Source organism: Silene latifolia, chromosome 9 (assembly GCF_048544455.1).
Source record: "Silene latifolia isolate original U9 population chromosome 9, ASM4854445v1, whole genome shotgun sequence".
Lineage (NCBI taxonomy): Eukaryota > Viridiplantae > Streptophyta > Magnoliopsida > Caryophyllales > Caryophyllaceae > Silene > Silene latifolia.
The window spans coordinates 32665879-32810057 of NC_133534.1; the positions used below are offsets into that span (position 1 = coordinate 32665879).

Below are 144179 nucleotides of genomic sequence, written 5' to 3' on the forward strand. Positions count from 1 at the left end.
TTAAATTAAAATTAATAAAATTCATCATTAACTTTTATAGGTTTCTTAATCATTTGAAGAAAAAAATTGGTAATAAAGCTAGGGTGGAAGGTTCTATATGCAATGCTTATTTAACGGAAGAGATTGCAAACTTTTGTTCTCTTTACTTTGAAAAACATATAGAAACCAAAGCAAAAAACTTGAATGTTGAGAAACCGGATGAAGTAGACGGAAGTTTACCCGAATTTTTTCAAACTCAAGATGATGAAGGGTGTTCATCAAAGGGGCAAACAAGATATTTGGATGATAAGGAGTATAATCGTGCCCACCTTTACGTGCTATCTAATTGTGACCTCTTGGAGCCATACGAAACACAGTTTGTTAATGATTTCATTCAGAGGAATCCTAATATAAGTAAGGATGATGTTTGGGACAAACATGAGGACCAATTTCCATCATGGTTTCAGAAACATGTAATTGAGTTGAATATTCAAGATGATTTGATAAGAAGTTTGGCTTTTGGTCCTTCAAAAATGGTAAGAACGTGGAATCGATACTCGGTTAATGGGTTTAATTTTCAAACATTCAACCACGGTAAAGGTAAGGCTAGGTGCAATTGGGGGTTACTATTTCTTCTCTTGATGACAACGAATACTATGGTATAGTTGAAGATATCTTTGAAATTAGTTATAGTGGACGTGACCGAGCTTATAAAACTGTCTTATTCAAGGTTGACTGGAAGGATAATTCTGTATTTGGAATGAGAGTACATGAACAATACAAGCTTGTAGAAGTGAATCGTACTAGAACATACTCTAAGTATGATCCATTTATACTTGCACATCAGACTCATCAAGTGTATTTTGCTACTTATCCAAGCACAACAAATGATAGAAATCAAAATGCGTGGTTTGCAATCTTTAAGACAAAGGCACGGTCACAAGTTGATACAACTTTTTTCCAAGAAGAAAACGTTTCAAATGAAACGCTTTTGTCTCCACCCGATGAAATCAACTATGAGCATGAGAATAAAGATGGTGAAGACATGGAAGAGGAAGAATATTATGATGTGGAAGAGAGACTCACGGGGAGGATGAAGCGGAGGAGGAGGAGGAGGAGAGAAGGGAAGAAGAGGAGGAGAGGAGGGGGGAAGATGAGGTGAGGAGGAGAAGGGAGGAGGAGAAAAGGAGGAAGGACGAGGGGTTTGGAGATGAAGATTATTATGATGATGATGATGACGATGATGAGGATGAGGAAGAGGATGAGGATGATGATTAAATTGGTATAATTTTGTATTCCTCAAGAGTAAATTATTAAAATTTAGAAGTCTGTATAATTTTCATTTATCATTATTTGTGTTAATTTTTATTTGTATTTATGCTGAGATGGTGGAGAGGTCGAGGTAGGAAGCGTGGAGGCGGCTCGAGGAGGAGGACAAGAGTACGCGTCCGGAGCAGGAGGAGGAGTTTGTGCGGGAGGATCGATGCGGACGGACGGTGACGGTGAGGAGACCGACGCTACCGACGAGCCAAAGACGGTGCCGATACGGTACACTTCGGATCATCGGATGATTCTTGAGCCGACGGGATTATGGTAAGTTTTATTCTTTATTAGTCTACTATTTTTATTTCTTTTTTTTTTTTTTTTTTAATTTTACATGTTCAAAATAAATGCAGGTTTATGGACGATTGCGTGATACGAGGTGTCACGAAAAGCACGAAGACTAATTTCGTGGGTCCAATTCCTACATCGTGGACACAAGCTTCTCATGCACAAAGAGAGGCGTGGTTCAATAACTTTCGGGTATATATTTTCCGTAATTCTTTGTTTTAGAAACCAAATAATTAATTTTGATAAATTTTTAAGAACCAAGGTTATACTTTTATTTTATACTAATATAAAATTTTGTCGCTTTTTTTTGTAGTTATCATTTGCTTGGTCACCGTCTCAAGAACAGAATGTCCGTATCAGGTACAATGACGTCGGTACTCGACGATATCGGGACGTGATTTGGAAGGTAGTTAGGCGCCCAAAGGAATCAGACCACATGAAAGGTATTTAATTAACTTGTTTTGTTATTTGTATTAATTAGCTTATACTCTCTTATATTATAAATAATATCAGTAACTTATTAGTTATGATTTCATATGTGTAATTGCAGGTGACAAGTATGAAGGCTTAATAAAGCATACCAAAAGTGAAGCTTTTCAGAAGAAGTCTAAGCAAGCATCCCTCAACAAAAGAGGAGGAAAGGAAGACGCCGTGAACGAGCCTACTCATTACGCGGGTTCACGATCGTTCTGGAATCGTATGTTGGGTGTAAGTACTTTGTCTATTATTTTACACTTTTTTTTTTGTTTTCAATGCAACATGTTTATTTTATGTTAGATTTTTTGTTGATTTTATAACATGTATGTTTTTTTTTCATTCAGAGAGGAAAGAAGAAGTCACAGCCGATTGCGACGGTACCGGAACTGTTTCTGGACACGCATTCCAGAGTTGACCACAAAGGGGTTAGAACTTGGACTAAGCCAAAAGACAAGCAATTATATGTAAGTTTTCCGTAACACTTAATTTTTGTTAATTTATTCTCTTTTAAAATGTCGTATATAAGGTGGTTACCATATTAACTTACTACCATTTGTTTAATATTGTAGGAAGCATTTGAACGAGAAAAAGCCGTCAATCCAGAAAGACCGGACAATGACATATGGTATAAGTTGGTGGAAGGCTTCAAGAAAGGGCACGTGTATGGTACCGGAAGTTCAACATCGACTTTCTATGAGAAAACGCGTAGAAGATCGACTTCAACAATTCCCAGCAACACGTATCAACCGGGAATTATTAGTCAACTTCAAAGTCAAATAAGAGAGCGTGATGAACGTGATGCCAAACGTGATGAAGAACTTGCCAAACGTGATGAAGAATTCCGCCAAATGAAGGAAAGAATGGAAATGTTTGAGACTTGGTGGCAAGGTTGTAACCCCGGACCTAGACCCAACTACGATCCAAATGATCCGCATGGTCCACATGGGGGGAGTGGAGCCGGTGTTGGCTTCCAAGTAAGATGATTTTAGCACGTAAGCTTGTAAAACTTGAACTTTCGACTTGAACATTAGAATAGCTTAGCTTGTAAAACTTTCATTTTCAATATATGAAATGAAGTTTGAGAAAATGGGAGGTGTTGGGTTGAAATGTATGGTGTTCTGTGTGTTGAAATTTGGGATGTATGGTGTTGTGGAACATCGGTTTGTATGCAGGTTGTAAATATTTGGCTAGCAATGAAAACGAAAAAAACCACCAAAACATACAGTGGCTTTGGCGACTGAATTGAGATTTGGCGACTGAAATTCAGTCGCCAATTTGGCGACTGATTTAATGTAGTCGCCAATTTGGCGACTGAATTGCAGTCGCCAAATCCCAAATCAGTCGCTAAATAACCTCAGCCAAACTGGCTACGTCACCCAAAAAAGGCGACTGAATTGGCATTTGGCGACTGCTATTCAGTCGCCAATTTGGCGACTACCTTGAATCAGTCGCCAATTTGGCGACTACCCTATCAGTCGCCATTTTTGGCATTTGGCGACTGACTTTTCAGTCGCCAAATTTGGCGACCGACTTTAGTCGCCAAAGCTAGAAAAGGCGACTAAGCTTCGCGACTGACATTTGGCGACTGATTTCAGTCGCCAAATTTATTTTGGCGACTGATTTCAGTCGCCAAAATCAGTCGTCTGTTTTAATTCTTTTTGTAGTGAGAGGGTGTGGTGGGTGTTGGTGGAGTGGTGGAAATAGGGAGTAGAAGGAAGAAGGGATTATGGGGTTATGGGCTTACCCAAGGGGGGAGGGGTAAGGATGAGAATGGTTTGGGGGGTAAGGGGGGGTATGGGTTACCCTTTCTTTGTGTCAAACAAACAACAACAAAAGGAATCAACCATTTTTATTCTCTTTCTCTTTCCCTTTCCTTATTCCCCTCAACCAAACGCCCCCTCAATGTACTGGCCTTGGGACTACAATAAGTTTGCCTTGGGATTACGATAAGTCGGCCTCGGGTCAATGCTAATACACGGTCTAATAAATAAGATATCTGTTTTCGTTTTTGTGCCAAAGTTTTAAGGGTAGGTTTGTAATTTTATATCTATTTAATTAAAATAAACTTTATCTATATCATTTTACACCGCCTTATTTACACTAAATTATCTACATCAGTAATTACATTTCCTCATCATTGTATTGTAAATTTCATCTACCGATTCGTTCTTCATTTACAAGCCAACAAAAAAGTATAATATGATTCACTGACGAAAAAGACACTAAAATTAATTACGGAATTTTGATACGAACTACGAAGTTTGTTACAAATGGTTCTCCTTGGAAGATGGTAGAGTTACACCAGGTGTATGAGGCCCTCATACACCACCAATAATGACGCGCCACTTGTCCAATTTAAAGAATCTTATTTAATCTAATTAATCCCTTGATTCCTTCATTAATTGCCCCCCTAATTAATGTTCTCGGTTTTGCCACATATTTTATTAATTAAAAAAACCTTCTCTCCTAATTTATATTTAAGTCTTATTTATTACTAATACCTTTTATTATTTTTAGTATTTATGTATACAGTATATACCTTTAATATTTCGTATATTTATGTATACCTCTAATATACGTACACAGTCCTGTATACGCTACGGTTAATTGATACGTATTGTATCAATTTCATTATACGGTATGATTATTCCTTATATGTATGTTTATGTATTTACGTTAATTTTTTTTTTAATTTTTTTTTTCAATTAATATTTTTTCATATAATAACTTTTCTTTTGTATTATATTATTTTAAATTATACCTAAATTTCGTTGTAATTTATTTTTTTGCGTAATTTTTTGTTTTATACACACTGTTTTTAATATTTAATTTCTTTAAATTAATTTTTTTTAAAAAAAATTTAAAATTAAATTTATTTTATGATTAATTTTCATTGTACTTTTTTTTTTGCTTATGTGGGTATGAGTAAGTTATGTCTTTTTTTATACACATTATTTTAAAATTTTAATTAAATTGATAAATATTTTATTTGCTAATATCCATGACCGGAAGTTAAAAAGACCTTATATATATATATATATATATATATATATATATATATAGGACTGGACATATGACAGTATAAGTTAGTGGGTGCAGTGGTTTCCTTACTTAGTTCATGCTTTCCTTACTAAGTGTCTCGTGTTCGAATCCTCTTGTGGGTTTTTCTTTTTGTTTTTGGCATAATTTTGCACAAGTTAACCGTATGCTATTCTAATACTTGAAGACATATACTCAATACTGTGAAAATGAATTAAGGAAAATAGTCATTGATTTTGAATTTTTGATTGATCATACATTATTTGTTTAAAGAAGTCAAATGATATACAAAAAAAAAAATCATACTTCCTATTTACAACCTATGACTATAATTTGTATATTGAGAATATTGAGAATTTGAATATTGTGACCTAAATTGCGATTGGGAGAACGTCGGAGTATTTTGTGACGGTGTAAAACGTGGAGTATTTTGTGTACCACTAAAGCCACTCATAAAGGATGAAGCATCATCGTTTGGAACATGTCGGGTTGGGTTCGTATTTGGGGGGAGCGTAGTGGTTGTCGGATCCTCATCATTTGTCTTTCTCCTTCTCTTTGTCTGTTTGACAATACGTCTTCTGCCATTCCCTCGCTTGTCGGGGGGGTCTCTAATGTCACCTTCTTGTTGAGGTGTGTTTATGATAGTCTCCCTAGGTCGTAGTCTCCTACGACCCCACATTTTTGAGGAAACTCCACCTGCCGCAAATGAATCTATAGATCGTATCCCAAAGATGAGCCTCTAACTCTTTGATTAGTTCATCGGTTCTGCTATTATAAATGGCAGAAGACCCTTCATTTTGCATACCCAACCTCTTAATGTAATCATTTTTTACCGTTATCTCAAGAGACCTTTTAACACGTTATGACTCATCCGGGTTGTAGTACCCAACCCGAATATTTTCGTATCCTCTAACCAAATCCTTGCGCCAACGTTCGATTATGTATTTGTCTGGGATAGCTTTTACGTCCAACACATCAAGACACTTCATGATATGGCGACATAAGATCCCTCTAAATTCAAACATCTTACAACCACATTTATACTCACCAGTGATTGTGTCAATACTCACTTCAAAACTTCTTCGATCTTTCTTCCAAAATGCTTCTGTCACTTTTGATGTGGCCCTAAACCTCTTGATGAAACCCAAACTATTTGGAAGAGTTTCGACATTGGTGCTTATACAACCATATACCTCTGTTTTCACCTCTCCGAATTTACTGTTTGTGTAGACCTTACTAAAGATATCCTCGAATAATATCATGGGATCCCATTTAAGTGGGCTCTTAATGTTTTTGGCGTTATTGACTTTCTCGTCCTCCACCTTTTTCTCTATGGCATCCTCGTACTGCTCCATGAATTGCATCAGGCCGGTTTCTATGCTCATGTACGTTTTAATAAATCTGTTTGTTTGTTCACTCCTCTGAGTAGAAGACATACCCGCACAGAAAGTGTCTTTCCAAAAAACAGGCATCCACCGCTGTCTCATATCCCATGCACCCCTCAACCATTTGTTACGTCGCAAGTTGTATTTTTCCATGAAATCGTCCCACATATCTTGCAGTTCCTCCTCGGTGATACTCTCGTGTACAAGCGTACGCAAATCTCTGTCAATCTGAGGAAATTGTGGGTGGTCTTTTAGATTCTTATCCGCGTTTTGAAGAATATGCCAAAGGCATAATCTATGTTTAGTCTCCGGGAACACTTTCTTGATTGCCCCTTCCATTGCTTTACATTGATCAGTTAGTAAGACGGTTGGAGCTCTACCCATACATTCTATCCACTTCTCAAACACCCACTCGAATGACTCTGTGTCTTCGTATGAAATTAAAGCCGCTGCATATAATATTGTACTTCCATGATGATTAACTCCAACGAAAGGACAGAAAGGCATCTGGTACCTGTTGCTTAGGAATGTACTATCGAACGACGATGGGTCACCAAAAGCCTTGTACATGGCACGACATCGTGCATCAGACCAGAAAATGTTCAACAGCTTATTATCCGCGTCCCTTTCAACAGCGTAGTAAAAATATGGATTCTGCTCTTTTAAGCCCTCAAAATAATTTAAGACCTCTTTAGCGTCACCACGGAACCTACTTTTGCGACGTTCATTTGTTGATGAAGTTTCTCGCGTCCTGCCCATTGAAATGTAGATTATGAATCCCTCCAACCTCCCTAACTAATGTGTTGAAGTTAGGGTAATTGGTATGCCGGCTCGTGTTCAACACCAACCTGGCCTTGAAATATTCGCTTATGTGCCTATAATTGACTACATGCCGGCTAACCTCAGGATTCAAATCGTGATTATGTACCAAATCACAAGTACAGATTACAAATTTCCCACTGTCGTGATTTAATTTCCCAAATACATACATTTTACATGGTGTTACACACGAGCTTTTCTTCGTCGTATTGCCCTCTGAACACATAAACCTAATCTTGTTCATCATGTGGAATCGTGGTTCTTTATCCCCAACTCCGTTTCGACGTACCCCCTGCTCCTTGAAGGGAGCCAAAAGTTGGCTACTACGAACATGAAGTTCAAACCCCGTCTTATAAGCGTAAGTATAACGTAAAAAGAACTGTTCACCGATTCAAATTCCGCACCAATCGTAGGCTCAATAGCTGGTTGATTGTCTTCATTGCCTTCGAACATGTCTTGCATGCCGTAACAATTCAGTGGCATTTTGTTTCATTCTCGTCAATGACTTCGTTTTCTCCCTCCTCCTCGATATACAAAGCATTTAAATCAAAACTATTCGACATTTTTAAATGATGAAGGTTGTTTTGAGAAGATGAAGGTGATGGAGTTGATGAACTTAGAGTTTCTTTGTGTTGAACTACTTTGACTGTGGAAGTTGAAAGGTTAATCTCAATTTACTTTTAATTATTTTTATTTTTTTCTCATATTTTATTTTTAATTATTTTTAATTTTAAAAATAAAACCTACTATTTACGGTGGGTGGAAGTTGGAAGGTTTTCTCCCTAATTTTCTTTTAATTATTTTTAATTTCTTACTCATATTTTATTTTTAATTATTTATAATTTTAAAAATAAAACCTAATATTTACGGTGGAAGTTGGAAGGTTTTCTTCCTCATTTTCTTTTAATTAGTTTGATGAAAAATTCCCGCCTAATTCTCCCGCCAACCTAATCCTACCATTATCCACACTCCCTATAAATCCCTATGATTTAGTCATATAGGACTTTTTTTTTTCAACTACAAAATCTTGCAAATATTAAGATTATGGGTGTCTTGCCGTCACCATATTGCGATCCCTCATTTGTAACAACCCTAGAAAGCTATGACAAGTTGCTCAGTAGAAATCCGAATTTCTTAATTGGGGAGGAGTTCATGGAAAGGGTGATGATCAATCGTCAGAAATTTATTGATCTTGCAGGCGCTAGGTTGGGTTTTTTACCTAGTTGTGACACTTACCCAGTCGTTCCTAGGCCAAGAAGGCCTCTTACAAGGAAAATGACATCTAAATTGTCTCTCGGCCGTATCCAACTTACTTGAAGCGCAATTGTCGTACTTGACATTCAAGCTATTCTTGATTATTATGAGATTGATGATCGCGACGTAGAAGGTGAATGGAGGAACTATTGGGAGATGGAGAGGGATTATATCATTAGAACTGGCGTAATTCCAAGTCACCTATGGTGCTTTCTTGTGTAAAATGTGTAATTGAATCAAATATTATTCAAGAATAATTGTTATGGTTACTAGCGTTTGTTTTAGTTAATTTAAATTCAATTTATCGTACTTGAACAATTTAGATTAAATATATCTTACATAAATGTAACGGGATAATTTACGTAAGATAAAAAAATCGATAATTCCTATTTACGTAAAATAAAAAAATCGATAATTTCTATTTACATAAAATAAAAAAATCGATTAAAGAATTTTAAAGGACACAATTTCATTGTATTGGAATATTGAAGGACAAAATGTCATTTCCTAAACATATTTATTTCAAAAATTCTCCCAACTCCTTCAACAAAATTTATTAATTTTAATTTATTAAGTAAAATAAAATCCGTGGCAGTTGAAAGGCCACATGTTGTTTCATTATCTCATCTATAAATACACTTTCACTAAATGCAAACCCTAGTTTCTCAACCAACAATTTACCATTCTTCATTTCTGTTTTCCTCTTCTCCTTCTCTTAAAACCCTAAGCTCAACAACCCTAAATCTTTAAACACCAAACTTCTTCTTTCATATAATGGATAAGAACATTCGCCTAACATTGATACACATGGAGAGGAACAAATACTATATCCGCCGCTTAGACGATTTAGAGACGAAGATCCACGACTACCTTGATAAGATTCGGGAGATGGGTATTAGCCATGACGTCTTGTCGGAGATGGAGCAGATGAGGTTGCATGCAGATTATGAATCTGCTATACAAGACCTCCAAAAAATAAAGGAGAATAGGAGCATTCTCATGGAAGAGAATGACTCCCTTGAAAAAGTTATTGCTAAATTTTTTTCAAATTAATTTAGTATGTATGTATGTATGTTTGGATGTTGTACCCAAATCCACATTTTTTCCTCCTATTTGGGTATTCATCTCGGTTTGTTAGTTTTTTAATTTGTAAAATATTTACATTATTATATAAAATGTGGACTTCTAGTATTTTCCATTTATGTACTTTATTCAATTCCATCTCTTTTACTTGTTTAGTTGAACAGTTAAAATTGATTTGACAAAACACAACACAAAAAGAATAATGAACTGAACAATTGGGAGATTTGACATAATACCAACCAAAAAGAGTAATAAAAAATGAACAATTCAAATTTGATTTGACATAACACAACTTGAAATGACTATTGTAATTTGAAATGACTATTGTTGTTGCGTGTGTAAGAAAACCCGGCGGCATGCATAAAGTCTTCAATTCTGAGAAACGATTTGACTTCCAAATCAAATCAAGTCACAACTTTTAATAAAAAAAAAAAAAAAAAAGGATTTTAAAACCCTAACTACTACCTTTTCCCATTATAAAAGGCAAAACACATTCATCTCAAAATTATCTTTCAGTACACAAACCCTAATCTTTTTTTATCCATACTCCTCCATTATCAATCAAGGTATTTGTTCTTTTATCTTCAATTATTGTTTGGGTTTTTTGTTTTTGTCAGAATTGATTTTATTGATTAAATCCCAAACCCAAATCGATTTTTTTAACTATCTATTTAACTGATTGTGCGGTTGTTGCTTCTTAATTTAATTTAATTGTTTCAGATGGATAGACAGTTTGTTGCTTTCTTATTTCAATACACAATGGATCGCAGAAACGTTCTCACTCGGCTGCGAGAGATTGACGTTCAGTTGGAAACCCTAATCACCAGAGCGTCTCATGTACGAGACATGGCAATAACAAGAGGGATGCATGACGTACAAGCAAATATGGATAATATGATAAGCATATTAAGGGCAAATCGCGAACCAGCGCTAATAGAAATTAGCAAAATTGAAAGGGAGATTGTTCAACTTGAATCTCTTGGATTTTAATTAATTTTAGTTAATATTTCGTATTTTGTAAGGATTATTGTAAGTATGGTTTGTATTATATTTTATGAATCTATGAAGATCCTTTTTATTTACCCAGATGCAAGTGTCTTTAGTTGCAAAATTAACAATGAAATTTATACTAAAAAAACAAATAGTAGAGAATTAAACGACAAAATGTAAGAACGAAAATAGATTATTATTATTAAGATAAACTTAAAAAAAGTACAATATTAAGCCTAATCCTTATTAAGTAAGGATCGTAAAATCTTAATATCATCTTCAAATTCTTCCCTAAGTTTGCAACATTTTTCATAAGTACCCAACACGGATTTGATGAAACCATCCGTTTCCTTCTCCATTTCCTTTATGCCATTTGCATAACAATCGTTGCGAATTTTAATCGCCCCGACCACCATCTTCATCGCCCTCAACTCCTGTTCACGGAGACAGGAAACTTGTTCTTCCAAAAAACTCATAGATTCAATCATAAGATCGTTAAGGCCTGCAATTTCGATTTGCCATTTCAAAAAATCGAGTTTTTAGAGAGAAAATAAAGAGAGATAAAGTGAATGAGTAAGATAAGGTTAGGGAGAAAGGTGATTCTTCTTTTAACTCCCCTCGTATTTGTAACAAGGATGGTGACCTTTGGTGAACCATAACATGAATAAATTAAATTAAATTAAACTAAATAAAATTAAATTAATAAAATGTGGTGGTTCATTAATAAATGCAATGAAAATTAAAGAAACACATCGGAATACTAAAAGACAAAATTTTCTAAGATTATAATTACAATATTAAGGAAAATAAAGATTACAATATTAAGGAAAACTAAATTAATAAAAACTAAAACTAAAACTAAATTAAAGGTTACAATATTAAGGAAAAAAAATAAAACTAATTTCTAAGATAAAGAAGGCAAAATAGCCTCTAAGGCCCCGATCTCCCTCTCCAAGTCCTTCCTGAAATCGTATGTCCTCTGATAGTCACGTAAGAAGGATTGTATGAGGGACTCGAGTGATTTGTCGAAATCTTTGATACCTCTTTCATGCCAACGGTTGCGGCGTTCCATAAGGGATTTCATCCTCGAAACATGCTCCAACTCCGTCACACGAAGCTCATCCACCAAAGCTTGTTTACCTCTGATTGATCTATTAACAACATCAACGGCCGCGTTTTCCATCTTGACGTATACAAATATAAGGATTAAATTAGAATTAAGAATATTAAAGGTATTATTGAGAGAAGAGAGAGAGAGAAGTTGAACAAATAGAGAAAGAGATGAAAATAAGTACTATTGAGAGAAGTTAGAGAGAGACTTTGATTATGTTTTAGTTGATATGATAACAAAAAAAAAATGCTTATAAAGGTTGTAATATTTACCAATCCGTGGCTTTATTTGTGATTGGTCACTTATAGGATCAACGGCCACGATTTAATGCGGAATATCATCAAATATTTTAATTACAACTGAACGGTCACGATTAACTATTAAGTACCATCACTTTTTAAGTTGTTTTAACACTAGATTGTCCTTTTCCCGCCAAAATATTCGTACAATCCTATTGATCATACGTTGCAACGATTAGTCGATAGCAACGTACGATCTCATCTTAAGTCTTAGAAACTTGTTAAAATTAGTCCTACACTGTTGATCGGAATAATTAACTAATTATAGCAACATACGATTGATAACAACTTAACTTAGGTCTTACGTCCCGAGACATAGGTATCTACACCCGTATTGATCGTACATTGCTATGATTAGTGAATAGCAACATACGATTGATAACAACTTAACTTAGGTCTTACGTCCCGAGACATAGGTATCTACACCCGTATTGATCGTACATTGCTATGATTAGTCAATAGCAACATACGATCTATAACATTTTAAACATAGGCATCTAAACCCGTATTGATCGTACATTGATATAATTAGTCAATAGCAATGTACGATGTATAACATCTTAAACCACAAGACATAGGTATCTAAACTCGTATTGATTGTATATTGCTATGATTAGTCAATAACAACGTTCGATCGATAACATCTTCAACCATAATACATAGGACCATAATACATTGGGATCTAAACTCGTATTGATCGTATATTGCTATGATTACTCAATAGCAATGCACGATCGATAACATCTTAAACCATAGGACATAGGTATCTTAATCAATTATCCCGTTCTAATCATATATAAACTCATATTGATCAAACGTTAAGTCTTAACCTTAGGTCTTAAATTTACGTCTTAACCTTACGTATTACACATACATCGTACATATGGCTAAAAACCCTAAAACCACAAATAAACCCTATAAACCCTATACACCCAAAACTCCTAAAAAACCTAGAAACCCTAAACCCCAAATAAACCCTAAACCCCAAATAAACCCTAAACCCCAAATAAACCCTAAAATTTTATTTTAACCAAACCATAATGGACTAAAATTTGGACTAAAAACTTATATTTTAATATAAATTTAACTGTTGTTTTTTATTTCATAACAAATAAAAACTTATATTTTAATATCAATTTAACGATTGTTTTAATGTTTTAATATTTTAAAACTTGTTTTTTATATTCATTTATTATATTAATATGTTACTTTATCAATGTAACTGTATATTTATATTATGTTTTCAATAATAAAATTTATATTTTAATATTTTAACTTAATAAAACTAACATTTAAAAATATGTTTCGGCATTAATATGTTACTTTAGTCTACGAATTACATAAAATATTTACTTTCAATTATTTAAAAACATGTAAATAAATTAAGATATATATTATTTACTATTATTTTTAATAATATAATTGGTCATTAATAATTTTAATCTACTTGCCTTTTCGAAATCTGTAAAATAAATTAAGATGCATAGGGAAGACAAACGTTAATAATTCAATTTTATGGAGAATAGTAAGAGTTACACTATTTTTTTTTTTTTAATTCCATTTTATCGAGTATGATAACAGTCGCCCTTTTTGGTTTATATTTTTTAATTTTAATTTATAAGGACAATTAAATTAAAAGAAAGGTAATATGAAAAGAAAATTACTTTCATTAATATTAAAAACGACGTACAAAGGGAAAAAAAAACAACAAACAGAATTTAAAAACTAAACCTAATGACTACAACCAACACAAGAATCAAATCTAAGTTTCTTAGAATTGAGCCTTCTTGGACGAGTCCTCCCGAACCTCTTCTTGGACATCTTTGAAGGGAGGATGTCGGGGGTTTTTGTGCATGGCGAGTTCCCCATAGCTTTTCCGGAGTTCTTCGGCTTAGGAGGGGTTGCTATAACCTCAATCACCTCCACTACTTCGTCCTCCTCTTCCTCCTCCACCCTAACAATGGAGGAATCAATTTTAGGGGTAGCTAACATCTCTATCCCATCGTCAATTTTCTTCCAATACATTTTGTCGAGTTCAAATTTACCCCAATTAAGCATATTAAATTCCTCTTCAAATAAATCGACAAGGAAAGTATTTCCATGGTAACCCGGACTAGCTCTCGTTAAAGCATTTTGGACATTAGTAGGACCAACTTGTTTGATTATTTCTCTCATGAACAATCTCGTGCACACAATGTCTCTTGCATGGGCTTTCCTCTCTTCCGACATTTTTGTTATTTCACTTGAGGATAGTTAAATTAATTTAGTAGGGAAGATGTAGTTTGGATGAATTAAAATTTGGAGGGAATGACTATATTTATAATACAATATTTCCCTCCCAAAAAAAATAATCAATGCATGGTTTCCCGCCAAATGCAAGTTAGGTGGAGAAAACCCTAACGACCTTTCATCTTCTTAATGATTACAAAATAATAATAAGAAGTTATAGATTATCACAAACAATTCGTAGTAGCACGATTAGTAAGATACATAATTTTCTAACCAGACGTCTAAGGTTCGAACCTTGTTGCGGTACATTTTATTAACAATTTTTTTCTGCGTACTTTTTGTAAAAAAAAAAGTATTTAAATGAAAATAGTTGTACCATAAATAATTACGTCCAACAAATTTTTATTATTAACATTTTTTTAAGAATTTTTTATTAAATAATTATGTCCAATAATTTTTTTTTAAGAAAAATACAAAATAAATTTTAAATTTTTTTTATTTAACTCACTAATTTCATACTTAATATTATGAAATTATACAAAAATAAATATAATGTAAAAACAGTGCCTTATAAAATGCAAAAACAATTTATCAATAATAAAAAAAAAAGACCTTGAAATACAGAACGCAAATATATTCAATAATAAATTAAAACGAAAAATACATATAAAAAATAATCAGCAAAAATAATTATACAAAATATATTACAAAGATAAATAATAAATAAGAAGAAGAGATACAAAATTACGAAATATACAGTAGAAAAATGTATACAATTAATATCGTATAAGCTCAGGTACAAATATAACGTATTAATTAATGTATCCGCCTCAGTATAAATATACGGTATACAAATGTATACATAAATATTGAAATACACAAAAATATTAATAATAAATAAGAGTTAAATAAAAATTAGGAGAGAAGTTTTTTTAAATTAATAAAATATATGGCAAAACCGAGGACATTAATTAGGGAGGGTAATTAATGAAGGAATCAAGGGATTAATTACAATAAATCAGATTCTTTGAGTTTGACATATGGCGCGTTTTCATTGGTGGTGTATGAGAGGCCTCATACACCTGGTGTAACTCTACCCTTTTCGGTTCTCCTTATTTAATCTGCCTTACTCCGCCGTGAAGCAAATAAAAGTTCACTGCCTTACTTATGAATTCCATGATTATTCTGAATTCCATGATTATTCCACTCCATGAACTACGATATCCAGTGCCTTACGGCCTTACCCATGAATTAATTGCATCAATGTATCATTTACTTGGTATATAAATGCTTGAACACTTCCTGGGTACACAAGGAAAATAATCTATGAACTGTGTACACAAACAACATTATCTTGTTTGTTGCGACACTCTTTAAAAAGTGGCAAGACTAGTTGGTTACATAATTTTAATTCCTAAATTACTCTTTTTTACTAAAAAATTTGAAATTTAAATTTTAGTAGTGGGAAATGAAAATAACTAGGTAATTTACTATAATATCCCCGGTGATGCCCAATTTGAGTACCACCTGGTGGCGCCATCTCATTTTCCTTCTAGTTAATGAGAATTCAAATTAACAATAATTCTTACTTAGAATAAGAAAGTAATATCAAAATGAAATACTTCGTAGAAGTTACGGGATAAAGTTTTTCATTGAACCGTATACGGTATCGTGATTTAGTTGGAGTAACTATATTTTATCTTAGTGACGAGTATACTGTTTTGGTTTAGTTGAAAAGTACGAGTAAATTATTAGGTGGTCCAAGCAATGTGTGTGTGTTAGATTTAGAAAGGTCATCTTGCAATTATTTAAACTTAGTTATGCTAGTGTGAGAGCTTGCCTAATTTAGCATGTTATGTGAGGTAGATTATTGTTTACTCAGAGTCATAGGTGTCCATTCGAATTTTGGATCGACATCTTATATCTCAACGAAGACAAGTTTGTAGCTCCCTCAATTTTAGATCATTGTTTTCAGAGGAAAATAAAAATAAATAATAGCTAATTAGAATGTCGATTAGTTGATATATTTGTCAATAGAATGCTTTTCATAAAATTGGCTTACAAAAATTGAATTGAACCACATTCTCATGTGATATAATAATATTATTCTACATTTCTACGTTAACGTGAGTCTAATTATGATTAACATTAACACTCGTCAACGTTTACAATTTTACGATGAGTGTTTTAACTAACTTTAAATCTTGACTCCGTAAATGAAATTACGGAGCTATTGAGAAAACGGCATGGAGAAAGGGGTTGGTTAGGTTAAAAGAAGTAGGTGAAGCACGTGTAAGGGGGGTGGTTAGATCCAGAGAATCTTGTCTGACGAAATGCATGAGTGAAAAGGGCAGACTCATTGCACAGTCATACGTACGTAGTACCACTCCCCTTGTGATTCAGGGTCTTCAACGGTGTCTATTTCTTGGCTGTTCATCCGAAAAAGACCAGCTATTGATCGTCGCCTTGGCTCACTTTGTTTTTGTCCCTCATTCTACTCCCTTTTCCGTCTTTTTCTTCATCTTCATGGGTCTTTTTCGTTTCGTACCTTAAATAATTACCTCTGTAGTCCTGTAGCAGTAAAGTTGTTTAAGATGGTACTATCCATTTTAAATTTAAAACGGATTAAATACTACAGTGCCATACTGTGATAATAAAGACAAAGTTTTTGATATTTGCTAAGCAACAAATAGGGTGATTTGTGGTCATATAGATCGATCTTTCTTTGATTTTACATATAGCTGTCCTAAAACAAATAAGAGTTTTGCTTAGAAATATTATCAAGATATTTCCTTCGTGATAATTTTATTATCCTCTTTACCTTTTAAATTCGTCAAAATCTCAAATTAATTATCATTTTTTTCTAAATTTAGTAAATAAAAAGAATGAACGCCTAAAATTGCCGAGCAAGTAGGTACACCACCTTCATCATGGTTGAATTACCCCCAGTTCTAACTCAAGGTTAAAATTGTTATTTTCTCACTTTTACTTAAATCACCAAAAAAAAAAAAAGTAAGACCCAGTTCTTTCTAGCTTAATTTAAGCTAATTTTAAATCGGTTAAAAGCTCAGCTCCATTCAGTTCAGCCGAAAAGAACAGGGGCTAAGATTAAAAATGGGATGAAGTGAACATTTGAATTCCAATATTATATACGATACAAGTGTTGATTCGATATTTATACTAATGGTATTTTCTCCAATAATAACAAACTGAAAAAACTATTAATTACATAAGGGTAAAGCGCATTCCCTACCCAAAAGAAAAACCATCTTTATATCTTTATTTCGTAAAATTCTACACCTAACCTTTTTATATATGGAAAGAACTTTCTTATAATTTTCTCATTTATGGTGTACGATAACATGATTCCAAAACAAATTAGTCAAGGAATCATGGAAGATGATAAGTTTAATTAATTGAATTACAATGAAAAAGCCCCAAATGTTTATTGTTTGCCGCTACGCAATTTTTTTGGGTTATTTAATAAAAATACTCTGAACTATGAGAGTGCTGCTCAAAATACTCCAAACTCGTCATTAACTACCAATAAAACCAACTAACGTCGCCCTTCTCTTTAAATAGAATTGGTGTTTTATTAACTTGTTGTAGCAGGTAATTTTGGCCCGCTCATTTCCCCTTTACTAGTCTTCTTCTTCCTTTACTCCTTCCTTCCTTTTCCGTTCTTCATCTGCTTCCTTTACCAATTTTTTTAATCAAATTCTATATCTATTTGAACTGTAAATAATTCTACGAATTACAAACCCCGCAATAAATTATTCTCAATAACAGCAGTCTTCGCCTTCATCTGAAGACGTGCTATTCCAAAACCCATTCCCTGACTAGCTTGAATCCAACGATTGACTGCATGATTTATGTAAACTGAAGGATAAAAAAGCAATCAATGCAATAATAACAACCCACATCAACAATTTCAAAAAACTCATTTTGCAGTAAATTTCAACAAAGTTGTTTTCTTATTCTCATTGTTAAGGATATATTTTTTTTTAAAAAAAAAAATTAAAGACAGAAATTTCAATCACCATTTATAAAAAGGAAATATTAATTCCAGAATAATTAATGAAGTGAAAACAAATATTGGCGAACCCTACATTTCCTTAAACCAAGAATAGCAGTATGATGATTGCACCAAATTGCACTTTTGTTGTTCAAACATGATTAAAATTTGCAGCTTGAACTAGTGGCAAACATTAGCTTTAATTTAAACGGCAATTTTGAAGATCAAATGAAAAGAAAAGAGAAGAGATAGTTAAGATCAAAGAAGCTGTCTACGTTTTCAAAAAACCAGAACCCTAAATCCCCAATTCCAAACCCTAATTCCCCAATTTTAGATCTTAATTTTAATACCACTAGTGAATCTACTGACATTTTACCAGAAACTCATTGACATTCTCTCCCGGCTAATATTTATCGGTAAGAGAAGATGAATTTAATAAGAGATTGGTGACTTGTGAGGATCAAGCTTTAAAGGGAACTGAGTGAAAGGTAGGAGAAGTAAAAAGGTAACAGAGAAAAGAAGAGGTTAAAAGAAGTGTAAAAAAAAAGTTTACCCGCTAAGCAGGTAGCCGGTGAACGTAGTCTAATATTAGAGAAGGGGGACATTAGTTGGTTTTATTGGTAGTTAAAATAGAGTTTAGAGTATTTTGAGCAACACCTCTATAGTTCAGAGTATTCTCATTAAATAACCCTTAAATTTATAAGCACCTTATTATGTCACGTTATGTTATTATGCCTACCTGTCTTTCATCAAAATCCATTGTTCCTAACTTTTGTTTTGAAGCAACCCATTGTTTTTCACTCTAAAGTGACTACGTTGACTAAACGCATGGCTTTAGAAACTTGCACAAGTTTACTAATCCCTCTACTACTAAGAGAATAAAAATTCTCTTAATTTTCCCACCTAAATAAAATATCCTCTTAATTGAGCCTTTTTTAGTACTCTAATTACCTTGACAAATGGGCTATAAATTGACAATCTTAAATAATATTTCCTTCCCTATTTTAAAACTACCTCAAATAATATTTCCTTTCTATTCATTTTATTATACTATCAAATTTTCTCTTTTTTTTTTATTCATTGAAAATAACCGTGTCTTTTACAGTTTCTCCACAAACAGAGAAGATGAAATACGTTCAATTGGAGTATTAATTGCGGAGTTGAAAAGATTTAACTTTATCACATAATAACGATTATAACCCTAATTAAATATATTGCGTTTCTAAAGTTCTATTTGCTCGATTGAAAAATTCAATACCTTTTGTTTTAAGAAAGTTGTCTGTTTCAAGACCGTTATTGTTCATGATTAAAGATTCGAACTTTCGACCACCTTAAATATTTGTTTGCCCTCTTTAAAATTATAATTTGTGCGTACTCTTTTGTTGCGTTGCAAAAATAAATGTGTGAAGAATTAGATTTTTCTAAACTTTTATTGTTCTATTACTCCTGAGCTATCATTATTTGAATTCTCCGCATTATAACTGCAGTAATTCCTTTAGCAATGTCTTAACGTTAAATACAACTATGTAACTTATACTCCCTCCAAGTTTGATCAATCTTCCCCTTTGCTTTTTGCACCAAAAATAAGGAAAACAATAAAAAATGGATAAAGTAGTATGAGTTGTTGAGAGAGAAAATAATAAAAAATGAATAATTAATAAAAAATGAATAAAGTAGGATAAAGTAGGATAAAGTAGGGGAAATTGTTGACTTTTTAGGAGAGAGGATGAATAAAGAATGAATAAAAGATAACCAAAAAAGGAAAGAGGAAGATAAGAAAATAAGCTCAAAAAAAGAAATGGGGAAGATTGATCAAACTTGGAGGGAGTATATTTTTTTTTCTATAGATATGCCAAAACTTAAAATGCCGTGTATTTGCACAGGATCTACCCTAGTATGTCATCAAATGATTAACTTGGACTCTTGAAGTATCTTTTTCGGAATAAAGGGAGTTATAAGAGCAATTTTGACGATAACGGGATTTGAACTCAGATCATGAGTACTAAACTCATAACTTTACGAACTAAACTAGTTGATATCTACAGAGTAACTTGGGAGTCTAGGGAACGAGTCATCTACAGTTGTTTTTAGAATACCATAGCATCTTCCATATTCATTGGCTACCAACGCAATCAAAGATACGACCGAAGAGAATGAAAAGCATAATCTACCAACATTCATGGCCTTTTCTTTGTTTTCCATGTTTTATTGATAACTACTAATCAGTAGGGGCAAAAGAAAACAATCAGAGGGTTGGTCATGAATAAACCATGTTTCAATACACAGTTCAACTGAACCCAAAACCCTTGTACTACTACTAGAAGGTAGTAAAGTCGATTATGTTACTCAAAATCGGCTTCAAGTGCATGTTAAAATATCATAGTTATGTTGTGTAGAACAGACGACGTGTCGTAAGAGGAGTGTCATACTGTCATGTCTACAGTTACTTGCCATAATGAAAGAAATTAACAACTATTTCAATACAATAAGCAGTTTATTGGACCAACTGAATTGCCATTTTCAATTTTCAAACCAAGGTACTGAATAGCCATTGTGATTAAGGAACATGGCATCATCACCCTCAGCTATTAAAATTCATACATTGCCATCATTTACCAGCAATGAACACTAAATATCGGAATCAAAGACCTTCTCTTCTTTAGGTGGTGCAAATTGTCTGCTAAGCTTCGACTTGGTCCATGGGTCCAAGGGTGCTCTTTGGGGTGGCTGAGGAGTTGCTGGTTTTGACTGCCTCAGTTCATTTTCTCTGTCAATAAACCTATCCAAATAGAAAGTCAAACCTCGATTTAAACACAGAAGAGGAAAAGATTGGTATCATCGATGAAATCGAAGAGAACATTATCAAAGTCCATAATATCTTAGCCGGAAGTCAGAAACCTGTCCTTGCAGTGAAGCTAAGTCTTCAGCCGATTATAGAAAGTTCAAGTAAAGCAATCAACTGACTGAAAACAGTGCAGAGTAGTACAGTACTAAATATCTTACTCGATATACGCCATTGGGGCAGCATCACCCACTCGAATACGCGTCCTCAACATTCTTGTGTAGCCACCCTCTCTATTTCTGCAGGACAACTTAGAGTCAACCTCCAGTAAACAACGTTCAGTTACCTACATGCCTCAGTCGTTTTAACCAATGATAACCACAGTAATATAAGCAAGCCAGGTTTTGAGATTCACTTGTATCGATAAGCTAACTCGGTGAATAGCTTGTGAATAACATCATCACCCCTTACAAAGGCAGCAGCTCTTCTCGCGGCACAAAGAGACCCCTGAAGTTTCAGATCAAGATAAAATGAAGTTACTGAGTGTGGCATTATAAATATTCACACTTTCAAAATTATCATAGCATAACCCGTGTTACTTTGACTCTTCACTTCTCAGACTGTACCCGCGTCGGCAAAACACGACATGGATATGGGAATGGATTCCTATGTAAATGACACTTATTAGTCCGACGACACTTCTCTTAGATGACCAGAACTAGTGAGACCCGTACCACAGAAGTATAAGAGAGGTAAGACAATTAGTATTATACTAATTGTCATGAAGGTGAAAGATGGATTGGCATATATTATACCAAAATGGCAGGAAGTCCCATGAAGGTGAAGGATGGATGTGTAAAGTGCGAGAACAAGATGGATGATGGCGATGAATTCGTATGTTGCTCTGACTGTACTTACCCTGAAATGGTCTATGGTGATACTTCATCAGGGTATTGTAAAAGTGGTGCACTTTTGATTTCACAGCCTAAGCCCAAAGGTACACTATTATGATTTACGAACTACTCTTCCGTCCCAATCATTTACTTACATATTTTTCTATCTTTAGAGTGTGTAGTCACAAGGGCGATCTGAATATGATGCTGACGGGATTTAAACTCAGGTCATGAGTAGTTAGCAGATATTTGCATCCTAAGCCTTTTTTTAACGTATCTATATACAACAATGCGTGCAGAGCTAGGTAGCACGGACACTCCTTCTAAGTAGCCGTCCCGTGTCCGACACCCGGACACCCGACACTCGTCGGACACCTGCCTAAACATGTTATAGTTTAGACGAGCAATAAAATGTCAAAAGAGATTAATTAGAAGATGAGTTTGGCTAAAAAATGAGAATTAGTTATAGTCAAGGTCAAAGTTTACCTTCACTTATTTAAATTTAATATCAAATACATTAAAAAAATAAAATCATTCGCTATTTATAACCATAAAATATATATTTTATTAAGTTTAAATAGCGTGTCCCGTGTCCTAAATTTCATGGGATGCCGTATCACGTGTCCATGTCGTGTCCGTGTCCGTTTTGGTGCTACCTAGGTGCAGAGGTGTTTAAATGGGTAGCTGGACCATGGTTGCCGTGTTCAGCGCAAGAAACTAATGCTAAAATGCCCTGCTAAAATGCTAGGAAATAGCTATGGCACGCAAGTCACCAGCTAAAATGCCCTGCTTAGATTGTCTGAAAGATTTAGGGTCAACTCTTGATCATGTAAAACATTGAATTACCAATACGTGCAAACCTTTTTATATGATAACTAGAATTATAAAGAATGTTAGTAAAGGCAAGGAGCTCCTCCACTTTCCCCACTTATTAGACATATATATATATATATAAAGCCTCTATGAATCACACATCTGTACACTATGCGTTGAACAGCCCGTGAGGAAGTTTGGTTACTCAAACGGAGAGGAGCTCGTCAAAAGCAGATAGAAATCTTCAAATACGTCAACTATTTTTCAAGAGAGCCAAATAATGTCCACCAAATCCATATGTGATACTTCTGCTGTATCATCTATATTGTCTCATTTTAATTTCGACTTCCAAGTTGTCAACTTTTACCGTTCATTTCTCAGAATACACAATCAAAATGCAAAATTTGTCACATCTAACCTACCAAAATAGTAAATAACTCTTTTCATTTTATCATTTGCAAATCATTTGACCACTTAAATCTAATCGAGAACAATATATACGGGGTGGAGAAAGCATTGACAATTGACATCCAACAACAAGAAGTTTCATCGGCTACAAATCCAATCAAAAATAAAAAAAAGTGGTAGATTGAGACATACATCTTTGCCCAACTGAACCATGTTATCAGCTAATCTCCGAACCTCTTTCGCCTGCAAATTCAATCAAAACAAACAAAATAACCCAACACCACTATCATTTCACAACAAAAGATCTGATCTTTACAGCACCAATATGTAAAATCCCAGCAAAAAAAAAACGACGAATCAGCTAAACCCTAAAACCCTAATCGAGATTCAAACAATTCGATTGATTCATGGGATGTGTAAACCCTAAAACGACGAAAAGGGTACCTTGGCAACAGTGGTTTCAATGCGCTCGTGCTTCACCAACTGGGAAACCATCGTTCTACATCCAAAAACAAAACAAAACAAAAATGAAATTTCAACAATTTAGTTTAATTTTTGCGCAACGATTAAATGAAATGGATGATAAGTAATACAAATGAACCTGAGCATAGACATTCGATGACCCGTAGGGCGATTAAGCTTCCTGAATTTGGTCATTTTGATTGAATTTTGATAGAGTAAAGTGAGATTTTGGATAATATCGCGTACTTGTTTGATGAGTTAGAAAGGTAGTGGCTTGAAAAGGAAGAAGAAGAAGAAGAAGAAGAAGAAGGAGGGTTTTGATGGGTTTATGGTTTTGACTTTTTGTTGGCTGGATTGGGCTCATGCTCAAACCCCAATAGGCCTTCGAGACGAAGTTAATATTCGTTTTTCAAAATTCTCCTGATAATAGGCCTTTTAAACCCGTGTTTGTTTGGATTATCTTCGAAAATCGCATTTTAATATTAAATAAACTAGTTTGAATGCTCATGCGTTGCAACGGGGTAATTAACTTATTTATAAAGCAAAAAAAAACGTTATAAGCGTTTAATGTTTACATTATATTTCTAATGATTTGTTTACATATTATTAAAATATCTCTTTCAAAAAAAAAAAAAAAGATTAATATATACGTGGGTTAACTCTTATTTATAATTATATAATCACCCTACCTTATATTAATCTTTTGATGTGGGACAATTCTACTATTTATAAGTAATATATTCACAAAAATTGGATTTTTTTTCTGATGTGGGACAATTCTAATATTTATACGTAATATATATTTATCAAACCTGCATTATTTTTCAATGTGGGACAAATAACATACTCAGAATTACACCATCTTTTTTGCACTTAGTTCGACATCCAACCAGATCTCGAATACCGAATACAGACAATTGTTACTCATTATATCTAATAGTTATATTTAAATTTAATAATATGATCAAGTACTCTCCATTAATATTTGTACGTTGTTTTTCTTCAAAAAAAAAATTAAAATAATTGAGATACGGAAATTTCCCGTAGTACCCCTTAGTCTTGTTAGATTTTCCATGTTACCCCTACTTTTAAAAATCTGCCCATGGTACCCTTGAGGTTCCATTTTTTTGCCCATGGTACCCTCTAATGTAAAGGGCTAAAGGCTGTTAAATGGACGTTAAGTTTGATGGCGTGGCAATAAAATAACAATTAAAAAATAATACCCCCTTTATTATTTTATTGGTACGGATATCTCTCTTTTAGATGCAAATTTAATTAACTATATCATTATAATATTGGATATCTCTCTTTTAGATGCAAATTTAATTAACTATTTTATTGAACTTTGATAGATTACACATGCTACCATTGACGTTTGTTTTCTACTCCCTCCAATCCTCTATTTTCTTCCTCTTTACTATGGTCACAAGAATTAAGAAATAGAGTATTATATTGATAAAAAGTTGGGTGGGGTTTGGTAATAGGAGAGATTGATGAATAATTAAGAGTTAAATAATGAATTGTGGGACACAAATATTAAAGTAAGGAATAAAATAGGATTAAAAGGGTTGGGTGGGTGGGGTAATAGGAGAGAGGTATGAATAAAATAAGAGTAAAAAATTACCAAAAATAGAAAGGGGAAGAAAACCTGAATAACCGTTTTAGGAAATAGGGAAGAATATGATGAATTGGAGGGAGTATTTTTTTATCATAATTAAAATATGTGCAAATGATAAGAACCTATACTCTAATGATAGAATATTTTTTAACACAATTCTAATTATATAATTTAAACATTGTATATTTACGGATTTACCACACCTACATTATTTTTCAATATGGGACATATAAATTCTATAGGTAGAAAATATAATGATATAAACTTTTAAGAGCTTTCCAAGACAATACTTAAGCGACTCAAAAGATTTTGGGTGGATGCCTAAGTTCCAAGGATGCTCATAGAATCACCAACCTTATGCTATATTTTGATGTGGGAAAATTCTATTTTTTATATGTAGTATATTTATCACACCTATATTATTTTTCAATGTGGGAGATATAACATACTATGAAATACACCATCTTTAATATGTGCAAATTATATGAAATCTATATATACTCTAATGATAGCATTTCTTACCATGAATCTAATAATATTATTTTCATAATTTTTTTACCGACATTATTTTGTCAAATGAAATTTAAAAGTTTTTATATGAAAATTAGAAACATCACTTGAATATAAAATAAGAAATACATAGTATATATTATAATAACTAAAAGATTTTCCAAACATTAACTTAGGTTAGAAATCATTATTGTAGAAACAGTAATATAAACTCTTTTAAGAGTTATCTCTGACAATACTTAAGGGAATCAAAAGATTTTGGGTTATGACTTATATTTATAATCATAAGATCACCATGCCTTACGGTAATCTTCCGATGTGGGACAATTTTAATATTTATACATAGTATATTCACCACACTTACGTTACTTTTCAATGTAGGACAAATAACATACTAACTACTAAGTACACCATTTTTTTTGTACCTACTTTGAGATCAACCCGATTTAATAATGAGAAAATACAATACAATACAATATACACTCTAATGATAGCATTTTTTTGTCACAATCTAATTATATAATTTTCATACGATATTTTTTTTCAAATGAAATATAAAGTTTTATATCAAAACACTACTACAGATACAGGCTATAACAACGGTCAAAAACCGTTGTTATATAAAAAAGTGGACGTTGTTAAAGCGTCCGTTGTAGAAGGTTTTAACAACGGTTAGTTTTCTTAAGGAAACCGTTGTTAAAACTATTAACAACGGTTTTAAATATAAAAACCCGTTGTGGAAAGTGTGACTCAATTTTGGGGGGAAAGTTATAACAACGGGTTTTAATATACAAAACCGTTGTTATAACTAAAGACAACGGGTTGTTTGTAAATAACCGTTGTTGTTTGTTCTTAAAAAATAAAAAAAAATTAAATTAAATATTACTAGCTATAAATATTAAAGCATCCTTTACTAACATTCATTAATTGAAACAACATGGCAATGAACCCTAATTTTATCAACAACGAAGAATGGCTTACACAAACGATTGAAGATGATGGGAAGGTTCTCGGCTTCCATGAGATCAACACCCATTAATCAAAGCATCCTTTGAACATCAACGGAATTATTGGATTAAGAGGCGTGAAGCAGTCCGGCTTGTCAACAAAGCCTCATCATCATCATCATCTTCATACCCTAGTCGGCTGTTACAGAACTTGACTTGCTTTGCTGAGAGAGATATGTTGAGTTGTACTCTTCCAACCTTATCTCCACATGCAAGTCGTGTCCTTGCATATATTCAATCTGTTATTGCAAAATATGAAGCCAATGACCCGGAAGTTAGCGGTATACCAGAGTGGCGTGATTGGTGGCAGGTTGAGAAGCGCTTTTTACGCTTAACGGGGTTGTTAGGCTTATTATACATCTTTTGATTTCGATAATTCTTTGTAATGTATTTGGTTTAAAATTAAATGAAATGATCATTTTGAAAGTGTTGAGTTATGCTTGTTTGATTTGCTTCCATTTTTTCAACTCCATAGATCTATCAGTCATCATCAAGATCCAAATTATTACCGCCATCATTGTCAATAAGATTTGAAGCAAAGATTGAGAGATATGATGATGCTGATTATGGCACAACGTTAACTTCCTAACATATATATTAATTAAAAAACAACTCAACCCACACATTAGTATAAATACATTGCATTATCTCAACTAACATGCATTTCCATTATCTCAATATATTCTCCAAACCCTAAATCGCTAAAACAAACTCCAACAAAATGAATGATATATATATCATCCTTAAGACTCTTACTATGCTCGATCCGCATCAAGGACGCCAAAGAAGATGGAAATGAAATAATTAGAAACACATACATGGAAATGAAATAATTAGAGATCTTTGAACGGAACCTAATGGTCGATAAAAACACATACATGGAAATGAAATAATTAGAAAAATAAAATAATGACGATGAAACAAACACGATAATTACGTAACGTACGTAAAGAGACGATGAAATCAACAAAGGTGTGGCGAGAAGATAAAGAGACGATGAGAAAGTGTGTGTTTTGTGTTTGTGTTTGGTTCTTCTTTGGGTTTGTGTTTGTGTATTAAGGTTTGTGTTTTTTGTGGTGCAGCAGACTTGTGTTTGTGTGGTTTATAGTATGGAAGGTATTGACAACGGTTATTAAACAACAACCGTTGTGAAATATGTTTTAACAACGGTTGTAGAAAACACCCGTTGTTAAATAAGTTTTAACAACGGGTTCCAAAATCAACCGTTGTGATTACTTTTCACTAAATTTGCGCCAATTTTGCGCCAAATTATTAACAACGGTTGTGCATGGGTGACCCGTTGTTAAAACTAATAACAACGGTTTTTATAACCATACCCGTTGTAATTTATTTTAGTAAAATTCGCGCCATACATTCTACAACGTCTATTGTGATTTTCGTGAATAATCGTTGTTAAAGGGGCGTTGTAGTTGCCTGGATTTGTAGTAGTGAAATAATAAACATCACTTTAATATAATATAGAAAATGTATATATATGGGACATTTCTATTATTTATACATAACATATTCACAACACCTACATTATTTTTCAATGTGAGACATATAACATACTAAAAAGTCTATATCTTTTATATCAAATTTTTTTTGGATTAATACCTAAGTTTCAAGGATGCCTCCTATTTATATTTATAGAATCACCCTACCGCATACTATTATTTCAATGTGAGATACATAATTTTGTATTGTGTCAGGAGACTACTATTAGTAAAACCTTTTATTTTTTGATTTTCTTGTTCAACCTTTAGTTATTTTTTGATTTTCTTGTTCATATTCTTAACTCTTTCCCGAGTAATTCCCAACGATTTTCACTTTATTTTTATATCATATCGTAGATAACGATAGAAAATCTTAAGAGCTCTTTAAAACAATATTTATGAGACTCAAAAAAATTTGATGGATACATAAGTTCCAAATATGCATCCTATTTATAATCATAGAATCACATCACCTTATACTAATCTTTCGATGTGGGACAATTCTACTATTTATATGTAGTATATTCACCACACCTACTTATTTTCCAATGTGGGACAAAACATACTAAAAATTATACAATTTTACGTATTAAGAAGTACACCATCTTTAACATGTGCAAATAATATGAAATTTATACTCTAATGATAGCATTTTTTAACACAAAACTAATTATATTATTTTCATAATTTTTTTAATGATATTTTTTTGCCAAATGAAATGTAAAAGTTTGATATAAAAATTGGAAATATCACTTGAATATAATTTAGGAAATATGCATATTATAATAATTAAAATATTTTCCAAAAATATTTTTTACATCAAAAATTATACTTTCCTAAATTGATTTTTGATGATGTGGACGCTCTCAGATCGCTCGAAAAAACTCTCTTTTATATATATATATATAGATATACATTATTGTAATATAATTGTTTTCATCTTAATTAATAAGAGACCTGCCAAATGACAAAATAAGAAACGAAAAAAAATAAAATAAAAAAATTAACCATCACCCTCCCAAACCCCGACCATCCCTACCCGCCCCCTCCCAACGATGACCATCCCTATGCCCTTCCACACCTTAGCCCACTAGCCCAACTCCAACCACCACCACCCCCCCTCCCCCCCCTCTTCCCTTCCCTTCCCTTCATAGCCATCATCCTATACCCATTGCAACATCTACCCTTTCCCCTGAATCCAACGCCACACGTACCCTCCCCGTGCTACATACCACTTCTTCCAAGTCCCACCTTTCCAACGAGCCTAAGAACACCTTAAACCGACCTCGTTTGCTATCCTAAATATCGACTGAAAGTCACCCATTTGCAAGTGGTAAAACTTTGGCCAAAATGCCGAGTCCTCCTGCCAAATGTCGTGTTTGACAAAAATAAATAAATTATTAAAGGTTGTGTTTTACAAACTTTTTTTTTAAAGACAAACTTTTTTTTAAGGGTAGTGTTATAAAAAAAGTTTTTTAAAAGTTGTGTTTGACAAAAAAAACCTTTTCCTTTCGATATTTTTAATAACGTGAATTGAATGTTATATAAGAATATTAAGCAAATGAATGAGAAGATTTGATATGGTGATAAAAAGATTAATCGTGATAAAACATTTTTATATGAGATAAAAGCAATATACTCCCTCCATTTTTTATTATATGTCGTTCTATATGAAAGCACATATATTAAGAAATGCAATAATCACATCTCTTTTCTCTTTCTTCATCTACTTTTTGCCATGTGTCATTATTTCTTTCAGTTAGAATTGTCATATTATTACTTTTGTTATAGAGAACCGTTGTGTGCATACCACTTGTCATTCTCTGAACTCCTCCTATTGGGTGAAATGAAAAGAGTCTAATTAATATCCTTGAAAAACTGAACAAGTCCCAAATGAATTTGCTAGAACGACATATATAAAGCAAAAAGCAAAATTTGCTACAACGACAAACAAACAATAACGGAGGAAGTATTATCTAATCATATAAATTTGAGCCATTCTCGAGCTTTTCAAACAGAGCTAACATTAGCTCAATTTGACTCATAAAGTTTTCATGTCAAGTTTACACAAACCAATCTTTGATCGAGCCGAGCTCGAGTTACTTTCAAGTTGTTTCGTTTCAGTATGAGCTATTTCCACTACCATATAGATAGGTGAAGTAACTATGGACAATAGTAAATAATTTCTCTTGTCGCGGGTGCTCTCCAAAGTCCAAATTGCGAAGAGTCAAACCCACTTGGGTTGTTACTTGTTAGTATTTGTCATTTCCTCCCTAAAACCTTTTCATTAGAAATCTTCTTACTATCACCATTCACCCCCTCTCTATAACTCTCATTCACTCACTGTACAAAAATGGCGATTAAGCTGTTCTTCCTCGCTCTTCTCCTCCTTGCATCACCTTTTCTTCAAGGTAATACTCTATTTCTCCAATCAGACCTCCGTCAACTTCATTTGCTTCAATTTCATTATGTTTTTCTTCCGTTACTTTTTTTTTTCCATGCATCGATGTATTCGATGTTCAATTACTAGGGTTTAGAGAAGCTCATGTTCAATGATTCAATTGGCGATCAATTGCTGTTACGCTTGATAGATCTCATGTAAATTTATGTGATGTTTAGCTGCATGTTCAATTTCGTGATACTGTCCCTATATTGCCTGATTGATTTACTGTATAATGACCAATTTCAAGTAAATTCCGAGGCTAAATTACTAAATTATTAGCTACTCCCTCTGTCCCGGTCATTTGTTGTCATTTTCCATTTTGGGTTTCTCAATCAATTGTTGTCCTTTCTATTTTAAGAATGAATTTGATGAGCAATTTGATCATTCACATTCAATTTGTTCTACTTGTCATTTAGTAATTGGCCCCTCCCATTTCCTTGGTCTTTGTGCCAAATCCAAAGGGACAACAATTGACCGGGATGGAGGGAGTGTTTTTGCTAAATGTGATGGAGAATTAGGTTAGCTGATAACTTGTGCTGGGGGTACGCAGCCTTACCCCCGTTTTAGCAACACAAGAGGCTGTTTCCGAATTACACAAGATGAAATTGTGGCGAGAATTGCATCAAAATTTTCATCAAATGACTTTAATGAGAGCTTGAGATAAATTCTGAAAGGTTTGGGACATTGATTTTGGAATTTGTTTAGTGGCTAGGTGTCAATCGGATGACGGCGCTGAGGCGGCTGCAGAAGTTGCAGCAGAGAATGAGGATCTTGGAATTGTCAACGAAGACACAATTTATGATTCTAACGATGTGAAGCTCACATCAGCTCCTGGGGTAGATACTGTGTGTGTTTTCCCTAAGAATAGCGCTAAAGGTAACAACTTGTTGAATCTATGCATATGGATTGTTTGCCTTTCAGCTTGTTATTTTGCAAATGTATTCTAGGTTTTTCTTGTACTTGATTGATTGTGACTTGTGAGAGTGTTCGTTTTGCAGTGGTGCAGGCTGGGGAGGAGACCGAGGTCCTTGTTGGAATAAAATACGATGGTAGTTTTCTCAACTTTTGTACTTACTGTTTAATTCTTTCTGGTCATTTGTCTGTTAAAATGATACGAATGATATCGTGAGTGTTAAGAATTTTGTTAGGAGGTGTGTAATTTATCAGCGCCGTATCTTTTTTATGCTGTGTACGTTTGTCTTGTTGTTGCCTTCTGTTCTGCTCGCTATGATCAGGATTAACTGCGATTATTGCTGTTAGAAATGGGGGTGGCAATCTAGCAGAAATCATATGGAGTATTTATTTTTATCACAACGATATGTTTGCAGCTTCCTTCAAGTTTTCTCTGTTTACTCTCTTCAAACCCAGCTTTATATTGTTTTTATGTTTTCTACCTCATATTGTTGGTCACTTGATGGTTCTTGTTGACCAACCCCAAATCATTTTATGAGTTAGGCTTTCTTGTCGTTGGTCATGTTTGCGACTAGTTTGGGAATTCTTAAATTTGGGGAAATTGATTCTATTGTTCTAGAAGCCACATTCTTAAATTTATGGGAATGTAATCAGTGTTGATGGAGAATGAATACAATCACATTTTTGGGCATAGTACCTTCATTTTATGGTACATCTCTGCTTTTAATGACTTTTATTGTATTTCTTTCACTACACAAAGTGATTTATCACAAGGTGAAATAAATCAGACAGTGAAATGGGATAAGAAATAGTGTGCGAAGAAATTAGCCCTGTCATAAAATCTTGACTTAAGCATAATTTTGCCCAGAACTTTAGTGTTGTCATTGTCTTTTTGGTGTTCCTACTTGACAATTATGGCCTGAATACTTCTCTTTTCTAGACTATATGACGACTTTGTGTTGTAGGGGACTCAAGTGTCAATGTTGTCGCAATTCAGGCCTTTATCCATCTGCCATATGATCATCGCTTGCTGGTTCAGAACCTTACTGCACAGGTATTGGAGGATCTCCAATTTTCCATGTTAATGATTTTTCTTTTTGACAAGGAAAGGAAATTAGGTTAACCTGTTAGAATAGGATCGGCTATCTCATCCAATCTGATTGAGGAATTTTAACAGAATACTCCGTATATGATTAGTACAAAAATCTCCTAATTGCAATACAATGTTTTGATATATTATTTGGCCGGATTAGCAATTCTTTTTCCGTATTTCAAAGGTCTTCTGATTTCTGGTTATCTTTGCCATGCTTTTTCCAAGAAGCTAGACTGATCTGCTCTTCTGATTTTATGTGCTAGTACATCACTGTCAAATTACTTTTGCCATTTTTTTTTCCATCCCTTTTCTCCCTAGATTATAGACTTTATAGGTACCTCATCTGTCTCTAACCTTTTCTACTCTCTGCATGCTATTAATTATCAAAGCATAGTGGTCATTGACTTATTGTTATGTTGAACTAGAAGATTAGCGGTATAATTTCATTTTTGTTGTTGTTTGAGATTGAAAATAAGATAAGCTTAGTTATTATGCTAAGCTTTGTCGTGTCTAACAATCCAACAGAGATTGCGCTTTATTAGTGATTTAACTTAACTACGATCAACCTTTGGCAAGTCCTATCTTTGCGCTTGACCAACCTAAATGTTGTCCTTGACAACTCTATACTTTGTCCCTAAGATATGTCACGTCGGATAATTCCTTTTTCAGAATTAGTAAGAGGCTGGGTTGTTGAAGTTCTCTTTTTAACGTTGGTGTTATGCTTCTAGATGTTCAACAATGCATCAGTCCCACCATCAGCTCAAGCCACTTTCCCCTACTTATTTGCTGTCAGCAAATACTTACAGGTACTACCTGGACTCTTTCATGTACACTAACACCAGTAATTATAAAATCTAGACATCAAACAATCAATGTACTTAGTGATAATTCTTCGAATGCTAATGTCAGTACTTCCTTTGCAGGCTGGTACTTTTGATCTTGTTGGCAAAATTATCTATGAGATAGAGAAGACACCATATCAGAGCACCTTCTACAATGGCACGATTGAAGTTATCGAGGCCAGTGGCCCCTTGACCATCGAGACTGTTTTTCTTGTTACCCTCGCTATTTCCCTCATTGCTGCTCTCGGATTTTGGATACGCGGTCAATTACAACGCTTTTCAAAGGTAGTTGCTAGTTCCATACGTGCTTATTGATTAATTTGGACCTTTTACTGCTTACTGCTTATGATAGTATCGATGTTACTTAGACTCATTTAGAAGTCTCCCGACATGGGTGCATGTCCAAGTATCGGACTCGTCTATATTGTCCTGTTGTTCCTTGGGTTTTGATTTGCTTCTCCTGATGGGACATTTCTTTTTCTATTCGACTATTTGTGGTCATGAGAAGCCTATATGTTTTTTTAGGTCTAGTGTGATAAGTTACCTTTTACCCACTCACCCATATTAAGCATGGTCTTAGGCTCTTTGAAGTTTGAACGTGATATTCAGCAGGGAAGCTGGTTTTTTGCTGCATTGTTGTACCTCCAACTTTGGCATAGTTACATCACCAGTGCAACTTTCTATACAAATTCTCTCGCATCCTATCAGAGCCTCCAAATTGATCTCTAGTTGTATGCCTTTTACCATGTCGTGCTTGCTTCTGTTGTATGATTTCATATACTTGATTCTCCGAACTCTTGGCACAGAAATCAAAGAGGACAACACCCAAGGTGGAAGTTGGAACTCGTTCAACAGATGCCTCCATGGATGAGTGGCTTCAGGTATGTGTTGCTTTTGCATTTTTTGCTTACCTTCTTGACAATTGCATAGGTTAGCTAAGCCAGCGGATAAGGTCATTTAAAGCTGTACTCGTGATGTGGGTTCAAACCCGTCATCACCAAACTGCACTGTGTAGCTTCTTTTACACATACACACAAAAGATACTTTTTGGCAATTCCATCTGTTCACCTATTTGGATGAACAAAATTCGTTTATTGGTATGCTTATCTTTTCTCCCCCATTTGTTTTGGTTAAACAGGGAACCTCTTTCACACAGTCTCAGGCCAACAAGTTAAAGAAAAAGAAGTGAACTGTTTTGGGTATGGTCTCTTTAAAGGACTTTAGTTTAGTTTAGACTCATGTAACTCAAACTTCGAGCACTTGAAATTTAATTTTGTTACAAAAGAAGAGACTACTTTCGTAGTGTAGAATGTCACAAGTACCACAACTTTGTAATTTTTGTTGGGAGAAAGTTAATAGTAAATTCCTGACTCCTGAATCCTGAGCCTCCCTCTTCTTTTAAAGATACGATGATACAGATGAAACGTTAAGATAACCGGGAATTTTCACATTTTCACCAAACTCTCTTTTCTTGGTGGAAATAGAGCCGCGAGGGCATTTTGCTGTTGACGGGTTTCTAACTCGTATCATTACTCCAATGACATAACAGTAGAGCTCTAGCCAGACAAGTTTGAGGGATTGTATGGGCTCAACTATATTTCATGCCGTTGCATGTTTTCTTCGAGCGTTTAAGTCGTGAACGTGTTTGGGAGAGGTAGAGAAAGGGGGGCTGGTAGGACAGTAATGCTATATTCCCACTAAATTGGGACATTGTAAAGTGTAAGCAAATTATGGGAATATTTCTTGCCAAGGGATATTTACTTGTTTTTATGCCAGCATCTTTAAATGGAGAATTTTCCTTAGAAAAAGATGGTGGAATATGATCAAGTTGGGGCATCTAATACTATTCTGGATGTGGGTGGTGGCTTGTGGTGGACAGTTGGAGAGCTGGGTGTTGCAAAAGGAAAAAGGTGGGAACAAAGGTTTGTATATAAAGATCCCCTTTCACCACCACCCCAAACACACATCGTAAACAAAAAAACAAAAAAAAAAAAACCTTCAGAAGTTATAGACCAGCAATGAGCAATCCTCGAGTCTACTTCGACATAAGTATTGATGGCGAAGAAGTCGGCCGCATAGTGATGGAGCTCTATGCGGATGTCGTCCCAATTACGGCGGAGAATTTCCGAGCTTTGTGCACGGGTGAAAAAGGTGTTGGACTCAACGACGTGCCCCTTCACTTCAAGGGTTCCATCTTCCACCGGGTTATCCCAAACTTCATGTGCCAAGGTGGTGATTTCACTAATGGTGACGGTACAGGCGGTGAGTCTATCTATGGCAAAAAATTCCCCGATGAAAATTTTGTCAAGACACACGACAAACCTGGCATTCTGTCAATGGCAAACGCCGGGCCAAACACTAATGGCTCACAGTTCTTTATTTGCACCACCGAGACACCGTGGCTTGACGGAAAGCATTGTGTCTTCGGTGAGGTTGTGGAGGGCATGGAGGTGGTGGATGCTATCGAAGCAGTAGGTCAAGATTGTGGCCGGACTACCAAGACTGTAACTATTGCCGATTGTGGTCAGCTCCAGACTAATCAGACTGATCAGACCGATCAGACTGATCAGATTGTGATAGATGAAGAGGAGGATAATGCTGATTGTGTCGCGAATTCTTAATTGTATCGTATGTTTCTGTTTTAAGGTTATGTCTCTCTAAATAAATCAAAAGTGAGCTTTAAAGAAAGATTTTTACCCATATGAACTCCCATAAATTCGTATCGTTCTATCTTTTGTTCTAACATACTCCGTAGTTTTGTGTTGTAAAGGTGGGTTGCGTATATGTGAATCTGAAAAATTAGGCTATGTTTGCGTTTGTCATTGATCAGATACGACTTCCCAAAAGAATAACACTCCCATATTCCCGCACAGTTTTTCGCCCATATATTTCACATACTAAAATAAATCCACTTGCTATTTATTTTAGGGAATATCACTATGTCTGTACCTAATACGGAGTATGTTAGTTACTTTATTTAACAATATTTACCCTTTAATTATTCTAAACCATAAATAAGTATTTTCTTATTTTTTTACTCAAACAATTGTTTAAATTATAGTCACAATAATATCGAAACTAAGAATAAACAATTGGTCTCCCTTGTGACGGGTTACCATTTGTGACGGATATTTTGTGAGATAAAATGGTAACAAAATGGGTTAGTGGAGAAATGGGACCACATGAATAGTGATGCAGAGAGAGAAAAAGTGGGTACTTTGTGAGGTAAAATGGTATCCGTCTCTTGTTTGTGATGGATAGGTGCCGTCACAAACAAGAATTTGTGAAGAATAAAAGCGGTCTCTTATTTAGTAAGATAGATTTGTGTATGTGGCAACTTCAGGTACACAAACTTTAGGCAAGCAGAGAGACGGGGTATCAATTTCTTTTAAGATTAAAATACAAAAGATGTTAATTGTATTATTTGTTGGAAAATCTCCCGTTACTTTTAACGGGTTAGTTTTATACACTTTGTATTAGTAATAAACTAGTTTGGATGCCCGTGCGTTGCAACGGGGTAATTAACTTAGTTAAAAAAAACTGGTTATAAGGTCTTAATATTTACATCTTATGTCTAATCATTTATTTAGATATGATCAAAAGTCAAAACATCTTATTTAAGAGACGCAAAAGATGTTAGGTTGATACCTAAGTTCCAAGGATGCCTCATATTTATTAAGACCACTACATCTTATGTTAATCTTTCGATGTGGGACAATTCTATTATTTTTATATAATCCTACATTATTTTTCAATGTGAGACATATAACATACTAAGAAGTACACAATTTTATATATGTACAAATTATATGAAATCTATACGCTAATGATATCATTTTTACCACGAATCAAATTATGTTATTTTCATAATTTTCTTAATGATATTTTTTTGCCAAATGAAATGTAAAATTTTTTATATAAAAATTAGAAACATCACTTGAATATAATATAGGAAATAAATTTTATAATAATTAAAAGATTCTCCACTTTATTTTTACATCAAAAAATATTATTTATAATACTTTCCTAAATTAATTTTTAAGATCACCCCACCTTATGATAATTTTCTGATGTGGGACAATTCAACTATTTATATGCAGTATATTTACCACACCTACATTATTTTTCAATGTGGGACAAATAACACACGAAAAAGTACACCATCTTTTTTGCACCTATTTCGATATCCAACCCGATTTAATAATGAGAAAATATTATACTATCTATTTATATTCGTACGTTTTTTTCCATTTTTTGTCATAATTAAAATATGTACAAATGATATAATTTAAATTACATTTTTTTTCCTAACACGACTTTTAAGATGTAATTGAGGGAGCAATAGAATGTATAAACAAATGCAAAATATTTCCCTTTTCTGGTGCGATTTTGATTAATGGTTAAAAATTATGATGTATTTTAGTTACTCAAATGTAATGAGGCATAATAATTACCTATATTTGAAAGTTAAAAAGATTTAATTCTAATATTTATCAAAGTAAAAAAGCTCATTATTGATTTGTTTGTGGATTTAAGATCTTTTTATGCAACACTTGATTGTATTATAATTCATAAATTTTCTATTTTAGTGCAGAAATTATCATTATATGACACAAACAAATTTATGTATATTTAGCACCCATTTTAGTTTTTAATTATGACTTTGTCTTAAATAAAGTTATTATACTATCGATTGTCTTAAAATAAACATTATAATATCACTAATATAGTAATATATAATCGCTTTTATAAATATTTACGTGATTAATATTTGTATGGTATTGTTGTAACTAAGGTTTGCCGTTAATACAAACTCTTATGAGAACTCTCTAAGATAATTTTTAAGCGATTCAAAAGATTTTGGGTTGATACCCCTAAGTTATGACTCATATTTATAATCATGTGATACCTCACCTCATGATAATCTTCTAATGTGGGACAATTCAACTATTTATATGTAGTATATTTACCACACCTACATTATTTTTCAATGTGGGACAAACAATATACTTAGAAATACACCATCTTTTTCACACCTAATTCGACATCTAACCCAGTTTAATAATAATAATAAGCAAATACTATAGGAGTACTATTTATTAATATTCTTATAGTACATTTTTTTAACTTCTTATCGTAATTAAAATATCTGCAAATAATATGATACTATATTCTAATGCTAGCATTTATTTACCACGAATCTAATTATATAATTTTTCAAAAAAAAAAAATTATGTTACTTTTTTGCTAAATGAGATTGATATGTGAATTATTTACACCTTATTTCCCTCTTTCTTTGACGCATTCCGGCTCATAACGAGTCGGTTTCGTGTGCCTTTCCTTGCATTTGTGCCCGATCCCCGTACTTGTCATTTTGTGTGCCCTTTTGTAGGAACCGAGTCGAGTATGAAGGAATTGGGGCAAGAAAAGGCATTCTAATGCCTTTACATGAAGAAAAGGGAGATGAAGGATTTTGAAGAAGAAATCCTCTGCCGGCAGGCCGGCAGCCGGCCCACCGGTAGAGGATATGGCTATATGGAGAAACTGGAGGAAACCAGCCAAGAGAGTGTTCTCTGCCGGCAGGCCGGCAGGGAACACAAACCCATACTTAGAAAATTTCTGAAGAAGTTTTTTGGGCGAAAGTTGTGAAGACGCGCTGCCGACACGGTAGTGGCCAGAAATGGTCAACCGGCAGAGGGCACCTGTCATGAAGAATTGGAAGAAAATCTCAAGAAGCGGAATTCTCTCTGCGAGGCGGCCAGCCGGCCCACCGGCGCAGAAATTACTGAGTAACCTCAATTTTCCTCAATTTTTAACGAACGCTGCTGCAGCCAAGACTTTGGAGGTGGGGGCCCGGCCCGCCAAGACAGGAGCACTTTACACGCAAATGGGCTTTTCCATTCTTTCCTCCCTTAATCCAATGATAGCCTATAAATACCCCCTCCTTAAACCCTTTTGCACATAACCCTAGATCTGAGAAACATTCCATATTTATTGTAATACCTCCTTAATAAAGTTCTAATCTTTCAATAATTATTATTAATATTTAGCAAGAATTAGTTAGTTCTAGTAATAGTCAATTGTTTACACTTGTTTGTTGAAGTTTGTATTGGGGATTTTGAAGGGTTTTCCTTCTTATTAATCAATCAAGCATTCATCTTTCCTTTTGTTGGTATAATTCCTCTCCTTTCTTTTACTTGTTTATCATTTGTTTACATTTTCCTTGTCTTTTGATATTGCTATAACATTCATCATGTCTCCTCCTTGTGTTATTTGCTTTTCTTCTCTATTTAGCTTGATTTCCCTTAACATGAGTGAGTAGATTCCTTCTAGGGTTTAGGGTGATTCTTTATGGAATTTATGGGCATGATTCTTTGAATATTTTGGTCTTTGGTGAAATTGTTTAACTTTCCTATTCATTGCACTCAAGGTGTTTGTTGATTTGCTCAAGTGAAAGCTTTTGCCTTTCTTCCATTATTGCTTAATTCTCCCTTGGAATGAAAGTTTTTGGGGGTCTTGATGTATGTCTAGGATAGGGGTGTTAACGAGCCGAGCCGAGCCCGAGCTTGGCCTTGCTCGGCTTGTGCTCAAGAACAAAAATTCGATCTCGAGCCGATCTCGAGCTTACCCGAGCTTAAAAAAAATGTGCTCGTTATCAAGCTTGCGAGCTTTAACGCGAGCTCGAGCCAAATTCGAGCTCAAATCAAGCCCATATATAATTGCTAATTTTTTATTTTTTTTCTTCCAATATTTTTAATAACAAGGCTCAAAAAGTTATATGTAAGAATATTTGACAAATCGATGAGACATTTGATATGTATGGTACAAAGATATAATTATGATAAAATATTTTTACAACATATGAGGAATATCTTATCTAATCACACATGTTCGAGCTGCTCGCGAGCTTTTCGAGTCGAGCCAGCGTTTGCTCGGCTTGACTCGTTATGCTCTCGAGCCGAGCCCGAGCCCGAGTCGAGCTCGCACGAGCCGAGCTTTGACCGAGCTTTGACCGAGCCGATCTCGAGTTGCTCGCGAGCTGTCTCGGCTCATTAACACCCCTAGTCTAGGAGGGGTGTGATGCTTAATGAAAATTAGTACCCACCTTTAAGATAGCCAAGACATTGGTTCTTCATCTTAGGTTAATCTCTCACCATTGACCCTTTTTGATCTTCATGTTTGCCCCTAAACCATATTGATGACCCCGAAAGCCCTAGCTTTTAATTAACCGTATTCATTATCATCAACTTGTTTGTCCTTTGCTTTAGTGATTATAACCAAAACCCTTTCTTTTAATTTTGATTAAACTTGACTCTTAATCGAACTTTGTAGCAACCCCCGCCGTCCTTGAGTTCGACCCCGACTAAATACTACGCTTTTTCGGGTTTTACAAATAGTTTTGGTGTAGGAAGTAGACGACAAATTTCCTATCATCAAATGGCGCCGTTGCCGGGGATGGCGTTAGGTTATGCTTAGTTTTATTTAGAGTCTTTGCTTTAATCTTGTCTCAATTGTTAGTTTGCTTTAGTAGTTGATTGTTGTTTGTAGAGTGTGTGTGATTTTTGTCTTTCCCTAGTGTGTAAAAACACTAGGAGACTTACGATTTGTTAAGTGTATGCCTAGAAGGAATCACCAAGCTCTTCTATTCAAGTCCGACCCCGAAAGGCTTTTTAGAACCTTGAGGACTAGGACTCTTGAAAGAGTAAGGAATAATTCCACACAAGCAAACATTGATCAACCAAACTCACACATCCCACAAAATTTTGATACAACAACTACGATTCAACCAAATACCACAATTGAGACTTTAGTAGAGAATCCCTTTCATAACTTCCTTAATTACAATAGTCCACCTCAAACACCACCACATCAAGAACCAAACCACCTACCACAAATGGCTCTTAGAGATCACAACCGGCCTAACCATAATGATTCATGTAATCCCATCAATTTTGGCACCTTGGCCCCAAACAACTTTGAAATGCATCCCGCCCAAGTCGGGTTAGTTGAGAAGGACTTGTTTGGAGGTCATCTTGAGGAGGATGCCCATGCTCATCTCCGGAAGTTTAAGAGGAAAGTTTCAATGATGAAGAAGAATGGGGTGTCCGAAGACACCTTGAGAATGATGTTGTTTCCGTTTTCATTGACGGGCAAAGCGGACCGGTGGTTGAACATTCACCCACCGGATACTTTCACTACTTGAGATGACTTAGCCCAAGCATTTATGGCCAAGTACTACCCTTCCTCAAAGACCGCGATGCTCCGCAACGAGATCCATACGTTCCAACAAGAGAATGGGGAGTCCTTAGGTGAGGCTTGGGACCGTTATCAAGATTTGATAGCAAGTTGCCCCCACCATGGAATACCGGAATGGTACATTACTCAAACTTTCTTCCAAACTTTACTACCAAGAACTAAGGAGATGGTAAATGCCTCCGCGGGGGGAGGTTTTGACCACTTGAGTGATGAAGAGGGCACGACATTGATCAAGAAAATGGTAGACTCGGAGGCAAACTATGGTTCTAGAGGGAACATGCTACGAAGGAACGGGAAATTTCCTAAGGAAAATGCCTCCAACTCCGAGACAAATGCCAAGCTCGACTTGCTCACAAAGCAATTTGAGAAGTTTTCAAAGAATCAAGTGAACCAAGCCGCGACCTCATATGGGCCGCCCATGGAAGAAGTTGCTCAAGTCGCGAGTTGTGAACTTTGTGGAGGAAGTGGTCATACATATGACTTGTGTGGCAACAATTACAATGGTGCCTATGAAGAAAATGCTCAAGAGGTGAATGCTTTTCAAAGCTACAACAACAATCCTACACTACAACAAATAAGGTAATTGGCGACCATATAAGGCGACTGAGAACAGTCGCCATTTAGAATAAAGCGACTAAGGCCCGTCGCCCGCACTTCGTAGCAAGGTTTGGTCGCTTTTGGCGACAGGCGTTCGTCGCCAATTTTGGCGACTGAATTTTTTTAAAGCGGGCGATCGAAATTGTCGCCAAAATTGGCGATGTCATTAGTCGCCAATTTAGCGATCGCCATTTGTCGCTTTTTAAATATACACGTCATCTCCATATCCTCCAAAATGGCGACGGGTAATGGTCGCCATTTTGGCGACAGAACTTGTCGCCATTTTGGCGATCGATTTCCGTCGCCAATGGCACGATTTCCGTCGCCAACGCCCCTAAAATTAATTCATGATCGAGAGACTTAGCGACGGAATGCCGTCGCAAATGCCCAGTGTCCGTCGCCAAAATTACATGTTTTTTTGCCTAAAAATCGTTTTTTACCTAGCCAAATACGTAAAACCTGCAAATAAACCAACACTTCCAGCAGAGAACACATGGGAAGCCAACACAACCAAACTTGATAAAGAAAATCAAGTTCCATACACACAACTACGAGTTCTACGAGTTTGGTCATCTAACATTATCCGGGAATAACTACGAGTTCTACTACATAACTACGAAACAGGGAAACTTGCTCCCGCTCCACTACCACCTCCATGATTAGGATCTCTAGGATCCTTTGGTTGCGGGCGCCACCCAGTGTTGCAATTGGCGAAGAAGGAGTTCATCCGTTCCATTTCCTCCTTCATCCTCCGAATTTCAGCATCTCTCTCGGCATCCCACCTCTCCCTCTCGGCATCCTGCCTCTCCTTGGCGGCTAATTGAGCTTGGAGCACACTCACGACACTTGGGGTATAAGGTTGTTGTTGGGAGGAAATTGACCCTCTTCTTCTTGTAGGAGGGTAGAAAATCTCCTTTGCCGACCCGGCTCCATACACATCTCCATACCAAAAGGGTCAAACCCATCCGTACACAAGCCAAGTCTCACATTGCGAGGTTCCTCGGCAAAATCGGGATATAACCTATCAAAACGCTTCCACTCCTCCCCGTCACTCGGATGACACATCTTTCCTGGTGTACGAGGATTTTCTTTGTGCCATCTCATTTGGTTGGCAAGATTTTTCGTGGCATACATTCTTTGAAGTCTAGGAGCTAATGGAAAATAAATTAATGTGTTTTCTGATATTGGTTTCTTTCTCTTTCCACTCCTTTTATTACCCTTCTTCCCCTTCAAAACAATATTTCCTTCACTTGTCTCATATCTATCCCTTTGACATTTCTTACATTTGTCAAGCAAAGCATCATCTTTCCAAAAAAGCATACATCCTTTAGGACATGCATCAATCTTTTCATGTGGAAGTTGAAGACCTTTGACCACTTTCTTGGTATTATAGAAATTTCGGGTCATAACATTATTATCGGGTATAACATCCTCAACCAACGTAGCAATACTATCAACGGCTTTAAATGGCATATTATACTCACATTTTAAAGAAACTATCCTGGATGCAACTTGTAACAATGTCATTCTACTCCCCTCATATAAGGTTTTTTCGGAAGCACTTAGCATGTCAAAAAAGGCTTTTGCTCTTGGGTTTGGTTGTTCTTCATCAATCATTGGTACACGGTCGTCATTAATGAAATCATTAGACTGAAAGGCATCAAGTACCATTTCTCTATATGGGTTCTCATTTTGTTGGATTTGAGGTTCTTCGGGATAATATTTTTCTCCATGGGAGATCCAATTGTAGTAGTTTGGAAAAAAACCATTTGTAACAAGATGCTCTTCTACTTCAATGTCAAATAAATATTTTAAGTTTTTACATTTAGTACAAGGACACCTAAGTTTATGTTGTTCCAAATCATATGAATCTTGACATCTAGCAAATTCAATAAATCCACGAACTCCCTTTACAAATCTAGCGATAGGACGTTTCTTCTTATCTACTCTTTCTCCGTACATCCAGCTACGTTCAGATCTCTTCATTTTAATCTATAAGCAATATATAGCAAACTAACCATTTTAAATAATAATATTTAATTTCAACAAAAAAAGCAATGGTTATCTCATCCTCCATTTTATGCTAATTTCAAGATTTCAATTGGGTCCTTATCACTCCAACCTAAACCCATCAATGTACGTTTCAAGTCACTAGCAAACACACATTTGTGAATTATTAATGAGAAAAAAATTCGGCAATTCCCCTTAGTTCTCCAAATACACAATGTGGAAAAGATACATATTCCACATATGTATTCAGAGAACATTGGAGAAATTTGCAACCAAATTCTTTTCTCATTAATAAAATCACAACTATGTGTTTACTACCTAAGTGACTTGAAACGTACAAAGACAGTCCCAAAATGGGGACTATTCAAGAATTGCTCCTAATGAGTAATTCTTGAACGGGTACTAGGTCATTATATATTAAACAAGTTGTCAAAATTATAAGGCAAATTTATACAATCCCTTAATCAAATGACATTACTAATTTAACAAATTTATACATCATGCTCATTCCATTCAAGAAAAATGCTAATTAATTTTTTAAAAATGCTAATTAAATCATTCTAACTTAATTAATTTGGTTAATTATACAAGTTGTCAAAAATGCTAATTTCTAACCCTAACTCAAATTAATTAACAAAAATGCTAATTAAATCATTCTAACTTAATTTGGTTAATTATAAGGCAAATTTATACTACCTTCATAAAACTATACTACCTTCAACAATACTACTTCAATATTACTAAAACTAAGCATCACTAATCAAATCACATTACTAATTTAACAAAAACCCCAATTTCTACCTTCTTAAAACTATACTACCTTATACAATCCCCTAATCAAATCACATTACTAATTTAACAAAAACCCCAATTTCTAACCCTAACTCAAATTAATTAACAAAAATGCTAATTAAATTACAACTACATACAATAATAAGCATCACTAATGTATAAATTACAACTAGATACTAAATAAACATCACAACTTAAACAAAATATGAAGGATTGAAGTAATTAAATCGATTTGAGTCGAAAACAAACCTTTATTATAAACAAAGGGTCGGTAGGGATGTAGTGTGCGGATGGCGGCGGCGAGTGGTGGCGTCCGGTGGTTGTAGTTGGTGGTGGCGTCGGATCGTCGGACAAACTGCTGCGTTTTTTTTTTTTTAAGTTGTGATTGAAGTGAATGAAGGGGACGGGGTGAAGAAATTGGCGAAAAAAAAATAAACAGAGGGTTGGCGACCGTTTTTGGTCGCCAAATTGGCGACGGGTTTTGGTCGCCAAAATTGGCGATCGATTTGTCGCCAATTTGGATAATATTGCGTCGCCCGTGGATTTCATACGGATTTTTGGATAAAAAGGTATAGTCGCCAAATTGGCGACGGATAGTGGTCGCCCGCTTTTTTTTTTCCTGTCGCCAATTTGGCGACTGTAGTATGTCTGTCGCCTTTATCGTGTTTTCTTGTAGTGCTAGACCACCAAGGCCTCCTTACAACAACCCGAACACCTACAATCCAAATACCAATTTCTACCACCCCGGGTTAAGGAACCACCCCAACTTTAGTTGCAAAAGCACCAATGTTCAAAACCCCCAACATCTCCAACCACAAACCCAAACCAATCCACCCGGTTTTGCTCAACCAAGGGGAATTCTCCCAAACCCAAGAAATAATTTTGGAAATCAAAACCAATGGTCAAGCAACATTCTACCCCAAAACTATGGCAACCAACAACAAGGGCACCAAGAGTTTGGTGGAAACCAAAGCAACCAAGGGTTTTACCAAGGAAATCAAGTAAACCAAGCAAATCAAGGATTTGGGCAAGGGTATGTTCAAGGGTCTCAAGAACAAGGTCAAGGATCAAACTTCAACAACTATGGTCCGAGAGGTAACTTCCAAGTGGGGCAAAACAACAACCAAGGTCCCAATGCTAGATATGACTATGGGTTCCCTTTACCCATAGCCAACCAACCTCATCAAGAACCCCAAGGTGAGCTCTCTCAAGTGGAGCTTTTAAAGATGATTAAGAACATGCAACTTCAACATAGCCAAGAGATAGCTAATTTTGCAAAAGCTACTCAACAAGAACAAACAAACTTGAGAGCTACATTTCTTAAGGACATGAGGGAAATGGAATCTAGGATGGCTTCTCATGCTATGGCTAACCCTCAAAGGCCGCCCGGTGGTTTGTTGGCTCAAGGACAAAGCTCCAAAGATGCCTCAAATAGCCACCATGCTCATGCGGTAGTGCTAAGGAGTGGTTTAGAGCTTGAGGACCCTTACAAAGACCTTGAGTTGGAAGTTGATGAAGATCCCAAGGGGAATGAGGTAGAAATGGATGATGAAGAGGAAAGCTCACCCATTGAGGTTTCGGGTAAAGCTAATGAAGACAAGAAAGGAAAGAAAGCTTGTGAAGATTTGACTAGAAGAGGAATTCAAGTGGACAAGGATGGTGATGGATATGTGGAAGACCTCCCTTATGAGGAGGAAGCTATTGAAGAAATACCTTTGCAACATTCCAAAAAGGTAACAAAAAGTTCGGCTCCTCCAAAGGTATCTTCCAATTCCCAACTTGTTTCTAAAATTCCTTACCCTTCAAGAGCAATAAAGAGTAGGGAAAACCTCAAGTATGCCAAATTTTGTGATATGCTTGAGAAACTTGAGGTTACCCTACCCTTTACGGAGGTGATAATGAACATGCCAACCTACTCAAAATTTTTAAAAGACATTTTGACAAGGAAAAGACTCTTGGGTGACCAAGAAATAGTGGCTATGGAAGAAGCATGTAGTGCTCATATCCTTAACAAATTGCCCACTAAACTTGGTGATCCGGGAAGCTTTTCCATCCCTTGTGTAGTTGGCGGTGTTCCTATCTCTAGAGCTCTTTGTGACTTGGGAGCAAGTGTTAGTGTTATTCCTTTGAAAGTTGCAAAAAGGATTGACATTCAAAACTTGGCTCCCACTACCATGACCCTCCAATTGGCGGATAGGTCCGTCAAACGCCCTATGGGGGTGCTTGAGGACGTGCCCGTCAAGGTTGGAAGGTTTTTGATTCCCACCGATTTTGTTGTCCTTGATATTCCGGAGGATAGCCACACTCCCATCATCCTAGGTAGGCCATTTTTGGCTACCGGAGGAGTACTCATTGATGTGAAGAATGGGCGGCTAACCTTCCAAATTGAGGGCAACAAAATCGAATTTAACTTGCCAAATTTGATGAAAGGTCCAAGTGTAGAAAGATTGAGCACAATCGAGGTAATTGATGAAGTAGTGCACGAAGTAGCCCGTGAAGAGGCGGAGATGGAAGAGGTTTTTCAAATCTCTTTGCATGATGAGGCAATGAAAGAGGATCACGAAGTTGATGAGGAACTATTAAAGAAAGTGGAGGGCTTTCTCCCTCCAAAGGTACAACTCAAACCCTTGCCTCCCTCACTCAAATATGCTTTCCTTGATGAGGGAGAGGCCTATCCGGTGATCGTTAATGCTAACCTAAAAGAATCCCAAGAAAAGAAGCTTTTGGAAATCTTGAAAACTCATAGAGGAGCACTTGGGTATAGCATTGATGACATCAAAGGTTTAAGTCCGAGTTTGTGCATGCATAGAATAGTTTTGGAAGAGGGGAGTCAACCCAAGGTTGACGGTCTTAGGAGGATTAACCCAAAGATGGCCGAGGTGGTGAAAAATGAAGTGTTGAAACTCCTAGAGGCCGGTATTATATACCAAATTACCGATAGCAAATGGGTTAGTCCGGTCCACGTGGTACCCAAAAAGGGGGGGATACAAATGGTTGAACAAGAGGATGGCACCACCCTACCCACTAGACCCGTGACCGGGTGGCGAATGTGTATTGACTACCGCAAGCTCAATGCCGCCACCCTCAAAGACCACTTCCCAATTCCCTTCATTGACCAAATGCTAGAAAGGCTCGCGGGCCATGCATATTATTGCTTCTTAGACGGTTATTCCGGGTTTTTCCAAATTCCCATCCACCCGGATGACCAAGAGAAGACGACCTTCACTTGTCCAATAGGGGTCTATGCCTACCGTAGGATGCCATTCGGGCTTTGTAATGCGCCCGGCACCTTTCAAAGGTGCATGATGGCAATATTTTCCGATTTCCTTGAAAAAAGCATGGAAGTCTTCATGGACGACTTTAGTGTCCATGGAGACTCGTTTGAGCTTGGTCTTGAGAACTTGGCTTGTGTGTTGAAACGGTGTGAGGAGCATAACCTCGTCCTTAATTGGGAAAAGTGCCATTTCATGGTTGAGGAAGGGGTTGTCCTCGGTCACATCGTTTCAAGGAGGGGTATTGAGGTCGATGGGGCCAAAGTTGCGGTCATAGAGAACTTGTCACCCCCTTCCAATGTCAAGGGAGTGAGAAGTTTTCTAGGCCATGCCGGGTTTTATCGGCGTTTTATTAAGGATTTCTCAAAAATAGCAAAGCCCCTAACCTCATTACTCCTTAAGGATTCCCCCTTTGTGTTTGATGATTCTTGTCTTGAAGCTTTTAATAGGTTGAAGAGAGCATTGGTCACGGCACCGATAATTCGGTCTCCGGATTGGAATCTTCCCTTTGAGATAATGTGTGATGCTTCGGACTTCGCGGTTGGTGCGGTACTTGGGCAAGTTGTGGATAAAAAGCATCATGTGATATATTACACAAGCAAGACTCTTGATCAAACTCAATGTGGATATGCTACCACCGAAAAGGAAATGTTGGCAATTGTTCATGCCGTGGATTGTCATTTAAATTTTGCATATAGAATAGAGCATGCATTGCATTTTCAAAATAAAAACCAACTAAAAAATTGAAAAATGACTAAAACCACCAAAAACATGTCTTTTATTTCACTCAATTGCCCTCCCATGTAAATGAATAAGTGTGGGGAGGGCCTAAAAAAAAAAAAAACAAAAACATGCATTTTAATTTCCAATAATCAAAAATACCAAAAATATGTTATTTTTATTTTCAAAACTTCAAAAACCACCAAAAATATGTTGTTTATTTTTCCTATTCTCTCCCTATACTTTGTTCCATTGAGGACAATGTAAATTTCAAGTGTGGGGAGGGAAATATCACTTTGTGAATATTTGTTTGCACCTTTAAATTTGTTAAAAATTCAAAAATGCCAAAAAAAATTGAAAAATTTCAAAAACCACCAAAAATATTGCATTGTATATATATGTTTGTCTAACAAGTGGCGCAGGCACATACGGGACATTTGAGACATTAGGAGACTAGAAGACCGATCGGTTTAATCTTTCCTATCTCTTTCTCCTTTACTATTCTTTTCCTTTATATTGTTGGATATATGGAGGAGGATGGGCTATGTTGATGAGGATGTTCCATTTTGGAACTTGGTGTGTGTTGCTTACGTGCTGCTAGGTTTAGATAATTGCTGCATGTTTATTTATGTTGCTAGTACTTAGAAATGCATTTCGTATCTTGTGAATATGTGTTTGTTGCTTTATTTACATTTTGCATCGAGTTTGTATATAAATTTTTGAACAAAATGTGGTCTAGGAAGGGAGCATGATACCTCAATGATGATATTGTCTTGGCCTTGTCTTTCCCCTCCTATTGGCTCGCACCTTGTGACACCCTCGTTATACACGGGAAATGAGGCTAGACCGGGGAGTTTTGACCACCTTGTGAGACCATAGACCGTAGACTAGGCCCAGATTTCGACCTAGCTACTCAAATGTGAGGATTAGAGCCTCCTAGGACCGGTACATCCATACCCGGTCCCCCTTTAGGTGTGAGTAGGCTCCTCGCGTGGCATGTTACATCACGACGCATAAGCATGGCGTCCTTTCCTTTTAGACCATGAGATGTTCATTTTTATGCATATTTTGAAACAACAAGTTGCATTTCATTTTTTGAGCCTCACATTGCCAAATAAGCCTAATTTTTCGACCCTTTAGACTAGGACCGATTTTGTTTACCCCTTTTGAGCCTTGACCTTTCATTTGATACCTACGATACTAACTACAACCCAAAAACAACCGACCTTGATCAAGAAAGTTGTCTATGAGTTTTGGTAGTATGAAGAAGGGGATTTGAATCTTGGTTTAGTGGATGTGCACAATCCACTTGAGTTGAAATGATGGCTTAGTTTGATTTGCTTTGAACGAAGAGGTTTAGGAAAAAAAAAAAAAAAAAAAAAAAAAAAAGGGGTGTAATGAAAAGAAAAAAAAGGAAAAAAAAAATGCGTTGCACCTATACTTTGATTGTTGAGAAAAAGCCGAGCAACACTCCTTATGCATCATTAAAGGAGTAGAAAAAGGCGTTGCAAAATAAAAGGGAAATGATGTTTTTCCAAATAAATCGGATTTTCAAATTTTTGTGTGATTTAGGCAACTTATATCATGTTCTTTTTGATTCATTCATTTGTTGTAATAAGTTGGGAAGAAAAGGGAAATTTTGACAACTACTTGATCTTAAGCTCCAAATGATCCATAACGGTGCTTGCACCAATCCCGTTTCGACCCATCACCTAGCCCCGTTACAACCCTTGTTTCTTTTATGCATATTTTCCTTTTTTGCATCTCATTAATGGTCTTGTAGGAGTAGATTCCATGTTAGATTGCGGGCATGTCTCACGAGTCGAGTAGATGAGTGATTTTGGTTACTTTTTGCACAAAAATCACCCGTTCCAAAAACAAAATGAGAGATTAGCGAAAACCGTGAGGAAGTCGGTAGTCTTGGTTCCCTTAGTCATGGGTCAATTTGGTTGAATCTTGAGTGTGTCATGTGATTCTCGAAGGTTAGGCTTTGTTTCCCTCTTTCCCGCCTTTGAATTTGTTTCCTAGGCATTTGGTTGTCAAATTGCGGTTGCTTGAGCCACCATTAGGGCATTGACACCCCGCCGAGACTATGAGATGGTATCTCCCGACCAAAACCTTTAATCGTTCAAAGTAAAACGGCCGCTTAGATGAGGAAAGCGGTTTGATTTTTGTGCTGCATCATATATGTTGACTTGTGCTTAATTGAATGTTTGCATCAAAAATTTTGTAGCAAGACCCAACTTGCCTTGCAATAGGGCACTCTCCCCTCATGAGTGCCAAATTGTGAGTTGAAGGGGCGTTGAGTGCGCTAATACTCGATCGGCTTAAGTAGTAGTTTAGTTGAGTGATGCTTATATTGTGCACTCACTCTCCTTGTCTATTTTAGTAGGGACTTGTGCATTGATTTTGGACTTACTCGAGGACGAGTAAGGTTTAAGTGTGGGGAGGTTGATATGTGAATTATTTACACCTTATTTCCCTCTTTCTTTGACGCATTCCGGCTCATAACGAGTCGGTTTCGTGTGCCTTTCCTTGCATTTGTGCCCGATCCCCGTACTTGTCATTTTGTGTGCCCTTTTGTAGGAACCGAGTCGAGTATGAAGGAATTGGGGCAAGAAAAGGCATTCTAATGCCTTTACATGAAGAAAACGGAGATGAAGGATTTTGAAGAAGAAATCCTCTGCCGGCAGGCCGGCAGCCGGCCCACCGGTAGAGGATATGGCTATATGGAGAAAATGGAGGAAACCAGCCAAGAGAGTGTTCTCTGCCGGCAGGCCGGCAGCCGGCCCACCGGCAGGGAACTGTGGACAGCGGGCCGCCCACGGGGGCGCTTGGTGAGGAGCGAAAACAAGCGTTTGCATTTTGTATGGAGTCGCCACCAATTTTTATGGGAAATTGGAACCGTTCGAATACCTCATGTCATGTCAAGACATAAAGTAGTGACATGAACACTAAACAATCGTTACCCTTAGCATTCTATGTCTAGAATGACTCTCGTGGATGCCAATGAACACGGGTGCTCACAGAGATCTGGAGTAAGGGGTGAGGGTACGTATTAGGAAGCTCTTTTGATCGAACACCTAATCCCGCCCGCCTCGATAGCGGCCTCTACTAATGATTAGGGAAGTTATTCGTACTTGATATATCGTCGGCTATATGCATGCAATGCCACATCCATAGATTAATCCTAACATGTGAAGGTTAATACTAAGTCGGTTGACACGTAATTAGCATACAATTGGGGTCGAAGTAGGATTTAAGTTCAATTACATGTGAAAACAAACAGACAAAGAAAGAAATACAATAATTATGAATTACAATAATGAAAATTACAATAATGGAAATTACATTAATTACAACGGAATAGGCGATTTATGTCGAAAATACCTTTAAAACGGATGATTTGAGAAAAAGAATAAAAGAATAAAAATTAAAAGAATTAACGAACAGGAATTAGCGATATTACGAATAATAGTTAGTTAAAATGTAAACTAATTAAACTAGGTCAAGGCAGAAACGGAGTTCAGGGACAAAACTCATCTCGAACAGCGCAGCAGAGAGGCGCGCCCTCGGAAGAGCGCGGCGATTCTTTGCGTCGTCTTTCCAAGGGTGAGTTCTGGCTGTGAAGCCGGAACTGCAAACCGTTAATGTCGATTGATAAATTTAATGATTGATTAAATTATTACTCGGATGAAAGTGATTAGCATGTTATTTAACATATGAATGGGTCATAAAACTGTAAAACATGGATGAGACGGAATTAAGATGGATTAATACAAGATGAAATAATATTAATGAGTCAAACAAATTAAATCAATTGATTAGGTTAGATATGATGATATATGACGAATATAACAATAAACAGATGAAAACTATACCAAAGGATCGAATTCCAGAAACCCAATATGAACAAATTGAATCTCTACAACCCGGAATTGAATTAAATGACGAAAACCCGCAAATATTGATTACTTGGGATTTAAGTCGGATTTATGATGATTAAAACATATTAATGAATGATGAATCTATATACATGTGAATTATTAATGATGATTATGACGAAGAATTTAAGGAAAACGAATGAAAACAAATAAACAAAGACGAATTACAGAGGACGAGGAAGAAGAAAAAAGAAGAGAAGCTGCGGCCCTCACGAAAAAGCGCGCAGAGAAGGCTGCGCTCCTTCAAGAGGCGCAGCAGTTGCTGCGTCTTTTCTCGACTGTCAGTATTCGAAAATCCGTAAAAAAGAGTTTTAAAGACGGTTTTAGAAATCGGTTTTAATGAGGTATTTTCGATATAAATCTTACAATTGTGATATGATAAATAAAATACAATAAATAAAAGAGAGATTATACACCCTCAGACTTACATGTTGACGAAACGAGAAGGACTAAGATATCGATTAGTGATGCTCGACGCGAATGCAAAGAAAGCGCCCTCGTAAGAGGAAAACGATTGATTAATTTAAGTTGATTGAGTGTAGTTGGTCAAATTGGTCGGTCATGCAACGGAGAGGTGGTACCGGAAGGATCCGAGCTTACGTGGTCGGAAGTCCAAGCACGTAGGCGCCAATTAGTAAGAACGAAGTCTAGAATGCAAAGGGAGAAGAGAAGGGCGGACACTCGCGTGAGAAATATGAGGAACGAAGGCTCCTATTTATACTAATCACACGACGGAATTATGGTAAGACTAGGATACGGAAGGAAAGATCCGGAAATAACCGACTTAGGTTAAAACACGGAAACTTGGACAAAAAGAAAGCCCAGGAAAAGCGCGCAGAGAGCTGCGTCCCTTGGAAGAGGCGCAACACTTGCTGCGTCCTTTCCCGGGTAGGTTCCTCTGCGCGTAGAAAACGCGTTTGACAGCCTGTCGTATTTTAGGCATAACTTTCTCTACAAGACTCGGATTAAGGTGATTTCGGTGGCGTTGGAAAGCTAAGAAAGAGATCTAGAACTTTCTGTGAAATAGGCCTGACCCAAAAAAGTCGTTATGACCTCGTAAAACGGGCCTAAAGGTCGGGTTGTCATTTTAACTAAATGAAATGCACATTTTGTAGCGTAAACTTTAAGTTTAGCCCAAAGAAGTGACATGAGACTCAAAATGATATATAATCTCAACATTTTATGACATCCTAACCTTAGTTAGACAAGCACATTGCTTTGACTCGGGATTTGACAGTTTTAGGAAATGAAGACGGTTTTTGACCCGGACTCCAAATGTACTCTAATTACTGCCAAAACGACCGTATCGGCACGTAGATGACAACTAAGAGGTAGACATTAATGTTTGAGCAATCACTTGACGATAATCTTACGAACTGTCACAAATCGTTCCGCGAATCAAACATGCGGCCCAATCATCACCGGGTGGTTTGCGGGAGGTGCAGAAACGAGGTGTCTCTGAGCCCCCACTTTGACCGAGGCTTGGACAAGGCGAAAGTCAAAGTATAGCCATCAGGTCAATCGAAGATTACAACCTGACGACTATGGCGACGCGAGGCGGCTCAAGGGGTCTGAACCAAGGACCTATCGTCGGGAACATTTTAGAGTCTGTCGACTATCGGGGAGGGTCGTTTAAAGTCCATTAGACTACGTAAGGAAGCTCGCCAGCCATAAGAAGAGACCATACCTGAGACTTCTTTCTCGAGATGCTTCTGGAGGTGCATAGGAGCTAAGGGTAAGCGTAGGAGCTAAGGCTAGGACCTAAAAGATATATAAGGATTTGTGCTAGGGTGTGGGGCCCTAAAGGAAAGCATCGACGGGAAGGAGGCCAAATATAAGTTCAACTTAAGGGGTAACCAAGGTTTAGGTGTAGGAACTCTAAGGAAGGTGATGATCTTAAAGGAATATGATCCTAAAAGGAAAAGGTGATCCTAAAGGAATATGATCCTAGGGGTAGAAGGTGATTCTAAAGGAATATGATCCTAAGGGTATAAGGTGATTTTAAAGGAATATGATCCTAAGGGTAGAAGTGTATGAACTCTAGGGAGTTTGGGAACTTAAAAGAAGTTATGTGTGTGAACCTGGGTGTACGAACCTAAAAGAACGGCTGGTATGAGAACTTAAAGGCTTGTGAACCTAAGAGGATTTGGGATCCTAGGGTTAAGTTTAGGAACTACTGGGATATTAATTCTTGTTTTAAACGCGTGCGTCTAGGCTTTCTGAGGTATGAGAACTCTAAAAGGATTTATGGGTTTATGAACCTAAAGACGTTGGTGTGGGAGCTTAAAGGTTTATGAACCTATGGGAAGCCATTTTGGGATCTAAGAATCTAGGGGTAAGAATCCTAACTTTGGGTTTACGAACCTAAGGAAGGAGGCTTTTGGTTTGGGAACTTTCGGAGAACGACACCTTTGTCGAACTCTATGAGGAAACAATAATATTGAGGATAGCAGGACGTCGGTAGAAACTGCTGGGGAATCTTCTTGCGTCGGTCTCAAGCGAACTCTGGCAAAAACTTGAGGTTGAATCTGCTTGCGTCGGTCTCAAGCGAATTCTTGTTGGGGAATATATTGACGATTAGGAACATCTTGATCGCCATGGAAGAAATCTTGAGTGAGCAATCTTTGCAAAATATCTTTTTGCTACTGGGACAAATATTTTGACGACTAGGAACATCTTGATCGTCATGGAAGAAATCTTGAGTGAGCAACATTGCAAAATATCTTGCTACTGGGAGAATGAAGACTTGGGTGAAGCCCCTAGTCGGAGCGAGCACTGCTTCTGATACTTACCTGCATGGTTAGTAGCCACACAAGAATGCAATCTAATATGCAAATAGGACATAAACACATATGCACGTAAGCAATTATCACATGGACCTCGAATGAGGAAACACACAGGCTTTGCAAAAGTTGTTTCTTTATAAAAGTTGTTTAAAACTTGTTCAAAGAAGTTTGTCGTTTGTAATGCGTTATGCATATTCAATGGGCTTTAGACATAGGACTTGACATGACACATACCTTATATGGACGTGACGCGAAATGTGGACTTAGGTTTGACTGACGCGACACTAACTTAGATTTGACGCGACACAAGGATGACCTAGACAGACTTTGCTTAAGTATGCGCAACCCCTAGCCAAGTAGGGGTGACAATGCGTATCAGTTCCAAAGGTATAAGAATTGCAAGAAAGATGGGGGCGTATAAAGGCAAGGCATGAGCCATGGATCATCTGTCTACTAGGACTTCTTTCACCACCGTTTGCTGTAAAAGAGACCCTTCTTGAGGCACAATGACTTGGAGAATTGATATAAGACCTTTGTCATTGTCCGGACCGAGTACTAGCTAGACTTAGAGGAATAAAGGAAGAGTGACATCTCGGAATAGAAGCCCCCAGGATGAGAAGATGACTCTGGAATTTTGGTAAAAAGAAGATGGGGCGACAATAAGGAGCCCCCAGTATAGAGGTGTTGTTTGTGGAAGGGATGTTAATTGAGGTTGGAAGGTTGAAAATTGTGATGGTTGAGATGGTTGAAATTAAGAAATGGGGATGGTTGTGTCCTTGAGGACTGCCTACGTATTCACGTGAAGTGAAATCAAACCAGATCGTAGTTCTGAGGTTTGGTTAATTTTGTTTGGGTGTTGTGGTTGTATCCTTCTTGTGTAAGAAAGGACTGCCTACGTATCCACCTGAAACGGTGAAATCAAACCAGATCGTAGTTCAAGTGTGTGCCTAAGCTATGCTGTTAGGACCTTAAAGTGCAGGGGTCACAAGGGTAAATTTCCTTTGGTGACTCGAAGAATCGATTTGAGATGACTCCCTCCGATCATAGACCAAAGAGGTATAATTAAGTTTGTAAAAATTTCCTTGTCGTGTGAGCACACTTAAAAGTGGACCCTAAGGATGAATATGGAGTATTTGAAGACTCCGTGTTTGGGTCAAGGTGAAACTGGATTGGATATTTGGAATGTGGAGCTCGGTAATAAGAGGCTTTGATGAACAAATCTCTGGAGCTTGATTTTGTGGAGTTAAGGCTTTATGGGATTATGGCTTGTAATGTGGCTTGGAAATGGAGTCTCTTGGCTTGATGTAGCCTGAGCACGTAAAGGTAGGTTAAAATGACGTGGGTTCAAGTTTCTATGTCTTGGCCCTAAAGGATGGATATACTTGACGAGCTTGAGAGGATTCTCAAAATTCCTAACTATCTCCCTGGTAACGGTCTCGAGAAGGACTTAGGGTGTGATGTGTGAAAGGCTAAGTGAGGGGTGCTAAATGACCATCTTCATTGATGTCTTGATTCCATATAGACTTCAGCGGTATTCTGTATAGCATTTGATTCCAGGCTTGTTCTTGATTCAGATTTGGATTCTTGGCCTAGGGTATATCTTGGATTTCTGCTCAGATTTTTTATCAGGTTTTGAAGGATAACGTTGTCTTTGGATATTGACTTGACTTTCTTGATTGAGCCTTTCTCATTTTGACTCTTTTGTGTTGGATTATGGGCATAATTGTGGCCTTCGATATTGATTTTGGGTATTTCTATTGATTGAGCCTTTGTCTTTGATCATGGCTCGTATTGTCTTGGACTTTCTTGCTACCATGTACTTGAGTCAGACTAGCACCTTTGGATGTGAAACGGGTTGGTCTTTAGTAACACGGGTTGTTTATTGTGGGGAATGGGCTTGCTTTCCGTCATGGATCGTTAACAAGGGAGATGGTCTGGATTCGTCTTAGAATCTCTTGAGATAGGCTCGTTTAAACTGGGGTCATATTGTGGTTTCTATTGCCAGACATGGAATAGGTAAGGAAAATGAACACGGAGTCTTAGGTCATGTATGACTTAGAACGGAACATCATTTAAGTGTACTCACATCGACTGTCATGTGTTGTTGTTCGTTTTAAAATGTCTCAAACCAATTCTTGTTGTCACAGGAAAAGGGTAAAGGAAGAGACAGGATAGAATATGTGGATTGAAAAGTGTGCTTTTATTGAGATGAAGAATAAATGTATTTAACATAGACTCAAGAAGACATGTGACTCGTGGGACAGCCCCCAGGTTGTCACCAGGAATGAAAATGGACACGAAGAAAGTTACTAGAACAAATATGAGATAGAAAGCCTAAAACTCGGACTCGGACTCGGACTTTGACTCGATCCTAGAACTAGACTCGTAATCATCGGCCCACGCTTGGACATTTTCTCTTCCAGCAATTGGCTTCGACATCCGGCTTTGAGCATTCACCCATTTGAGCACCTCGTCCTCATCATTGGGAACATTGGAAGGATAACAGTCAAGAAGAGTTTCTTGATAAGTGGTATATCCATGAGGATTGCCTAAGCTACCTTGTGGGTTAAAAGTAGAGAGAGACAATTTCCCGCTTTCGATCATGTCTTGGATCACGTGTCTCAATTTGAAACATTTCTCTGTATCATGTCCTTTGCCCCTGTGATATTGGCAATAGGCATTCTCATCCCAGAACTTGGATTTCCTTTCTGGTTCGGGAGTAGGTCCTATAGGCTTCAACATTTGTTGTTCCATGAGTCTCTGAAGGGCATCGGCGTACCTAATACCAATGTTGGTAAATTCCCTAGGAGGTGTGCCTCTATTTTCGGAAGCCTTTGTAAATGACCTTGGAGGGTTGTTAGGTTTCTTTGATGAAGGCTCCATGAGGTTGCCTTTGTAGATTCCGATTCTTGGATGAGAAGAACCAGGAACAGGTCGCTCACTTATTGCTTTCTCCTCGAGACCATGAGGTTGAGGGTTTGTCTGGACATTCTTCATCTTGAAAGATTGGGTATCAAGCTTTTTACCCATTTCAGCAAACTGGTTCTCTATGTTGGAAAGTCGAGAGTTTAGATTATCAATAGCTCCTTCTAACTTGGAAAATTTATTGTTGAAGGCAATGGAAAGCATGAGCATTCCATTTTGGATATCTTCATCTTCGAGGACATTGATTTCTTTATCATCATGATGATTGAGGAGATGAGAACAGTCCAGGAACGATTCTTCGTCATGTTTAATGATACTAGACCCAAGAGGGTCGATTTTCCTGGATTTCTTGGCGGAAGGTGGTTCTGGAAGCATGCCCCCTTCGATCATATCTTGGATGGTGTGTTTCAAGAGAAAACACTCTTCAATATCATGACCTCTACCTTGGTGATATAAGCAGTATTTGTTGCCCTTCCAGAGGTTCACCTGTTTCTCTAATGGTGGATCCGGAGTCGGTCCTATTGGATGTAGCTTACCTTGGGCAGAAAGTCTCTTCAAAGCATCGGCATAAGACATGCCTAAATCGGTAAGCACCCTTTGATGCCTCCCAGGTTTCCTTTCAGCTATTTTCGGTTTTCTAGAACGATTGTTATTACAAGAGGTAAGCTTTGGATGACCTAGACTAGAGGTTTCCCTAGGTGGTATGTTCTTTTCCACCATTCCATTTTCAAGGGTGAGGACGTGAATGCTCAAATTTTCCACTATAGCTTGAACTCGTAGGACCATGGCATAAACGTCTTGAAGAGACATGGTGATTGTGGCTTGATCTGCTTCGTGACCTTGATGATTGACGGAACTTGCTGGATTCCTACTCGACAAAAATGACGCGCATTACAACTCGATTCGACATGGGATCACGCATACTAAGGCAATAAACAAAAGAAGGGACAAGATGACAAATCTAGACTTGATTTGTGAATTTGTGAAACGTCGTGAGCGACTTCTCGTGCTTGAATTCACGGTGCTTGACTTTAACCTTAGACTCGAGTGTTGACTTTGACAGAGTGACGTTTATGTGGTTGACGGGATTGATGACACGTGTTGATTCTAATTCGTGTGTTTAAGACAGACTTGACTTGAGGTTCGGGTACGTGTGTCCCGAACGTGTCATTAGGAGAACTCAAGAAACGGATATTGGAATGACTCGATGTGTTAGCCTCGAGTGTGTGAGTCGAGGTGTGTAAATGTTTAGATCCTAACTGAATTGGGGTAGAGGGTCCAAAATGACGGCGTGACGCCTTTGGACTTGACTCGAATTTGAAAAGACCCAAAATGTAAAGGAATACGGGTTTATGACTCGACAGAGTTCCGACTAGGACATAGTCGGTGTGAACTTTGAATCTAACTTAGCCCAATTGAATTTACATATTTACATGGTTTGAAAATATTTTGATTAAAACGGTTTTGCTTTTTTTTTGGACTCGTTTTTTTTTGGACTTTTTTTTTCGTTTTTTTTTTGTTTTTTTTTTTTGTTTTTAGTTGTTTTGTATTTAGTTTTGAAATGGGTTTTAGGCCCGAAGTTTGACTCGATATTTGGACAGAGTTTTGGCTTATTTTGTGCTATTTTGAAAATGTTTACATTTTGAAAAGGATTTTATTTTACAAAAAGGTTTTGTTTAGAAAATGGTGATCACGTAAGGTACAAACATTCATACAAGCATTATAACGGGATGCTGAGTGCATTTAAAAGGGTTTTGGTTTAAAGGGTGGGTTGCCATACCGAACCATCAAACCCGAAGTCTGTGGAGAGGCTCGTGCCAAACAAGAGTAAGGCCGATTCCTAGTCCATTTCCTCAAGTAGTGAAGGCCCTTGATACAAACAAGAGTAAGCATCATGGTATGGATGACGTCAATCGCTATCCATCCTTGGGCCCAAATAAGAATTAGGACCGTTTAGACGGGACGATTGGTCGAATGGGTTGGGTTGGGCCTAGGAAGGCCGAATAAAACGGTCTAGGAAGACCGAGTTATGAAAACCGACAATTGTCTTGTACAAACTATTCCCTAACCTTGTTCAAGTTTCACCCTTTTGGCTACACGTAAGTGTATTATCCCAGCCGAGTCGCCAAACGTGGACAGCGGGCCGCCACGGGGCGCTTGGTGAGGAGCGAAAACAAGCGTTTGCATTTTGTATGGAGTCGCCACCAATTTTTATGGGAAATTGGAACCGTTCGAATACCTCATGTCATGTCAAGACATAAAGTAGTGACATGAACACTAAGCAATCGTTACCCTTAGCATTCTATGTCTAGAATGACTCTCGTGGATGCCAATGAACACGGGTGCTCACAGAGATCTGGAGTAAGGGGTGAGGGTACGTATTAGGAAGCTCTTTTGATCGAACACCTAATCCCGCCCGCCTCGATAGCGGCCTCTACTAATGATTAGGGAAGTTATTCGTACTTGATATATCGTCGGCTATATGCATGCAATGCAACATCCATAGATTAATCCTAACATGTGAAGGTTAATACTAAGTCGGTTGACACGTAATTAGCATACAATTGGGGTCGAAGTAGGATTTAAGTTCAATTACATGTGAAAACAAACAGACAAAGAAAGAAATACAATAATTATGAATTACAATAATGAAAATTACAATAATGGAAATTACATTAATTACAACGGAATAGGCGATTTATGTCGAAAATACCTTTAAAACGGATGATTTGAGAAAAAGAATAAAAGAATAAAAATTAAAAGAATTAACGAACAGGAATTAGCGATATTACGAATAATAGTTAGTTAAAATGTAAACTAATTAAACTAGGTCAAGGCGTAAACGGAGTTGGGGACAAAACTCATCTCGAACTGGAGCAGTAGAGATGCGCCCCCGGAAGAGGCGCAAAGCGCGGCCGATTCTTTGCGTCATTCCAAGGGTGAGTTCGGGCCTGTAGCGGAATCGCAAACCGTTAATGTCGATTGATAAATTTAATGATTGATTAAATTATTACTCGGATGAAAGTGATTAGCATGTTATTTAACATATGAATGGGTCATAAAACAGTAAAACATGGATGAGACGGAATTAAGATGGATTAATACAAGATGAAATAATATTAATGAGTCAAACAAATTAAATCAATTGATTAGGTTAGATATGATGATATATGACGAATATAACAATAAACAGATGAAAACTATACCAAAGGATCGAATTCCAGAAACCCAATATGAACAAATTGAATCTCTACAACCCGGAATTGAATTAAATGACGAAAACCCGCAAATATTGATTACTTGTGATTTAAGTCGGATTTATGATGATTAAAACATATTAATGAATGATGAATCTATATACATGTGAATTATTAATGATGATTATGACGAAGAATTTAAGGAAAACGAATGAAAACAAATAAACAAAGACGAATTACAGAGGACGAGGAAGAAGAAAAGAAGCGAGAAGCTGCGGCGGCCCTCATTTAAAAGGCGCGGCAGAATCGCGCTCCTTCGAAGAGGCGCAGCAGTTGCTGCGTCTTTTCTCGACTGTCAGTATTCTGAAAATCCGTAAAAAAGAGTTTTAAAGACGGTTTTAGAAATCGGTTTTAATGAGGTATTTTCGATATAAATCTTACAATTGTGATATGATAAATAAAATACAATAAATAAAAGAGAGATTATACACCCTCAGACTTACATGTTGACGAAACGAGAAGGACTAAGATATCGATTAGTGATGCTCGACGCGAATGCAAAGAAAGCGCCCTCGTAAGAGGAAAACGATTGATTAATTTAAGTTGATTGAGTGTAGTTGGTCAAATTGGTCGGTCATGCAACGGAGAGGCTGGTACCCGGAAGGATCCGAGCTTACGTGGTCGGAAGTCCAAGCACGTAGGCGCCAATTAGTAAGAACGAAGTCTAGAATGCAAAGGGAGAAGAGAAGGGCGGACACTCGCGTGAGAAATATGAGGAACGAAGGCTCCTATTTATACTAATCACACGACGGAATTATGGTAAGACTAGGATACGGAAGGAAAGATCCGGAAATAACCGACTTAGGTTAAAACACGGAAACTTGGACAAAAAGAAAGCCCTGGGAAAAGGCGCAGCAGAGCTGCGTCCCTTGGAAGAGGCGCAACACTTGCTGCGTCCTTTCCCGGGTAGGTTCCTCTGCGCGTAGAAAACGCGTTTGACAGCCTGTCGTATTTTAGGCATAACTTTCTCTACAAGACTCGGATTAAGGTGATTTCGGTGGCGTTGGAAAGCTAAGAAAGAGATCTAGAACTTTCTGTGAAATAGGCCTGACCCAAAAAAGTCGTTATGACCTCGTAAAACGGGCCTAAAGGTCGGGTTGTCATTTTAACTAAATGAAATGCACATTTTGTAGCGTAAACTTTAAGTTTAGCCCAAAGAAGTGACATGAGACTCAAAATGATATATAATCTCAACATTTTATGACATCCTAACCTTAGTTAGACAAGCACATTGCTTTGACTCGGGATTTGACAGTTTTAGGAAATGAAGACGGTTTTTGACCCGGACTCCAAATGTACTCTAATTACTGCCAAAACGACCGTATCGGCACGTAGATGACAACTAAGAGGTAGACATTAATGTTTGAGCAATCACTTGACGATAATCTTACGAACTGTCACAAATCGTTCCGCGAATCAAACATGCGGCCCAATCATCACCGGGTGGTTTGCGGGAGGTGCAGAAACGAGGTGTCTACAGGAACACAAACCCATACTTAGAAAATTTCTGAAGAAGTTTTTTGGGCGAAAGTTGTGAAGACGCTGCTGCCAAGCACAGTGGCGGCGGTCAATGGTCCAACCGCAGAGGGCACTGTCATGAAGAATTGGAAGAAAATCTCAAGAAGAGGAATTCTCTGGCGGCGGCAGAGCCAAGAGCTCGCCCACCCGGCAGGGAATTACTGAGAACCTCAATTTTCCTCGTTTTTTTAACCGCAGCTGGCTGCCAAGACTTTGGAGGCGGCAGCCGTGCCCGCCGCACAGGAGCACTTTACACGCAAATGGGCTTTTCCATTCTTTCCTCCCTTAATCCAATGATAGCCTATAAATACCCCCTCCTTAAACCCTTTTGCACATAACCCTAGATCTGAGAAACATTCCATATTTATTGTAATACCTCCTTAATAAAGTTCTAATCTTTCAATAATTATTATTAATATTTAGCAAGAATTAGTTAGTTCTAGTAATAGTCAATTGTTTACACTTGTTTGTTGAAGTTTGTATTGGGGATTTTGAAGGGTTTTCCTTCTTATTAATCAATCAAGCATTCATCTTTCCTTTTGTTGGTATAATTTGTAACACCCCCATATCCAGAGGAGCCTTAACTAGGCCTTCCTTAGCATATAAGGGCATTACCATCTCGGTTGCCCGAGGGAAGCAGTTACCAAACGTCAATAAAAGAACTATTAAGTTATATTACAAGTGATTCAAACCAAAATACAATACAAGGTACAACTCAAAGACTACTCGCTATGACCATCATATCTCGTGAAGACTCGTCCCTGCCCGGACTCCAGCTATCCACAACATCTACACCTGCTAAGACCGACTGCTCACCATAAGGGATCACGACAGACACATAACAAACAAACAACCAAACAAGGTCAGTACTGAGATAAGACAAGACAATGGCAACTACAATTAATAATACAAACAACGACACCAGTTCCAACCACAATCACAATCATCCAACCAAACCTGTCACTGACTGTCCACTGCACTAGCCCTGCCAGTGGGGGACCGCAGCCGTTCCCACCTAAGCCCCGCTCATCATACCGAGCGATAACCCTGTCCATTAATGTGCACATCCCCTTCCGTGGCGGGTTCCACGAAGGGCGAAACTAGGGCGTGAAGTCACTCCCGCAAGTGACCCCACTCAGCCGAGAACGCATCTCGAGAACCATCAACCGCAATCAAAACCACAATCACAAGACGCACAATTACTGTATCAAACAACCACAATACTACCACAACGACCGACACACTAGACCATCTACAGAAACTGAGTAGGCGAACCTACCTTTAAGCAACCGCAACCAATCCATGCCGACAGATAACACGTCCAGCGATCAAGCAATGCCTATAGCCACCATACAAACATCTATTACTAACAAGCAAACCCTAACTATAGAGACAAGGACACGGATGATGATTGTGACATACCTATAGGGAGAGACAAGGCAAAAGACCGCTACCCGACTCAAGAGAGCTCTCCTAAGGCACAAGGATCTTCACAAAGGCTTCCATGGAGGTTTTGAGGTGAAGGGAAGGGAAAGAGGCGACTGAAGGGTAGGAAGAAAGTGGCGGAAGTGATTTGCGGATTTAACAAAACGCGATATAAAACCCTCGCTGAAAACCAGGCACTCGATCGAGTACCCAACCTACTCGATCGAGTGGCCCCTTACTCGATCGAGTACCCTAGCTACTCGATCGAGTAGCCTCTACTCTATCGAGTACCACTCTTAAAACGCACCCCAAGATGGTTTGGCATATTTCCCTAAGGTTACTCCCGCTCCCAAGGACAGTCAACGCTGGTCAAAGGGTCCCTAAAAGGACGGGTATTACAGTCTTCCCCCCTTAAAAAGAACTTCGTCCCCGAAGTTCAACTCACCTTCCGTTCATGGCACGGAACCAACACAATCTCACCAATCTTTCCGGTCAAACCATCACTCCTTGTAAACACCTTTCCCCCCCTCCCCCCTCATGTCATCATCATCACCATCCACAAATAAACCTATCGACTCTTGCCACTATCATGCAAGCTTTATCACAGTCAACCGTTATTTTATATACACATAAAACATCCGACGCGCAGTGCGAATCGCCGCTCACGAACTTCCAACATACACTAATTACCGTCCAACCATCAAACTAGAACATGTCTCATATCAACTTTCATGCGGTACAGCTAACGCCACCATGTTACTTGGCAACGTGATTCAAATACGATCACACTCACTTTAAAGAACCAAAGAAAGTAAGTCGTTATAATTCAACAACAAAATTTTTTTTTTTTTTTTTAACACATGACACCAACCACCTTATAGACAACTACCAACAACATTATGAACAAGCAAAACATTATTCGAAAACCACCTTTTTATTTCGCGACATTACTCTTCCCCTCTAAAAGGAACTTCGTCCCCGAAGTTCACCACCCAAATATCAACGCGTATTACCTAATACATGTATCTTAATGTTAAAGGAAACCATATTATTTGTTGTGGACATTACTCGCTAACTACTTACTCGTTAACTTAGAAACCATACGCAAGTCACCGAAATAACTAGTTACCGTTGACAACACGCGTTAAAATGATATGCACAATTATAGGCGGAGTTACAACTCCGATAAGTAGATTGTAATGAGGTGTATGCAATATTAAAGTAACAAGAAATTATTACCGCCTTACTAATTGTGACAAATACGCTTATAAACTTCAAGCACGACTTCCAACATATGAATTTAACAGTTCAAAGGTGTTACTACGCACTAATAACCACATTAAACATTAAACTTGCCGTTATAAAACAATTGAACATTTTTAATTTTCAAAAACCCCCTGTAACAGTGACACTCGATCGAGTAAGTATCGGTACTCGATCGAGTACCATGCTACTCGATCGAGTGTGTTGGCTACTCGATCGAGTAGCCCGAGATCAGAATGTTTCCTTACCTCCTTTCCTGCAGCTACTCGATAGAGTGTGGGGTACTCTGTCGAGTACCTGCAGGTCAAACACCTTACACAACTCGTCGTAAACCAACATATAACAACATGACTATCACATAAATTGAGTCGGGATGATGCCCCGACTCTCAATCTTCCTGCAAAAGGTTAGACTAGCAATTCCGGCCTTATGGCCAATCATACAAACCCAATTAAGTCTCAATAATAAAAGAAAATAGCCACCAAAGTCTAACAACAATACCACCATCTAACATCAACTACTATCAACAAAGATAAGAACGAGGAGTATCACTCCTCCCCCGTCTCTTTTGCTCGAACATCACCTCATCATCACCACCACCTGAAGTACCTGCTCCCGCTGACCCGATCCCCGCATCCACCCCTGCTCCTGCTCCTGGGCCCACGTACCATGGGGTCAAGCCACCGTAAGGGAAGAACTGAGGTGCCCCCCACGTCGACTGATCCACCCCGTAGGCATGGAAAAACCCCGAGTAGTTCCCAACTCCACTCCACCAAACTGGATGCGGTCCCTCGGTCCCTATCCCCTGAGTGTACGCTATCTCGTGCATGTTCCGAAGTGTCAAGGTAGATGACACTCTCTCCGCCAGGTAACTGGATCGCGTCTCCGGGGTGTCGAGGTAAGGGTAGCATGGGAAAAGCTGCTGCTCTTGCTGCGGTGCTCTGGGTCGTGGCCTAGACTCCGAGGCCCTCTCTCTCACTCGACGGGGTCCCCTCACCACTCTAGGCCTCTCTGCGCCCTGAACTCCCGCATTCTCGCCCTTCGTCGGCTCGGCATCTCCTCAAGGATGGTGCGTCAATGAGATAGGTCAGTAGGTGGCGAGGTCCGTCCTCATCCTCCTTCTCCTCGTCATCGGAGTCCACCGTCACTACCGTCGGCTCCAAGGGCTCCGTGGGTGGGAGGTGCTCAGGAGCTGGAACCTTCATCCAACTCATGCCATACACCCTTCATGCTAGGCTACCGTCAGCCAAGGTCCTCAACCATTTCAAGTCGAGGTAGTATTCACGATCCATGGTAGGCACAGGGGTAGCTAGAGGCACGTACGCCGAAGAAGCCTCAAAGGAGGTTAGGTTTTCAGCTAACCGAGTGGCAATGGCACCACAACTCAGTACGGGAAGAGGAAGAAGCCATCAAGGCAATGACAAAGACAAACTATCGAAGGAGCATTAAAGACAACCTTTTTGGCCCGCTCCGGGTTGAGGTAAGACATCAAAAGCAAGACCTCATGGTTATTCAACTTACTAATATCCTTTCGGTCATAGAGGAGGTTCGAAAGAGAGCGGAGAAAGACCCTCAAGGTGATATCTTTGAACATCATTAATCAAAGCATGTTGCTCGAGGTGGGAGCTTGCTTCCCGGTCAAGCAAGGCATTAGGCGGCAGACGCCGCACTCAGCTGGAATGTCGGTGATGGAGTCCTTGGGAGGCTTGGCCAACCCAAGGTGAGAGGCAAACAGTCCATAGTCACACGAAAACCGGTATTCATCAATCTAAACTCAATGATCGACCCGTTGGGTCATAGATAAAAGAGCTCAGGAACTCCAAGGTAAGAAAAGGGTAAGTATGCTTCCTCAGCCTATACAAACCCGTAAAACCCAAGGTCTCGAATATGTGACGGACATCCGTCTCTATCCCCAACTCCTCTAATACACTGGTGTCTATACACTTTGTAGGTCTCATCTTGCGTTTTTGTAAAGCTACAAAACGCTCCCTTTGCTTAAGGTCAACAAAAACAACTATGGGGTACTCGGGGACTGCCGGTACCACAGGTCCACTCCCCTCTCCCAACTCAGGTGGGTTACCCCTCCCCCTCTTACTTTGGCGGAGTCCAAGGTTCAGTCTCGGCATCTGTTTAAGGCATATGTTCAAACAATTTATATAAACATGCAAGCATATACTTCATGTAATTTGGGTTCTATATACTTAGTAAGTTCACTAATTCATCAACCAGTTCCATATTTGAAGCACATAAATCATGCCACCAAACTTAGATGCTCAGCTAGGTACACACCAATTTACCAACCATTCTCAGCATGTGAAGCACATATTTCACGTTGTTACTTTGAGTATTAAAATAAGTATACATGCTCATTAGCAGTTTCTACGATTTCATCATATAAGTTCACATTATTACTACTCATAAGCCGTAGTGGTGAAAGGAATTATCATGGTGACCACATATGCTCAGCAAATTTGAATACCCTATCATGCTTCTAAGGCTTGTTCTATTTACATTGCTAATTACATGTTACTAATTCAAGAGAATGAACAATTTATGACAAATCAATATCACCCTTCACTATTATGTAAAACAACTCAATTAAAATTTTCAGACGGTCTTTACAGCTGTGAAAATTGCGGCATGTATTCATCAATCATTGTTTCTATTATCATATTGGAGTTCAATTCATGCCTATATTGTCAATTACAACATCAATTTTCCAATTCTAAGTCACGAATTTCCCATAAGGCACTTTTAAGACGGAGTTTTAAGGCAACTTTCTAAGGGTAAAATCATCAAAATCTAACCTTCAACATGATATAATCAATACTTAAGGCTCAATACTACCATTTAACCATTGTAAAACAACCAAAGATCGTTTTCAATTTTGGAAACCCTAGAAATTTCGGGTTCATCTTGTGCAATTTTTAATCTAATCTACAGCAATTAGTCACCAACAAACATGGAAAAGAGGCATGTGAATCATATTTCAACTATCTAAAGCAACTATTGCATCATGTGAATCGAAAATTTCAGATTATCTCATCATTCTAACACATTCAAAGTAACAAATCACATAAATTAAGAAGAATAACATACCTTGATTGATTAGTAAGGTAAGGAAACGAATTAAACAAGAAAATCAACCCCAAGAATCACTACTAACCCAAGAGAAAGAGAGGATTTGAGAGGAGAAGTAAGGAATTGAGAGTGTTTAAGTGTGGGTGTGTCGAGAAAAAAAATAGAGAAATAAGAAGAAGAAATAGAAAGATGGAGGGTTTTAAGAAAACCCGTAGGAATTACTGCACAGTAACCTACTCGATCGAGCGCCTTGGGTACTCGATCGAGTACCACCTTACTCGATCGAGTAGGAGCTGAATCATCGAGTAACTGCGGGAATTTTCCCACATCCCGATATCACGGCTTCCTAATGGATCGAGTGAGGTCTACTCGGTCAAGTAAGCACTCGCACTCGGTCAAGTATAGTTAAGTACCCGATCATAAGTACGAAGTAACTTGAAGATTCCTGCAAAAACAACACCGCGTGTCGATTCCAACTAAGTTCGGAATTCGGCACTCATTATCAAATTCATTCACGCATTACTATTATTAACGAAGCCTACCATATCGTCAAACCCATGAAGTTTATTCCACTTACACTACACCCCTTACCCTACTCGGTCTACTCCTACCGAATCTTCCATAAACACATTCACGTCATTGTATTACTTTTAAGCTTACCATATATATTACTACTAAATTGAAACATTTAAACTAACATCAGTTCATTCTTTCACGTATTACATAAATGCATACTTTTCAACACAAATTAATCTACCATGTTTCACATTCTATCATAAGCAATTTATTTTGCCTAAATCAAATATTACGCAGCGGAAAATTTCAACTGAATAGCAAAGCATAAACACATTATCACATACTTGATTCGGGTCATTACTCACCTACACTATAATTATCATTATAGTCATCGCGGTAGAATCTATAATCTCACGTACAACTCCCGTCATCATAAATTCTATGGCAACTACCCACGTGTTCACTATTCATATTACACATTCGATTTCACACTTTCACGCATCTCCATGACGAGAAATTTCGTCACGCATCACATAGCTATCATATAAACTCACTAATCATTCAAAGAACTCCATAACCTCATCGACAATTACCATACTCGATCCAAACATTACTATCACACCGCTATTAATTCTAACAAAACTTAACCGGAGGTAGCTCCGGCACAATTAACATACCTTGCACACATAGACACACAGACTCCACATTCCCATCCCGTGTGACTGGCTTAAGTGTCATGGGGCCAAGATTTTGAAATGAGGGCGCCTACTCACCCAAAATCTAGCATCAGCCGGGGCTCCCATTACACATACACCAGGTTCATTTTATTAGACTCCCTACGTTCATTATGTTCATTTGTTACAGGTTCCAAAATCGTCGCTCTGATACCACTTTGTAACACCCCCATATCCAGAGAAGCCTTAACTAGGCCTTCCTTAGCATATAAGGGCATTACCATCTCGGTTGCCCGAGGGAAGCAGTTACCAAACGTCAATAAAAGAACTATTAAGTTATATTACAAGTGATTCAAACCAAAATACAATACAAGGTACAACTCAAAGACTACTCGCTATGACCATCATATCTCGTGAAGACTCGTCCCTCGCCTGGGACTCGACTATCCACAACATCTACACTGCTAAGGCCATTTGCTCACCATAAGGGATCACGGCAGACACATAACAAACAAACAACCAAACAAGGTCAGTACTGAGATAAGACAAGACAATGGCAACTACAATTAACAATACAAACAACGACACCAGTTCCAACCACAATCACAATCATCCAACCAAACCTGTCACTGACTGTCCACTGGACCAGCCCTGCCAGTGGGGGACCGCAGCCGTTCCCACCTAAGCCCCGCTCATCATACCGAGCGATAACCCTGTCCATTAATGTGCACATCCCCTTCCGTGGCGGGTTCCACGAAGGGCGAAACTAGGGCGTGAAGTCACTCCCGCAAGTGACCCCACTCAGCCGAGAACGCATCTCGAGAACCATCAACCGCAATCAAAACCACAATCACAAGATGCACAATTACTGTATCAAACAACCACAATACTACCACAACGACCGACACACTAGACCATCTACAGAAACTGAGTAGGCGAACCTACCTTTAAGCAACCGCAACCAATCCATGCCGACAGATAACACGTCCAGCGATCAAGCAACGCCTATAGCCACCATACAAACATCTATTACTAACAAGCAAACCCTAACTATAGAGACAAGGACACGGATGATGATTGTGACATACCTATAGGGAGAGACAAGGCAAAAGACCGCTACCCGACTCAAGAGAGCTCTCCTAAGGCACAAGGATCTTCACAAAGGCTTCCATGGAGGTTTTGAGGTGAAGGGAAGGGAAAGAGGCGAATGAAGGGTAGGAAGAAAGTGGCGGAAGTGATTTGCGGATTTAACAAAACGCGATATAAAACCCTCGCTGAAAACCAGGCACTCGATCGAGTACCCAACCTACTCGATCGAGTGGCTCCCTACTCGATCGAGTACCCTAGCTACTCGATCGAGTAGCCTCTACTCTATCGAGTACCACTCTTAAAACGCACCCCAAGATGGTTTGGCATATTTCCCTAAGGTTACTCCCGTTCCCAAGGACAGTCAACGCTGGTCAAAGGGTCCCTAAAAGGACGGGTATTACATAATTCCTCTCCTTTCTTTTACTTGTTTATCATTTGTTTACATTTTCCTTGTCTTTTGATATTGCTATAACATTCATCATGTCTCCTCCTTGTGTTATTTGCTTTTCTTCTCTATTTAGCTTGATTTCCCTTAACATGAGTGAGTAGATTCCTTCTAGGGTTTAGGGTGATTCTTTATGGAATTTATGGGCATGATTCTTTGAATATTTTGGTCTTTGGTGAAATTGTTTAACTTTCCTATTCATTGCACTCAAGGTGTTTGTTGATTTGCTCAAGTGAAAGCTTTTGCCTTTCTTCCATTATTGCTTAATTCTCCCTTGGAATGAAAGTTTTTGGGGGTCTTGATGTATGTCTAGGAGGGGTGTGATGCTTAATGAAGATTAGTACCCACCTTTAAGATAGCCAAGACATTGGTTCTTCATCTTAGGTTAATCTCTCACCATTGACCCTTTTTGATCTTCATGTTTGCCCCTAAACCATATTGATGACCCCGAAAGCCCTAGCTTTTAATTAACCGTATTCATTATCATCAACTTGTTTGTCCTTTGCTTTAGTGATTATAACCAAAACCCTTTCTTTTAATTTTGATTAAACTTGACTCTTAATCGAACTTTGTAGCAACCCCGCCGTCCTTGAGTTCGACCCCGACTAAATACTACGCTTTTTCGGGTTTTACAAATAGTTTTGGTGTAGGAAGTAGACGACAAATTTCCTATCATCAGAGATGTATAAGTTTTTATATAAAAATTATAAACACCACTTGGACATAATATTAAAAATATATATATCATATCGTGGAGTTAATGATATAAACTCTTAAGAGTTCTCCAAGACAATGCTTAAGAGACTCAGAATGTTTTGGGTTGGTATTTAGGTTCTAAGGATGACTTCTATTTATAATCATATGATCACCCACTTTATGCTAAACTTTCGATGTGGGACAATTCTATTATTTATACGTAATATATTCACCACACCATCATATTTTTCAATGTGAGACAAATAACATACTTAGAAATACACCATCTTTTTCGCACATAATTTGACATCTAACCCAGGTTAATAATAATGAGCAAATACTATACTCCCTCGATTCAAGACCAAATACAACATTCCTTTTTTTACATTATTCATGAACGAATAGAATCTTTACGATTCCTTGCAATATGTAAGACAAAATATGGTCATTTGAGATCTTATTTGATTCACCTATAAAGTACAATGAGAATATCAAACTTTAAATTTTTTATAATGTAAACTTAAAGATATTTACGTTGTAATTTGTGTCTTGGCAAGTGTGTAAATAAAAATGTTGTATTTGGTCTTGAATGGAGGGAGTACTATTTATTAATATTCGCACGTTTTTTTTATAATACTTTTTTGGCAAATGAGATGTATAAGTTTTTATATAAAGATTATAAACATCACTTGAATATAATACATAATATAGAAAAAATATGTATATATCATACTGTTAAGATAATGATATAAACTCTTAAGAGATCTCCAAAACAATACTTAAGATACTCAAAAGGTTTTTGGTTGGTATATAAGTTCCAATGATGACTCCTATTTATAATCATAGGATCACCCACCTTATGTTAATCTTTCGATGTGGGACAATTATATAATTTATACGTATTATAATCACCACACTAACATTGTTTTTCAATGTGGGACATATAACATATTAAAAGAAGTATACTATCTTTAATACTCGTAGTCTCGTATGTGCAAAACATATGAAATCTATACTCTAATGAAAGCATTTTTTACCACGAATCTAATTATATTATTTTCATAATTTTATAACAACATTTTTTTGCCAGATAAAATGTCAAAGTTTTTATATAAAAATTAGAAACTTCTCATGAATATAAAATAGGAAATATAGATATTATAATAATTAAAAGATTCTCTACTTTATTTTTTATGTGGAAAATATTATTTATGAAACTTTCCTAAATTAATTTTTGATGATGTGGACGCTCTAGAATCGCTCGAAAAAACTCTCTTTTATGTATATATATAGACTAGTTTTATTCCCGTGCAAAAAATGCACGGGTCGTAATAGCAGGCGCTATTATTAGATACATGAACATATAATTGAGCGTGATTAAGCGTTCAATACCGTGACAATATAAATAGTCCATATTTGGAGATTTGAATATCAGATAATATACAATCGTATTTTGTTAGAATTATATTAAAGGTATTTGACATGTTAAACCCGTTGAATGTATGTAAAATTGTAAATTACAACATTTATGTAAATTGTGACATTTTAACTTATGTTTTAACATAAGCAATTAAAATAGAAATAAAAGATAGAAATAAGAGGAATTGACTTGAGGGGGAGAAGGTAATTAAATGGTATAGGAGACATGGCAGGGCCCACATATAAAAACTCACCAGCCAATCAAAAGTCAAGAAAAAACTTGGCTTTTACACTATGTAGATTGTGTGCTTTTTTTTAAAAAAAAATTCTGTCCGACACAACACTAATCAAAGAAATAGTAAATTTTTCGTTAAATGCAATGATGTTTAGAGAATAACTTGACTCATAATTATCATTAACTTTGTAACAAAAAAATCATTATGATAATTAAACCCTTAATTTTATGGTAAACAAAAATATATAGATTTCATAAAATACACTTTTGATAACTTTACTTGATTCTGTTTAATTAATTTTACATTATAAATAACACTAAAAAAATACACTCTATATATACCGCGCATTGCGCGGGATTTATACTAGTAATGTGAATAATAATCTTAACTCGGTATTCTTGTGCAGAAAGTTCATTAACATGGTTTGTACAACAACTTACCTAGGGGCTACGACGATTGTATTTATATAACGAGCTCACTAATTGATTAATTAACAAAACAAAACAAGCTAATCTCCAAAGTTTTGACAAGTATTAAAGATGTCTTAGTCTAGTAATTAAGAGTTAAGACGGAGATATATTGAGTTAATGACAGCTGACAAGAGATCATAGGTTTGAATCTCCCCTACCTATAATGTAATGTCCTTTCGCCTCATTTGAGGCCCAAAAACCAAAGTTTTGACAAGTTAATGTACGGGTCAATTTTCGTATTTTAGTACATACCATATTGTTTATATATATATATTGTCGTTTTTGTGCGTTTGAAAATACTTGGCCCTATTTTATATGACAAAGAAATAAAAAAATGGACATCTAATTCTATACCTTATTGCATAATATTCCTTAGTTAGGAGAAAAATACTTCTATAAGGTAATGTAAACATGTATTAACTAAATCAATGGGTAGTAATGATATTTTATCATTGAATTTTACATATAACTTAACAATTCAATTACTCACATAATACCCATTATACTCTTAAATTTTGCAGTCCGTCTCATTATAGACAGACACTATCCATCTATACTCTATAGTTATAGACGAATAGTCTATCTCTCACAAATTAAAGTAGGTAGTGCAAGTGGGAGTATCCATTTCCCACCCACTTGCACTACCCATTTTAATTTGTGAGAGGAACACTATCCGTCTATAGCTATAGACGGATAGTGTCCGTCTATAATGAGAATTTGTGTAAATTTTGTACCAACTTTTCTTGTTAGCTTGTTTTTCTAATTATTTGTGTCATATACTAAATATGTAACTCCTTATAATAATAGGGAGTAATATCATACCACTGTTATACATTGCTCTCTCAACTTTTTTTGCTAATGAGATTTAAAAAGCGGTCCATATATAAAAGTTAAAATTGTGTACATACCATTATTGAACTTATAGTATCCAGATCGAGTAGAATTTGAGCCATGTGGCAATAGGTAATGCACATTTACTTTCCATACTTAAAACATATGAATTGATGGTAGAGATAGGGAAGTAAATGCAAGGGCCTAATAACCTTTCAATTTCCTTAGTGATTCACAAACAGTCAAATAAAATAAATCTATGGTAAGTGAATAGACAAAGGATTACAAAGGAAAATCAAAAGCCATGAGAAAAACAAACCAATGCCAAAACCATGAATTAAAGTAGCCATGAAAGATTAATTGGGGCATTAAGACTTTAATATTGATGGTTAATTAAAGACTATGTATATATACTATTATATTAAACATAGAGGCTCTGATGTATATAGACTCCGTATCTTACTAATCCGTTCTCAATTCCTTTTGATATTTATGTTCATATGATTTTTTGGGTGTCTCACATTAATAAAAGAGTAAATTATCAATTACACCCACGCTTAATCCACTTTTTTACATTTACTCCCACGTTAAATTTTTTTAATATTTTAAACCCAAAATAATTGCTCAGTTTACATTTTGCACCCAATATCAGATTCAGGCCATATTTCCGTCAATTTTCAATTTTTTTCGGCAAAACAATAATTCCATGACTATTTTACCCTTCCCTCTTCTATTATTAAGCATAGTTATTTGCCCTTCTTTCTCCTCATTCATTCATTCCCTCTTCTCTCATTTTCCCCAAATTTATTTGAAGAACACATCCTCAATGTAAGTGTATCCCCATTATTTTTGAAGTCATTTCCTACAATATATCCACAACAAGGGAGAAATTCAAAGATGGGAACCTAATGTAAGGCACAAATATGCAAAACCCAAAAATTTCAAATACAAAACCTAGAAAATAAGTAGGAGAAATCAAACATTAAACTACAAACAAATTAGAAAGAAGAAATAGAAGGACAACTTACATAGTTACATAAATTACTAAAGTGATAGTGGTGATGGATCAACAATCTCTCAATGATTAAGATATTACAACGGAAATTTGGGAGAATTTTTAGGGGGAAAATTTTGGGATAAATTAGGTTAAACAAGTGAAAAGAGGGGAAGTAAATGAAAATCAAAAGTCAAAGAAGACTTATAATCGCGGGGGCAAATATGTCCTTTTATAAAAAAATTCACCTGAAAATGCCGTTAGGTGCAAAATATAACCTGAGCTATTAATTTGGGTGTAATTTTTAAAAAAAATTAACGTGAGAGTAAATATAAAAAAGTGGATTAAGCGTGAGTTTAATTGATAATTTACTCTTAATAAAATAAGGGGGGAGAGAGAGAGAGAGAGAGAGAGAGAGAGAGAGAGAGAGAATATGGGCAAAGCTAACTATATGTTTTATGAAATCACACAATAAAATAAAGATTTATGCATATACAATTCCAAACATAGATGTTTCCTATTTGTTGAGGTCTATTCCCATATGTGTGTGAGGGGCATTGTCCCACATCGGTAGAATAATAGTGAAGAGACAAGCTTATAAGTTAGTAGGCTACTCCTCCTATCACCAATTGGTTTTAGGATGGAACCTCACATACTTGTGGGCCGGTCTCATGCACCTAATTCTATAAGCCCGCTGCGGAGAACTCAACAAGTGGTATCAGAGCCGACGGTTCGGCTTGGGACCGCAAGGTGCGATGTGGTAACGGTGCTCGAGATGGCGCGGAGTAGCGTCGTGGTTGCGGAGTAGCACCACCCTTGGACTTTCTCCCTTGGTTGACCAGAGATGCGGAGTAGCATCGTGAGGAGTAGCCTGGTCGGCTCGACACGGGGTTGTGTTGGGTGCGGAGTAACGCCAAGTGAGGGGGAGTTTCAGCACACACACATGTGAAATAGGGATATTGTTGAGGTCTCTTCCCATATGTGTGTGAGGGGCATACTTGTGGGCTACTCCTCCTATCACCAATTGGTTTTAGGATGGAACCTCACATACTTGTGGGCCGGTCTGATGCACCTAATTCTATAAGCCCGCTGCGGAGAACTTAACACTATTCATTAATCAAAGATTATAATAAAAACAATACTATTATACTCCATAAGAACTATTATATTTACTAATTAATCCGGAAAAAACAATACTATTATACTCCTACTGAATTGATAACCAAAGTTATGAGGGGGAGATAAAAGTTTTGCATTCTTGCAAAAAAAAAAAAGATAAAAGGTTTGCATCATTTTTTTTTGGATGTGTGTGCGTGTTTACGACTTATATATATATATATATATATATATATATATATATATATATATATATATATATATATATATATATATATATATATATATATATATATATATATATATATCGGTTTTTCTAAAATGTGCCCTAAGGGCACATGTTAATAATCTTAATATGGTAAGATTAACAATATATATATAGAGGTGAGATCCCGTGAGAACGATCACTCGGTGAGAACGGTGAGAACATACTAATTTAACCAACTTAAAAAAAAAATATCTCGCGCGTGTAACTACCCCAAGTTTATACCCCCACCCTCGCCTTCTCTCTCCTCATGTTTATCATTTTAAATCAGATTCACTGGCACTCATATTCAATCGACTCACCACGCTCCCACCACCCATTGCTTCACCCTCAGCCACTCTGACCACCACCGACACCACCTAGAGGTCAGCACCACGCCAGCACGACCAACAACAGCACAACTTGCCGTTTAACCATTTTTTCTTTTATGAAGCGTAAAATCAATCATCTTCGGAGACCAAGGCGGTTGTTATGGTTGTTGTGATGGCGACGGATAGAGAAAGGGTTTGAGGATTGAGAATTAGCATAAACCACCGCGGATAGTGATAACGTAATCACGGCAGTCGTCGGCGACAAATATCTCACCTCCTTTTCTTCGTTTGTTTCCCATATATTTTGATGTATCTACATTGATCGTTGATGTATCTAACCGCTATTTTAACGTATCTTAGCATAGATACATTGAATTAGTTACTAGGTACATTATAATTGATTTCAGATACATCGATTTGGAAATCAGATACATTAGTAGGTTGGAAACGACGGCTGATGAGAAGCGTGATTTCTGGGCTAGATGACGGTACCGGTCGTCGTCGGTGATGCGACAATGTCTTTAGAGTTGACCGACAAAGTCTTCACAGTGGTGGTCGTTGGCGTGTTGAAAGCAGACTGCTGCCTGGTGATAGGGGAAGAAGGGAGTGGTGATGTGCTGGTGGTGTTAAACATGTGGCTGACAATCATTATCAATGGTGAACTTAATTGTCAATTGAATTTTCAATAAAAAGACGTAGCTGGTGGTGTAATTATTATCAGCCGTTCATTAACTCTAATTACTAATTAAACCCAATGTTCAATAAAACCCACCAAATAATCACTCCCCCTGCTACGTCGTTTTATTGAAAATTCAATTGACAATTAAGTTCACCAAATTCCCAGGCATCCCTCTCACTGTGATGATGTTAATTTTTTGTTGTTAATGCGGATTGTTATCAAATGATTTTCCGCCGGTGGTGTCGCGACAATTGCTGCAATATTTGAGGCAGAATTAGGGACTTTCAGGGGTGAATCAGAACGAGACGCACGATGTTGCATTGGTCGGAAAGTGCGCCGGAGAATAGGAACCCACTGTCGTCGTCGGTGCTGGCAATATAGGTCATTTAATGGGAACAAGAAGTTGGCAGGGGAGGTAGCGAATTAGGTGGGAGAAGAATGGAGTGGGTTTCGGTGGATGCTGCTGGAGTGGCAATCGGTGGAGGCTGTCGGAGTTGGTGATAGTGTGGGTGGTAGTTGACGGAGTGAGACAGGGACAAGTGGTGGATATCGTGTGGAGTGTTGATGAGTGAGAGTGTGAGACTGTGTATAAGGGTGTGGTTTATTGTTGTACGCGTGACAGTCAAGTTTTAATTAGTACCCTTAATTAGTGATCGTTCTCACCGTTCTCACCGAGTAATCGTTCTCACCGGATCCTAAATCTATATATATATATATATATATATATATATATATATATATATATATATATATATATATATATATATATATATATATATATATATATATATATAGGGTAAGGATCTAATGAGTCCCTTACCTCATTTGAGTCCTTAAGTCCTTATAAGGACCCTTAGATGGAAAACATCTATGGTGGAGATTTTTTACAAAATGTAGGCAAAAAAAAAGGGAAAAGCTTGGCTATGAAAGAGGACAACAATTCCTGCAAATTGTCCTTACCAATGATCATTTCCTGCGGACAAAAGCATATATCCTTTGTACTATGTTTCCACTTCCCACATTCTTCCTTCCTGAAGACACTTAATTCCAATCTTTTTCTTTCTTTCTTCTCTCTAAAACTGGGTGCTTTCATCTCAAAACGAAGCTAAAGTTCTCTCTAAATCCTCCAAATCAGCGTAAACATGCAAATAATAGATGACATCAATGGTATTTCTTCATTTTATTCATTGTTTCAGTCACGTTTTCATATTTTTCAGTTGAATAGGAAGGATGAAGGTAATCATTACAGTTTTGCATGTCATCGAATTTGTTCATTCTTGTTTTGATTATTTGTTACTGGGTTTGAAATGAAGATTGTTAGAAGTAAATCTTCATGCTGGGTTTTCATTAATTTGAGGTTGGATTAGCATGAACGCATTCTGACAACATTTACATGAACATTTTTGCTATAGTTTTACATTTACACTTTTTATTGTTATATTTTTTATGAGAGTTAGCATTCTGACAACATTTACACTTTGGTTGACATTTACACTTTTAAAGCTTCACATTTACACTGCATTCCTGCTCACATTTACACTTTTGGTGTACTTTTACACTTTTGATGACATTTACACTTTCAGACAATCACATTTACACTTCATTTCTGCTACACATTTGGATGTTTACTCTTTTTGCTATAGTTTTACATTTACACTTTTTAATTGTTATATTTTTTATGTGAGTTAGCATTCTGACAACATTTACACTTTTGTTGACATTTACACTTTTAAAGCCTCACATTTACACTGCATTACTGCTCACGTTTACACTTTTCCTGTACTTTTAAATTTACACTTTTTTATTGTTATTGTCACCTTTGCATTTTTATTGTTATCTTTTTTATGTGAGTTAGCATTCTGACAACATTTACAGTTTTGTTTACATTTACACTTTTAAAGCATCACATTTACACTACATTTCTGCTCACATTTACACTTTTGGTGTACATTTACACTTTTGTTGACATTTACACTTTCAGACAATGACATTTACACTTCGTTTCTGCTACACATTTGGATGTTTATTTTTTTGCTATAGTTTTACATTTACACTTTTTAATTGTTATAGTCACCTTTTAATTGTTAATATTATAGTTTTAATTTGAGTTAGCATTCTGAAAACATATACACTTTTGTTGACATTTACAATTATAAAGCATCACATTTACACCGCATTTTCACGACATTTACTTTTTCTTTGACATTTACACTTTCGAACAACACATTTACACTTCGTTTCTCTGAGACATTTACACTTACACTTTTGGATGTTTACTTTTACTATAGTTTTGACATTTACACTTTTGATGACATTTACACTTTCAGAACAGCACATTTACACTTCATATCTGAGGACATTTACATTTACACTGACACTCTGTGCACATTTACAGACTTGGTAAAACAGAATGGGGTTCAACTTGACAGGCAGGAGCTGTGTAGGGAGGTGGAGAAGAGGTTTACACCGTACATCGGCCAGGAGTTTGGGGGGGTTGAGGATGCGGTGACTTTTTATAAGATATACGCCATTTCTTGTGGGTTTGATGTACGTAGGTACACAACAAAAAAATGGCGTGGCGGTGAGATGAAGTCAAAGCTCGTTGTCTGCAATCGAGAAGGTTTCGCTCACAAGACGCCCAGGAAAGATCAGGATGATGGACTGGATGAGGAGAAGTCACAGAGGATATTCAGGGTCACTAGAGTTGGGTGTAAAGCGAGGATACGACTATATATGAAGAATGGTCTTTTATTAATTGACCGGTTCCACGAGGGTCACAATCACGAGCTTATCTCACTTAAGGACAGAGAGTTCCAGAAATTGTCGCGTAACATAACAGATTATCACAAGATGATAATCGTTTCAAACTCAAGGGTTTGTAATACATAATCACTCTCTATACTAAATAAATAATTCCATTCATGTTATATTTATATGACGTATCTGTTAATGATTGATTGGCAGCTGAAGATAGGAGCAACAAAAACATACAGAATCTGCAAAGAACAAGTGAATGGATACGAAAACATTGGAGCAAGCTTAAATGATTTTAAGAACTTCCATAGGGATGTTAAATGTTTCATTCACGAACGGGATGGTCAGTTGTTTGTTGACCATTTCAAGGAAATGACTGAAACAAGAATAGGTTTCTACTTTGACTATGACCTTGACGATGATGGCAGCCTACGTAGGGCCATATGGGCGGACGGTACCGCCCGAGATAATTACAAAATTTTTGGTGATGCGGTGTCATTCGACCCAACTTACTCCACCAATAAGTATTCTATGGTATTCAGACCATTCACAGGTGTTGACCACCATAAACGATCTGTGACGTTCTGTGGGGCTCTAGTTGCAAGGGAAGATTATGAGTCATTTAATTGGGTTTTCAGCCGGTTTTTACAAGCAATGGGGGGTAAGGAACCCGAGTACATAATTACAGATCAGGACCCAGGTATTATCAAATCTGTCCCTCTTGTTTTCAAGACAGCGCGCCATCGGTTCTGTATGTGGCATATAATGAACAAAATGCCAAGTAAGTTTGGCATCTCGAGAAGCGATTATAATGAGTTCATGTGTAAAATTAATGACATTATATGGGACGATGAGCTTGAGGCAGCAGAATTTGATGGTATCTGTTAGCAAAAAATTCAAGATCATGGTGTTGGCGTAAATGATTGGTTTGCAGATACATATGCTATAAGGGGACAGTGGGTGATGGCGCATTGCAGAGACTTGAGGATGACGTCGATTATGAGGACAACTCAAAGATCAGAGAGCGAAAATAGCTTTTTCAAAAGGTTTGAGCACAAGTCAGGAACATTGGTTGAGTTTTGGATGCGTTTTGAGAGCGCTATGGACCAACAAAGACATACACAGAAGCAGCTTGACAACATGGATAAGCACTCGTCCGCAACGGCGTCAACACATCTGGCATTAGAGATTCATGCTGCAAAGGTGTACACCTATTCAGCTTTCCAAAAATTCAAACAAGAAGCCATCTTCTCAATTGATACATGTAGAACAGGAGGTTTCACTGAGAGAGGCGAGCTAGAGGTAATTACTGTCAAAGATTCAACCAGAAAGAAGAATTTTGAAGTTGAGTACAGTCAAGGTAGTTTACACTTCCTATGACATTTACACTTTCTGTTTTTATCTCGTTTAAAATCCTATGACTTAACATTTACACTTCTAATACCTTCACATTTACACTTCCTATACCTTAACATTTACACTTTTCCACTTATTGACATTTACACTACATTTCCTACATTTACACTTTACATCATATGACATTTACACATTTAAATCCCTTATAACTTAACATTTACACTTCTAGTACCTTAACATTTAGACTTCCTATTAGTTTACATTTACACTTCTAATTACTTAGCATTTACACTTTACAATTCATGACATTTACACTTTAGATCATTACATTTACACATTTAAATCCCCTATAACTTAACATTTACACTTCTAGTACCTTAACATTTACACTTCCTATTAGTTTACATTTACACTTCTAGAACCTTAACATTTACACTTCCTATTAGTTTACATTTACACTTCTAATTACTTAGCATTTACACTTTACAATTCATGACATTTACACTTTAGATCATTACATTTACACATTTAAATCCCCTATAACTTAACATTTACACTTCTAGTACCTTAACATTTACACTTCCTATTAGTTTAAATTTACACTTCTAATTACTTAGCATTTACACTTTACAATTCATGACATTTACACTTTAGATCATTACATTTACACTTCTAATAACTTAACATTTACACTTTACGATTCACTACATTTACACTTTACATCAGTGACACTATTTTTAACGTTCATATGACATTTACACTTTACATCATACGACATTTACACATTTAACTCCCCTATAACTAAACATTTACACTTCTAGTACCTTAACATTTACACTTCCTATTAGTTTACATTTACACTTCTAATTACTTAGCATTTACACTTTACAATTCATGACATTTACACTTTAGATCATTACATTTACACATTTAAATCCCCTATAACTTAACATTTACACTTCTAGTACCTTAACATTTACACTTCCTATTAGTTTACATTTACACTTCTAATTACTTAGCATTTACACTTTACAATTCATGACATTTACACTTTAGATCATTACATTTACACTTCTAATAACTTAACATTTACACTTTACAATTCAATACATTTACACTTTACATCAGGGACACTATTTTTAACGTTCACACTTACATGCTTGCTTTATCTGATGACACAGGTACACGTAAAGCAAGCTGCAGTTGTACGATGTTTGAAAGAACCGGAATCCTATGCCGCCATATAATTTGGATCTTTTCAGCAAGTGGGATAAAGACTATACCAGAAGATTATGTTCTGAATAGATGGATGAAAGAGTATCTCCGATTAAGGATTTTCAATACTGATGGTGAAGGAACAGAAAACATGCAAGTCATCGATGAAAAACAAATTGCAATGTCAATAATGTGGTCGAGGAAGTTCATGAAGTCTGTAGGGCTCCTTCGAGACAAAGGAATAGCTGGTGTTGTGACTTTTCCATTTGTAATTAGATCATTTAAATAGTCCCTGTCACCATTAGGGGAATTGTTGAATAAAAATCAACAAATGGAGAAATTTCTAAATTGTACGGCATCTGAAGTAGTGACGATATTGCCACCAAAGAATTCGAAAAACAAGGGGACCGGAAAAAGATTGCTGTCAGCCAAAACAAAAGCAATGGTGTTGGCTAGGAAACCCAAACGTAAGTGTAAGAATTGCAAGAGAATGACAAATCACGACAAGAGAAATCGCCCTAACCTCTTCTCAAAGACACACGCCATTGTGCGAAGGGTCGTCGAACGAAGAAGAGGATGAAGGAGAGGAGGAGGAAGAGCTGGAGTCGTAACAAGAATACACGTCAGATCAGTGACAAGTGTTGCTCTATATATTTTGAGTGTGTAACTTAAAACTTTGATGTGCTATAACTGGAGCGGGCGATAAGGAATTGGTCTCATGGCAGCGTAACTTTGAACTGCAGTTGGTGTAACTTTTAGTAACACCAACGTTAGAGTTACACTCTCATAAGACCAAAATCTCGCTGTTTTATTAGATAGCCAAACATTGTGTTACTTGAACTTATTTTGGATTACTTATGTTATTTCAAGTAACAGTTACACTTATTTTCAAATAACTGATGTTAACATTTACACTTCCCATGTCAGCACATTTACACTTCCAGTAACTTCACATTTACAGATGAACGGGATTATGTTATGTTAGGAAGGGGTGTATGGCGCCTGAACGGGATTTGCCGATGCTCAAAGCTAGTAATCTCACATCCTCTGTCCGTTCTGACGTCCAAATAATCGCTAACAGCTGATGCCACTTGGCGAGTAACATTGCACATTTCAGACTGATCCCAGTTGGCATGATGTTGGTAGTCAAGGAGATCAACAGTTTGTTGTCCAAATTTTATACAGACGCATGCAAAGTGCCCACCAACGTTGACAGGTACGAAAATAAACTGGGCATTCAGGTTGAAAGTTTTACCACTGTCCTGGATGAAGGTATCCCAAATGTGATACAGCCGATCAGTGATGTCATTAGACTGTGAGTCTGCTTCACGTATATCCAAAAGCCGCATGATACATTCCTGTTCAGATAAATGAGTGAGACTACATAATAAAAGTAAGAACTAATGTATAACTTTTAGGCTTTGTAGGGGGGTGTACCATATGACGTATCCCAAAGAAGGCCATCCTAGGAAGTAAGTATTCAGCAGACTCCAAATGGTTCAAGAAAAAAAAGCCCACGACTCAATGACAACAAGGCGACATTACAACCTCGGGAAGCATGGTCATGATGTCGGACGGCGTATAGTGCAGCGGCATGCCTCCTGTACCAAGAGATTGATTCGCTGCGATAAAACACACGTGTAATAGTAAGAAATTGAGAAGTAGTTACAAATTAAATATCGTAACTAATTGGCCCTGTTATAAGAGTATGGCAGGTACTAACGAATTTTAAAAGTTGTAGTCGTCTAACAAGCAATAGTCCACCGCATGCTTTCGACGTGATCGAATATCCCTGACCAAGCTTTGATTGTTCCGTAAGAAGGTCGAGACAACAAGAGTCTGCGTACCAGCAGCCCCACAGTCAATTGAGCAACCCAAGCCATCCCCCCCGCCCCGAGGACGGCTCCGTACGGCTGACAAAGGTTGGCTACCTGACGACTGCGCTGACGCTTAAACAACAACAGGGCTGCTTTCCGCCTGTATGGCTACAATATTGACCACAGGGCTTCCTACTACTGGATTAGGGGGTGGGACTGCAACACGGGGACGTTTGCTGTACGTAATCTCTTCCTCATCGTCCAGACTCCGCTTCTGTGCAACATTAGAGACCGGGTTCAGACCTTGACCATACTTTTCCCTGAATTGGGTTATCCTTGAGCGAACGCTCTCCCTCACTTTGTTATGGTCATTCAGGATAAGAATCGACACCACTTCAGCCCGGACGAGGTTCAGAACGTCCCTCTCACCTAAGGCGCAGTCAAATAGCTTCCCATTGAAAAGCAGCATGTGTATCATCATGTACACCCCGCAATCAAACGCAGAATAACCCGTACCTTGCCATTTAAATTCGACATTCACAAATTTGAACCCGGCAACCTTTGAACCTCTGACAAACCCTTTAGACTCAAGATACGCACCCATTAAATCACACTGTAAAAAGGAATTTTAAAAAAAAGACAATTTAGAAACAGTGTTTACAATTCCAGAATACATCGACACTAAATAACAAATTAAGCTATGCTATTTATAATTATTACCGCAATACGGGAAATTCCAAAATATGGAAGCTTCTCAAAATCATCGTCGTATCGACGGTTGTCCAAATACTCAATCTGCTCGGAAACGAAGTTTATGCATGCACAGCTGTAATGATCATTATTGCCAGATAAGATCGGGATGAAGACCTGGCGGGTGTGACAACAAAGACATAAAAGATACACTCAGTAAAAATTTCAGATTTACACTTTCAATAATTAGTCACATTTACAGTCCCTGTGTGATGACATTTACACTTTCCATATATTCACATTTACACTATATATGTCATGACATTTACACTTCATAATTAGTCACCTTTACACTCCCTGTGTCATAACTTTTACACTTCACTATATCTCACATTTACACTTCCTATGTGATGACATTTACACTTTCCATATATTCACATTTACACTATATATGTGATGACATTTACACTTCATATTTAGTCACCTTTACACTCCCTGTGTCATAACTTGTACACTTCACTGTATCTCACATTTACACTTCCTATGTGATGACATTTACACTTTCCATATATTCACATTTACACTTTATATGTGGTGACTTTACACTCCCTGTGTCATAACTTTTACACTTCACTGTATCTCACATTTACACTTCCTATGTGATGACATTTACACTTTCCATATATTCACATTTACACTTTATATGTGCTGACATTTACACTTCCTATTTAGTCACCTTTACACTCCCCTATGTCATCACATTTACACTTTCTATATAATCACATTTCCACTATACATCATGGCATTTACACTTCACTATGTATCACATTTACACTTCATATTTCATGACATTTACACTTTCTTCTAAATCACATCCAGGCGTTTACACTTTCTGTGAAAATCAAATATACACTTTCGGTGTGATGACATTTACACTTCACAATAGGTTACATTTACACTTACCATATCAGATCCAAGTTGAAATGGAGACAAACAGGATTGAATCCAAGCATCCCACCCAGCCCAGATTTCGTCCTTTTTGTCAAGAACAATTCCTTTCTTCTTGGCTTTCCAAATATCCAGTGCAGGGCTCTGTTCAAACGAAGGGCAGCGCTATTAAATTTAGACACTTACGTTACAATTAAATTGGAACTATAAAAATTGCATTGAGTGAGGATAGGGCAAGTACGGTGTGACTAAGCCCGAAGAAACAACGAGAGGATGCAACTGGTGCAGTTTGGTCATACATCATCTTATTGATTAGTAGGCACCAACAATCGATTCATGAATTCATAACTTCCCTGTCCAGGTTCAAGGGTTAACATGTCTTCCCGTGACACGAAGAAAAAGTCCGAAAAAAGCGCCAATTCTTCCCTACAAAAAAAGAAAAATTATATAAGGCGAACATGGTTACGACAACATATAAGTATTAATATGTTTGACATAGAAATTAATCGACTCACCCTTTCAACCAAGCTTCTGATTTGTTAAATACGTAGTCCAGGACGTATTTCCTTTCCTTAAAAACACCCCTAAATAATTTCTTGTTTGTTGCAGTCTCACAAGAACAAAGCCTTGCTCGGGCATGGGTTCCCCACAATCCATGGTGCAAGTCAGATTCTCAGGGACCACTTCCATGCACTGTAAGGGCTCAGGTGAATGAAATAGGAAAGGGTGGTGATCCATATTACTCCGGGGGACATAAATTTCCCGACCATCCGCGGAAACGGCTGGTTGAGAAGGGCTCGCCACATCGTCGTTCCAAAATCCTCACCTGGAACCCCCTTAAATGCCTCAGCTAGCTCTGCAGTAGATATAAACGTACACTGAAATTCCGGCAACTTAAACTCAGAGGAGGGTGCTTCGACGACCACCTTATCTTCTCCCTCTGCAACATCCTTGGGCTTGTCATCATTCTGAAATGAACCAGCACAACCGGGTTGTTCAGTAGGGCCCTCATCTTCCTCGTTGACCATGCCACTACCAATCTCTAACCCTTCTTGCGATGCATCTTGGCAGACTGTGGTCGGAACAACGCCAGGCTCACCATCCGGTGCTTTCGTACCACTACCTTGGCGTCGGTCAACAGGCTGATCCACTCCCGGTGCACCGCTAACATCCACAGCCTCACCAGGCACTCGTCCAACCACGAGTGGTTCGGGCCCATGGCAGGACCCCTCGTCTTGGGGCGGCTCCATGTCCATGCCCTGCACAGCCTCATCCTGGACTGTCGGTGCACCGCTAACATCCACATCCACGCCAGGCACTACTCCAACCACCACTGATTCAGGCCCACAGCGGGTCCCCTGATCTTGAGGCGGCTCCATATCCATTCCCTGTACAGCCTCGTCCTGTTCTCTCAGTGCACCACCCTATGCCACTTCACTTTGTCACCATTTGCCCCGACAACTTTTTTTCAGCGTTATCAATATCAGCTGTCGCTATAAATTTCAACTAAAAAGAAGATGATCCATCTTCAATTGACGGGACTACCACATCCGCATCCACCTTGTTTGCTACTTTTGAATAAGACGCCTCCCCTTAACCAGAAACAGGCCCCTGTTCTTGAGCCAACGCGTTCTCAATATCAGCAGTCGAAATAAATTTTAGTTGAACTGAAGATGAACCATCTTCAGTTGACTGACCTACCACATCCGCATCAACCTTATTCGTTGCTTCTGACTTACACTTCTCAACAACATGTTCAGCTTTCTCAGGGGCACCACTAGTGTCAGGCACTTCCCCTCCCAAACTTTCCTGCTCCTCGTTCAATGAGGGCTTTGTGTAAGCTTCTTCAACATCATACGAGCTATAAATTTTCTCTAGAATCTGCCGATCAGATAATTGAGTCAAGTCGTCGGTTAAAAGTAGCCCGCATTCCTCTTCCTCTCGTCGACAGGCTTCGTTAAGTTCAGCGGTGTTGTAGAAATCAGCGGTCTCCATTACCTGGGACATCGCCGCATCACCTGCTTTATCACCCAAATCAGAATCTTCTGCAAGTGATACAGGCTCTACAGTAGACGTAAACTCGAACTTAGGAACCTTGTTCTTTCTTTTCTTGCTTGCCTTTGTTTTTTTCTTGGCCGCCTGTTTTTGTTCTTGGCCAACATCGGACAATGAGGGAGCATTATCATTATACTTCTTCATTTGGGAAGCTAAATTTCCAACTTCTTCAACATATTCCTTCACCTTTGCACCTTCAAAAAAAGCTTGCGTCGCTTGTGACGGAACAAGATCGGTTGAAGAAGAAGCACCTGTTGTTAAATTCTTAAGCATTGCAGCTGCATCCGTATACCAGGAATAGAACGCCACAACGTTCCTTTGAATCTTCAAGTACAACTCATGAACACCCTACAGTTGGTAACAAAAAAAGATTTAAGAGTCTAGATACACAAAATATACCTGCTCAATATATATATATATATATTCAAAAAAATATGCGATTAATTAAACATTCATAACATAAATCTTACATCTACAGCCCTAGCTTTCAACTCATCATCATCTTCAACACCGGGAGGGAGTTCAATCTGAATAAACTTCTTAGCGGGTGATGTACCCGACGTTGAAATCAGAAGAGGCGTAGGGCTTGCCAATGGCGCCTAGGGCGCGCCAGCTATAGCCAACATCGTATTACCAGTGTCCTTCTCATCAGGGGTCTTGTTCTGACATCGCGGGTACTTCACCTTCGACAAAGTTAGTCGACCCAGTGGCCCCACGTCCAGCTCATCCTTTAACCTATTCGATAGAGTTTTCAGATCCCAATGCTGAATAAGTGGAAGGCCATCTGGGGAACTCTTGCCACGGTAATCATACCTGTAACATTTCGTATTTGTTATGTTTAATTGATGTGTCAAAAGTGTGTGTTAACCGTGTTAGAAATGCGTGACGTCCGTAAGTACGATATACAATACCCTTCCGAGGTTTGAGTATGGGAGCGAACTTCGGGACGAAGTTCAATTTAAGGGGGGAAGACTGTAATACCCCGTATTTTATATAATCAATTAAACGGATATTATTATATATTAGTTATTATACATTTATATTACTAATTAAGTCGATTTAATGGTGAGTCGATAATTACGTTAAGCTATCGTAAGTTAATTGAGACGGGTTTATATGGAATTCGAAATGTGTGCTAACCCATTTAAGTGGCCCAATAGCATGTTTAGCCCAATTAACCCTAAGCCCAATTAACCTTAAACCCTAAACCTAATTAACCTAAACACTACCCAAATCCCTCCCTCAACCCGCCTCCCTCACGCCTCCCTCCTTCATCAGCTTCCACATCAACTTTCACGCATAGAGAGAGAGAAAGAGAGAGAGAGTGAGCCTGGGTGTTGACGGCGCATCAAGGAAGGCCTTAGGCCGTTGGTCGACAACCATGGGTGACCCTGGTGGCGGTAGTGGCGGCAGAAAAAGGTATGAGTCAACCCCCTTTCCTCTGTTTTCGCATTTCTGTCGTGGGTTGGTTGTTGTTTCGTGACTAGGGGAGGTGTTCCTGGTGGTTGGTGTCGGGGTAATGGTAATGGGTGGTATGTGACGAGTGTAGTGGTGGTGGTTAGGGTGGTTTTGGGTGGTAGTAGTGGTGTGAAAGGCGCAGCGTCGGGGAGTAGAAACGGGTTTAAGTTTGTGGTTTTCAAAGCGAGTTAGAATGGGTAGGTTTGGGGTGGCGCCACCGTGGACTCGGGGGAGGTCGAACCGGCGGCGCCATGGCTCCTGGGTGCCGCTTGACGGCGAGTAGGATGGTGGTTGTTTGGCAGGGGGTAGTTGTTGGTTGCGGTGGTTGTAGGTTGAGAATTAGAGGTGTTTGGTGAGGCACGGTCTTGAACCAGGCCAAAAGACGGCCCTGGTTTGACACAATGACAATGATCGACCCGAGTGGGGGTGGTCGTTGGTGGTGGGTCGAGTGGGTGTTTGACCGGTGGGTCGACACGGTGGAGAGGTGGCGCGTGGGAGTGTGGGAGTGCGTGTGAAGGGATGGTGGTTGATGACGGGTTGTTTTTAGTTTTGAAACGGGTTTTTCATAGCTTAATCATTATAATTCGTTATTTGGTCGTATTCTTAATTAATTAATTTAATTCCCGAGTTAATTAAATAATTAAAGACGGGTTTTTAGTCGGGTTGTTGAGTTGTTCAATTGTTTGATTCGGGTTTTCTTAATCGTATAATTCGTTAATCCTTTAATTATCATTTTGGTTTTAGTTTCGAGTTATTTAAAATAAAATAATAATTAATAATAATTAATTAATTAGAGACGGGTTAAATAGAAAAGTTACTATATCGGGAAAGTTTCCATTTTTAGGAAATTCTATCTTTAATAATCTCTATTTTAGGAACGGGAATAGTTAAGTAATTGTTATCATTTAATTATCTTTCGAGGGCTTAATTGTTGTGGAATATTCTCTGGACACCCGACTATTTGATTAGATCAAGTAGGGAAATACACTTGACTTATTATCGTTGTTGTTTAATTGTGTTGACTTGATTCATGGTTGTTGATTTACGTTATGATTCATATATGGGAAGGTGATTGACTGAATTGATCGTATTGAGTATGATATCACAACATCGGGTAACCGGCATGATTTTATGATTTATCAGTTCAGTGATTTATATATATATATATTTTGTTGCATTAATTTCTGTTGAGCATTTCATATGCATTGGAGTTGGAGGATGGTGTAGGAGTGACGATGTTGAGATACGATGTGAGTTGTGATAAGGCCCAGGCGGGTTCTGCAGGACTTGCCCTGGTGTCCTCAGTGCGAGTGGCACAGATCGGCTACGGTCGATATATATAGTCTACCGGGGATCGGTATGGCTGGGTTGTCCGGGTTATGAGATATGAGATATGAGTTACGAGTTGAGATGGAGATGGAGGTGACGGAGGATCATGCATATCATATTTTGTTGTTTAATTGTTTTCCCTACTAAACCTCATGGTTGACCCTGTGTATTCATGAACACCTGTGATGACCCAAATATTGGCGAGCAGACTTGACAGGTTAAGAGATAGAACGGGAGCTGGATGGGCGTGAGACACTGGATCTGACGACTTAGTAGCTAGATCATCATCTAGAAGACTTTCACTTTTATTTATGTTAGTTCTTGTAATCTGACGTAAAAGAGGTTTTGTAATAATTAAGTTAAAAACAATTATATAAATTGCCTTGGAGTTTAATTTGTTATTCACTACCTCGGGAAACCGAGATGGTAAGTGATCCGGTTTATTAGGGAATGTCTTGACGAAGGCTTCTTTTATAAACCGGGGTGTTACAAAGTGGTATCAGAGCGAACGATCCTCGGCCTAAACCAATGAGCCCAATGAACATAGGATGTGTCTAAATAAAATGAACCGGGATAGAATGTTAGGAGCACACTAAGGTAAGGTATGAGTTAGGGGCCCCCTCACACCGAACAGTGGCCCTCTCGGTTGACCCGGAAACCCCGAGTGTATATGAGAGAAAGGGTAGAATAGTTGCTTGAGATTGAGCATGAAATTCATATATCGTTGCCTAAGTGTTAATTGATTGATACCTTGATTATTGCATAAAAGAGTTGATGTATACCTTGAGACCCATATATTCTAACCATTCTCGCAGACAACGCTACGGTAAGTATTTTGTATGAATGATGTGTTGATAGTACTATTATGTCTACGAATATGCGGTTATGTGATCCCAAAGCCATGCTAGTATAGTCTTGTGATAGTAATTAGAAACACTATTGAATTATATGTTTTTAGTCGTAGCAATCGTGATTTAGATGTAAGGAGTAGATCGAGATGTGAAGGGATTATATGGGGTAGATGTTTACGTAAGTACAGTGTGAGATTTAAGTTAGGATGGGTTAGTATCGATAGTATGGTTGTAAGAGTTTGGAACATAGAAAATGAATGACTTAGTGATGAAACTCGTTTTGGTTGATGTTACTCTCTAATTGACCTTACTGCCATTCCCTTTCTGTTTATTGCCTATGGATGAAAATTATATGAGAGATAGCCTTGGGAGTTAGTGTCGATTTGGCGTTGGTTTCATGCTTATATGATATACGGATTAGGAGTAATAAATATTTTAGTGAGCTGTGGTTAGGAATTTCCTGTGCGGTGATGTTTTGACCAACAATTTTGTAAAAATCCTCATTTAAATTATACTAATAATCTTTGAATAATTCCAACTCCATCGACCCGAATATTCGCATATGTTTTCAAATTAATAAGCCACGAAAAATCTTGATGTCTCAATATTAAATAATAAGTTTTGCAAACTGACCCAAGTTTCAGACCAATTGCTGTCACATGTTTGTTGGACCAACTGAGTTGTAAAATTCTTTAAAAATGGAATTCTTGTACTTTAGACCTAATTCTTTTTTTCCTGTGTTTTTAACTCTCCGTGTTTTATAAAAATAATATGAATCAAGTTTTAATCAAACGGTTATTTATTCGTGATCTTTGAAAGTTACAACGTGAATCAAAACATTTAAAATGTGCGTTCTATGTTGAATTTTCATACAATTGTTTGGCTAATTCATGAGCTTTAGTAACGTGAATTTATAATGTTTTATATGACGATAGTAGCACGCATGTTCAGTAATTATGTATCTTAACAAGTGATAAAATTAAAACTTAGTTGATCACATTGTTGGCATGATAGTATGAGTAAAATGGGATAGCTTAATTGGATTCTTAATCGAGGGTGAAATGTTTATACGAGTCCAGTTGTTTGCATACGTTATATACATTTGGCATGTTGTAACATTTCTGGCGTGTTCATCATATTTGCATAATGGTCGGATATATATAAATATAAAACTATATTGTCATATCTTGGTAAAGTTGGTGGCGTTAAATGTTAACTTGATTGTTCAAATACACTCGCATGAATATTTATAGTAATTATGTTTAAATGTTTACACATGGATGGTATTAATGAGTATGTCTAAATGTTCACACATGTAGGATGCATCTGAGTTCTAATGTCTTTCATATGAGTTGAGTGCCCATAGTTATATTTATTACCTTCATCGCATTAAATTATTTCAGTTAAACCTAAACCTATGACATGATAACAAAAAAGTCGTTATTTCTTATCGGATATGTTCGTTATTATATCGTCATAAAATGCTAAAGTGATTCTTGCAATTGTATGGGCATGATATAAAGGAGACTGTTTGATATAACATGACAATTGACATATCTATATTCTCGAGTCGTTACTATCAATTATATTTTAATAAAGATTGTTTATGATAATTATATTGGCAATTATAATGGGATAACCCTTTGATGATTCACATGATATGCATTGGTTCTAACGATAGTCGTTCATTAGTAAAGATAGGACTGAAATGAATAAGATGAACCTGTAAATTATAAATATATGAGTCGACACCTAAGCTCGTTTTGTTTGAAGGAATTGAATTAAGTTTATCTGATTTTGAGTTTCGTAGTAAGCTGTAAATGGATTCTATGGACGGCTCTGTTATAAGATTTATGTTAGGAAAGTTATTCACCGTCAGGTATGAAAGTAAAAGTTTTGAAAATGAAGTTAAATTTTGTCGTGTGAGTATAAATCCGGAATGAGATTTCCAGCCAATGTTTGGTGGTATGGTTCCATGATATTTGCTAGTTGGAGGAATGAAACTAGAACGGAGTCACAAGTAGTGGGTTAATTTAGTCAGGTTGTTCGTTCATGTAGCGAATTGGTGGGTTGTGGTTAGTTACGAATGTCAAAACGGGAAATGTAATGGGGTGATTTAAGTGAGTTATGTGTTAACATGGTATGATTTATATTAGCATGATATGTAAGGAACACTTGTAAAATTGGTGTAGTTAAATACATTTAATCTTTTATGTCATGGTGTTGGGTGCAGTCTAAATATATTTAATACCAAGAACGAAATTTTATGTATGATAGTCTTGTATGTTAAATTTCCAATATCGCCGTTTACTCGCTTGTTTGACTCGACCAATAAGTTGTACAAATTTGTCAATCAATGTGCATTCATCATTCGTGAATAAATCCCAAACCCTTGTTATAAGGATTAAAAATATTTCTAGGATGATAAGTACTGCGAAACTGGTTATCTTCATTTTTATCGGTGATTCTGTGTCTGGACCTAAATCTGTACAATTAAGTAAAGGAAAGTCAGACTGGACCTATTAGGTTATAAATTTTCATAAATCGATTTATCAAAGTGTTGACCCTAATTCTTTTCTTATGTTGATTGATCCCCTATGTTTCTAAGGTATGAGATTACAATGATTGGTGAAATGAATAATTACTAATGATTTTTACTGGTAACGGTAGCTTCCTTGAGAGAGCTTGTATATTGATTATCTTTGGTAAGGATTAGTTAACTTAAGCGTGAGTTGTGAATATTTTATCCTCTTTCAGTTGTTAGCAGTAGTTTGAGAACTTTATTTATAATAATGAAGGTTACGAGGACGTAACCATGTTTTTAGTTGGGTAGGATTGTAAAATCTTAATGTTTAATTTGCACTTGTTTGTAGATCGTAGTTTTGATCAAGTTGATATTTCGTTGTGGGGTACCTATGCAAATGAGTTCTATATGTTTTATTCATACTTCTGTTAGTTGGTTGAGGTGTAAATGGAGAGTATAGTTAAACTACTGGTATTGAGTTATGAGTTGTGGGGCCTTTGTGCCAAGTTACGTTTACGGTCCAGTGAGACCTTGGTTATTGAGTTACTTGAGTTTGAGATCGGAATTTAGATGGAAGATGACGGTGTTCTCAGATGAATATTTAGTTGTTATACATTTGTGTTCTCAGGTAGTTAGTAGTTGTAGTTAGTGGGTTAAGTAAAAACGAGCTAAACTTCGGGACGAAGTTTATTTTTAGGAGGGCAGAATGTAACATTTCGTATTTGTTATGTTTAATTGATGTGTCAAAAGTGTGTGTTAACCGTGTTAGAAATGCGTGACGTCCGTAAGTACGATATACAATACCCTTCCGAGGTTTGAGTATGGGAGCGAACTTCGGGACGAAGTTCATTTTAAGGGGGGAAGACTGTAATACCCCGTATTTTATATAATCAATTAAACGGATATTATTATATATTAGTTATTATACATTTATATTACTAATTAAGTCGAGTTAATGGTGAGTCGATAATTACGTTAAGCTATCGTAAGTTAATTGAGACGGGTTAATATGGAATTCGAAATGTGAGCAAACCCATTTAAGTGGCCCAATAGCATGTTCATCCCAATTAACCCTAAGCCCAATTAACCTTAAACCCTAAACCTAATTAACCTAAACACTACCCAAATCCCTCCCTCAACCCGCCTCCCTCACGCCTCCCTCCTTCATCAGCTTCTACATCAACTTTCACGCATAGAGAGAGAGAGAGAGAGTGAGCCTGGGTGTTGACGGCGCAGCAAGGAAGGCCTTAGGCCGTTGGTCGACAACCGTGGGTGGCCCTGGTGGCGGTAGTGGCGGCAGAAAAAGGTATGAGTCAACCCCATTTTCCTCTGTTTTCGCATTTACGTCGTGGGTTGGTTGTTGTTTCGTGACTAGGGGAGGTGTTCCTGGTGGTTGGTGTCGGGGTAATGGTAATGGGTGGTATGTGACGAGTGTAGTGGTGGTGGTTAGGGTGGTTTTGGGTGGTAGTAGTGGTTTGTGAAAGGCGGCGGCGTCGGGGGAGTAGAAACGGGTTTGTTTGTGGTTTTCGGGCGAGTTAGAATGGGTAGGTTTGGGGTGGCGCCACCGTGGACTCGGGGGAGGTCGAACCGGCGGCACCATGGCTCCTGGGTGCACTGCTTGACGGCGAGTAGGATGGTGGTTGTTTGGCAGGGGGTAGTTGTTGGTTGCGGTGGTTGTAGGTTGAGAATTAGAGGTGTTTGGTGAGGCACGGTGCTGAACCAGGCCAAAAGACAGCCCTGGTTTGACTCGCCAGCGACAGTCGACCCCAGTGGGGGTGGTCGTTGGTGGCTGGGTCAGAGTGGGTGTTTGGACTGGTGGCTGACACGGTGGAGAGGTGGCGCGTGGGAGTGTGGGAGTGCGTGTGAAGGGATGGTGGTTGATGACGGGTTGTTTTTAGTTTTGAAACGGGTTTTTCATAGCTTAATCATTATAATTCGTTATTTGGTCGTATTCTTAATTAATTAATTTAATTCCCGAGTTAATTAAATAATTAAAGACGGGTTTTTAGTCGGGTTGTTGAGTTGTTCAATTGTTTGATTCGGGTTTTCTTAATCGTATAATTCGTTAATCCTTTAATTATCATTTTGGTTTTAGTTTCGAGTTATTTAAAATAAAATAATAATTAATAATAATTAATTAATTAGAGACGGGTTAAATAGAAAAGTTACTATATCGGGAAAGTTTCCATTTTTAGGAAATTCTATCTTTAATAACTCTCTATTTTGGGAACGGGAATAGTTAAGTAATTGTTATCATTTAATTATCTTTCGTGAGGGCTTAATTGTTGTGGAATATTCTTTGGACACCCGACTATTTGATCGCAAAGATCGAGGTAGGGAAATACACTTGACTTATTATCGTTGTTGTTTAATTGTGTTGACTTGATTCGTGGTTGTTGATTTACGTTATGATTCATATATGGGAAGGTGATTGACTGAATTGATCGTATTGAGTATGATATCACAACATCGGGTAACCGGCATGATTTTATGATTTATCATTCAGTTGATTTTATATATATATATATATATATATATATATATATATATATATATATATATATATATATATATATATATATATATATATATATATTGTGTTGCATTAATTTTCGTTGAGCATTTCATATGCATTGGAGTTGGAGGATGGTGTAGGAGTGACGATGTTGAGATACGATGTGAGTTGTGATAAGGCCAGGCGGGTTCTCGCAGACTTGCCCTGGTGTCCTCAACAAGGAATGGCAGATCGGCTACGGTCGATATATATAGTCTACCAGGGGATCGGTATATGGTGGGTTGTCCGGGTTATGAGATATGAGATATGAGTTACGAGTTGAGATGGAGATGGAGGTGACTGAGGATCATGCATATCATATTTTGTTGTTTAATTGTTTTCCCTACTCAACCTCGTGGTTGACCCTGTGTATTCATGAACACCTGTGATGACCCAAATATTGGCGAGCAGACTTGACAGGTTAAGAGATAGAATGGGAGCTGGATGGGCGTGAAACACTGGATCTGACGACTTAGTAGCTAGATCATCATCTAGAAGACTTTCACTTTTATTTATGTTAGTTCTTGTAATCTGACGTAAAAGAGGTTTTGTAATAATTAAGTTAAAAACAATTATATAAATTGCCTTGGAGTTTAATTTGTTATTCACTACCTCGGGAAACCGAGATGGTAACAGTCCGGTTTATTAGGGAATGTCTTGACGAAGGCTTCTTTTATAAACCGGGGTGTTACAATACCGCTGAAAATAAGTAATCATAAGGAAAGGGATACAACCAAGCAGATGTGACTACACGCTACGAGCCTCGGCTGCAGCATTAGCTACACATTCTAATACATACGAGCACCAGTCATACTCCGCTATGGCACTCACATCTTCAACCACTTTCAAAAGTTTGATTTCAATGCCGTTGTTCAATGTCGGCGCAAGGAATGATGAAATGCTAAGAAGCACAAACAGGCGGCAGAATTCATCACCACCATCTTTGAATTGCTCCGACTCAATATAATTGATGACGTCTCCTAAAGGAATAGAATCAGAATTTGATTTCACTTTGAACTTTTTACGCCACAGTTGTTTTATGCACACATATTTTTCATCTTTAGCACCAGGCATATGCCCAGTAGGTACTATTTCCATCTCTCTCTCACCAATAGGTAACATGAAACAGTCATAGACATCATACTTAGTAACCATAAACTCCTTCAACTCCGACGCTCTGAAAACATGAGAACCATCGCTGAAAGCCTCAAGAAATTCAGGAACATGTGAAAGCGGGAAAGTTCTGAGTTTCAGATGAAGCAGCCCCCCAAATCCAATCCTCTGTACAGCGGCTCGTTGGGCAATGTTAAGCTTACCAATAAGCTTGTGAAGCCGGTTGGGTCGACACTTAACTAAAAGCTTGAGGGGTAACTTGTGGTTGTTCTTCACTTCCAGGTACTTCTCCATCAGATACCATCTGAATCAGGAACACAAAGTACATAAAAAATGCACAATATCAGTCAACCTATAACAGTCTACACATTTACATTTACACTTCTCCTACACTCACATTTACACTTCCAGTATCTTCACATTTACACTTCCACTTTAGTCAGATTTACCCTTTATTTGTTCACATTTACACTTACTCTATCCTCACATTTACACTTCCAGTATCTTCACATTTATACTTCCAATTTAGTCAGATTTACCCTTTATTTGTTCACATTTACACTTACTCTATCCTCACATTTACACTTTCATTTTCTTCACATTTACACTTCCAATTTAGTCAGATTTACCCTTTATTTGTTCACATTTACACTTACTCTATCCTCACATTTACACTTTCATTATCTTCACATTTACACTTCCAATTTAGTCAGATTTACACTTTATTTGTTCACATTTACATTTACTCTATCCTCACATTTACACTTCCAGTATCTTCACATTTACACTTACTCTTTAGTAAGATTTACACTTTATTTGTTCACATTTACACTTCTCCTATCCTCACATTTACACTTCCAGTATCTTCACATTTACACTTCCACTTTAGTCAGATTTACACTTTATTTGTTCACATTTACACTTACTCTATCCTCACATTTACACTTCCAGTATCTTCACATTTACACTTACTCTTTAGTCAGATTTACACTTTATTTGTTCACATTTACACTTCTCCTATCCTCACATTTACACTTCCAGTATCTTCACATTTACCCTTCCACTTTAGTCAGATTACACTTTATTTGTTCACATTTACACTTACTCTATCCTCACATTTACACTTTCATTATCTTCACATTTACACTTCCAATTTAGTCAGATTTACCCTTTATTTGTTCACATTTACACTTTCATTTTCTTCACATTTACAATTCCAATTTAGTCAGATTTACACTTTATTTGTTCACATTTACACTTACTCTATCCTCACATTTACACTTCCAGTATCTTCACATTTACACTTACTCTTTAGTCAGATTTACACTTTATTTGTTCACATTTACACTTCTCCTATCCTCACATTTAAACTTCCAGTATCTTCACATTTACACTTCCACTTTAGTCAGATTTACACTTTATTTGTTCACATTTACACTTACTCTATCCTCACATTTACAGTTCCAGTATCTTCACATTTACACTTCCACTTTAGTCAGATTTACACTTTATTTGTTCACATTTACACTTCTCCTATCCTCACATTTACACTTCCAGTATCTTCACATTTACCCTTTATTTGTTCACATTTACACTTCTCCTAAACTCACATTTACACTCCCATTATCTTCACATCTACAGTTCCATTTTAGTCAGATTTACAGTTTTAGTGTTCACGTTTACACTTACTCTATCCTCACATTTACACTTTGAATATCTTCACATTTACACTTCCAATTGAGTCAGATTTACACTTTCTATTTGATAACATTTACACTTCTCCTATCCTCACATTTACACTTTCTATTTGTGCACATTTACACTTATTTTGGTTCACATTTACACTTGGGCTGTCCTCACATTCACAGTCCCAATTACGTCACATTTACAATCCCCAAAAACAGGCTCGATTAAAACCCTAACAAATTCATTGACACTACCCATCAATTCAGATTTACACTATGAATTTAATTAAAAATTCAAACACACAATAAAATCACATAAATTAAAACACGCAATAAAATTGAAACACGCAATATAACAATTACGACTCAAGCATAATTTGCAAAATTAAAAAATTTAAACAAAGAAAGGAATAAAGGATGATCAGTGAATTACCTTCAAAGTGAGATAAAGAAACAAAGATATACACTACAAGGGTTTGAATGCGATAAAATATAGAAAAGAAATGGAATTGTTGTATTTGGTAAGCAATAGAAATGGAACAGTAAGGAATAGAAAAGAAATGAAGAAATGTGAGATGAAAAACAGGAATAAGGAAGGACGGTTTTTTGAAATTATGAGGAGGTTGTATGAGATAGTGGAGGGAAGTTGAATATAGTGCAAGTGACTGATGAGGAACATACATGCAGAATGAACAGTAAGTCTAATAGCCTAAGGAGAGAGGTAATTAGTCTACATATTATTATAATGTTATAAGTTGCTTTTTGGTGTAATCTTAACCATTCATCCTCACAATCTAAGGGCTCTAAATGGGACTTATGGACTTAATGACTTAAGGTGGACTCACTTGATCCTTCTTCTATATATATATATATATATATATATATATATATATATATATATATATATATAGAGAGAGAGAGAGAGAGAGAGAGAGAGAGAGAGAGAGAGGAGATCTAATGAGTCCCTTACTTCATTTGAGTCCTTAAGTCCTTATAAGGACCCTTAGATGGACAACATCTATGGTGGAGATTTTTTTACAAAATGTAGGCAAAAAAAAAAGGGAAAAGCTTGGCTATGAAAGAGGACAACAATTCCTGCAAATTGTCCTTACCAATGATCATTTCCTGCGGACAAAAGCATATATCCTTTGTACTATGTTTCCACTTTCCAAATTCTTCCTTCCTGAACACACTTAATTCCAACCTTTTTCTTTCTTTCTTCTCTCTAAAACTGGGTGCTTTCATCTGAAAACGAAGCTAAAGTTCTCGCTAAATCCTCCAAATCAGCGTAAACATGCAAATAATAGATGACATCAATGGTATTTCTTCATTTTATTCATTGTTTTCAGTCACGTTTTCATATTTTTCAGTTGAATAGAAAGGATGAAGGTAATCATTACAGTTTTGCATGTCATTGAATTTGTTCATTCTTGTTTTGATTATTTCTTACTGGGTTTGAAATGAAGATTGTTAGAAGTAAATCTTCATGCTGGGTTTTCATTAATTTGAGCTTCGATTAGCATGAACGCATTCTGACAACATTTACATGAACATTTTTGCTATAGTTTTACATTTACACTTTTTATTGTTATAATTTTTATGTGAGTTAGCATTCTGACAACATTTACACTTTTGTTGACATTTACACTTTTAAAGCCTCACATTTACACTGCATTACTGCTCACGTTTACACTTTTCATGTACTTTTAAATTTACACTTTTTTATTGTTATAGTCACCTTTGCATTTTTATTGTTATATTTTTTATGTGAGTTAGCATTCTGACAACATTTACACTTTTGTTGACATTTACACTTTTAAAGCATCACATTTACACTGCATTCCTGCTCACATTTACACTTTTGGTGTAGTTTTACACTTTTGTTGACATTTACACTTTCAGACAATCACATTTACACTTCGTTTCTGCTACACATTTGGATGTTTACTCTTTTTGCTATAGTTTTACATTTACACTTTTTAATTGTTATAGTCATCTTTTAATTGTTAATATTATAGTTTTAATTTGAGTTAGCATTCTGACAACATTTACACTTTTGTTGACATTTACACTTATAAAGCATCACATTTACACTGCATTTCTGCTGACATTTACACTTTTGCTGACATTTACACTTTGCAACAAAGCACATTTACAATTCGTTTTCTACCGACATTTACACTTACACTTTTGGATGTTTACTTTTACTATAGTTTTGACATTTACACTTTTGATGACATTTACACTTTCGAACAAAGCACATTTACACTTCATATCCGAGGACATTTACATTTACACTTACACTCTGTGCACATTTGCAGACTTGGTAAAACAGAATGGGGTTCAACTTTGACAGCAGGGAGCGATGGAGGTGGAGAAGAGGTTTACACCGTACATCGGCCAGGAGTTTGGGGGGGTTGAGGATGCGGTGACTTTTTATAAGATATACGCCATTGCTTGTGGGTTTGATGTCCGTAGGTACATAACAAAAAAATGGCGTGGCGGTGAGATCAAGTCAAAGCTCTTCGTCTGCAATCGAGAAGGTTTCGCTCACAAGACGCCCAGAAAAGATCAGGATGACGGACTGGATGGGGAGAAGTCGCAGAGGATATTCAGGGTCACTAGAGTGGGGTGTAAAGCGAGGATACGACTATATAGGAAGAATGGTCTTTTATTAATTGACCGGTTCTACGAGGGTCACAATCACGAGCTTATCTCACTTAAGTACAGAGAGTTCCAGAAATTGTCGCGTAACATAACAGATTATCACAAGATGATAATCGTTTCAAACTCAAGGGTTTGTAATACATAATCACTCTCTATACTAAATAAATAATTCCATTCATGTTATATTTATATGGCGTATCTGTTAATGATTGATTGGCAGCTGAAGATAGGAGCAACAAAAACATATAGAATCTGCAAAGAACAAGTGAATGGATACGAAAACATTGGAGCAAGCTTAAATGATTTTAAGAACTTCCATAGGGATGTTAAATGTTTCATTCACGAACGGGATGGTCAGTTGTTTGTTGACCATTTCAAGGAAATGACTGAAACAAGAATAGGTTTCTACTTTGACTATGACCTTAACGATGATGGCAGCCTACGTAGGGCCATATGGGCGGACGGTACTGCCCGAGATAATTACAAAATTTTTGGTGATGCGGTGTCATTCGACCCAACTTACTCCACCAATAAGTATTCTATGGTATTCACATCATTCACAGGTGTTGACCACCATAAACGATCTGTGACGTTCTGTGGGGCTCTAGTTGCAAGGGAAGATTATGAGTCGTTTAATTGGGTTTTTAGCCGGTTTTTACAAGCAATGGGGGGTAAGGAACCCGAGTTCATAATTACAGATCAGGACCCAGGTATTATCAAATATGTCCCTCTTGTTTTCAAGACAGCGCGCCATCGGTTCTGTATGTGGCATATAATGAACAAAATGCCAAGTAAGTTTGGCGTCTCGAGAAGCGATTATAATGAGTTCATGTGTAAAATTAATGACATTATATGGGACGATGAGCTTGAGGCAGCAGAATTTGATGGTATCTGGGAGCAAATAATTCAAGATCATGGTGTTGGCGTAAATGATTGGTTTGCAGATACATATGCTATAAGGGGACAGTGGGTGATGGCGCATTGCAGAGACTTGAGGATGACGTCGATTATGAGGACAACTCAAAGATCAGAGAGCGAAAATAGCTTTTTCAAGAGGTTTGAGCACAAGTCAGGAACATTGGTTGAGTTTTGGATGCGTTTTGAGAGCGCTATGGACCAACAAAGACATACACAGAAGCAGCTTGACAACATGGATAAGATCTCGTCCGCAACGGCGTCAACACATCTGGCATTAGAGATTCATGCTGCAAATGTGTACACCTATTCAGCTTTCCACAAATTCAAACAAGAAGCCATCTTCTCAATTGATACATGTAGAACAAGAGGTTTCACTGAGAGAGGCGAGTTAGAGGTATCTACTGTCAAAGATTCAACCAGAAAGAAGAATTTTGAAGTTGCGTACAGTCCAGGTAGTTTACACTTCCTATGACATTTACACTTTCTGTTTTTATCTCATTTAAATTCATATAACTTAACATTTACACTTCTAATAACTTAACATTTACACTTCCTATTAGTTTACATTTACACTTCCTATTAGTTTGCATTTACACTTCTAATAACTTAACATTTACACTTTACAATTGATGACATTTACACTTTACATCATATGACATTTACACTTCCTATACCTTAACATTTACACTTTTCCACTTATTGACATTTACACTACATTTCATGACATTTACACTTTACATAATATGACATTTACACATTTAAATCCCCTATAACTTAACATTTACACTTCTAATACCTTAACATTTACACTTCCTATTAGTTTACATTTACACTTCTAATTACTTAACATTTACACACTACATTTCATGACATTTACACTTTACATCATATGACATTTACACATTCAAATCCCTTAAACTTAACATTTAAACTTCTTATACCTTAACATTTACACTTTTCCACTTATTGACATTTACACTACATTTCATGACATTTACACTTTACATCATATGACATTTACACATTTAAATCCCTATAACTTAACATTTACACTTCTAATACCTTAAACTTAATATTTACACTTCCTATACCTTAACATTTACACTTTTCCACTTATTGACATTTACACTACATTTCATGACATTTACACTTTACATCATATGACATTTACACATTTAAATCCCTATAACTTAACATTTACACTTCTAATACCTTAAACTTAACATTTACACTTCCTATACCTTAACATTTACACTTTTCCACTTATTGACATTTACACGACATTTCATGACATTTACACTTTACATCATATGACATTTACACATTTAAATCCCCTATAACTTAACATTTACACTTCTAGTACCTTAACATTTACACTTCCTATTAGTTTACATTTAAACTTCTAATTACTTAGCATTTACACACTACATGTCATGACATTTACACTTTACATCATGACATTTACACATTCAAATGCCTATAACTTACCATTTACAGTTCTAATACCTTAACATTTACACTTTCTATTAGATTACATTTACACTTCTAATTACTTAGCATTTATACTTTACAATTCATGACATTTACACTTTAGATCATTACATTTACACTTCTAATAACTTAACATTTACACTTTACAATTCAATACATTTACACTTTACATCAGTGACACTATTTTTAACGTTCACACTTACATGCTAGCTTTATCTGATGACACAGGTACACGTAAAGCAAGCTGCAGTTGTACGATGTTTGAAAGAACCGGAATCCTATGCCGCCATATAATATGGATTTTTTCAGGAAGTGGGATAAAGACTATACCAGAAGATTATGTTCTGAATAGATGGATGAAAGAGTATCTCCGATTAAGGATTTTCAATACTAATGGTGAAGGAACAGAAAACATGCAAGTCATCGATGAAAAACAAATTGCAATGTCAATAATGTGGTCAAGTTCATGAAGTCAGTAGGGCTCCTTCGAGACAAAGGAATAGCTGATGTTGACAGCTTTTCCACTGTAATTAGATCATTTAAAAAGTCCCTGTCACCATTAGGGGAAGTCTTTGAATAAAAATCAACAAATGGAGAAATTTCTAAATTGTACGGCATGTGAGGTAGTGACGATATTGCCACCAAAGAATTCGAAAAACAAGGGGACCAGGAAAAAGATTCTTTGTCACCAAAACAAAAGCAATGGTATTGGCTAGGAAACCCAAACGTAAGTGTAAGAATTGCAAGAGAATGACAAATCACGACAAGACAAATCGCCCTAACCCCTTCTCAAAGACACACGCCATTGTGCGAAGGGTCGTCTCGAACGAGAAGAGGATGAAGGAGAGGAGGAGGAAGAGCTGTAGTCAGAACAAGAATAGACGTCGATCGTGACAAGTGTTGCTCTATATATTTTGAGTGTGTAACTTAAAACTTTGATGTGCTATAATCAAGCGGGCGATAAGGAATTGGTCTCATGGCGCAGTAACTTTGAATCTGCAGTTGGTGTAACTTTTAGTAACACCAACGTTAGAGTTACATTGTCATAAGACCAAAATCTCTCTGTTTTATTAGATAACCAAACATTGTGTTACTTGAACTTATTTTGGATTACTTATGTTATTTCAAGTAAAATGATTACACTTATTTTCAAATAACTGGTGTTAACATTTACACTTCCCATGTCAGCACATTTACACTTCCAGTAACTTCACATTTACACATACTATATCCTCACATTTACACTTTGAATATCTTCACATTTACACTTCCAATTTAGTCAGTTTTACACTTTATTTGTTTACATTTACACTTCTCCTATATTCAAATTTACACTTCCTATTTGTTCTTATTTACACTTTTTTTTTGTTCACATTTACACTTGGGCTGTCACCACATTTACACTTCTCATGTCACCACATTTACACTGCCTTCAATTTAATTTCAGTGTGTTTACATTCACACTTTCAGTATGATAAAGTTGACACTGACAGTGTTAACATTTACACTTTAAGTGTGTTACTAAATTACAAGTGTGATAATAGTTACACTTGCAATTTAGTCACATTTACACTTTGAATAAACTATGATTATAAATGCCAAAAAATAGTCAACCATTACACTTCATTAGTGTAATTTACCATTACACTTCATTACTGTAAAGCTTACACTTGCAAACATTGCCAACCACAGTAGAAAACATTCTTTTCTAAGTTCAAGATTGCCAAACAAAATACATTTAAAAAAAAATATGTTCACAAATTGTTCACTTTTTCGACAACACAGCCTTAATTTTGCGCTTCTTTTGTAACTTGGCTCATAAATCTTCTTTTCCAGCGATAAACCCATTCAACTTTGCTTCAAAAATGTCTCTGTTGACATTCATGTCAGCTAGAACAAGCGTCGCCACCAACTCGACTACCAAGTACCGTCGATTCCTCTTCCTCTCCAAGTCTGGATGCTCAAAAGGTTGACCCTCGTACATCAGCATATACATCATACAGAAAATCCCCGATTCTGTTATGTTAGGAAGGGGTGTTTAGCGCCTGAACGGGATTTGCCGATGCTCAAAGCTAGTAATCTCATATCTCCTGTCCGTTCTGACATCCAAATAATCACTAACAGCTGATGCCACTTGGCGAGTAACATTGCACATTTTGATCGATCAGTTGGCATGATGTTGGTAGTCAAGGAGATCAACAGATTTGTTGTCCAAAATTTATACTGACGCATGCAAAGTGCCCACCAATGTTGACAGTACGAAGATAAACTGGGCATTCGGGTTGAAAGTTTTACCACGATCCTGGATGAAGGTATCCCAAATGTGATACACCGATCGTGATGTCATTAGACGTGAGCACGCTTCACGTATATCCAAAAGCCGCATGATACATTCCTGTTCAGAGAAGTGAGTGAGCCTACATAATAAAAGTAAAAACTAATGTATAACTTTTAGGCTTTGTGGGGGGGGGGGGGGGGACCATATGACGTATCCCAAAGAAGGCCATCCTAGGAAGTAAGTATTCAGCAGACTCGAAGTGGTTCATCAAAACAGCCCACGACTTAATGACAACAGGCGACATTACAACCTCGGGAAGCATGGTCATGATGTCGGGACGTGTAGCAGTGCGGCATGCCCTCTTTGTACCAAGAGATTGATTCGCGCGTAATAAAACACACGTATAATAGTAAGAAATTGAGAAGTAGTTACAAATTAAATATCGTAACTAATTGGCCCTGTTATAAGAGTCCGGCAGGTACTAACGAATTTTCAAAGTTGTAGTCGTCTAACAAGAAATAGTCCACCGCATGCTTTCGACGTGATCGAACACCCCTGACCAAGCTTTGATTGTTCCGTAAGAAGGTCGAGACAACAAGAGTCTGCGTACCAAAGAGCCCCCACGATCAATTGAGCAACCAAGCCATCCCCCCGCCCCGGGGACGGCTCCGTACGGCTGACAAAGGTTGGCTACCTGTCGACTGCGCTGACGCTTGAACAACAACGGGGCTGCTTTCCGCCTGTATGGCTACAGGATTGACCATAGGACTTCCTTCTACGCGTTTAGGGGGTGGGCCTGCAACCTTCTTACTTTTTCTGTACGTAATCTCTTCCTCATCGTCCAGATTCCGCTTCTGTGCAACATTGGAGACCGAGTTCAGACCTTGACCATACTTTTCCCTGAATTGGGTTATCCTTGAGCGAACGCTCTCCCTCACTTTGTTATGGTCACTCAGGATAAGAATCGACACCACTTCAGCCCGGACGAGGTTCAGAACGTCCCTCTCACCTAAGGCGCAGTCAAATAGCTTCCCATTGAAAAGCAGCATGTGTATCATCATGTACACCCCGCAATCAAACGCAGAATAACCCTTACCTTGCCATTTAAATTCGACATTCACAAATTTGAACCCGACAACCTTTGAACCTCTGACAAACCCTTTAGACTCCAGATACGCACCCATTAAATCACACTGTAAAAGGAATTTAAAAACAAAGTTAATTTAAAAACAGTGTTTACAATTCCAAAATACATCAACATTAAAGAACAAATGGTTCAGCAGACTCCAAGTGGTTAAGCAAAATAGCCCACGACTCAATGACAACAGGCGACATTACAACCTCAGGAAGCATGGTCATGATGTCGGACCGGCGCAGCGCGGCATGCCTACTGTACCAAGAGATTGATTCGCGGCAATAAAACACACGTATAATAGTAAGAAATTGAGAAGTAGTTACAAATTAAATATCGTAACTAATTGGCCCTGTTATAAGAGTCCGGCAGGTACTAACGAATTTTCAAAATTGTAGTCTTCTAACATGCAATAGTCCACCGCATGCTTTCGACGTGATCAAACACCCCTGACCAAGCTTTGATTGTTCCGTAAGAAGGTCGAGACAACAAGAGTGCGTGCACTCACAGCCCCACGATCAATTGAGCAACCAAGCCATCCCCCCGCCCCGGGGGACGGCTCCGTCTGGTGACAAAGGTTGGCTACTCGACGATCATTGGCCGACGCTTGAACAACAACGGGGCTGCTTTCCGCCTGTATGGCTACAGGATTGACCACAGGGCTTCCTTCTACGCGTTTAGGGAGTGGGCATGCAACCTTCTTACTTTTACTGTACGTAATTTCTTCCTCATCGTCCAGATTCCGCTTCTGTGCAACATTGGAGACTGGGTTCAGACCTTGACCATACGTTTCCCTGAATTGGGTTATCCTTGAGCGATCGCTCTCCCTCACTTTGTTATGGTCACTCAGTATAAGAATCGACACCACTTCAGCCCGGACGAGGTTCAGAACGTCCCTCTCACCTAAGGAGCAGTCAAATAGCTTCCCATTGAAAAGCAGCATGTGTATCATCATGTACACCCCGCAATCAAACACAGAATAACCCGTACCTTGCCATTTAAATTCGACATTCACAAATTTGAACCCGACAAACTTGAACCTCTGACAACCCTTTAGACTCCAGATACGCACCCATTAAATCACACTGTAAAAGGAATTTAAAAAAAAAGTTAATTTAAAAACAGTGTTTACAATTCCAGAATACATCAACATTAAAGAACAAATTAAGGTATGCTATTTATAATTATTACCGCAATACGGGAAATTCCAAAATATGGAAGCTTCTCAAAATCATCGTCGTATCGACGGTTGTCCAAATACTCTATCTGCTCGGAAACGAAGTTTATGCATGCACAACTGTAATGATCGTTATTGCCAGATAAGATAGGGATGAAGACCTGGCGGGTGTGACAACAAAGACATAAAAGATACACTCAGTAAAAATTTCAGATTTACACTTTCAATAATTCGTCACATTTACAGTCCCTGTGTCATGACATTTACACTTTCCATATATTCACATTTACACTATATATGTCATGACATTTACACTTCATATTTAGTCACCTTTACACTCCCTGTGTCATAACTTTTACACTTCACTATATCTCACATTTACACTTCCTGTGTGATGACATTTACACTTTTCATATATTCACATTTACACTTTATATGTGCTGACATTTACACTTCCTATTTAGTCACCTTTACACTCCCTATGTCATCACATTTACACTTTCTATATAATCACATTTCCACTATACATCATGGCATTTACACTTCACTATGTATCACATTTACACTTCATATTTCATTACATTTACACTTCACAATATCTCACGACATTTACAGTTCACTATGTCTCACGTTTACACTTCATATGTCATGACATTTACACTTTACATATATTCACATTTACACTTTATATGTGCTGACATTTACACTTTCTATTTAGTAACCTTTACACTCGCTATGTCATCACATTTACACTTTCTATATAATCACATTTACACTATACATCATGACATTTACACTTCACTATGTATCACATTTACACTTCATATTTCATGACATTTACACTTTCTTCTTAATCACATCCAGGCATTTACACTTTCTGTGAAAATCAAATATACACTTTCGGTGTGATGACATTTACACTTCACAATAGGTCACATTTACACTTACCATATCAGATCCAAGTTGAAATGGAGACAAACAGGATTGAATCCAAGCATCCCACCCAGCCCAAATTTCGTCCTTTTTGTCAAGAACAATTCCTTTCTTCTTGGCTTTCCAAATATCCAATGCAGGGCTCTGTTCAAACGAAGGGCAGCGCTATTAAATTTAGACACTTACGTTACAATTAAATGGGAACTATAAAAATTGCATTGAGTGAGGATAGGGCAAGTACGGTGTGACTAAGCCCGAAGAAACAACGAGAGGATGCAACTGGTGCAGTTTGGTCATACATCATCTTATTGATTAGTAGGCACCAACAATCGATTACAGAATTCATAACTTCCTGTCCAGGTTCAAGGGTTAACATGTCTTCCCGTGACACGAAGAAAAAGTCTGAAAAAACTGCCAATTTTTCCCTACAAAAAAAGAAAAAATTATATAAGGCGAACATGGTTACGACAACATATAAGTATTAATATGTTTGACATAGAAATTAATCGACTCACCCTTTCAACCAAGCTTCTGATTTGTTAAATACGTAGTCCAGGACGTATTTTCTTTCCTTAAAAACACCCCTAAATAATTTCTTATTCAGCTTCAGGTCTATAGTAACAAAGCTCTGCTCGGGCATGGGTTCCCCACAACCCATGGTGCAAGTCAGATTCTCAGGGACCACTTCCATGCACTGTAAGGGCTCAGGTGAATGAAATAGGAAAGGGTGGTGATCCATATTACTCCGGGGGACATAAATTTCCCGACCATCCGCGGGAACGACTGGTTGAGAAGGGCCTGCCACATCAGTCATTCCAAACTCCTCACTTGGAACCCCCTTAAATGCCTCAGCTAGCTCTACAGTAGATATAAACGTACACTGAAATTCCGGCAACTTAGACTCAGAGGAGGGTGCTTCAACAACCACCTTATCTGCTCCCTTTGAAACATCCATGGACTTGTCATCATTCTAAAATGAACCAGGACAACCGGGTTGTTCAGTAGGGCCCTAACCTTGCTCGTTGACCATTCCACTACCAATCTCTAACCCTTCTTGTGATGCATCTTCACGGACTGTGGTCGAAACAACGCCAGGCTCACCATCCGGTGCTTTTGTACCACTAACTTGGCGTCGGTCAACGGGCTGTTCCACTCCTGGTGCACCGCTAACATCCACAGCCTCACCAGGCACTAGTCCAACCACGAGTGTTTCGGGCCCACGGCAGGGCCCCTGGTCTTGGGGCGGCTCCATGTCCATGCCCTGCACAACCTCATCCTAGACTGTCGGTGCACCGCTAACATCCACATCCACGCCAGGCACTAGTTCAACCACCACTGATTCAGGCCCACGGCGGGTCCCCTGATCTTGAGGAGGCTCCATATCCATTCTCTGCACAGCCTCGTTCTGTTCTCTAGGTGCACCACCCTGTGCCACTTCACGTCACATTGTCCGACAACTTTTTTCAGCGTTATCAATATCAGTTGTCGCTATATATTTCAACTGAAATGAAGATGATCCATCTTCAATTGACGGGACTACCACATCCGCATCCACCTTGTTTGCTACTTTTGAAAAAGACGCCTCCCCTTCACCAGAAACAGGCCCCTGTTCTTGAGCCAGCTCCATATCCATACCCTGCACAATCTCATCCTCACCTATCTGTACGCAGCCCTCTACCGCTTCACCACCACCATGACCAATATCTGTCAAACCTTGCAGCGCGTTCTCAATATCAGCAGTCGAAATAAATTTTAGTTGAACTGAAGATGAACCATCTTCAGTTGACTGACCTACCACATCCGCATCAACCTTATTCGTTGCTTCTGACTTACACTTCTCAACAACATGTTCGGCTTTTTCAGGGGCACCACTAGTGTCAGGCACTTCCCCTCCCAAACTTTCCTGCTCCTCGTTCAATGAGGGCTTTGTGTAAGCTTCTTCAACTTCATCCGGGCTATAAATTTTCTCTAGAATCTGCCGATCAGTTAATTGAGTCAAGTCGTCGGTTAAATCTAGCCCGCATTCCTCTTCCTCTCGTCGACAGGCTTCGTTAAGTTCAGCGGTGTTGTAAAAATTAGCGGTTTCCATTACCTGTGACATCGCCGCATCACTTGCTTTATCACCCAAATCAGAATCTTCTGCAAGTGATACAGGCTCTACAATAGGCGTAAACTCGAACTAATTAGGAACCTTGGTCTTTCTTTTCTTGCTTGCCTTTGTTTTTTTCTTGGCCGCCTGTTTTTTTTTCTTGGCCAACATCTGACAATGAGGGAGCGTTATCATTATACTTCTTCATTTGGGAAGCTAAATTTCCAACTTCTTCAACATATTCCTTCACCTTTGCACCTTCAAAAAAAGCTTGCGCCGCTTGTGACGGAACAAAATCAGTTGAAGAAGAAGCACCTGTTGTTAAATTCTTAAGCATTGCAGCTACATCCGTATACCAGGAATAGAAGGCCACAACGTTCCTTTGAATCTTTAAGTACAGCTCGTGTACACCCTACAGTTGGTAACAAAAAAAGATTTAAGAGTCTAGATACACAAACTATACCGCTCATATATATATATATATATATATATATATATATATATATATATATATATATATATATATATATATATATATATATTAAAAAAAATATGCGATTAATTAAACATTCATAACATAAATCTTACATCTACAGCCCTAGCTTTCAACTCATCGTCATCTTCAACACCGGGAGGGAGTTCAATCTGAATAAACTTCTTATCGGGTGATGTACCCGACGTTGAAATCAGAAGAGGCGTAGCGCTTGCTAATGGCGCCTTGGGCGCGCCAGCTATAGCCAACATCGTATTACCAGTGTCCTTCTCATCAGGGGTCTAATTTTGACATCGCGAGTACTTCACCTTCGACAAAGTTAGTCGACCCAGTGGCCCCACGTCTAGCTCATCCTTTAACCTCTTCGATAGAGTTTTCAGATCCCAATGCTGAATAAGTGGAAGGCCATCTGGCGAACTCTTGCCACGGTAATCATACCGCTGAAAATAAGTAATCATAAGGAAAGGGATACAACCAAGCAGATGTGATCGCACGTTGCGAGCCTCGGCAAAGATCGCCTAAACATTCTAATACATACGAGCACCGTCATACTCCCGGTATGGCACTCACATCTTCAACCACTTTCAAAAGTTTGATTTCAATGCCGTTGTTCAATGTCGGCGCAAGGAATGATGAAATGCTAAGAAGCACAAACAGTGCGTAATTCATCACCTCCATCTTTGAATTGCTCGACTCAATATAATTGAAGACGTCTCCTAAAGGAATAGAATCGGAATTTGATTTCACTTTGAACTTTTTGCGCCACGTTGTTTTATGCGCACATATTTTTCATCTTTAGCACAGGCATATGTCCAGAGGTACTATTTCCATCTCTCTCTCACCAACAGTAACATGAAACAGTCATAGACATCATACTTAGTAACCATAAACTCCTTCAACTCCGACGCCCCTGAAAACATGAGAACCATCATTTGAAATCCTCAAGAAATTCAGAACATGTGAAAGCGGGAAAGTTCGAGTTTAAGATGAAGCAGACCCCCAAATCGAATCCTCCGTACATGCGGCTCGTTGGGCAATGTTAAGCTTACCAATAAGCTTGTGAAGTCGGTTGGGCGGGCGACACTTAACTAAAGCTTGAGTAGGGGTAACTTGTGGTTGTTCTTCACTTCCAGGTACTTCTCCATCAGATACCATCTGAATCAGGAACACAAAGTACATAAAAAATGCACAATATCAGTCAACCTATAACAGTCTACACATTTACATTTACACTTCTCCTACACTCACATTTACACTTCCAGTATCTTCACATTTACACTTCCACTTTAGTCAGATTTACCCTTTATTTGTTCACATTTACACTTACTCTATCCTCACATTTACACTTCCAGTATCTTCACATTTATACTTCCAATTTAGTCAGATTTACCCTTTATTTGTTCACATTTACACTTCTCCTACACTCACATTTACACTTTCATTATCTTCACATTTACACTAACAGTTTAGACAGATTTACACTTTATTTGATCACATTTACACTTCTCCTATCCTCACATTTACACTTCCCATTATCTTCACATTTACCCTTTATATGTTCACATTTACACTTCTCCTAAACTCACATTTACACTTCCATTATCTTCACATCTACAGTTCCATTTTAGCCAGATTTACAGTTTTAATGTTCACGTTACCCTTACTCTATCCTCACATTTACACTTTGAATATCTTCACATTTACACTTCCAATTGAGTCAGATTTACACTTTATTTGATAACATTTACACTTCTTCTATCCTCACATTTACACTTTCTATTTGTTCACATTTACACTTTTTTTTGTTCACATTTACACTTGGGATGTCCTCACATTCACAGTCCCAATTACATCACATTTACAATCCCCAAAAACAGGCTCGATTAAAACCCTAACAAATACATTGACACTACCCATCAATTCAGATTTACACTATGAATTTAATTAAAAATTCAAACACACAATAAAATCACATAAATTGAAACACGCAATAAAATTGAAATACGCAATATAACAATTACGACTCAAGCATAATTTGCAAAATTAAAAAATTTAAACAAAGAAAAGAATAAAGGGTGATCAGTGAATTACCTTCAAAGTGAGGTAAAGAAACAAAGATAGGAACTACAAGGGTTTGAATGCGATAAGATATAGAAAAGAAATGGAATTGTTGTATTTGGTAAGCAAGAGAAATGGAACAGTAAGGAATAGAAAAGAAATGAAGAAATGTGAGATGAAAGACAGGAATAAGGAAGGACGGTTTTTTGAAATTATGAGAAGGTTGTATGAGATAGTGGAGGGAAGTTGAATAACGTGCAAGTGACTGATGAGGAACATACATGCGTAATCTAACAAGTAAGTCTAATAGCCTAAGGAGAGAGGTAATTAGTCTACATATTATTATAATGTTATAAGTTGCTTTTTGGTGTAATCTTAGCCATTCATCCTCACAATCTAAGGGCTCTAAATGGGACTTATGGACTTAATGACTTAAGGTGGACTCACTTGATCCTTCTTCTATATATATATATATATATATATATTAAATTTTATTTACTTATAAGCATGTGACACGTGACAATCGATAATGACATTTTTATGCCACATTCTTGACTTTTTTATAATATTGTATAGATGTGACATGAAATTACTTATTTGAAAATTAAAATACTGGTATGAAATAAACTCTACCAGTTGTATATTCAATACCTTCGTAGTCCGATGTTTTTTTTTACAAAGTATAGTACGTAATTGTTATAACAATTATAGTGTCACAACTTTTAACATTATCATTCAGGTGGTGACGTGGGATTTTGGTAATTCAAGCTGACATTTAGTAATTCGAGGTGACACTATATACGTGGTTTTTAATTGGTGTGAGCATCCGCAAAAGTGAAGCTCCCCATAATTTCTCTTTCCTTCTTTTATTCGTCCACCTCATTTTCCACTAAATTTTCCATTACTCTCCCCAATTTATATTTACGTCTATGCAACAATAGGGTTCTCCAACAATATTAATTTACACCAAAAAATTTGGGAGCCTCCCCAAAAGCAACTCAAAATACCTTACTTTTTCTTTGGGGACCTTTCCTAGAAATAGAGGAACCCCATTTGTTGGGAGGGTGTGTGCAATAATGAGGTTCCCCATTTGAGGAGAGAGATGGCATATGGGGAGGTTAGCTTCCCACCTTTGCGGATGCTCTAAAGTTTACCCTTTTAATAAGATTTTATAGATATGAAAAAGTAAATTTTACATTGGCAATTAGTGTGAGTACCTTTTACTTAAAATTACTAATGTGATAAAATAAATGACTTGATATAACTTTTTATATCTTTTAATTGATAAATTATTACTTGTTCAAAAAAATAAAATAAAGCTATCATTAACTTTTTTGACCCATATTTCGACCGACCCAATCATACTCGATTTCTTGCAAACTCTGAAATAGCCTGATCGTGCCTTGTGTCTATCCACCGTGCATGGAGGAAAAAATGATACGGCCCAAGCACAGGAAAGTGGGCTTTTTGTGTGGAGCCTGTGAAATGGAAATGGCGGTCCAGACACAGCCCATGGCCCACGGCGTGCCAAGCAATTCCTCTACGTTGGTCTTATTCTTTGCGCGTGCCAAAATGTACCGTGCCCAGGTGGGTTGTGTCGTGCCTGTGTTAGACAGTAGACACGATATTTTTTCTCAACCTTCCGCCCAGACATGGGCCACGACATGCGCTGCACTGCCAATCCCTTGTCATGTTAAAATGGATCATGAGTCATGCATGTCCAACGACCCGCGTGCCCATTTTTTTTATCTCTACCCATTAATATGCACTCGACCTCAAGTTCTTGGTAATCGGGTGGGTCGGGGTGTGCTTCGTGCCAACCCGTCGTGTCCAGCTTGAGATGGAAGTAGGCCAGCCTACCGTGCCTTGAGAAGAAAATGACACGACCCAAGTCCATGAAGGGGGCTTCGTGTAGTGTCGTGCCAGCCAAATGAAAAAAACAGCCTAGGCACAGCCTACAGCCCACAACCCATGCATGCTGTGTTTGAGCGTACCTTAAAAATTCCTCCAGTTTATCAATTTCTTTGTATTTTGAGCGTGCCGTGCCTAAGCACGATCTTTTTTTCTCAAACATTCGGGGTAAACACGTCCCATGGTGTGGTGTGTCGTGTTAGGCTGTGCCAATTCCGTGTCGTGATAAAATGGGCCATGGGCCATTCTGGGGTGTGCCAGCCCAACGACCCGCGTGCCTACTTCCATCTTTATGCTCAGCTCTCACTAGGCTCGGCCAGGCACGGGGGTGGGTCGTTCGTGCTGTGCTCGTGCCTGGCATGCTCGCCAGACTGCCGCCGTTGTGCTTGAGGTGTTTTTAATTGTTTTTTTAATTATAGGGGTACTTGTCGTGCCTGGCTCATCGTTGCACTGTACACTCGATTTGTGCCGGGTCGTGTCATGTTGGGCCACCGAGTGTGTTGTCCGATCGGCCTCGCCAACTCTAGGTAGTGGAGAGCATCTTCACGCATAAATAAGGGAAAAGAAAAAGAGTTGGCGAAAATCACGCAAAACCGGATCTCCGCATAAGAAAAAAGAGCTCCCCAAAAATATAAAACTCCAACCATGGTTCCACCCACTAACCCTAGTTAATCAAACTTTCCTAAACACTCACCCACGCGTCACCAATTCACCATCCAATTATAAACTCAAAATGACCAAACTACCCCTTAACACTCCCCCTATATAAACCCCCTGGCCCCCTCCACCTCTCCCATATCAACACATACAAACCCCTAACAAATTCCCCAAAATACCCTTATACCCCGAACAAAAATGTCAAACCCTAGAGTCTTCTTCGATATCACCGTCGGCGGCACACCCGCCGGAAGAGTCGTAATGGAACTCTTCGCCGATGTCGTCCCGAAAACCGCTGATAATTTCCGCGCATTATGCACCGGGGAAAAAGGCGTCGGCAAATCCGGCAAACCCCTACACTACAAGGGATCCACATTCCACCGGATCATCCCTGGATTCATGTGCCAAGGCGGAGATTTCACCGCCGGAAACGGAACCGGTGGGGAGAGTATCTACGGTGCTAAATTCAAGGACGAGAATTTCGTGAAGAAGCATACCGGTGCTGGTATACTTTCTATGGCTAATGCCGGACCGAACACGAATGGATCGCAGTTTTTTATTTGTACCGCGAAGACGGCGTGGCTAGATGGGAAGCATTGTGTGTTTGGACAGGTTGTTGAAGGGTTGGATGTTGTTATGGGTCTTGAGAAGATTGGGTCTTCTTCTGGTACTACTTCTAAGACTGTTGTTGTTGCTGATTGTGGTCAGCTTTAATTTGTCCTTGTTTTTATATAGTGTTCCTTAAGACGGATGTATCTGTCTTTGATTGTTGTTGTTTTAGGGTTTGGTTTTTATGTGACGGAGATGTAAGAGTTTTGATTTTATGCAGCATTGGAATAAAATTTGTGTTTTTTACTTCAATTTCCTTGGCTTAATGTTAAGATAATTAAATCTGTTATTTTTACTCGTTACATGTTATGTGTCGAATGTACCTTTGCTCGATCTTTGTATAGGAGCACGGTCGTGGACAGCGACTCCGTCCACTATACCTCAATCTTAACCAATATATTTTGGTACACATGGTCATGGACAACAATACGTAGTCTTTGATACATAGAACATAGTACTGACAATTTATCTTTTATCCAATCATTTACATTTATTTATGCAATCATTTATACTTAACGGACTATCTGACATACTATAACGACAGCCTTATTGTACACCTGAAAGTGAGCGCAGTTAATGTGGATCTGAAATCTAAGGATTGGAATTTAGGTTGAGGACAAATTTGCGGTCCTAGGTCACCATTATGAAGCAATTAAGCCGGGCTATTGTTGGTTTTTTGTCGTATGATCGTCGTTTGTTTTGTTTAGGTATGGACTATTAAAAGTTTACTTATCGACTTATGTCTAAGATTAGGGTGATAACGGGTCGAGTCGAGCACGAGCACGAGCTTGGTCTTACTCGGCTTGTGCTAGTGAAGCAAAGCTCGAGCTCACCCGAGCCTGGGAAAATTGAGCTCATTACCATGCTCGCGTGTTTTAACTTGAGCTCGAGTTCAACTCGAGCCTATATATAATTGCTAACTTATCTGGTTTTTTTCTCCCTCAGACGATATTTTCAAGGTAAGAATCTAAAAGTTATACATACAAATATTTCCCAAATTAATGGAACATTTAATGTGGTTATACAAAAAAAATATAACGATGATAAATATTTTTTTTATAAAATAAGATGGATATATATTATTTTATTCACAAGTTCGAGCCGCTTGCGAACTTTTTGAGCCGAGCCAACGTTATTAACTCGGACTTGGCTCGTTAAGCTAACTAGCTGAATTCACACGTGCCGAGCTTTGACCGAGCTGCTCAAAAGCTCTCTCGTCTCATTATCACCCCTATTATCTAAATGGAAATGAAAAGTTTACTTACCTTTAACTCAAACTTATCACTTACCCTTCCACTTGTCTTTCGTCATGGCCATGTTTTAGGAACATGGATCATTTGCCCCATTTTTTTTTACTTGTAGTTATCATCCATTGTTGTTTGTTTAGTTAACAAGAAGCATAAATGTGTTAATCAAATACGAAATAAATTCAAATGAGATGATTGGTCTAGCAACTCTTCATTACCTATATTTAACGATATTGGTACATATATTATTGGTGTAACTGTGTAAGACTTCCTTTAATTTTGATGGTAGTGAATCATGAGTCATATGATTAATGGCTTAGTTTTTTCTAACTTAATTTTCATTCAATTGTTGTTTATGATTTCAACTCAATTTAGATAAGTAAATTTAACTTCAATTTATTAAAGACCTAACTTTTCCCTTAATGTTTAGTGATTAGTACGAGTATAGACATCAACTCTGATTTAAGTTATACTCCCACCGTTTCGGTCGTTTGCTTACCATTTGCATTTTAGGGTGTCTCATTTATTTATTTACCTTTTTATATTAGACAAATCTCTAATAGGTTATTAGATCATCCAATTTCATTATTGTCCACTTATCATAAAACACCACCTCAAATGGCCCTTATCTTTTTTTTAATCTTTGTAACAAAAGTAATGATAAATAAATGAGCGAGACAGAGAAATTATTCTATACTTTCTCCGTTCCATTGAATTGTTTACGTTTACTTTTTGGGCACTATTCATACGTGATAAGAATCTTCAATATAACTTCTAATGTATAATATAAAAGATAGTCATGTGAGATCTAGCTAGTTTAAATTATCTTCCCGAGTGTATTATGAATATCAAATTTTTAATGATATGTAATTAAAGATATGAACAAAAGAAAACAAGTATTGACATACATACATAAAGCAAACGTAAACTATCATATGGAACGGAGAAAGTACATAATAGGCTTCTATGTGACCGACATCGTTGATCTCGGTGGATCGTTAAGAGCTAGTAAAGCTTATTTTAGTAAGCCAAATTGTATTTAATTACGACTACTCTTTCAATTCGACATGATAGCAACAACAACGAAGGTTGCATAGATTCCATTGGACACAGCTTTAGTCTTTAGCATATGGGCGAATATCCATTGGTTGAGTCATTAGTCAACAAAGTTTAAGAAAACATTGATTCCGCATTAAGTATTTGTTAGACAAATATACAAATATCAAGGATATTTGTCATCTATATCTTTGTAAATATTTAGTCAATATTAGTTATTATTAGTTCCTCTAATTTAGGATAGTTGTTTCCCAAATTATAGAAATGACCTTTGACTATGTATATTATAATTATCTTATATATATGACAATCAGAGAATATCCCAAGTCAGGGATTGAGATTATCAACATGGTATCAAGTGCCTAGAAGAGATTTCGACCTCTTCTCGCCTGCCTGTGTATCTCGTCTGCAATTTTCGAATTGCTCCTCCTCCCAAATTCAATCATGACAAATGATATTCCTTCTCCTTCTTCCAAACCCGGTTTGCACCCAGTGTTTACTTTCTCAAACATTCAACACAAAGTGCGTGTTCTTGATGGCACCAAGGTCACGTATGCATCATGGCCCCGTCTCTTTAAACTTCATGCTCGTGGGTACAGGGTTTTGGCGCACATCGATGGCACACCCCCACCCGCCAAGACCGATGACTCATACGACTCATGGCTTGAAGTTGATGCTCATGTGTTGCAATGGATTTATGGGACTTTGAGTGACGATCTCCTTCCTCGTGTTCTTGAAGACGAGTCTACGGCTCGTGAGGCTTGGGTCCGAGTCGAGAACATCTTCAACAACAATAAAGGAGCTCGTGCTGCTGCTCTCGAGCAGGAATTTTCCACACTGCGTCTCGCAAATATGCCATCACTTGAGGCCTATTGCCAACGCCTCCGCGAGATTGTCGGGATGCTTAAGGATGTTGATGCCGCCGTCACTGACCGCCGCCTTGTCATACAATTGGTACGTGGCCTTCCTAGTGAGTATGACACTGTCGCATCTTATATAACTCAAACCTTACCTAATTTCGAGACTGCCCAAAGCATGCTCGAACTTGAACAACATCGCACCTCGGGTTGCGATGATGATGTTGCTGCTGCTACGGCACTAGCTGCCCCTGCTACCCCTACTGTTGAGCCGTGGGTTGACCTGAATCCTAAGGCCACCCAACAAGGTAACTCTCGCCCCCCCACCTATCATCACAATAATAATAATCATAATAACTCAAACCGTAATAACAATAATAATCGCCGTCACAATAATAATAATAATAATCGTAATAATCAACAACGACAACCCTCTAATCCACCCATGACTTCCCCTTACCCGTGGCCTTCTCCACCCACCTGGCCCTCCCCATGGACTTCTCCACCCTGCCCGTACCCCACGTACCCTGGCTGGTCTTCGCCGTGGCCTCCCACACCGCCAATCCTCCTCGTCAACAACCATATCTAGGCCCACCCACTCGCCCTCAAGGTCAGGCTTATGTTCTTGAAACTGAAGCCCCTCAACCCACTGACTTAAGTCAATCGTTCCAAGCCCTCTCAGTGCAAAATTATGTGGAACCTTGGTTTATGGACACCGATGCATCGTCTCATCTCACTGCTAATCCAGGTATGATTACTACTCCACTTAATAACTCGAGTACAATTCGTTCAATTTATGTCAGAAACGGTAATAGCATTCCGGTTTTGGGCTCTGGCACATCAAACTTACATACCCCTAGCCGAACCCTCCACCTACATAATGTACTACATGCACCAAACATCATTAAAAATCTCATCTCCGTCCGACAATTTACCAAAGACAATAACGTAACTGTTGAATTTGATCCCTTTGGTTTTTCTGTGAAGGATATTTCGAGTGGGACAACGATTTTACGGAGTGACAGTGATGGCGAGCTCTACCCTGTGTCTACATCGAGTATTCACTGCCCCTTCCCGTGTCAGCCACAAGCTCTTCTTACTCATGGTCCGGATGTTTGGCATTCTCGTCTCGGTCATCCCGGGACTAATATTTTAAGTTTGTTACGGTCACAGAGTCGTATTGCTTGTAATAAAAATCATAACTCAAGCCTTTGTGTTTCCTGTCAAATTAGCAAGAATAAACGACTCCCTTTTTATGACTCTTGTTCGACAACTATTGCACCTTTCGATATTATCCATTGTGACCTTTGGACCTCACCTATTTTGAGCAAACAAGGACTTAAATATTATATGGTACTCAATAGATAATTTCACTCAATTTGTTTGGATTTATGCCCTCAAATTCAAGTCCGAAGCCTTCGATAAATTCCGTCAATTTAGCAAATTTGTTCACACACAATTCAACAGAAAAATCAAAGCTTTCCAATGTGATATGGGCCGCGAATTCGACAACTCCGCTTTTCATAATTTTGCAACACAAAATGGTCTAGTTTTTCGATTTTCCTGCCCCCACACATCTCCACAAAATGGTAAAGCCGAAAGAATGATCTGATGCCTAAACGAAATCACCCTTGTCCTTCTATGTCACGGATCGGTTCCCTCTCACTATTGGGTCGATGCCCTTCACGTAGCTACCCTTCTTCACAACATTTTACCCACCTCCACCCTTAACTTCCGCTCCCCCACCTCCATCCTTTATCTCAAAAACCCGTCTTATGATCACCTTCGCATCTTTGGATGTGCGTGTTATCCAAATACATCATCGACTCGTCCTCATAAACTAGCCCCTCGCTCAGTCAAGTGTGTCTTCTTAGGTTATCCCCCGAGTCAGCGTGGTTATCGATGTCTCGATTTAAACACTGATAGAGTTTATGTGTCTCGTCATGTCACTTTCAATGAAACCGTGTTCCCATTTGCAGAATTAACCACGCCCAACCCCTCCACCTACACGTTTTTAAACCCGACCCACGAACCCCCGAACCCACTGATCTATGACCTTCTAAACCCCACCCAGCCTGCCCAACCACCCGAGACTCCCACACCAGCCACACCTACACCCACCATGAACCAATCACCACACCTTTCCCCTGCCTCTTCTCCACACTCGTCCCCTGCCTCTCCACCAACCGTAAACCCCAATCCCTCAACTCCTCAAACACAAACACCACCTTCCTCAGCTTCCACCAGCTCCACGTCCCCAACCCCACCGCACCAGCCACCACCACCTCCACCTCCACCACCATTACCCACTCACTCTATGACCACTCGTGCGCAAAACGGTATTTTTAAACCCCGAGATTTGGACGGAGCCTATACTGCCACCTCCACCCTCTCCCCTCTACCCAAATCCCCTCACCTTGCCTTACAAGACCAAAATTGGAAACGTGCTATGCAGGACGAATTTACCGCGTTAATAGAGAATCATACTTGGGACTTAGTCCCTCGGCCCTCTAATGCCTCTGTTATACGTTGTATGTGGTTGTTCCGTCACAAATTTCATGCAGATGGTACCCTCCAACGCTATAAATCCCGTCTTGTCATTAATGGTAAGACACAACAGGTAGGGATCGACTGTGATGAAACCTTCAGTCCGGTTGTCAAGCCTACTACTATTCGGACTGTACTAAGTCTCGCCGTCTCTCGAGCTTGGCCAATACACCAATTGGACGTTAAAAATGTTTTTTTACATGGAAATCTAGAGGAAACGGTTTATATGCACCAACCTCCGGGCTTTGTTGACCCCGCTACCCCTCATCATGTTTGCAAACTTCGTAAGTCTTTATACGGTCTTAAGCAAGCGCCTCGCGCTTGGTATCATCGATTTGCAACATTTATACTCTCACAAGGTTTTACAGGTAGCAAATGTGATTCATCCCTCTTTGTCCACTCGACACCTACTGTCAAAGCCTATTTACTTCTCTATGTTGACGACATCGTTATCACGGCATCAAGCTCTGCTCTTCTACGGTCCATAATTACACGTTTATCCCAAGAATTTGCAATGACTGATCTTGGCAATCTTCACCATTTCTTGGGTATTTATGTAACTCGTACGAAAAAGGGCTTATTTTTGTCGCAACAACAATATGCAAAAGATATAATCAAGCGTGCTAAAATGGGCTCGTGCAAACCGTGTAATACACCGGTTGAAACAGGTGCTAAACTCAGTGCCGACAATGGACCCAAGGTCGATGATCCTGCCCTCTATCGAAGCCTTGCCGGAGCCTTACAATATCTTACTATCACTCGGCCCGACATTGCATATGCTTTACAGCAGGTGTGTCTTTTTATGCATGACCCTCGTGCTTCTCATTTACATTTTTTGAAACGCATCCTTCGTTATATACAAGGCACCACAGATCATGGCTTATCACTATACCCCTCTCGGTCACATACTCTAACAGCATACTCCGACGCCGATTGGGGCGTATGTCCTGATTCTAGACGTTCTACATCGGGGTATTGTGTATTTCTTGGCAACAATTTGATATCCTGGTCGTCTAAACGCCAGCCTACTACCTCTCGGTCCAGTGCCGAGGCAGAATACCGTGGTGTCGCAAATGCAGTCGCGGAAACAAGTTGGCTCCGTAATTTACTTCTTGAGCTCCATGTTCATATTACACGGTCCACTCTTGTTTACTGTGATAATGTTTTGGCCGTTTATTTATCCGGTAACCCGGTCCAACATCAGCGAACCAAACACATTGAAATTGACATCCATTTCGTTCGCAACAAAGTACAACTAGGTGAAGTTCGTGTGCTTCATGTCCCGTCTGAATATCAATATGCAGACATCTTCACTAAAGGCCTCCCTCGTCACCTATTTGATCGCTTTCGAACCAGTTTGAGCGTCCGTTCTCCTATCGCTCCAACTGGGGATGTGTGTTAGACAAATATCTAAGGATATTTGTCATCTATATCTTTGTAAATATTTAGTCAATATTAGTTGTTATTAGTTCCTCTAATTTAGGATAGTTGTTTCCCTAATTATAGCAATGACCTTTGACTATGTATATTGTAATTATCTTATATATATGACAATCAGAGAACATCCCAAGTCAGGGATTGAGATTATCAACAGTATTAACTCGCGCATTACAAGTTATTCTACTAGTAATATACTCGTAGATAAGAACTTGTCAACATCACAGACATGTTCTGATGTTCACAATGTAAACCATCACGTCACATATTAATTTTCATTTTACGAAAGTTGGTTGATGTGAATAGTAAAGACTCTCTTATCTTAAATAAGTAGTCATTACAGGTTTAACGATTTATGCCTCTTAAATAAGTTCATTGGCTTGTTGACGGAGATAGAAATACTCCTTTCTTTCAGAAATATGTTACTCTGCGTCGCAGTTTTAACCGCATCTTATCACTTGTTGATGAGGTGGGCCACACTATCTCTGGTCATGATAATCTCTCTGCTCACATCACAGATTTTCTCACCAAGCTTTACACTTCTTGAAAGCTGTCTGGTAATTGGGTTGCCCATAATCCTCGCCCATCGATCACCTACTTCTATATTCTTTCTGAGGATGAGATACGCCTTGCTTTGTTCTCGCTCGGATCTAAGAAAACTCTGAGACCTGATGGTTCCCATACTGGGTTCTTCAAGTAGTGTTGGCACATTGTTAAAAGGGACCTTATCCCCTTCATACAACACACTTTTCTCACCAAATGCATGCCTGAGAGCATTAACAAAACCGCCATTTCCCTTATCCCTAAAATCACTACGCCAAATCTGGCCATCAATAAGGAGCGTATCACAACGGTTTAATACATTTAATAACGACACTTAGATTACCGTTTTCCAAATATTGGCGGAAACCTAGACCGCGATAATGAGAATAATGGTTTCCCTCGAAAACCGTTGTTATTATAATGTGATAACGGCTGCTTAACAAGCCGTTATAAAAAAAGTTTAACGGTTTCCAAAAACTCGTTATAAAATCTCTCTTATCAATGGTTGTTAGACAACCATTACCAGTTTAAGAAAACGGTATTTCGAAAACCGTTACTAAATTAACACCAGCAACGGTTTGTGGTACCCGTTGTTATGTTATAGATACGGGTTTCTTGTAACCGTTATCATTTTCTATTATTAAAGAATGGTTTTTCAATTCAACCGTTGTCACTATTTGATTAGATTTCTGAGTTTGACCCCTGCATGCAAAAATTTATCAGAACTTTAATAAATATTCAATTTGACTAATAATATTCAATTTGACCAAAATAATTCTATAAATATGTCTTCATAATGTTTTAGGTCAAAATCTAAATTATCAAACATTTACTCTTTAATTTCTCTCTAAAAAAAATATGGTTGGTGTATCGTAGCTACAATCACATTCTCGTTACGCACAGCCTTTTACTTGCATTCTCTATAATCTCCCGGTTCGTTATGATGTGAAGGGCAAGGGTTTAAACCCTAATTTTGGGTGGTTGACGTAAATGCTTCATGACTCCGGTTTCACTGCGGTTAAAAAACTATACCCTGTGTCTACAAACAAGCAAGATTTTGTAGGCTTCGCTTTTATCGAGTTTGACGAAGCCAACTGTCATGAGAGTTTTCGTCAGGCAAGAAAATTAGGGGCCAGATTTGCGGGGGAAGATGCGGGGAAATAGGACTTTTATTCGGATGCTAGACAAAAGGGCCCTTATCTATGGGTTGCGACTTGCGACCCATGTTGATCATCTTCTACTGAGACATTACAAGAGGCATCACATTCTTGCCACCGTGCTTATGTCATGTGAGAAAGAGGTCATTCCACCTGCGCTGCCCGCTGATGATGAAGAGTTGATCTATGCCTTGATCTATGCCGAAATTAGGCATGAAGACTATCCTAATACTTCATCATATTCTAATTAAGTCTTTAATTATTATCTGGTATTATGAGTTGTATTTGGATTATGTTGGTTCTCTGAATTAAAGTTTAATTATTTATGTTATTTGTTACGTTTTTTGTTACCCCAGGCCATCCTTTGGAATTCAGAGACAATATCACCAGAAAAATTCTTGTGTCCTCCGGGAGTATGGTATTCCTTACACTCAAAGGCAATCCACCAAATAAAATATTATAATGACTAGCTTTCTACTTATAATAATAAAAAAGAATGGAAACGGTATAATACGATAATAAGAATTGGAACCGTTATAATAATAATAATAAGACAAAATGATAACGGTTCTTTGTTAAGCCGTTATCATATTACATATATCAACAATGGTTATTTTAAACCCATTGTCATATTACACCAATTAAGAACGGTTTTCCTTAAAACTGTTGTAAACACAGATCCACTGTGAAAACTGAAAAGTTTGTGATTTTAGTTTACCAATGCATGCCCTATTATTATTGGTTGTTTGACCATTATTCACCTCATACATGCAAAATTACAACGGTTCCTATAAGAACCGTCTTAGATTATGCAACTCTAAAAATAAATAAAATTTGAAAGGTATTAATAATAGAATGACTGATGGTGAACAAGTCATCTTTGCCATCGTCGTCGTCATTAATCTTTATATCTTAAAAAAGGTAATCTCATTTTAATAGCTACTGGCTTATATATGGGTCGTATTTGGATGATTGATGGTGAAATTGGTGATCCCATTTATAATGATGGAATTGCTGAATTTTACAATTTCGTTAGTGAAATTTTTTATCTCCACTCATCAATCCCCTGCCCTTGTAATAGATGTAGTAATATTAGGGTTTTGCCTATCCCAGATGTCAAAATACACTTAGAAAAGAATAGTTTCAGTAGAGATTATAGGCGTAGGATTTGTCATGGAGAATTAGAGGATGATGATGGGGAATCTGACGTAGAGGTAAATAATCATACACTTGAAGCTGCTGGTTTAGATATAGGGGATAGGGGATATGATGTGTGTGTAAACAAACCTTCACCTACACCTGAAATTGTTTTAGGTGAGAAGTTTGCTGAAGATGATGGATTCAATGATTTTGAAGCTACCAGTGATGGGAAAAATATAAATGCTGATGATTTAGTTGAGAAGTTGAGTCAATCTAAAATGCCTTTATTTACTGGTTGTAAGAAGTATACCAAATTGTCTGTGGTGTTAAAGTTATATATTTGAAGGGGGAAAATGGGTAGAGTGATAAGAGTTATACAACGGTTTTTCTTATATCGTGTTTATTAGTTTCCATTAAACAAGGTCTTGCAAGTGTTGTATTATTCACACATATATACTCTAAGCTTCTCCTGCCCCACATAATATCCTCAAACACTGAGCTTCCCCTCAACCACCAGCCTACCCCATCGCCGTCGCAGTCATCGTCATCATCGCCATTGCTGCCGCCAAATCAATCCGGATTCTCCTCTTTAAAGAAGTAATAAACCCTCCTCTCTAGAGATTTGTTTGTTATTATAAGTATGCATTGTTATTATTTGTTTATTAATTTCTGCTTTAGATATATATGGTTGAAAAGCGGAAAAGAAACGATGGAAATGCATCAGGTGACGACTCAGGTGATGAGAATAATTTGCAACATACTGCGGGTCGAATGCACCACAGGGTTTCCCTAGAAGCAATAAATTCAAAGATACCTAATCCTTTACAATGGGATAAAGATATGGGGCTGCCATATGGTGAGAATGTCGGGTATTTTGCGAGTTGGATTGGTTGTTGTGGAAGACAGTATGTGCCTCTCGGTACGCCGTATATCAATGAACTGAGTAAAATATGGAACACCATGCTAATAAACAGAATAAATATATGTATATACAATAATAAATGTTTTAGCTGAAATTAAGTTACTACTTGATACGTGTATTAGCCAAAACACTTATACCAACTATGCTCATCATATATGCAGTTAGCTTACGTTGTCCCCGAAAAATATGATAAGTACCTTAAAAAAAAGATAGAGGAAGCCCTCAGATCTTGGAAGTTAAAGATTGCTGAGAACCACTTGTTCAACAAGGAAACCGGGGAGATGAACAAGAAACCACCAAAAAAGAAGTATCTGTATATCAGTAAGGACCATTGGGATAGCTATATCGCTTATAGGCAGTCTGACAAGTTTAAGGTAACTTAATAATAATAATAATAATAATAATAAGTAAAGAAGTATACTTAGTTTAGTGTTTGGTCATACTTAAGTTTCTCGATACAATTTATTTGATGAAGGCTATGAGTGAGAGGAAAAAGGCGAACATTTCAAAGAAAAAGACCTTCTTTTATGGCTTCCGAAGTGGTTATAGATTGATTAAGACAAAACTTGTAAGTACATAATTCTTATAGTATTAGACTATATTATTAGGTGTTTTAGTCGGATGTTATATATGTTCATAGTAATCATACATATTTTGAGAGGATATCAATGTGATGAATGAATTGTGAGCAAAGCTTAGAAAATTCAGTCGTCACGATGCTTGGGTGGAAGGTCACACTCCTAAGAATGGAAAGACGGAAACTGAATATGATAAGGACATCAAAGAGAAAATTATAAGTTTGAATAAATATATCACACCTACCACCGGTGGTCGGAGTTATATAATTGTGAGTCGTTTAATGGTTTTTTGTGTATGTAGAGGATCTGTGAGAAGGAGGTACAACAAGGTGGCTTGTCGTCTGTGCTATTTACAGGGAAAACAGAAAGTTGTTGTTTCCAGAGGAAACGTGTTCAATTACGACTGGCTTCAATAAGTTAAGGTTCATGGTATACTCATTCGTGACAAATGCAGGAAAGTGGAAGTGTCCTAATTATATAAAGATGAGTATGGGGAAGTAAAAGTACCATTTCCTAATGAGGAGGTTACTTATTTGAGAGAAGTCCTAAGCTCTTATGTGCAATGGCCTGACAACCTTGATAAGGCTGAAGTCGTATCACCTTAATCAAAGTAAACCTAAACTACTACTAACAAAATAGCTAGCGGTAAGTCAGGGTCGAATCCACAGGGAGGCGGTGATTATCTAGTTTGTTTATATTTAAATCTGTCTTAAAGTAACCAATTGTGGGGGTTTGTTTTGTTTGTATGCTAACCAACTAATTGCAAGTAATTTAAAGGGCAAATAACAATAATATTAAACGTCTAGGATTTCCGGTTCACTAGGTCAATTATATGGGGTCTATTAATCAATTGCTAGATCTGTCAAGCTGTCTAAGGTCATAAGATCGGTCGACTCTATTATGCCCTTTAGATTGATTCTAACATGCGGTCGCTATAATTAGATACAATCTATTTGATTATCGCAGCCTATATTAATTCTAACCCGGTCGGTGAAAGGATTAATTCGCTACACTAATTAACAACTCAGGCCTAAGTTAATTAACTAGAATAAGAACAATAATCAAACGGCAACTTAAACGATTTCACTAGCAATTAATCAATTTCCCCTTTCTAATTAACCTAGATCCCCTTCATCCTAGATGAAGATTTAGCTACTCATAGTAATTATAATAACAACAATAATGATATAATAAAGCATAATTAAGAATATAAAAGATGAACAATAATGATAGAATAATTATTAAAGAAAGATTGATACCGTAATAAAGGAATACTTAGATCCGGAAGGAAGAACAATAAATAAACTAAACTAAGTATTTGAGAGAGTTTTCTAAGGTAGCTATACTAAACCTATGTAAAATAAAGCATAAAATAACTTAGGGTACGACTTTTGGTATTTATAGCAATACATAACCGACTTAAGGAAAGTTGCGGGAATTATAAAACTGGAAGGTTCCTCGATCGAGTCGAGAGTGACTCGATCGAGGCACCAAAATTCAAGAACACCCAACTCTCGACATTGCGAAATTTAGTTGATTAGGTTGGTTCCTCGATCGAGTCGAGAGTGACTCGATCGAGCATGAAGTTCCTCGATCGAGCCAAGGTTGACTCGATCGAGGCACCAATTTCCTGCTTTGCGCACTGAACTTCAAACGGCCGTCATTTCTTCGTTACTTGTCAGAAACAAGCGATTTTCATGGCGTTGGAAAGCTAAGAGGATAAGCTTTCACCTACAATTGGAATCACTTGAAAATCTGTTGTAGAACTCGAGATATGGCTCTTAAAAGTAGGCACTTGTAATAAGAAGCTCTTTTCTTCGTGTTTTCTTCTTAACTTCTCTTCCTTCATTCTTATGGATTCTCGTGCCATGATTCGTGTATCCCTTCATGATCACTCCGCGATGCCCATTTCATTCATTTGCTCCTCAAATGCATCATTCCTGCATTAAACATCAAAAGGCGGAAGTATCAACATTCTAACATAAAAGGCATGTAAATGATATAAACTAGCACGAAAACCGTATCAAAAGCAATTAAGGGGAGGCATAAATATGTATATAATTATTACTCATCAAACTCCCCTAAACCATCTCTTTGCTTGTCCTCAAGCAAAGCAACACACAATACAAAAGGCAATCATACAAATGGCGAATAAACGACTCAGAGCTAATGTTTAATGCACATACAAATTTCAAGCTATCCATATCTGTAACAAAGTAATGACTAAAGTGTACCAATAAAACAAATTCAAAGGTACGGGAAATAGAAAACGTAGCTCAAGTCTCAAGTCACCATACTAGATACAAATGCCAAATACCTTTCGATCTTGCAAGACAAATTAGTCGGATTCTCGCAGATTCACTCATGCACTCATAAGTATATAGGGTGAGTTATATGTGAAGATAGAAAGAAGTAGAAACACTCACTCAACTTATGAAACATGCATGCAATCTAATGTGATAGGGATTTCCCCAACTAATATGCAATCATCATATGTAGACAAACGTACATGTATCAAGGACAATAAGGGTGGCAAATGGGTTAAAGGGATAGAAATGATTTGTGCCGAGGCACGTTATGGATATGTGGAGCTAAGACGGTAGTCGCAGCGCTAACCAAAACAAAAACCAAATCTTTGATAATAAATGAACCCAACTTAGAGAAATGATCTCAACTTTACAACATATGAGAGCTAATAAACTACTCTCCAATTATACATTAGACTCTAACAACCATCCTTTTGATTCTTGACAAAACCAACTGAAGCAATCTTTTTTCTTTTTCTCTTTCAATTCTCTTTTTTTCAATTTTTTTTCCTTTCTCTTTTTCTTTTCTTTCTTTCTTTTCTTTTTTTCTTTCACTTCATATTTTTCTTTTTCCAACACAAGGATACAACACAATTGCTATATAATGATCTTGCTATACCCACATGACAACAATAAGTCCCAACCCAACCATAATAGCAAAATAGACATGATAAACAAGCAACTGCGACTGTCCCAAAAAGGTAGGCAAATTCTTGGATTGTAGCTCATAGGATGTAATTAATATTGGCTACAAGGGTTCAAACGGGCTAACAAAAGGTAATGTAAGGCTTATTTGAACGGTAAGAACCGCCTATCCACATGTACTTAGCCAAATGAAAGCAATATCAAGAAACCAATGTCACACTTATGCAGTTTGATATTACACATTCCACAAGGAGAAACCACACTCAAGCCTAATTGACAATGAGACCAGTTTATTGATGTTCCTGGGCTTGGAAGCTCTATAGACCTCAGAATTTAAGTAGTTTACCAACGTAATTATGTCAAATCTAATCAATATAAGGCATGTCAATACGGTTAAGACATGAATTATGAGCTTTGTTTTCATGGCTAACGAGTCAAAACAATGTACATGGACAACTATTTGGGATTCAAATGCAAAAACAATGCAATTTAACATCATTGTTATTCAATTCACCAAGACTCGACCTAAAACAGAGGAAAAGACATGTTTTTGTATTTTATAAAATTTTTAATTTTTATGGATTTTTATATAAAGCACGCAACAATAATTAAAGCACACAACATAAAAAAACTCCTCCACCAAAACCTAAATGTCACAGTGTCCTCATTGTGACGCCTACAGCATAGCAATCACACAAAAATCCAGCAACCTAAAGGACACAACTAACAAAAAGAATGGGAAATAACTAGATAATACAATAAAAGAAGGTACAAGGGAAGAGAATACCGGGTAAGAGCTTATGATTCCCCCAAACCAGCTGCAAAACATGGGTAAATAATCATCCTCGCAAATCCTATCATCGTCTGGCTATGAATAAACCCAAAACGTGGTGACTCGATCGAGCCCCATGACACTCGATCGAGGCACCTATTGCCGTCCTCTTCCTTTCTTTATATATCAATTACCTGCAATTGGGAACAATCAAAACAACTCAAAGCTCTTAAGAGTCGATCATAAATCTGCGCATGTGCTACACAAAAGCATAAGTAGCACCAAGATATAACAGGAGCATATAAAATCAATGTTAAAGACCGTCTCAGCATATCAAATATTTGATGACAATTATAGCAAAACTGCATCAAATTGTTAGTCCAACCAAAAGAGTATGGAGTATGAAAGCACAAAGTAGAGTTCATATGAGGTAATTTATCACTCACTACACCAGTAATCCTCATGAAATCATCGTCAACAATTACCTCTTGGTCAGGAGGTCTACCACTCCTAATATCAGAATCGGTGGCAAAAGAATATACTACCTCTACCAGGCTAGGAGTATTCATTGACTAATATGCCTTCTCATTCCCTTTGTTGATAAGCTCTACCCCATATACTTCAGCCTCTAAAGCATCCAACTCGGCTTTCCATATGGGAGATTCACCTGCACATGTCTCAAAAGATATCAAAGCATCTAAAGGGTCCATAGTAGGGGGCCCTTGTGCAGAGTATTCATCAATATCATCTTCAACATCAGAAACATCAAAATATGCATTATGCACAAGTGTAATAAAATGAACCTCACTAGACTCAAAATTAGAATCTAATTCAACAACTGAAGGGGAAGTATCCAAAGAAAGAGTCAACATATCGTCACATGAGTCCCATTTAACCTCAAGATCTTCGAATAGCGCATCATCACTCTCCTTATCCCAAGACTCATCACAAAAGGGGTAATCTAAGGGGTCTGTCAAGTCTTCCTCATGTGACTCACTGTCTGTAAAATCGTCATAGAGGGGTTCTAGATTGTCGTCAAAGAAGGAGTTATCAACTGAGCATATGGTCTCATCCTCTATGTTTCCCTCAATATCTTTTTCATTCTTTAAAATGGTTTCTATGGTCTCACCCACACCCTCATCCATGTATGACTGAAATGAAAAAGTGGGTTTAATGCATTCAATAGCAAGCCATTCAAAGAAAGAAAGGACATCTTCAATATTCTTACCACCAAAATCTCCCATACCTATGGAGTCAATGTAGGCTTGGGTTTGTCTATTCATACCTTTTATGATGGTAAGGCACATAGTAAGCCGCGGAATTTTGGCCTCATAATTATGGTAACGGATCCAATCATTCCATCTATGCATGTAATCATGAAAGTTCTCATCTTCACCCTGTAGAAACTCGATGGAAAACATTAGAACGGTCTCAAGGAACTGATGTTCCCTGAGACAAAAGACAAACTAAACAAAAACAAACAGAAAAATTGTTGCCTCCCCGACAACGGCGCCAAATTTGATAAGGCTAAAGTCGTATCACCTTAATCAAAGTAAACCTAAACTACTACTAACAAAATAGCTAGCGATAAGTCAGGGTCGAATCCACAGGGAGGCGGTGATTATCTAGTTTGTTTATATTTAAATCTGTCTTAAAGTAACCAATTGTGGGGGTTTGTTTTGTTTGTATGCTAACCAACTAATTGCAAGTAATTTAAAGGGCAAATAACAATAATATTAAACGTCTAGGATTTCCGGTTCACTAGGTCAATTATATGGGGTCTATTAATCAATTGCTAGATCTGTCAAGCTGTCTAAGGTCATAAGATCGGTCGACTCTATTATGCCCTTTAGATTGATTCTAACATGCGGTCGCTATAATTAGATACAATCTATTTGATTATCGCAGCCTATATTAATTCTAACCCGGTCGGTGAAAGGATTAATTCGCTACACTAATTAACAACTCAGGCCTAAGTTAATTAACTAGAATAAGAACAATAATCAAACGGCAACTTAAACGATTTCACTAGCAATTAATCAATTTCCCCTTTCTAATTAACCTAGATCCCCTTCATCCTAGATGAAGATTTAGCTACTCATAGTAATTATAATAACAACAATAATGATATAAGAAAGCATAATTAAGAACATAAAAGATGAACAATAATGATAGAATAATTATTAAAGAAAGATTGATACCGTAGTAAAGGAATACTTAGATCCGGAAAGAAGAACAATAAATAAACTAAACTAAGTATTTGAGAGAGTTTTCTAAGGTAGCTATACTAAACCTAGGTAAAATAAAGCATAAAATAACTTAGGGTACGACTTTTGGTATTTATAGCAATACATAACCGACTTAAGGAAAGTTGCGGGAATTATAAAACTGGAAGGTTCCTCGATCGAGTCGAGAGTGACTCGATCGAGGCACCAAAATTCAAGAACACCCAACTCTCGACATTGCGAAGCTTAGTTGATTAGGTTGGTTCCTCGATCGAGTCGAGAGTGACTCGATCGAGCATGAAGTTCCTCGATCGAGCCAAGGTTGACTCGATCGAGGCACCAATTTCCTGCTTCGCGCACTGAACTTCAAACGGCCGTCATTTCTTCGTTACTTTTCAGAAACAAGCGATTTTCACGGCGTTGGAAAGCTAAGAGGATAAGCTTTCACCTCCAATTAGAATCACTTGAAAATCTGTTGTAGAACTCGAGATATGGCTCTTAAAAGTAGGCACTTGTAATAAGAAGCTCTTTTCTTCGTGTTTTCTTCTTAACTTCTCTTCCTTCATTCTTATGGATTCTCGTGCCATGCTTCGTGTATCCCTTCATGATCACTCCGCGATGCCCATTTCATTCATTTGCTCCTCAAATGCATCATTCCTGCATTAAACATCAAAAGGCGGAAGTATCAACATTCTAACATAAAAGGCATGTAAATGATATAAACTAGCACGAAAACCGTATCAAAAGCAATTAAGAGGAGGCATAAATATGTATATAATTATTACTCATCAAACCTCATCAATGTTGTCATCCCCAAGGTACCTATATACAGACGTTAATTATTACTTGTTATATAAATATATTAGGGTACGAATATTTGTAACACCCCGGCCCAAACCTAGGGCCGGGAGCGGTCACTCATGGTAGCTCGCCAGTACATGGCCCACAGATCAACACGGGTCTTTTCAACGCATTTTGTCCTCACTCATGCGCATCCTGGAAACCTTCACAGGAGGTCACCCATCCTAAGACTACCCTTAGCCAAGAACGCTTAACTGTGGAGTTCTTATGCATGGATAACCAGAAAATAAAGTGCACTTTGTTGATATGAGTAGTACTTTCAATCCATTTAAGAACTAGTCAAATTTTAAGCATACCAATGGACCTCTTCAAGGGGTTACCTCACCCGAATAACGTCTTCGGTTCAGTGGAGTATTTCAATATTAACATATCGTAAGTACTTTAATCTTTACATTTGCAGAAGTTAAGCAAAGTCATGGCGGCAGCTAAAACAATTACTACTATGTCAACGGACAAAGTCACCGAAAGGACTACATCTTCCCTAAAAACAAAACCACAGGACATACAATATAAGCAAGCTACGAAAGTTGTTGCAGTCAAGCCTGCTTATGATTCTTATTATGAATCGTGTGAATATAAGAAAAAAATGAAAACTATTTCGCTGAAGGTTTTGCACAACCTGGCTGTAAAGAAGTCACCTAGAGGGGATGTAGTCATGATTAACATTGAAGAGGAAATTATGAGCGCAGCTGATATAGCCGTACTGGACCCGAAGAAACTGATGGAATTTGCCGACCTTGACAATTTAGACGTTGTTCACATTTTGATTTGTATGAAGTAAGTTTTATTAATAAAACTATTTAGTCATTTTCATTTACGAATAATGATGTTTGTTTAAATTATCAATTACAATAACATTCTTCATTCCATGTGGCGTAATAGGTACCTGAATAATTAGATCGCTGAGTAGAAGTTCTCAATTCACGCCTACGGATTCTTGAGTCTTAAGGCGTTCTCTGTGCACAAAATTTTATACGAAGAACAAATCAATAGTATCGCTCGTCAGTTGATGTCGACCAAAAAACTATGGCTTGCCCCCTACAATGAGAATATGTATGTATAGTTCGTGATTATTGTAATGAATCACAGTTCTATAAATTTAATATTAACATGCTTACATCAGTGTAAATGAACTAACAGTTCAATGTCCCAAATTGAATAGGAAGCATTGGGTGCTACTTCAATCCAAGTGGAAACAAAAACAGTGTACTGGATTGACTCTCGCGAAGGCAAACCCTCTGACAGTTGTGTAAAGATGATAACTGAGTAAGTTTACAACCTTCAATAATGTCATTTGTTATTGTATGACTTGAGCCATATATATGCAAATAATAATGGCATGTGTGTATATTTATAAATTAGAGTTTTTGAAACAAAAAAAAAAAGATTATGTCCACTTAGGAAATATGAAAGCAACACTGTTCCCAATTTTATCACGCGATTAGTAAGTGTATTCTTAATAATTACTCGTATCATTTAATTTATGTTTATGCGAGAGGTTAATTATCTATTCGGCTGATTTGTGTGTGATTTATATAATAGTCTCCTAAAGCATCAGACGACAAACAATGCGCCTTTAACGTTTGTCAATCCATGTGGGAGGTTATCAACAGAAAACTTTCTACCATTCCGATACGGCTTAGTGTGATTTAAAAACAATTTCAGACGTAAATTGAGTTCAATTCTGTATACTTCCATGTATTATATTTATTTTGATTATGTATATTTCGAATTGTAGTTTCCACTAATACTCAACAAAGCCCAGAATATTCGCCAGAGGATATCACCCAGTTGAGAAATATGTGAGCTAGTTATGTTGTTTCATTAGCGGAGTCTCAATAGTTTGCCCATGCTTTATGTACATGTGTAATATAGAGTCGTTGTGTATTGGCTTCTTTTGTTTTTTTGAGGAAGTTTTGTATTGGTTTTTGATCATCCTGTTTGTACTGTTTTTAAACTGGGTTTAATTGATCACGGGGTGTAATATTTTGATGCAAGATTGAATTTTTGCAATGCACAGCTGCTGGAATGCTATTTTTCAGCAGCTGCTGAAAAAATAGCATTTCAGCAGTTGCTAGAATCGCTGCTGAAAAAATAGCATTTCAGCAATAACGATTTAAAACAACCCGTTGTAAACAATTATTTGACAACGGTTTTATTTAGATAAATAACCGTTGACATATTTTCCCTCCCATTCAAACCGCCAAAAATATAAGATAACGAACGATAACCGTTGTCGAATTCAAAACTTTTACAACGGTTTTATTTAAACAGAACCGTTGTCAAAGTTTCATAAGTAAAAATAGATAACAGTTACATACCGTTGTCAATAGATAAATATAACAACGGTTTTGCACGCAATAAAACCGTTGTTAAATTTTGTCATTTAATTAAATAAGATAACGAAATGAACCGTTATCATATATAATTAACAACGATTTTGGAACCACTAAACCGTTGTCAATAGTAAACTAGGACAACGGATTTGAAACCGTTATTAAGGTTTAATAACGGTTTCTTAAAATTTTACCCGTTGCCATAAACATATTTAACAACATTTTTATAACGGTTCTTGAGTTGTGATAACGGTATTATAGATCCGTTATTGTTGTTATATAACGGTCGCGTGTTTGTACAACCGTGGTACATATTTAACAACAGTCGTTGCAATAACGGTTCCATGTTTCTATTTAATAATGGTAATTGCATTATCTGACCGTTATTGAAGGTCTTATTTGGCGTAGTGAATCCCTTCTCCCCAAACAATCATGAATTTCCGACCCATCAGTCTTTGTAATACTTGTAGACACCTCGTTTCTGCACCTCTCGCAAACCACCTGGTGATGATTGGGCCGCATGTTTGCTACGCGGAACGATTTGTGACAATTCGTAAGTTTGTCGTCAAGTGATTGCTCAAATATTAATGTCTACCTCTTAGTTGTCATCTACGTGCCGATACGGTCGTTTTGACAGTAATTAGACTACATTTGGAGTCCGGGCCTAAAACCGTCTTCATTTTCTGATAACCGTTAAATCCGAGTCGAATGTTGGAATGTTCGGATATTTCTATTCCATATTTCATAATTTTCATCCTTTGGTAAACAATTTCCCGAAATATTCACATAAGATATTAAGGAAAACCAAATTATTCCGTCCTACCATAACTTAAACACGAAAATCTTTCTTCCGCAGGAGGAAACCACTTGGGAACAGGCGCAGCAGGTGCTGCGCCTCTTCCAAGAGACGCAGTGGCTGCTGCGCCTCTTCCCAGGTCCTTTTCTGCGTAATTCTCGTATCTTTTTCATATCTTTCCGAGATTCACTTCCAAAGAGTCTTCGAACCCTAATTCCTTCACGTGATTAGTATAAATAGGAGCCTTCGCTCCTCATATTTCTCACGCGAGTGTCCGCCCTTCTCTTCTCCCTTTGCATTCTAGACCTTTGTTCTTACTTTTTGGCGCCTACGTGCTTGAACATTCGACCACGTAAGCTCGGATCCTTCTGAGTACCAGCCTCGTTTGCATGACCGACCAATTTGACCAACTCCACCATAATCAACATAATTAATCTAATCGTTTTCCTCTTACGAGGACACTTTCATATTTGCATTATAGTTCGAGTCGAGCATCGCTAATCGATAACTTAGTCCTTCTCGTTTCGTCAAACATGTAAGTCTGAGGGTGTAAATCTCTCTTTTATTTATTGTTGTTTATCTTTTTGTAACTACTATTGTAAGATTTATGTCGAAAACACCTCTTAAAACCGATTTCTAAAACCTTGTTTAAAACCCTTTTTACGGATTTCCAGAAGACAAACCGTCGAGAAAGGACACAGCAACTGCTGCGCCTCTTCGAAGGAGCGCAGTGTCTGCTGCGCCTCTTCGTGAGGCTGCCGCAGTTCCTGCTTCCTTTCTTCTTCCTTCGTCCTCTGTAAATTCGTCAAACTTTTATTTGTTTCGTTTGTTTTCTTTAATTCTTCGACATAGTAGTTTAATAATTCATATGTATGTTATTTATCATTCATTAGCATGTAATCTAATCGTTAGTCCGACTTAAATCCCAAGTAATCAATATTTGCGGGTTTTCGTCATTAAATTCAATCCGGGTTATAAGAATTCAATTTGTTCATATTGAGTTTCTGGAATTCGATCCTTTGATATATTTTCATCTATCTATTGTCCTATTCATCATTAATTTGTCATTAATTCATCATGTTTAGTTTATTTCATTCACCCATGTCACTAATCAATCATTCGTTCATGTAATTAATTCGTTTGCATCCGTCTTATCTATGTTTTATTGCTTTATGACCCCTCAATCACATGTAAATAACCTATTAATCACTTCCATCTGAGTAAATAATTTAATCAATCATTAAACTTACCAATTGATATTAACAATTCGCAATTCCGGCTTCACAGCCAGAATTCAGGTCAGGAACAGACGCAACAACTGTTGCGCCTATTCCAAGGGACGCAGCTCTGCTGCCCCTGTTCCGGGTTGAATTCTGTCCCTGAACTCCGTTGTTGCTTGACTTAGTTTATTTAGCTTACGTATAATTAACTATTATTCGTATTATCACTTAATTCCTGTTCGTTAATTCATTCTTTTATTCGTTTTCTTAAATTATCCGTTTTAAAGGTATTTTCGACATAAATCGCCTAATCCATTGTAATTATTGTAATTTTCTTTATTGTAATTTTCTTTATTGTATTTGTCATATTTATTGTATTATTTGTATGTTTTCACATGTAATTGAACATTAAATCCTACTTCGACCCAATTGTTTGCTAATTACGTGTCAACCGACTTAGTCTATTTCTCACATGTTAGGATTAAAACTTGGATGTTGCATTGCATGCATATAGCCGACGATATATCAAGTACGAATAACTTCCCTAATCATTAGTAGAGGCCGCTATCGAGGCGGGCGGGATTAGGTGTTCGATCAAAAGAGCTTCCTAATACGTACCCTCACCCCTTACTCCAGATCTCCGTGAGCACCCGTGTTCATTGGCATCCGCGAGAGTCATTCTAGACATAGAATGCTAAGGGTAACGATTTCTTAATCTTCATGTCTCTACTTTGTGTCTTGACATGACACGAGATATTCGAACGGTTCTAATTTCCCATAAAAATTGGTGGCGACTCTAACAAAAATGCAAACGCTTGTTCTCTTCCTCCCAAGCGCCCCCATGGGCACCCCCGCTGTCCACAGTTTGGCGACTCCGCTGGGGATAATACACTTACGTGTAGCCAAGGGTGAAACTTGAACAAGGTTAGGGAATAGTTTGTACAAGACAATTATCGGTTTTCATAACTCGGTCTTCCTAGACCGTTTTATTCGGCCTTCCTAGGCCCAACCCAACCCATTCGACCAATCGTCCCGTCTAAACGGTCCTAATTTTTATTTGGGCCTAAGGATGGATAGCGATTGACGTCATCCATACCATGATGCTTACTCTTGTTTGTATCAAGGGCCTTTACTACTTGAGGAAATGGACTAGGAATCGGCCTTACTCTTGTTTGGTACGAGCCTCTCCACAGACTTCGGGTTTGATGGTTCGTTATGGCAACCCACCCTTTAAACCAAAACCCTTTTAAATGCACTCAGCATCCCGTTATAATGCTTGTATGAATGTTTGTATCTTACGTGATCACCATTTCTAAACAAGACCATGACGATTTTGCAAAAATCAAAACCCTTCTTTTAAATCAAAATTTCGAAAAAAATAGGCCTTCAATTAGCGCAAAACCAAGTCAAAACTCTGTCCATTTGTCGTGTCAAAATTCGGGTCCCAAGCCCATTTCAAAATCTCACTTTGAGTCCACTCCTATAACTACACTATAGTTGACTAGGACACACATTCTCAAAAACTTGTCTTTGTTCAAAGATCACTCAACACAAGTGGCACACACCCACTTCACAAGTCAAAAAATTTCTTCTTTTAGCAAGTGTGTTAGAATGG

At 37.6% G+C, this 144179-nt stretch overlaps 8 protein-coding genes, 1 long non-coding RNA gene and 1 other non-coding gene across 10 annotated transcripts; 7 read left to right on the forward strand and 3 right to left on the reverse strand.

Annotated features, from left to right (window-relative positions):
* The first annotated feature begins 1516 nt into the window (after positions 1–1516).
* Positions 1517–2010, forward strand: LOC141602574 (uncharacterized). The gene is made up of 3 exons (XR_012524536.1): positions 1517–1572; positions 1656–1782; positions 1904–2010. It is a non-coding gene; the product is annotated as an uncharacterized LOC141602574 (long non-coding RNA).
* Positions 2011–5966: 3956 nt separating this feature from the next.
* On the reverse strand, positions 5967–7250 carry LOC141600813 (protein FAR1-RELATED SEQUENCE 5-like). The gene has a single exon (XM_074421067.1). It carries the CDS (start codon positions 7248–7250, stop codon positions 5967–5969), a length of 1284 nt encoding a protein of 427 aa, XP_074277168.1.
* Positions 7251–20634: 13384 nt separating this feature from the next.
* On the reverse strand, positions 20635–23999 carry LOC141599505 (uncharacterized). The gene is made up of 6 exons (XM_074419533.1): positions 23789–23999; positions 23632–23686; positions 23380–23430; positions 21489–21580; positions 21295–21372; positions 20635–21070 (listed from the first exon to the last, which is right to left on the reverse strand). Exons 1-6 carry the CDS (start codon positions 23842–23844, stop codon positions 20920–20922), a joined length of 483 nt encoding a protein of 160 aa, XP_074275634.1. The 5' UTR covers positions 23845–23999; the 3' UTR covers positions 20635–20919.
* A 6501-nt stretch (positions 24000–30500) lies between these two features.
* On the forward strand, positions 30501–34948 carry LOC141599506 (translocon-associated protein subunit alpha-like). The gene is made up of 8 exons (XM_074419534.1): positions 30501–30691; positions 31429–31599; positions 31722–31772; positions 32601–32689; positions 33457–33534; positions 33652–33855; positions 34377–34451; positions 34709–34948. Exons 1-8 carry the CDS (start codon positions 30634–30636, stop codon positions 34757–34759), a joined length of 777 nt encoding a protein of 258 aa, XP_074275635.1. The 5' UTR covers positions 30501–30633; the 3' UTR covers positions 34760–34948.
* Positions 34949–35519: 571 nt separating this feature from the next.
* On the forward strand, positions 35520–36270 carry LOC141599507 (peptidyl-prolyl cis-trans isomerase 2-like). Its single transcript, XM_074419535.1, has one exon. It carries the CDS (start codon positions 35589–35591, stop codon positions 36189–36191), a length of 603 nt encoding a protein of 200 aa, XP_074275636.1. The 5' UTR covers positions 35520–35588; the 3' UTR covers positions 36192–36270.
* A 5524-nt stretch (positions 36271–41794) lies between these two features.
* On the forward strand, positions 41795–78964 carry LOC141600814 (uncharacterized). The gene is made up of 4 exons (XM_074421068.1): positions 41795–42405; positions 46661–47059; positions 47171–47476; positions 78886–78964. The coding sequence occupies exons 1-4, from the start codon at positions 41795–41797 to the stop codon at positions 78962–78964; spliced, it is 1395 nt and encodes a 464-aa protein (XP_074277169.1).
* On the reverse strand, positions 41828–41934 carry LOC141603459 (small nucleolar RNA R71). The gene has a single exon (XR_012525334.1). It is a non-coding gene; the product is annotated as a small nucleolar RNA R71 (small nucleolar RNA).
* A 3478-nt stretch (positions 78965–82442) lies between the features above and the next one.
* On the forward strand, positions 82443–84771 carry LOC141600816 (protein FAR-RED IMPAIRED RESPONSE 1-like). Its single transcript, XM_074421069.1, has 3 exons — positions 82443–82788; positions 82846–83271; positions 84449–84771. The coding sequence occupies exons 1-3, from the start codon at positions 82443–82445 to the stop codon at positions 84769–84771; spliced, it is 1095 nt and encodes a 364-aa protein (XP_074277170.1).
* A 19100-nt stretch (positions 84772–103871) lies between these two features.
* Positions 103872–105217, forward strand: LOC141600817 (protein FAR1-RELATED SEQUENCE 5-like). Its single transcript, XM_074421070.1, has 3 exons — positions 103872–104303; positions 104394–105098; positions 105161–105217. The coding sequence occupies exons 1-3, from the start codon at positions 103872–103874 to the stop codon at positions 105215–105217; spliced, it is 1194 nt and encodes a 397-aa protein (XP_074277171.1).
* Positions 105218–119441: 14224 nt separating this feature from the next.
* On the forward strand, positions 119442–120171 carry LOC141599509 (peptidyl-prolyl cis-trans isomerase-like). Its single transcript, XM_074419536.1, has one exon. The coding sequence runs from the start codon at positions 119509–119511 to the stop codon at positions 120022–120024; it is 516 nt and encodes a 171-aa protein (XP_074275637.1). The 5' UTR covers positions 119442–119508; the 3' UTR covers positions 120025–120171.
* Positions 120172–144179: the final 24008 nt, after the last annotated feature.

What these genes read in the sequence shown, in the direction of transcription:
- LOC141600813 (XM_074421067.1), bottom strand. Translation starts at nt 7,250, where the DNA reads ATGGGCAGGACGCGAGAAACTTCATCAACAAATGAACGTCGCAAAAGT.
- LOC141599505 (XM_074419533.1), bottom strand. Translation starts at nt 23,844, where the DNA reads ATGACCAAATTCAGGAAGCTTAATCGCCCTACGGGTCATCGAATGTCT. An exon ending in TTGAAACCACTGTTGCCAAG is followed by an intron (nt 23,431 to 23,631) that starts GTACCCTTTTCG and finishes TTGAATTTGCAG; the next exon opens with GCGAAAGAGGTTCGGAGATT. An exon ending in GCCCCAATGGCGTATATCGA is followed by an intron (nt 21,071 to 21,294) that starts GTAAGATATTTA and finishes CTATTTGGATAG; the next exon opens with GTTTATTGACAGAGAAAATG.
- LOC141599506 (XM_074419534.1), top strand. Translation starts at nt 30,634, where the DNA reads ATGGCGATTAAGCTGTTCTTCCTCGCTCTTCTCCTCCTTGCATCACCT. An exon ending in TGCATCACCTTTTCTTCAAG is followed by an intron (nt 30,692 to 31,428) that starts GTAATACTCTAT and finishes GAATTTGTTTAG; the next exon opens with TGGCTAGGTGTCAATCGGAT. An exon ending in TGTTGGAATAAAATACGATG is followed by an intron (nt 31,773 to 32,600) that starts GTAGTTTTCTCA and finishes TTTGTGTTGTAG; the next exon opens with GGGACTCAAGTGTCAATGTT.
- LOC141599507 (XM_074419535.1), top strand. Translation starts at nt 35,589, where the DNA reads ATGAGCAATCCTCGAGTCTACTTCGACATAAGTATTGATGGCGAAGAA.
- LOC141600814 (XM_074421068.1), top strand. Translation starts at nt 41,795, where the DNA reads ATGGCCAAGTACTACCCTTCCTCAAAGACCGCGATGCTCCGCAACGAG. An exon ending in CCTACACTACAACAAATAAG is followed by an intron (nt 42,406 to 46,660) that starts GTAATTGGCGAC and finishes TGCCTCAAATAG; the next exon opens with CCACCATGCTCATGCGGTAG. An exon ending in GTGCCCGTCAAGGTTGGAAG is followed by an intron (nt 47,477 to 78,885) that starts GTTTTTGATTCC and finishes AATTGATTTCAG; the next exon opens with ATACATCGATTTGGAAATCA.
- LOC141600816 (XM_074421069.1), top strand. Translation starts at nt 82,443, where the DNA reads ATGGTATTCAGACCATTCACAGGTGTTGACCACCATAAACGATCTGTG. An exon ending in TGAGGCAGCAGAATTTGATG is followed by an intron (nt 82,789 to 82,845) that starts GTATCTGTTAGC and finishes ATTGGTTTGCAG; the next exon opens with ATACATATGCTATAAGGGGA. An exon ending in TGAAGTTGAGTACAGTCAAG is followed by an intron (nt 83,272 to 84,448) that starts GTAGTTTACACT and finishes CTGATGACACAG; the next exon opens with GTACACGTAAAGCAAGCTGC.
- LOC141600817 (XM_074421070.1), top strand. Translation starts at nt 103,872, where the DNA reads ATGGAGGTGGAGAAGAGGTTTACACCGTACATCGGCCAGGAGTTTGGG. An exon ending in TAATCGTTTCAAACTCAAGG is followed by an intron (nt 104,304 to 104,393) that starts GTTTGTAATACA and finishes ATTGATTGGCAG; the next exon opens with CTGAAGATAGGAGCAACAAA. An exon ending in TTCAAGATCATGGTGTTGGC is followed by an intron (nt 105,099 to 105,160) that starts GTAAATGATTGG and finishes GGCGCATTGCAG; the next exon opens with AGACTTGAGGATGACGTCGA.
- LOC141599509 (XM_074419536.1), top strand. Translation starts at nt 119,509, where the DNA reads ATGTCAAACCCTAGAGTCTTCTTCGATATCACCGTCGGCGGCACACCC.